The following is a 115,000-nucleotide window of genomic DNA, read 5'->3' as shown; positions in this document are numbered from 1 at the left end:
TTTTCTTTTGGCATCCGGTCAGAATGTTTGGTTTGTCTAAATGTTTTTATACAGTATTTCATTATCCTTATAAAGGCTAAACAGGGTTTGCTGTTTGAAATAAGGCAACTGTTGCCAGCCAGCTCTCAATGTCTACAAATAATGTATCATTAAAAAAAAAACTTTAAAAAAAAATAACAGTTTTGTTTAATTGCAACGTTTGTCTCACTTGATACACACTGTATGATAGGCCGGTGCAGTCAGCAAGCCAAGGCACATTCTTCTCCTGGGTTACTAGGTTACTAGGTTACTAGGTTACTAGGTTACTAGGTTACTAGGTTACTGCTTCTGTCTTCCGCCCGTGTTTTCACTGTTGGTTCCTGTGGTTGGATCTTCTAGTAGGATGAGGACGATGTCTCCCAGGTAGTGGAACAGGGTCTGATGCGACTCCCAGGTCAGTTCATCCGAGGTCTTAGCAGATCGCCGTACGTCGTCGGGCTCTTCTCCAGCGGCGTGTATTCATGGGAAGCCAGGCTCCCCCCCCCCACCCACCCAAAAAAATTATGTAACCAAGAAGAAGAAAAAAGACAAACATTTGAAATAATTTATCTTGTCTCTCTGTTTCATACATTTCCTTAAATTAGCAAGAGGCTGAATGTATCTCACTGGAGAAATCATCTGAGCAAACAAAACATTTTACATTTCAAATAAAATTAAAAAATTAAAAATAGCCAATCAGCGTTGAGCTAAACTGAGTGAACTCAGCTGTGATTGGTCCTGGAGTTTGTTTTTTTTAAAGTGTAGAGGGAAACCATCTTGGATTCGGCTTCACACCAATCACATCACAAGCTTGAATTGTTGCATCTCTGTCATTGGTGGCTAGCTAGCTAAAATGGTCCCTTTCCTAAATTAGCCATGGAAGGAGAGAGGGATTTGGACTTGTGGTTTTAATTAATTAATTATCCGTATTGGCCAATGATTATAATGGGGATTCTGATCCAACCATTCATTCATACATTGTTGTGTCCCTGACCTGACAGGATGGAAGTTCAATATGTAGCTAGATGTAGTAGGCTAATGTTAACTAGCTGGCGTAGCGTATGGTTAAACATGAAAGGAAGTTAGGCTAGCAGGTAGCCCAGGACAACAACAAACTAAAAGCATGTATTGTATGACAGAGTCACAGACCGTTTAGACAACATGAAAGAGGATGGCATTGGTGTTTGTCAACAACATGTTTTTCCTATTTGAGAGCGCATGCGTGTGCGCGCAGAGAGACAGAGAGAGAGAGAGACAGAGAGAGACAGAGAGAGAGAGACAGAGAGAGAGAGACAGAGAGAGACAGAGAAAGAGAGACAGAGAGAGAGAGACAGAGAGAGACAGAGAGAGAGACAGAGAGAGACAGAGAGAGAGAGAGAGAGACAGAGACAGAGAGACACACAGAGAGAGAGACAGAGAGAGAGAGAGACAGAGAGAGAGACAGAGAGAGAGAGAGACAGAGAGAGAGAGAGACAGAGAGAGAGACAGAGAGAGCGAGAGACAGAGATAATCAGAACAGTGGACAGCCACATCATATTTAGCTTATGTTGATTGGACTAAATAGTTTTTGGTATATTTTAGTTGTCACTGTAATAGACTAAGCTGATTTGATGATTTGTTGAAATGTTGAAGTTGAAATGGTGCTGGAATAGTGGAGGCAGCTCCTGTTGTCTTTGTGACTTGCGGTAAACTCTCTGTGGTTCTAAATCAATAGTTGTTTAGTGGTCCGAAAATGTCAGAAACATTACCTTTCTTGACCCCATGCTGTAGGTCATGTAACTGTCTGTTACATGTAATATGTTTTGCGGACTAAACCGGACAGATGTCGCTCTCCGGTTTTGTGATGAAACAAAAAGTGTTGTTGAATTTATTCTGCCACTGTGTCTTCTTATTGTCTCGACCTCAGGACTTTATATCATGGTGTCAATCAAGACACATGAACTAACATTATCATTATCAAGCATTATCAGGCTGAAACATGAAGTGATGGATGAATGGCACGACAATGGGCCTCAGGATCTCGTCACGGTATCTCTGTGCATTCAAACTGGCATCAATAAAATGCAATTGTGTTCATTGTCCGTATCTTATGCCTGCCCCGTACCATAACCCCACCGCCACCATGGGGCACTCTGTTCACAACGTTGACGTCAGCAAACCGCTTGCCCACACAACGCCATACACACTGTCTGCCATCTGCCCAGTACAGTTGAATCCGGGGTTCATCCGTGAACAGCACACTTCTTCAGCGTGCCAGTGACCATTGAAGGTGAGCATTTGCCCACTGAAGTCGGTTACGACACCGAACTGCAGTCAGGTCAAGACCCTGGTGAGGATGACGAGCTTCCCTGAGACGGTTTCTGACAGTTGGTGCAGAGATTCTTTGGATGTGCAAAACCCTCAGTTTCATCAGCTGTCTTGGTGGCTGGTCTCAGACGAACCCGCAGGTGAAGAAGCCGGATGTGGAGGTCCTGGACTGGCGTGGTTACATGTGGTTGTGAGGCCGGTTGGACGTACTGACAAATTCTCTAAAACGATGTTGGAGGTGGCTTATGCTAGAGAAATGAACATTAAATTCTTTGGCAACAGCTCTGGTGGATATTCCTGCAGTCAGCATTCCAACTGCACACTCCCTCAACTTGAGACATCTGTAGCATTGTGTTGTGACAAAAATTCACATTTCAGAGTGACCTTTTATTTTCCCCAGCACAAGGTGCACCTGCGTAATCGTCATGCTGTTAAATCAGCTTCTTGATATAACACACCAGTCAGGTGGATGGATTATCTTGGCAAAGGAGAAATGCTCACTAACAGGGATGTAAAACACATTTGTGCATAAACATTTTTGAGAAATAAGCTTTTTGTGCGTATGGGAACATTTCTGCAATTTTTTATTTCAGCTCGTGAAAAATGGGACCAACACTTTACATGTTGCGTTTTATATTTTTGTTGTCCAGTAGACCTTGGAGTTATTTATAAATATATATCTTAACTCCTCCACATTTACTAAACTGGTTGAACAAGTTTTTCTTCTCGTCGAGACCAGTATGTAGGGGATCTAGTAAGGTTAGGTCAGCTGCTAGGCAACCAACGGACAACTATCACGCAGCAACAGGTAACCTACGTAACAAGACCCCGTCAAAGCGAACGGGATCCGTTACAATTCTGAGAACATGCTCCCTTCCTTTCAAGACAACGACACGTGATCTACAAGGACACACCGGCTAACCAGAGCTCCACTTGCATATACACGTCACTACTTGGTGAAAGAAAACAAATATTTTAAAAAATGGTTGAGTATTAAATAAATAAAATGGCTTAAGTGATATCAAAGTCAGTTACAGGACAGTGGGTAGAGGGGACAACAGGACGGTGGGTAGAGGGAGGCAGGGGAGGTATAGGGGACAACAGGACGGTGGGTAGAGGGAGGCAGGGGAGGTATAGGGGACAACAGGACGGTGGGTAGAGGGGACAACAGGACGGTATTTAAAAAGTAGAAAGGTATCAAACAATGAAATGAGTTAATTTAGCAAGCAGACGTGCTGTGCCAGTTTAAACAGGGTGTGTGGATGGGTGGGTGTTACTTGGACTGGCTTCCATAGGGATTCAAAAGACTGGATAAAAGACTGGACAAAAGATGTACTTTGAACCAAGTGTTGGTAGTTAAACTGTCCATTAGTGTTATCACCACACAGTACACAGTGATCCTGGCAGTAGAGACAGTCTTCTCTTTATTCACTAGGCAGGGAAGAGAACACCACAAGTCCAAAACATATCCAATTCAATAAGAAACGCTCGCTTTTATTTTCTGTTGCAAAACGTTGTTTCGCTACAGTGTGTTGTAATGAATACGACCCTCATTTTAGGTTACACAAATAAAAACTAAAATAAAACTTCAGGTGTTTATGGAACAAACAGCACATCACGTCTGTCTGTAACAGCAGCCTATTTCCTATACAGAGTCCTATAGACCCTGGTCTAAAGTAGTGCACTATGTAGGGAATAGGGTGCCCTATAGGGCCCTGGTCTAAAGTAGTGCACTATGTAGGGAATAGGGTGCCCTATAGGGCCCTGGTCTAAAGTAGTGCACTATATAGGGAATAGGGTGCCCTATAGGGCCCTGGTCTAAAGCAGTGCACTATGTAGGGAATAGGGTGCCCTATAGTGCCCTGGTCTAAAGCAGTGCACTATGTAGGGAATAGGGTGCCCTATAGGCCCTGGTCTAAAGCAGTGCACTATATAGGGAATAGGGTGCCCATAGGCCCTGGTCTAAAGCAGTGCACTATATAGGGAATAGGGTGCTATTGGGGATATACATTGACTAGTAGCTGACGCATAAAAACAACATACAGATACATCTTAATACATTAAAACATTTTTATTGTTTTACGTCAAAGTTTCTCAATCACCTTCTAATATGTCCCCCTATTTCCTACATAGTGCCCTACCCTGGTCCAAGATACTGCACTATATTAGGGAATAGGGGTCCATTTGGGATACAAACATATACTACTGTAGTGACAACAACCAAATGACACCCTTCTTACATTTATAGTCCACTACTATTGACCAGGGTCCATGGGGTTAGGGCCCATGGGGTTAGGGTCCATGGGGTTAGGGTCCATGGGGTTAAAGTAGTGCACTATAAAAAGGGAACAGTATTCCATTTGGGACACAGCCTCAATATAAAGGTGGGTAAGGCAAATGCGCTGATAAGGGTCTTTTCTAGTGAGGATTAGTCCGTCTGAGCGACGGTAACGGTCTTTTCTCATTCGGTCAAAAGTCCATCCTCCACCCTCTCTCCTCCGTGACCCAGAAACCAATAGGTAGTCAAGGAGATGTCGTCAATTCGTTAGCAGGCGAACGGAAGACTGTCGAGGATAGTCATGTGTGTCCTAAACTAACTCCTTCACAGAAAAGAGTTTTGAAAATCAACCACGCCCCCCCCCCCACAGGAGAAAAACATGCATCCGTTTAAAAACAATATACTACTTATAATTTTAATCTACAACATTTACTGCACAACTAACATCATTTGTTCTGATCACTTTACATATTTGAATTGGGGATCCAAGTCATTTTCCTGATGACATGCGAGTGGACTAGAAGTCTCATTTCATACAAGCGCATTTTCGTCCCATGTTCCCTCTCCTCGACGCCTTTTGATTACCCTTTGACCTTTTACAAAGGAGGCGAGAGGACGTAGGAGTTGTGAAAATTCGATTGAGAAAAGATTACACGATTGTGCTGGCCTGGCCAGGCAGAGCTAGCCGATCACGGATGATGTCTCGGTCCCGATTGAGGCCAGGCAGAGCTAGCCGATCACGGATGATGTCTCGGTCCCGATTGAGGCCAGGCAGAGCTAGCCGATCACGGATGATGTCTCGGTCCCGATTGAGGCCAGGCAGAGCTAGCCGATCACAGATGATGTCTCGGTCCCGATTGAGGCCAGGCAGAGCTAGCCGATCACGGATGATGTCTCGGTCCCGATTGAGGCCAGGCAGAGCTAGCCGATCACGGATGATGTCTCGGTCCCGATTGAGGCCAGGCAGAGCTAGCCGATCACAGATGTCTCGGTCCCGATTGAGTCCAGGCAGAGCTAGCCGATCACAGATGATGTCTCGGTCCCGATTGAGGCCAGATAATCCCTCAGTCCTGATTGTCCAGCTTGGTCATGGTAAATTAAATTATCCATGTGACATTATTACATACAAGGATATACCATGAAATTTCAGATTATTCATGTAATAAAACAAACATTTCAAGGTAGTTTTTATGACGTGGTCCCATAAAAAGACGGTAGCCTTTACTGTGTAGCTTGTTGTTATATATATATAGATATCTCTCTCTCTCTGTTGGCCAATCAAAGAGGCTCAATGTGACGCAAGTGGAGTGAGTTCACTAATTCAAGATGGAATAATATATGGGAACTCAAAGTTGGCAAAATGGGGTTGGAGTAACCACCAGATAGGCTGATGTTTTCTCATCTGAATGGGGTTGGGGAGAAATCGTAGCATGTGGCCTCAATTAGCCAAATTATCCATAGCTTGCTAGCTTCTCTAGGCTACTCCAGTCAATTTAGGTATTGTAATATGGGATGATGAATAACATTGTGGCTGCTACAAGCTAGCTAGTCTTGGCTGTAGTGGAGATGCCTTGGCATCTCTCTCCCTCTGTCTGCTCGCTACACACCGCAGCCCATATAACTTCCGACGACGAGAGGCTGTGTGTGTGTGTGTGTGTGTGTTAGGACACGGAGGAGATGGGGTTATGGGGAGAGCCCATCTGTGTGAGGACTTTGTCCAGCCACTGTAGAGGGCCATGCAGGTGCACCTCTATCCAGCAGGGGGTGCTGGTTACGTCCTGGCGATGGTACTCTGCACCCCAACCCTGGGAGAGGAAGAGGAACACACGATTAGATGGTACACACTGCACAACACAACCCTACTGAAAACTTGCAGGATTGAGCATTCAGAGACAGCAAGACTAGAGAACGGGACGAGCTCGTAGGCCACCTGTTAACTCTTAACCGCTCCCCTGACCCTGCAAATCTAATTTTATTTGTCACATGTGCCGAATACAACGGGTGTAGACTTTACCATGAAATGCTTGCTTAATGAGCCCTTCCCAACGATGCCGAGTTAAACAATACAAAATACACAAGAATGGAGCTATATACAGGAAGTACCAGATCAATGTGGAGCTATATACAGGAAGTACCAAATCAATGTGGAGCTATATACAGGGAGTACCAGATCAATGTGGAGCTATATACAGGGAGTACCAGATCAATGTGGAGCTATATACAGGGAGTACCAGATCAATGTGGAGCTATATACAGGGAGTACCAGATCAATGTGGAGCTATATACAGGAAGTACCAGATCAATGTGGAGCTATATACAGGAAGTACCAGATCAATGTGGAGCTATATACAGGAAGTACCAGATCAATGTGGAGCTATATACAGGGAGTACCAGATCAATGTGGAGCTATATACAGGGAGTACCAGATCAATGTGGAGCTATATACAGGAAGTACCAGATCAATGTGGAGCTATATACAGGAAGTACCAGATCAATGTGGAGCTATATACAGGGAGTACCAGATCAATGTGGAGCTATATACAGGGAGTACCAGATCAATGTGGAGCTATATACAGGAAGTACCAGATCAATGTGGAGCTATATACAGGGAGTACCAGATGACAGATAACTGGCCCCTGCTCAGTTTGGCTTCTCTTCCTCCTGTCAGACACACTCTGCTCAGTTTGGCTTCTCTTCCTCCTGTCAGACACACTGGCCCCTGCTCTTCTTGCGCCCCTCCCCCACCCATCTGCGCTGAAACAAGTGGAGTGCACTGCCTTTCCTGAAGTCTATTTTTATGTTAAATCATTTCAAATGCCCAAAGCTAGTAAGAATCACCCCACAACCCCCTGACCCCACGTTTACCTTGACGAAGCTCATCCGAATGGTACACATCGCCCACCTGTAACCCTTAACCCCCCTCTCCTGACCCCACGTTTACCTTGACGAAGCTCATCCGAATGGTACACATCTTGGTGAGCTCGTAAACAGCCTCAAAGCCATGGTTCACTGACTGGGCCAGTAGCTGGGCAAATTCCTGGCGAAGAAGAATATCATTTTACAAGGCTGTGCAACAGAAACGTGTCTTCTGCCTTATTCTATATAAAGTATATACACAGTTACCAGTCAAAAGTTTGAACACACCTACTCATTCAAGGGTTTTTCTTTATTTTTACAAATTTCTACAGTGTAGAATAATAGTGAAGACGTCAAAACTATGAAATAACACACATGGAATCATGTAGTAACCAAAATAAGTGTAAAACAAATAAAAAAAATATTTTATATTTGAGATTCTTCAAAGTAGCCACCCTTTGCCTTGATGACATCTTTGCACACTCTTGGCATTCTCTCAACCAGCTGCATGAGGTAGTCACCTGGAATGAATTTCAATTAACAGGTGTGTCAAGTTAAGTTAATTTGTGGAATTTCTTTCCTTCTTAATGCGTTTGAGCCAATCAGCTGTGTTGTGACAAGGTACGCTTGAGCCAATATAAGAATAGAAAATAGTAAAAAATAAAGAAAAACCCTTGAATGAGTAGGTGTTCTAAAGCTTTTGACCGGTGGGGTATATAATTCTATAATATTCCCCTCTGAAAGACATAGAGAGGGGTAGAATTGGAACCTTCCGGTCGTTGTCTGTGTGTGTAACCCGTCTACCTACCTGGTTGTTAAAGATCTTCAGACTGCAGCCACCAGGGATCTTACACACCGTGGTGGGGTGGAAACCATGATGGTAGTTACAGTTACGGCTCTGAACGAAGATACTGGTGTCACTCAGACACTCTGCATACACCTCACCTCCTACATAGTACAGGTGGACACCTGGGGAGAGGAGGGAGTTAGGACTCTGAACGAAGGTACTGGTGTCACTCAGACACCTCACCTCCTACATAGTAGAGATGGACACCTGGGGAGAGGAGGGGGGGAAGAGAGAGATGGACACCTGGGGAGAGGAGGGGGGGATGGACACCTGGGGAGAGGAGGAGGGAAGAGAGAGATGGACACCTGGGGAGAGGAGGAGGGAAGAGAGAGATGGACACCTGGGGAGAGGAGGGGGGAGAGAGAGATGGACACCTGGGGAGAGGAGGGGGGGAAGAGGTGGACACCTGGGGCGAGGAGAAGAGGGGGAGATAGAGATGGACACCTGGGGAGAGGAGGGGGGGGAAGAGGGGGAGATAGAGATGGACACCTGGGGAGAGGAGGGGGGGAAGAGGGGGAGATAGAGATGGACACCTGGGGAGAGGAGAGGGGGAAAGAGAAAGATGATGCTGCAGTGGAGAGAAAAAGTCTTACAGGCTCCTCTCCAATTCTATTAACTTGTGTTTTTTTTTTATGCATAAATGTCTCCTATGACCAAAAACAACCTCTGGACATCAGAACAGCAAATCACTAACTTCGATTTTTGCCCAAAAAATGTACTTCAATGAGTCGGCAGCTCTGGGCATTACTCCGGCCCTGATCCCCGGGACTCCAAAGAGGAAGTGGCTGTGAAAGAGGTGAGCTGGCAACCTGACGAGACTACAACAGACTGCCATTTTCTATTGGCGAACAACCTAGATGAGCGCTGTTACACTATCCTATCAACGGGACCTGAAGAACTGTAATATAATAAACTCAGCAAAAAAAATAAAACATCCTCTCACTGTCAACTGCGTTTATTTTCAGCAAACTTAAACATGTGTAAATATTTGCATGAACATAACAACATTCAACAACTGAGACATAAACTGAACAAGTTCCACAGACATGTGACTAACGGAAATGGAATAATGTGTCCCTGAACAAAGGGGGGGTCAAAATCAAAAGTAACAGTCAGTATCTGGTGTGGCCACCAGCTGCATTAAGTACTGCAGTACATCTCCTCCTCATTGACTGCACCAGATTTGCCAGTTCTTGCTGTGAGATGTTACCCCACTCTTCCACCAAGGCACCTGCAAGTTCCCGGACATTTCTGGGGGAATGGCCCTAGCCCTCACCCTCCGATCCAACAGGTCCCAGACGTGCTCAAAGGGATTGAGATTCGGGCTCTTCACTGGCCATGGCAGAACACTGACATTCCTGTCTTGCAGGAAGTCACGCACAGAACGAGCAGTATGGCTGGTGGCATTGTCATGCTGGAGGGTTATGTCAGGATGAGCCTGCAGGAAGGGTACCACATGAGGGAGGAGGATGTCTTCCCTGTAACGCACAGCGTTGAGATTGCCTGCAATGACAAGCTCAGTCCGATGATGCTGTGACACACCGCCTCAGACCATGACGGACCCTCCACCTCCAAATCGATCCCTCTCCAGAGTACAGGCCTCGGTGTAACGCTCATTTCTTCGATGATAAACGAGAATCCGACCATCACCCCTGGTGAGACAAAACCGCGACTCGTCAGTGAAGAGCACTTTCTGCCAGTCCTGTCTGGTCCAGCGACGGTGGGTTTGTGCCCATAGGCGACGTTGTTGCCGGTGATGTCTGGTGAGGACCTGCCTTACAACAGGCCTACAAGCCCTCAGTCCAGCCTCTCTCAGCCTATTGCGGACAGTCTGAGCACTGATGGAGGGATTGTACATTCCTGGTGTAACTCGGGCAGTTGTTGTTGCCATCCTGTACCTGTCCCGCAGGTGTGATGTTCTGATGTACCGATCCTGTGCAGGTGTTGTTACACGTGGTCTGCCACTGCGAGGATGATCAGCTATCCGTCCTGTCTCCCTGTAGCGCTGTCTTAGGTGTCTCACAGTACAGACATTGCAATTTATTGCCCTGGCCACATCTGCATCATGCCTAAGGCACGTTCACGCAGGTGAGCAGGGACCCTGGGCATCTTTCTTTTGTTGTTTTTCAGAGTCAGTAGAAAGGCCTCTTTAGTGTTCTAAGTTTTCATGCATGTTGATAAAAAAATGTATGGTTCATTGAACAAGCATGGGGAAACAGTGTTTAAACCCTTTACAATGAAGATCTGTGAAGTTATTTGTATTTTTACAAATGATCTTTGAAAGACAGGATCCTAAAAAAAGGGGACATTTATTTTTTTGCTTCGTGGCTGAAATAGGACATGGGATCTCGTTGGTATTTCTATGCAAAACGTTATACCTTTGAATCATCCGTCCATATTCTTCCCCGAGTCTTGATGATCACCCCGGAGCTTCCAGGTGCTTTTTTGGTAAACTTGAGTCAACTTTTTAGACGAGATGGGTCCCATTATGTCTGGCGAAAACCAAACACTGCATTCCACAGTAAGAACCTCGTACCAACGGTCAAGCATAGTAGTGGTAGTGTGATGGTTTTGGGGATGCTTTGCTGCCTCAGGACCTGGACGACTTGCCTTAATAGAAGCCTTAGTCAAAGACCTAATCACAATTGAGTTGTTGTGGCAGAACTTGAAATGTCACAGTTAAAGCAGTTCTGTATGGAAGAGCGGGTCAGAATTCCTCCACAGCGACGTGAGAGACTGATCAACAACTACAGGAAGTGTTTGGTTGCAGTCATTGCAGGTAAAAGGTGGAACAACCAGTTATTGAGTGTAAGGGGGAAATTACTTTTTCCACACAGGGGAATTGGGTTTTGCATAACTTTGTTAATTAAATAAAGTATCCATTTTCTTTTTGGCATTTGTAAAGTCAGGTTCCCTTTAGCTAATATCAGGTTTTGGTTAAAGAGCTGATAACATTTTGTATCAAAAATAGAGAAAAATCAGAAAGGGGACAAATACTTTTTCACAGCAATGTAAGTATTTACACCCCTGAGTCAATACATGTTAGAATCATCTTAGGCAGCTATTACAGCTGTGCCTTTCTGGGTAAGTCTCTAAGAGCTGTGAGTCTTTCTGGGTAAGTCTCTAAGAGCTGTGAGTCATTCTGGGTAAGTCTCTAAGAGCTGTGAGTCATTCTGGGTAAGTCTCTAATGAGTTGTGAGTCTTTCTGGGTAAGTCTCTAATGAGCTTTCTACACCTGGATTGTACAACGTATTCCCATTACTGTTTTCAAAATTCTTCAAGCTCTGTCAAATTGGTTGTTGATCATTGCTAGACAACCATTTTCAGGTCTTGCCGTAGATTTTCAAGCAGATTTATGTCAAAGCTGTAACTCAGCCACTCAGGAACATCCACAGTCATCTTGGTTTGCAACTACGGTGTAGATTTGGCCTTGTGTTTTAGGTAATTGTCCTGCTGAAAGGTGAATTCATCTCCCAGTGTCTGGTGGAAAGCAGACTGAACCAGGTTTTCCTCTAGTATTTTGCCTGTGCTTAAAGCTGTGTTCCGTTTCTTTTTATCCTGAAAAACTCCCCAGTTCTTAACGATTACAAGCATACCCATAACATGATACAGCCACCACTATGCTTGAAAATATGAAGAATGGTACTCAATAATGGATTGGATTTTCCCCAAACATAACACTTTGTATTCAGGACAATATTATTATTCTGTACAGGCTTCCTTCTTTTCACTCTGTCATTTAGGTTAGTATTGTGGAGTAACTACAATGTTGTTGATCCATCCTCAGTTTTCTCCTATCACAGCCATCATAAATGTTTTAAAGTCACCATTGGCCTCATGGTGAAATCCATGAGTGGTTTCCTTCCTCTCTGGCAACTGAGTTAGGAAGGACGCCTGTATCTTTGTAGTCACTGGGTGTATTGATTCACCATCCAAAGTGTAATTAGTAACTTCACCATGATCAAAGGGATATTCAGTGTCATCTTTTTACAATATTAATCTAAATGTAAAAATTTCGAAAAACATAATTCCACTTTCACATTATTTAGGCCACTGACAAAACAAATATAAATGTAATCCATTTTAAATTCAGGTTGTAACACAACAACATGTGGAAAAAGTCAAGGGGTGTGAATACTTCCTGAAGACACTGTACTTACACCCCAACACACAGACACACACTGACGCCACACACACACACACACCCCAACACGCACACGCTGCTACTGCTCCACATACGCTGCTGCTACAGCTTAGTCTATTATCTATCATTGTACAATATCTCAAGAGATAAAAAGGTGGTCAAAGTTGACCCTTTACCCCACCACACCATGAGAGATGTCTTCATCACTGGAAAAAAAGATAAACGGTTGAGCTTGATATAATTTAAAAGCTTACAAAAAAAACAAAACAAAGGCTGTCAAAACTATTTGGGGATTTCTGGAGGAAAATAACAAAACAAAGCTTTGACCTCAAACACCTTTAGGATGAATTGGAACGCCGACTGGGAACCAGGTCTAATCGCCCCCCAAACATCAGTGCCCAACATCACTAGGCTAGGGACTTAGTAGAATGGAATAGAATAGAATCTCGTGGCTGAACGGAAGCAAGTCCCCCCCCCAACGTTCCAACATTCTAGTGGAAAGTCTTCCCTGTTACCATAGCAGACTCTCAGCCACAGTCTCACCAATATGTCTAAAGCTAAACCCTTGAGTCTCACCTTTGCCGATGTGCCTGCGTGTGTTCTCTATGGTCGAGTTGCGGTTGACGTTAGACAGCAGGCCGAGGCAGAAGCGGTTGCGGTTATTGGACGGGTCGGTGAAGCCGTCGACCAGAACACTGGAGTCTGACGCCAGGTACGCCTCTCCCACGCGGTTATTCAGCTCATAGTACACTATAGAACACCAGTGTTTTGGTTCCTCGTAGGCTACTGGCTGGACGTCTAGAGAGAGAGAGAGATAGAGAGAGAGGAGGTTATTCAGATCATAGTACACTATAGAACACCAGTGTTTAGGTTCCTCGTAGGCTACTGGCTGGACGTCTAGAGAGAAGAGGAAGGAGAGAGAAGAGGAGAGAGGGAGAGAGAAGAAGAGAGAGGGAGAGAGAAGAAGAGAGAGAGAAGAGAGGGAGAGAGAAGAAGAGAGAGGGAGAGAGAAGAAGAGAGAGGGAGAGAGAAGAGGAGAGAGGGAGAGAGAAGAGAGGATATTAACGTCTATGGGCATACTGCGTTTCTGTGGTTACCTGGCCTGTTGTTGGTATCCAGGCCGGTTGGCATGGCGAGGAGGTTGGTTTCCATTGGCTGGGAGCAGTCCTGAGTCAGACAATCATCTGGAGGCATGTAGGCTGGGGGCGGGGTGTCAGCTGTGTTACAACACACCATTTATTAGCCAACAACAACCTATGGTATAGAAACCTAATTGAACACAGCTCATATAGAGTAAGACGCTCCAGGTAAGCTGCAGAGATGAGAGGAGAAAGAGAGGAGAGAGAGAGAGAGAGAGAGAGGGTGGAAAGAGAGGAGAGAGAGGGCGGAGAGAGGAGAGAGAGAGAGAGAGGGGGAGAGGTGGAGAGAGGGAGAGGGCGGAAAGAGAGGAGAGAGAGAGAGAGAGGGCGGAAGAGAGAGGAGAGAGAGGGCGGAAAGAGAGGAGGAGAGAGGGCGGAAAGAGAGGAGAGAGCGAGAGGGCGGAAAGAGAGAGGAGAGAGAGAGAGGGCGGAAAGAGAGAGAGGGCGGAAAGAGAGAGGAGAGAGAGAGAGAGAGGGCGGAAAGAGAGAGGAGAGAGAGAGAGAGAGGGCGGAAAGAGAGAGGAGAGGAGAGAGAGAGAGGGCGGAAAGAGAGAGGAGAGAGAGAGAGGGCGGAAAGAGAGAGCGAGAGAGAGGAGAGAGAGGGAGGAAAGAGGAAGAAAGAAAGAGAGCGCTCCAGAGGTGAGCCAGCTCGGGACCAGTCTTACCCGGGACGTGGAAGGGGCTGTCTGGGTCGGAGCTAAGAGGGGAGTGGGGAAACGCGGAGATACTGCTGGACCCACTGCCGGGCGAACTGGGGAAGCTGTTGCCAGGGGAACAAGGGAACGCCAACCCTCCGTTGCCGCCCCCGCCTGGAGGGAAGGATTCTGGGAAAGTGGCATTGTGGGGCATGAGAGGCTCATTCTGGTCGATGGCGCCATGGTAACGGGGCTGCATCCCCGGCCTCGCTGTGAGGTCGCTGTTCCTCGAGACCAGGACAGGGGGCAGCACTGAGGAGGGGGGAGAGAGGGGGGAGAGAAAGGGGAGAGAGGGGAGAGAGAAAGGGGAGAGAGAAAGGGGAGAGAGAAAGGGGAGAGAGAGGGGAGAGAGAGGGGAGAGAAAGGGGAGAGAAAGGGGAGAGAAAGGGGAGAGAGGGGGGACAGAGAGGGGGGACAGAGAGGGGGGACAGAGAGGGGAGAGAGGGGGGAGAGAGAAAGGGGAGAGAGAAAGGGGAGAGAGAAAGGGGAGAGAGAGGGGAGAGAAAGGGGAGAGAAAGGGGAGAGAGAGGGGAGAGAGAGGGGAGAGAGAGGGGAGAGAGAGGGGAGAGAGAGGGGAGAGAAAGGGGAGAGAAAGGGGAGAGAAAGGGGAGAGAAAGGGGAGAGAAAGGGGAGAGAGAGGGGAGAGAGAAAGGGGAGAGAGGGGGGACAGAGAGGGGAGAGAGAGGGGAGAGAGAGGGGGGAGAGAAAGGGGGAGTTGGAAGGTGTCAGTCTCCTATCAATAAGGCAAGTTGGTGCTATTTCCATACAGCTAAAACCTTGTAGAGGTCAATTTCAGATAGTATACTTGTTATTATAAACTGGGTTGTTCGAGCCCTGAATGCTGATTGGCTGAAAGCGGTGGTATATCAGACTGTATACCACAGGGTATGACAAAAACATTTATTTTTACTGCTCTAATTATGCTGGCAACTAATTTTATAATAGCAATAAGGCACCTTAGGGGTTTGTGGTATGTGGCCAATATACCACGGCTAATGGCTGTATCCAGGCACTCTGAGTTGCATCGTGGGTAAGAACAGCCCTTAGCCGTGGTACACTATATATACACACAAAAGTATGTGGACACCGCTTCAAATTAGTGGCTTTGGCTATTTCAGCCACACCCGTTGCTGACATGTGTATAAAATCGAGCACACAGCCATGCAATCTCCATAGACAAACATTGGCAGTAGAATGGCCTTACTGAAGAGCTCAGTGACTTTCAATATGACAGTCATAGGATGCCACCTTTCCAACAAGTCAGTTCGTCAAATTTCTGCCTTGCTAGAGCTGCCACGGTCAACTGTAAGTGCTGTTATTGTGAAGTGGAAACGTTTAGGAGCAACAACGGCTCAGCCGCGAAGTGGTAGGCCACACAAGCTCACAGAACGGGACCGTCGCGTAGAGCATAAAAATAGTCTGTCCTCGGTTGCAACACTCACTACCGAGTTCCAAACTGTCTCTGGAAGCAACGTCAGCACAACAACTGTTCATTGGGAGCTTCATGAAATGGGTTTCCATGGCCAAGCAGCCAAACACAAGCCTAAGATCATGCTGGAGTGATGTAAAGGTCACCGCCATTGGACTCTAGAGCAGTGGAAACGCGTTGTCTGGATTGATGAATCACGCTTCACCATCTGGCAGTCCGATGGACTAATATGGGTTTGGCGGACGCGAGGAGGACGCTACCTGCCCCAATGAAAAGTGGCAACTATAAAGTTTCCTCCTCCACCAAACTTTACAGTTGGCACTTTTCATTGGGGCAGGTAGCATTCTACTGGCATCCGCTCGGTAGTGAGGCCACAAACCAACAGTTTGGGGAAGGTCCCTTTCCTGTTTCAGCATGACAACACCCCCGTGCTCAAAGCGAGGTCCACCCCCTCCTGCAGTATACCACCACACCCCCTCCTGCAGTATACCACCACACCCCCTCCTGCAGTATACCACCACACCCCCTCCTGCAGTATACCACCACACCCCCTCCTGCAGTATACCACCACACCCCCTCCTGCAGTATACCACCACACCCCCTCCTGCAGTATACCACCACACCCCCTCCTGCAGTATACTCACTAGGGCTGTCCACTCTCTTGTAGTGGTAGGGGTCAGAGTAACCTCACTAGGGGGGCAGAGTAACCTCACTAGGGGGGCAGCGTAACCTCACTAGGGGGGGCAGCGTAACCTCACTAGGGGGGGCAGCGTAACCTCACTAGGGGGGGCAGCGTAACCTCACTAGGGGGGCAGCGTAACCTCACTAGGGGGGGCAGCGTAACCTCACTAGGGGGGGCAGCGTAACCTCACTAGGGGGGGCAGCGTAACCTCACTAGGGGGGGCAGCGTAACCTCACTAGGGGGGGCAGCGTAACCTCACTAGGGGGGGCAGCGTAACCTCACTAGGGGGGGCAGCGTAACCTCACTAGGGGGGGCAGCGTAACCTCACTAGGGGGGGGCAGCGTAACCTCACTAGGGGGGGCAGCGTAACCTCACTAGGGGGGGCAGCGTAACCTCACTAGGGGGGGCAGCGTAACCTCACTAGGGGGGGGCAGCGTAACCTCACTAGGGGGGGGCAGCGTAACCTCACTAGGGGGGCAGCGTAACCTCACTAGGGGGGCAGCGTATACTCACTAGGGGGGCAGCGTAACCTCACTAGGGGTCAGAGTATACTCACTAGGACTGTCCACTCTCTTGTAGTGGTAGGGGTTGATACAGACATCTTTGTGTTTGGCTGTGAAGGGGAATTGGCAGCACTCCAAGGCCTTGAGTTCGTGATGAGACTGTAGGTCGGGCCACCTCCACACTCTGCAGTAGATGACGTGGGGAAGGCCTTTACGATGGGATACCTGGAGACGACCGTCCAGCGACCGAGGGATGGTCACACACTTACCTGGTGGGAGAGGGGAGAGGATTTAGACACACACACACACACACACACACACACACACACACACACACACACACACACACACACACACACACACACACACACACACACACACACACACACACACACACACACGCACGCGCGCACGCGAGACCACTCACTGGGTTGTCCGGGGCAGCTGAGAGCCTTCTCCAGATCCTCCATCGTTCCCTTCCTCTTCTTCAGTTTCTTCACCAGGGCGTCCACAGCCTTCTCCGCCCACTTCTCCTCTTCATCCCCCTGTTTCCATCCCAGCAGCCTCTTCACCGCTGGGCTGGTGAAGGAGAAAAGCGACGTCACGTTCATCTTGATGACGACGTAGGTAAAGGCGGGGCCTCTGGGAGAATATCCTCAAATACAGGTGTACGCGCTAATACACGGGGACGGTGCTCACACACACACACGGGGACGGTGCTCACACACACACACGGGGACGGTGCTCACACACACACACGGGGACGGTGCTCACACACACACACGGGGACGGTGCTCACACACACACACGGGGACGGTGCTCACACACACACACGGGGACGGTGCTCACACACACACACGGGGACGGTGCTCACACACACACACACGGGGACGGTGCTCACACACACACACGGGGACGGTGCTCACACACACACACGGGGACGGTGCTCACACACACACACGGGGACGGTGCTCACACACACACACGGGGACGGTGCTCACACACACACACGGGGACGGTGCTCACACACACACACGGGGACGGTGCTCACACACACACACGGGGACGGTGCTCACACACACACACGGGGACGGTGCTCACACACACACACGGGGACGGTGCTCACACACACACACGGGGACGGTGCTCACACACACACACGGGGACGGTGCTCACACACACACACGGGGACGGCGCTCACACACACACACGGGGACGGCGCTCACACACACACACGGGGACGGCGCTCACACACACACACGGGGACGGTGCTCACACACACACACGGGGACGGTGCTCACACACACACACGGGGACGGTGCTCACACACACACACGGGGACGGTGCTCACACACACACACGGGGACGGTGCTCACACACACGGGGACGGTGCTCACACACACACACGGGGACGGTGCTCACACACACACACGGGGATGGTGCTCACACACACACACGGGGACGGTGCTCACACACACACACGGGGATGGTGCTCACACACACAGATACTCTGTATCTCCCTCTCAGACACACACACAGATGCACACTAAGTAGTGTGGAGTGGATCACCCTCCGTGTTGTTGTGCCCTAGCTAGCCTCTGGCCTGTAGAGTGTTAATGCATGGAGGGATTTAGGTTGGCCAGTTGTGTTGTTGTGTTGGGCAGTCGTAGGACCAGATCAGGTGGTCACTCCTTACAGCACACCTGCGAGAGAGAGACAGCACACCTGAGAAAGAGAGACAGACAGTACGACAGGCAGTACACCTGAGAAAGAGAGACAGACAGTACGACAGAGAGAGAGACGGGCAGCACGACAGAGAGAGAGACGGGCAGCGCACCAGAGAGAGAGAGACGGGCAGCGCACCAGAGAGAGAGAGACGGGCAGCGCACCAGAGAGAGAGAGACGGGCAGCGCACCAGAGAGAGAGAGACGGGGAGCGCACCAGAGAGAGAGAGACGGGCAGCGCACCAGAGAGAGAGAGACGGGCAGCGCACCAGAGAGAGAGAGACGGGCAGCGCACCAGAGAGAGAGAGACGGGCAGCGCACCAGAGAGAGAGAGACGGGCAGCGCACCAGAGAGAGAGAGACAGGCAGCGCACCAGAGAGAGAGAGACAGGCAGCACACCAGAGAGAGAGAGAGAGAGAGAGAGAGAGAGAGAGAGAGAGAGAGAGAGAGAGAGAGAGAGAGAGAGAGAGAGAGAGAGAGCGAGAGAGCGAGCGAGAGAGCGAGACAGGCAGCACACCAGAGAGAGAGAGAGAGAGACAGGCAGCACACCAGAGAGAGAGAGAGAGAGACAGGCAGCACACCAGAGAGAGAGAGAGAGAGAGACAGGCAGCACACCAGAGAGAGAGAGAGAGAGAGACAGGCAGCACACCAGAGAGAGAGAGAGAGAGAGACAGGCAGCACACCAGAGAGAGAGAGAGAGACAGGCAGCACACCAGAGAGAGAGAGAGAGACAGGCAGCACACCAGAGAGAGAGAGAGACAGGCAGCACACCAGAGAGAGAGAGAGACAGGCAGCACACCAGAGAGAGAGAGAGACAGGCAGCACACCAGAGAGAGAGAGAGACAGGCAGCACACCAGAGAGAGAGAGAGACAGGCAGCACACCAGAGAGAGAGAGAGAGAGAGAGAGAGAGAGAGAGAGAGAGAGAGAGAGAGAGAGAGAGAGAGACAGGCAGCACAACAGAGAGAGAGAGAGAGAGAGAGGAGAGAGAGAGAGAGAGAGAGAGAGACAGGCAGTTCGGTCAGAATTGGACAGACAGCACAGCAGCTTAACTCTCAAACTAACCCGTCCTAGATCTGAAAGAATCGGCTAGCTGTAAACTATCCTTCTCATTTCACTGTCTGGCCTGCCTGATGCTCCATCCACTACCGCATAAGATACAGCACATTTCCCTGCTTCTATCTGCAGGATAGACAGCTGGAAAAAAATCAATGTCTCCAGGCACGGACGACCGTGGAGCGGTGAGATGTGGAGGGCCAGGGGAGAGAGTGTTATGTTGCAACCGCAATCCTGGCTTTGCCTCCCCCCTAGGGACACTCTCCTATCCCGCCTTGTGCAGAACGAAGCTACATTGTTTATGAACGACAAGGAGGCAGGCCTGTAGGTTGCCAGGTTTGAGAGCACTTTCAACCGACTAGGGCTACAGACAGAGATATGGCCTGTCAGTCATTCCAGTGGTATTTTGATGTGATCATTGCTACAAGGAGAAATCATAACAAATAAAAATAAAAATCCGTTTCTAACTACATACGACTGTTATTTCTACAGGGAGAGAAAACGGGGTCTTAAAAATAATAATGTTCATCGTTTAACCGATTCTAAATAGATAAAATATATCTGTAACTTATAAAAAACGGTTTATGATCAGATAGGCCTACACGCTTTGGTGATAGTCTTGTCTGGATGAGAACGACAATAGAGCGAAAAGTTGGACGACTCTGGAATCGTAAAATAACTCTTACTCTAGTTTGAGCTTCGAACAAGCGAATTAAACAAACCATTTCTTCGGAAAAACATAGGACTGTTGTTTATATGTATTTAAATTACAGGAAGCATTTACATTACCGTGCTTTAACAGACGTTATTTTTGTTTTAAAGCGCTCCAAAACAGCCCCGGACTCCTCTTCTCCCGCTGTCGGACTCTAGCGTCACGGTAAAGCTGAACCACTGGCAAAACGCCCTCCCGGTGAGAGCACTGCGGAGCAGGCGGGGCAAAAACACCCACATATACATTATATATTATATATAAGGTTATATCATAGGGTTATCGTATAAGGTTTTCCATTCTCTCTGACATTTAAAATATATATATATTTGTATAATTTATAAATAACAACAAATAGGCCTAATATTATAATAAACATGTCAGAAAATATAGAAATATAACCAAATGATAGTTTCCACCGATCTCCTCTGGTACAACTCCTATTGAGAATGTGTTAAATGGAAGAGAAAAAAAAAAAGAAATAAATAAATATATATATATATATATATATATATATATATATTATATCTTGTTAATTAAGTAGTTGCTAGTGTTGAAAAATGTTGAGAGATAATTCACCACAAATCACAAACAACCTTACAAATAAAATGTTTATATTCTGTTTTGTAGACCTTTTTCCTCTATTAATTTTGTTACTTTTTGTTACAGTTTGTTTGGGGGAAAAAAGAGAAGAGAATCTCTGTGTGTGTGTGTGTGTGTGTGTGTGTGTGTGTGTGTGTGTGTGTGTGTGGTGCCAGAAGGGTAATGTAGTTCTCTTGGCACTATGCCTTACGCACAGGAGGGGCGTGTTGCCTACAACTCCCATCGGCCAGTCGAGTTACCAAACTTCAGTGAGAGGTGGGACAGCGACAGAGGCTGTCAAACAATCGTGGATTAAAAAAAGAAATATATATATATACACACATACAAGGTATTTCTTTAGTTATTTGTATGAATGCATGTTAGCTATGTCATTTATTGAATTGTACTTAGATAGCGAGCTAATCAAGCTAACAACAAACACACGTTAGCTTTAGTCGACAGTGCTGGAAAAACAAAATAATGAGATAAGGTTATAAAGGAATGTTTTGGTGAAAACGAAAGCTTGACGCTTCATTTTTTTTTTCTTCCCTCTTCTTCCTCCAGAAACCAAAAAAAAAACTGTAGTCAAATTGTCATAGATTGTTTCCTGGTTTCATTTCTCAGGGCCGAAATGGATAACGTTTTATATTGTTAGCTAGCTAGAAAGCTAACTAAACTGACGAGAACGAGTGCCTCTAGCGAGACTTTCAAGACTCAACGACATCGAGACAAAACGAAACACAACAACAAACAAACAAAAAAACAAGCTTAAAGTCAACTATGGACGGATGTAAACCAAACATGCAGCAAAGTAACGACGAAAAAAGTGTGGAAAAATGTATGGATGAATATCTAAAATCAATCGGTTTTCACCGGAAAAAAATCGCCAAAGATGGATCATGTCTATTTCGAGCTGTAGCTGAACAGGTAAAGTGGAAAGTTAAACGTTTTTTTTATTAATCATATGATAAATCCAAGTAGAAAAATGAAAAAAGTCAACACGGCTAATTTGTTTTAGCTTTCGAGCTAGCTTGTTTATAGCTTCGTAGCCATTTCCAAGATGAAACTCATCCTCTCTTTCCATACACGTGTTTTCAATACATAGATGTGTTTTTTTCTTCCCACCTACTCATCCTCACGTTAAAAGTCCATACAAATAGCATTTATATATATATATATATATATATATATCTATATATCTATAGCAAAAATATTCTTAACTTGAATCTCAACTAATTAAAAAAACAATGGCAACTTTTGCAACTTGGTCCAGGGGAATTTTTGGTAGTTTATTTTTCTTAAACGAGATAGTTAGCTAGCTACGGTAACTAGCTAAGGTAGCTAACCAAACCAGCTAGTCAATCAGTGTGTTGGTCTAGTCTTGGTAGTTATGTTAGCCCGCTAGCTAGTTTGTCAAGCCTGTAGGTTTCTAGCTAGTTTAGTGTACTATTATTATTATTTATTTTTTGACTGGGTTTTCGTGTGTTTTTTTTTTTTTTTTTAGGTGTTACACTGTCAAAGCCTGCATACCAAAGTCCGTGCCACCTGTGTGCAGTATCTAAAGAACAACAAGGACAACTATGAGGCGGTAGGGAGCTAGTTAATAGGAAGGCCTCAAAACGACTAACGACTTGAAACAACTGCGTTATATTATATTGGCTAGAAGTGACATTCTCTCTCTCTCTCTATCTCTACTGCTCTCCTCCCTCTCTTTATCTCTCTCCTCCAGTTTATAGAAGGAGACTTCGAGGAGTACTTAATAAAACTTGAGGACCCTCAGGTAAAATGGTTATCAGTGTCGAAACACATCACTGTAACTCCAAACAATATTATTTCCTGTACTTTAGGCATTTCTTAGTGTGTCGCTGATTCCTATAATTATTTTTTTTGCAGCACTGGGTGGGAGAGGTGGAGATATGTGCACTGGCTCTGATGTACAAGTAAGAATTTTCATCGTTTGTTTATATGTTAGTAGTTATTTACTGAGACTAAAGCTTGGTCTATGTTCTCTAAATGCATTGTTGTTCCAGGAGAGATTTCATCATCTTCCAGACTCCTGGTAAACGTCCTGTTCGAATCACTGAAAACGGCTTTGATGACAAGGTAAAACAAACGCACCGCCCCTGTTACAACACCGTGGCATCCTGATTCCTATTGCGCTCAACTACTTTTGACCCGAGGCAAACCTTTTGTGTTTGTGTCCATTAGGTGCGTCTGTGCTTCCTGAACGGGAACCATTACGACAGTGTCTACCCCGTAGCTCATGTGAAGAATGCTGCCCTCTGCCAGTGTGAGTTAACACACACACACACACCACACAGGGAAGGGGTTAGATTAATCTGGCCCGATATGTCATTGGGTGAAAGTGGGAAGGGAGCGGCGCCCTTCTCAAATGGAACAGGAATCTGTGCTGCTCAGTCACGTAGTCAACCAGGTACCATGGTTACATCGTCCAGATATGTTTGAATTTTCAAACTAGTTTTCATTAGAAAGGCAGATAAAAGCATTTTTTTATTATTATTTTTTTTAAAACCAAAAGCAATCACGTTTGCATGTGAAAACACAGAATCGTCTACAGAGCGAGTCACCTGGGTCATGCCTGGGGGGTAGCCTGATTTCCAAATCAAATGCGATTTAAATTTTTTTTTTTTTTTTTAAACATTCAGCCTGTGCAAAAACATGCGTACAAAGGTAGCTTGTGCGAGGTTAATGGAACCCCCTCAGTTCATACCGTCTCTTGTGAAGAACACTGCCCTCTGTCTGCCAGTGTGAGTTCAGATGAGTCATTTCACCAGTATTGCTCTGTGCTATTAGCTGGTTGTGCTGTATTGCCAACTCCTATATGGTCAATGACCACAGATCTGTAACCAGGCTACCATGCTTATACGTATAGTTCAACCTTCCTATCAATGGAAATTCTGGACTACATGCCATGAAATATATGTTGGGGGCAAAGGTTTATCTATCAAACAGAATAACATGTCCCCGTGTCGCTGTCTGTCCCCGTGTCGCTGTCTGTCCCCGTGTCGCTGTCTGTCCCCGTGTCGCTGTCTGTCCCCGTGTCGCTGTCTGTCCCCGTGTCGCTGTCTGTCCCCGTGTCGCTGTCTGTCCCCGTGTCGCTGTCTGTCCCCGTGTCGCTGTCTGTCCCCGTGTCGCTGTCTGTCCCCGTGTCGCTGTCTGTCCCCGTGTCGCTGTCTGTCCCCGTGTGTGTGTGTGTGTGTGTGTGTGTGTGTCCTACTCTCTCTCTGCAGCCGTCCTGTACGAGCTCCTCTATGAGCGTGTGTGCGGCACGGACCGTTCCGCGGTCGCTCCCTGTCTGAAGGGCGGCGCTGGTAACCGTGGTAACGACCTTCTGGAAGACGACCCGGACAATGAGCAGTGTCGTAGCAGCGACGAGTCGGACCTGGAGGGAGAGGACGCTCTCTGGTAGGAACAACTCTGGGAACAGAACCTAACCCAATGCAAGTCAATAGAGTAGCTATATGAGCAATTCAATGTTTCATGTCCAAAATGATTCAGATTTAACTTCATTGATACAATCCATTTTTAGATCTTTTTTTTTTTAGATGGGGGGGGGGGGGGTGATTTGGACATGAAACATGAAAATGTTAATATGGTTACCATTGACTTGCATTGAAATTGTGCCACAAATGCTATAATGTTTGCATTTGAAACGGTGGCCAGGTAAACAAAACAAAAGCATGGGTTGCTGTCATACCGTGACCATATACGGCTCGCCAGGTCATACCGTGACCATATACGGCTCGCCAGGTCATACCGTGACCATATACGGCTCGCCGGGTCATACCGTGACCATATACGGCTCGCCGGGTCATACCGTGACCATATACGGCTCGCCGGGTCATACCGTGACCATATACGGCTCGCCGGGTCATACCGTGACCATATACGGCTCGCCGGGTCATACCGTGACCATATACGGCTCGCCGGGTCATACCGTGACCATATACGGCTCGCCGGGAAAGGAAACCGATATGTAATGTGGATGAACAATCCCTGTTTAACCATTAGATGGAAATCTTGGTTTCCGTCAGCCAGTAATAGCTGACTTTTGGCAACGATAAAAAATATATTTTTGAAATTAATTATAAATAAAAATAAAAGTATATTAAATAAACAATAATACAAAAATAATACAATTATTGAAAAGCCGAGAAATAAAATTGGCATTTTGTTTATTAGCCTCTTAACTGACTGACATAATGCTTTACAGCCTCTACACTGACTGACACGAGGCTTTACATTTTCTACACTGACTGACACGAGGCTTTACATTTTCTACACTGACTGACACGAGGCTTTACAAGCCTCTACACTGACTGACACGAGGCTGTACAGCCTCTACACTGACTGACACGAGGCTTTACAAGCCTCTACACTGACTGACACGAGGCTTTACAGCCTCTACACTGACTGACACGAGGCCTTATAAGCCTCTACACTGACTGACACGAGGCTTTATAAGCCTCTACACTGACTGACACGAGGCTTTACAAGCCTCTACACTGACTGACACGAGGCTTTACAAGCCTCTACACTGACTGACACGAGGCTGTACAGCCTCTACACTGACTGACACGAGGCTTTACAAGCCTCTACACTGACTGACACGAGGCTTTACAAGCCTCTACACTGACTGACACGAGGCTTTACAAGCCTCTACACTGACTGACACGAGGCTTTACAAGCCTCTAGACTGACTGACACGAGGCTTTACAAGCCTCTACACTGACTGACACGAGGCTTTACAAGCCTCTACACTGACTGACACGAGGCTTTACAAGCCTCTACACTGACTGACACGAGGCTTTACAAGCCTCTACACTGATGGAAATACATTTGACTGGTCATGCTTATTGGTCTATAGGTTAATTTGCATAAGTTAGTGAAATTAAACTGGCTCCTCTACAGTATATTTTATGTATCTTATCGTAGGCGTACAGCATACAGATAGATTTTCCTCTCGAAGGCTCTGTCGGAGGGGGTGATGGCTGCCGCTACAGAATATCAAACAGCAAGTGCATTGGCAACGGAAGGCAGGCTTCCTCAGGGCCTCTCTCACACCACTCTGCAATGAGCTGGAGGCAGTGTGCATTTTCTGAAAAACATTTACTTTGACCTGGAACATTTTAACTACATATTATAAGGCATGTCTTTTTTGCTTTGCTTTCAAAGTAGCCAAGTGGAAAAACAGAACATATCCATGGAGGGAATTATATCAGCGTTCTTTCGTTGTCCATGTACCTTTTTTGCTAAATTTCATTGAGATAAAAATGTATTTTTCGAGAGGGAGACCTGGTCAGCGTTTGAGACAAATATCAGATATACTGCAACGACTTAAAAGACAGACAAGTAATTCTAGCCACACACACACACTGACTTATCTCTCTCTGACTGCTGATTCATGTCTGGACATATACATACTGTTTATCTACCAAAGAAAGGTCTTGTTAATTGATCACTAAAATATATGCAGTTTTTAAAGGAACAAAATTCATTAAATATATGCTGTCTAGTGCAGTCAAACAATATTAATGTATTGATAATATCAGAGACTCACTTGGAGTCTTCGTTTGAAGAAGCTGAGATCTCTAAACATGGAGACAATATGTTCAGGAGGGACAGAAATAGATCTGGGGGGGGGTGGAGTTGCAGTTTACATCCAGATTCATATTCCAGTAAAACAACGTCAGGACTTAATGTTGAATGGATTAGAGGCTCTATGGGTACAGGTGTATTTACCATGTTTAAAACCTGTACTAGTTGGTTGCTGCTATAAAGCCACCTGGTGCTGATGTCAAAATAAGATGTTTTGACTTAGACACACAGATTTCAATGACAGAAACATCCACGCGTCATAGATTTAATGAAATCTATCACATGTACCATCGTACCCAGTGGTAATATAATGATCCTATTTATTCCTCGGTAAAATGTTGAGTCCACCAAACGTCATATTAACGACCCACGCTAGTTGTTGCATATTAGAGCTCCCCTCTTTCTAACCCAATTATTTTTTTTTCTTCTCTGTCACATGAAACCGTTCGCACGATGCCCTTTTTGACAACGGTGTTTTTCCTGCTAATTGCATTATGGAACTAACATTTTGCGCTTTTATAATAGTTTATTAAAATGTTTTAATCTATATGTTATGATCTCTTGCATCAGGCTTAAAAAATTCAAAATCATGTAGCTTAGGCCTTCTGATTGTATGATTTTGAGATCTATCGTCCCACAACTGTCCCAGAGTCTGTTTGGACAGATAGATCAACTTTCTTTCTTTGGGGATAGTAGATTGACATGTTGGCTAGTGATTCTGCTGCTCCTTACTATAGTAGATTAACATGTTGGCTAGTGATTCTGCTGTTCCTGACTATAGCAGATTAACATGTTGGCTAGTGATTCTGCTGTTCCTGACTATAGTAGACTAACATGTTCGCTAGTGATTTTGCTGTTCCTTACTATAGTAGATTAACTTGTTGGCTTGTGATTTTGCTGCTCCTGACTATAGTAGATTAACATGTTGGCTAGTGATTCTGCTGTTCCTTACTATAGTAGATTAACATGTGGACTAGTGAGTCTGCTGTTCCTGACTATAGTAGATTGACATGTTGGCTAGTGATTCTGCTGCTCCTTACTATAGTAGATTAACATGTTGGCTAGTGATTCTGCTGTTCCTTACTAGGGGGATAGTAGATTGACATGTTGGCTAGTGATTCTGCTGTTCCTGACTATAGTAGATTAACATGTTGGCTAGTGATTCTGCTGTTCCTGACTATAGTAGATTAACATGTTGGCTAGTGATTCTGCTGTTCCTGACTAGGGGGATAGTAGATTAACATGTTGGCTAGTGATTCTGCTGTTCCTGACTATAGTAGATTGACATGTTGGCTAGTGATTCTGCTGCTCCTGACTATAGTAGATTAACATGTGGGCTAGTGATTCTGCTGTTCCTGACTATAGTAGATTAACATGTGGACTAGTGAGTCTGCTGTTCCTGACTATAGTAGATTAACATGTTGGCTAGTGATTCTGCTGTTCCTGACTAGGGGGATAGTAGATTAACATGTTGGCTAGTGATTCTGCTGTTCCTGACTATAGTAGATTAACATGTTGGCTAGTGATTCTGCTGTTCCTGACTAGGGGGATAGTAGATTAACATGTTGGCTAGTGATTCTGCTGTTCCTGACTATAGTAGATTAACATGTGGGCTAGTGATTCTGCTGTTCCTGACTATAGTAGATTAACATGTTGGCTAGTGATTCTGCTGCTCCTTACTATAGTAGATTAACATGTTGGCTAGTGATTCTGCTGTTCCTGACTATAGTAGATTAACATGTGGACTAGTGATTCTGCTGTTCCTGACTATAGTAGATTAACATGTGGGCTAGTGATTCTGCTGTTCCTGACTATAGTAGATTAACATGTTGGCTAGTGATTCTGCTGCTCCTTACTATAGTAGATTAACATGTTGGCTAGTGATTCTGCTGTTCCTGACTATAGTGGATTAACATGTTGGCTAGTGATTTTGTGGTTCGTTACTCGTCTTGTTTGCTTAGGGAAACTACAATGAACAATAATATAAACTCAACATGCAACAATTTCATAAGATTTTACTGAGTTACAGTCCGTAAGGAAATCAGTCAATTGAAACAAATGAATTAGGTCCTAATCTATGGATTTCACATGACTGGGAATACAGATATGCATCTGTTGGTCACAGATACCTAAAAAATAAAGGTAGGGGTGTGGATCAGAAACCAGTCACCCGGACAGCTGATGAAACTGTGGGTTTGCAAAATCAAAGAAATTATTCAAAAACTGAATAATTTTTTTGGGTTTTGCAAACCCACAATTTCATCAGCTGTCCGGGTGGCTGGCCGCAGTTGCCGCAGTTGAAGAAGCCGGATGTGGAGGTCCTGGACTGGCGTGGTTACATGTGGTTGTGAGGCCGGTTGGACGGACTGACAAATTCTCTAAAACGATGTTGGCGGCGGCTTATGGTAGAGAAATTAACATTAAATTATCTGGCAACAGCTCTGGTGGATATTCCTGCAGTCAGCATGCCAACTGCACGCTCCCTCAACTTGAGACATCTGTAGCATTGTGTTGTGACAAAAATTCACATTTCAGAGTGACCTTTTATTGTCCCCCAGCACAAGGTGCACCTGTGTAATCATCATGCTGTTAAATCAGCTTCTTGATATAACACACCAGTCAGGTGGATGGATTATCTTGGCAAAGGAGAAATTCTCACCAACAGGGATGTAAACAAATTTGTGCATGAAATTGGAGAAAAACAATAAGCTTTTTGTTCATATGGAACATTTCTGAGATGTGATAGTTCAGCTCATGAAACATGGGAACAACACTTTACATGTTGCGTTTTTATATTTTTGTTCAGTACAGATGTGGACAGTTATTATTTTTTTTATCAGAATTTTCTTAAGGACTGCACATCGTTGCGTCGTCAATTTGCATGTTCTGTTAATGTGAATTACCATATTGTAAATCTTAATGATTTACTATATTATCTAATCAGCATATTGGTCTGGTAAATTTCTTTAAATGTTCAGTAAGTTAAAAATGCTAAATTTATTAAATGTCCGTCGCCACGGAAACCCTGGTCTGAATATAAGGTTTGTTGTTGTTATCCATAGGAGCCAGGATGGACCAGCTGGACCTGCAGCCCACAGGGGACTCCCCGTTAAGGTAACTATAGGACACACACACACACAGTAGAGTAGGCTTCTTTCTCTTTTCTCTCAGTTATTGATCTCTCTCTGTTTATTGGTTATTGATTTGTAATTAACGGTTATGTTAATTTTGGAATCCTGAACGTTTCAAAAAATCCCTAACGGAAAAATTTTCACAACCGTCCGTCCGTCCGTCCCCCCCGTCCCCACAAAAAAATTCTAGTCCCAATGCAGCTGGCTACTCTTTCTTTTCGCTGACGATGCCAGTGTGTGTTCAGTCTTCGGTCTGTCCTTTTAGAATATCCTAGCCAGCGTAAGGCACTACATCGCGTTGAGGCGTCACTACAGACCCGGGTTTGATCCCAGGCTGTGTCACAGCTGGCCGTGACCGGAAGCCCCATGAGGCGGGGGCACAGTTGGTCCAGCGCTTTCAAAAGTATATGACTGCGTTAGATTTCAGGCTGTTCTGGAGGCAAAGGGGGGGGGGGGTAAGCCCCAGTACTAGATGGGTGAACCTAATAAACTGTGTTCATGTCACGCTAATTGGACCATTATTCTGAATTGAATCCTTTCTTTCTTATCGTTTTAATTATTATTATTATTATTATAATAAAAAAATTTTTTATGGCAGTTTAAACGTTAAGCAGAATTGTCCATTTGTCACATCCCTGGTTGTGTATTGCTGTGTGTTTTCAGGGTCGAGGAGGTCCACACTTCTCCAACAGGGTCAGACGTTCTCTCAACCCCTTCCTCTACAGAAACACTGAGTACGATGTCTGGGTCAAGTCCAAGAGAGGTAAATTTTTTTTAAGATGCATCATTTTAATCCAATTCCCATCAATTACATCAAAGAAGTATTTCAGTCTTTTAGATGACATGGACACTAAGGGATATAGAAAGCACTTTGTCCATACAGCTAGTCTGGGGGAACCAGACTATGATTCCTCCTCCACCAAACTTTACAGTTGGCAATATGCATTGGGGCAGGTAGCGTTCTCCTGGCATCCGCCAAACCCAGATTTGTCCGTCGCACTGCCAGATGTTAGAAGCGTGATTCATCACTCCAGCTTTAAAAAAAAAAAATGTTATGCTGTCAAATACAAAAGTTTCATTTTTGGGGGGGGGGGGGGGGGGGGGGATTAATAGTTTTTTTTTCAGTTGTATTTTTTTTTATTTTAGTTTCAGTTGTCATTTACTATAATAACCTTGGTACCTGTGGTGTTGTCATGGTGATTTTGATCACCCGTTTATAACTTAGTTTCTTCCTGTTTCAGCTCAGCAGAAGCTGGATTTCTGCATCGCCGCTGGAATGCAATATACAGTGGGAGACAAGTGCAAGGTACAGTGTGTGTGTGTGTGTGTGTGTGTGTGTGAGGTCTTCTCTCCACTGAGTGTTTTTGTGTGGATGCTCTCTGATAGTGTAGTTCTGTCCCGCCCCCTCTAGGTTCGCCTTGACAACGGTGGACGTTACTATGGCGCCTACATCCAGGAAGTGTCGCCTAACAACGGGCCCGTCACTGTCTTCATAGAGGAACTAGGCAAGAAGTAGGTCATCTCTTTCCTTTTATATTATCTTTGTTCTCTGATTTACTCTTTCTATTTATTTACTCTTATTTATTTATTTACTCTTTTTATTTATTATATAATATTAATTTGTGTGTTTGTCCAGACACACTGTGTCCCTCTGGAATCTACGCCCTCCCACAGATGAGACGTTGTCCTGGAGCACGGTGGCCCGAGACGGAAAGAGACTGAACAACGGCTCTGCTCCAAACTCTGGTAAGGACCCTACAACTGTCCCCTAGCCCCCTAATCACTGGTAAGGGCCTTACGCATGTCTCCTAGCCACTACTCTATGAAACCTCTTGCTTCTTCCCAACAGTATTCTTGAATAACCTTTTCCTGCTCTGCATTCGAGAACAATCAGTCTTTGATCGATCTCTTGTGTTCTGGAATATATTTGTTTTAGAATGAGCTGTGTTCTGTTGTTGAACACTCCCCAACTCTTTCCTCTCTCTCTCTCTCTCTCTCTACAGATTGTGAGGGCAGGGGAAGAGGGAGGAAGTCAGGGAAGCCTTCAACGCCGTCGGCAACCCCGTCTGTCTCCCAGGCTAAAGGACCCTCCCAGAGTGGTGGGCGCGGTGTCCAGAAGCAGCACTCTTGGCCCCCGCAGGCCACCGTAGAGGAGGGAGGGATCCGGAGCACCCCCCACAACACCAGGTCTGTTTGGACCCCAATACTACATTTTTTACACAGATCTTAGATGGAAAACAAACCACGAGCTGCAGTAGATTCGGAAAGTATTCAGACCTTTTTCCACATTTCGTTACAGGCTAATTCTAAAATGGATTCATTTTTTTTTTTTCCCCCTCATCAATCTACAAACAATTTCCCCATAATGACAAAGCAAAAACAGGTTTTAAGAAATTTTAGCAAAACCCTGAACTATCACATATACACAAGTATTCAGACGCTTTACTCAGTACTTTGTTGAAGCACCTTTGGCAGTGATTACAGCCTCGAGTTTTCTTGGGTATGAAGCTACAAGTTTGGCACACCTGTATTTGGGGATTTTCTCCTATTCTTCTCTGCAGATCCTCTCAAGCTCTGTCAGGTTGGACACAGCTATTTTCAGGTCTCTCCAGAGATGTTTGATCGGGTTCAAGTCCAAGGATCTCTCTGTACTTTGCTCCGTTCATCTTTCCTGACTAGTCTCCCAGTCCCTACCACTGAAAAACATCCCCACAGCATGATGCTGCCACCACCATGCTTCACCGTAGGGATGGTGCCAGGTTTCCTCCAGACGTGACGCTTGGCATTCAGACCAAAGAGTTCAATCTTGGTTTCATCAGACCAGAGAATCTTGTTTCTCATGGTCTGAGAGTCCTTTAGGTGCCTTTTGGCAAACTCCAAGCGAGCTGTCATGTGCCTTTTACTGAGGAGTGGCTTCCGTCTGGCCACTGTACCTTAAAGGCCTGATTGGTGGAGTGCTGCAGAGATGGTTGTCCTTCTGGAAAGTTCTCTGGAGCTCTGTCAGTGACCTTCAATGCTGCAGAAATGTTTTGGTACTCTTCCCCAGATCTGTGCCTCGACACAATCCTGTCTCGGAGCTCTACGGACACTTCCTTCGACCTCACGGCTTGGTTTTTGCTCTGACAGTTCCCACAGTTGACCGTGCATATGTGAATCGTTTCAGGAAACTAGGCGTATGTCGCGCGTCACAACTTCACACTTCACTTCATTAAATGTTTTATCAAAATGCCTTCTGGGACATGTGAACTTTCATGTGCTTTAATATCGAACTTGTATTTGTATAAAATATGTTAAATTACGAGCCTATTTGCTTCAGCCATAGATTAAGCACGGAACCTTCCCACTAGCCATGATTGGCTTAAATAATGTGTGGGCTGGACATGCCGAGAGATGATGATTTCGGATTGGTCTGCCATGTAGCACGCTTCTGTCTATAACGTGAGCTGTTCAGTATGTGTTGACAGCCCTATCTACCAGCACCGTTTTTTGAAAGATATAACGTTAGCCATCGAACTACATAGATTTTGCTACTTTTCTCAGCATCATTGATTGCCCTGAATTTAGCAGCCGCTATCGACCGATCAGTTGGAAAAAGTGATGGGCTACTTTCTGCACACGCCACGGTCCGTGTGAACCGGAGTGACTCATGTAGCTACAAACAAAAGAGTTACATGGTTCCAGTCTGTATACGGGTAACAGTCTCGCTACATTTTCCAGATAGAAGTTTCTAATTTTGTCGAGTTATTTAATTTTTAGGGCAAGTTAAAACATAACAAGCTCGCTAGCTCGCTAGCTAACGTTACGAAATCCAATTGCTGAATGTTTTTAAAAAAAATATATATTATTTTTTATTTTATATATATTAGTTTTGTACTTTTACCCCTTTTTCTTACAAATTTCGTGATATCCAATTGGCATTTACAGCGCGATATGACAACGACATCGCAGCCTGCCAAACCCTCCCCTAACCCGGACCACGCCGGGCCAAACCCTCCCCTAACCCGGACGACGCCGGGCCAATTGTGCGTCGCCTTATGGGTCTCCTGGTCGTGGCCGGCTGCGACATAGCCCGGGGTCGAACCCGGATCTGTTGTGACGCCTCTAACACTGCAATTATAGCCTAATACTAGCTAGTTCACATTGAACCTTTAGCTACCTGCAGATGCATACTATAGCTATGACAATGTTTGTATTGGCGGTAGTATGAGTTAAGGGGTTATGCCAGTTCATTGTTTAGCATGCTTGCTACTTAGCCACGTTCTCCCCTTGGGTGTAGCTCGTCTGAGGAGGAGACGTAAATGCCTGGGCCTAAACACACCAGGTAAACCAGATGAAAGGGGAAGGAAATGTGGGGTGTAATGAGCGAAAAATAACTAGACCAGAACTCAACGTTAGCCCTCGGGGGGGATGTTTAGTAAAGTAATTAAATAAACAATATAAAAACACCCGTAAAGAATCAGTAAGAAACAACCACACCAGGGAAGGTAAGAGAAGGAAATGTTTGGGATCGGGGTCCAAGTAATGAAAATAAACAAAAAGGTCCCTCCTCTTCTACACACCTAATCCTTCCTAACACACTCTAAACCCTAACCCACTGTCCTACCTGGTTCCTAATCCTTCCTAACGCACTCTAAACCCCCTAACCCACCGTCCTACCTGGTTCCTAATCCTTCCTAACACACTCTAAACCCTAACCCACTGTCCTACCTGGTTCCTAATCCTTCCTAACACACTCTAAACCCTAACCCACTGTCCTACCTGGTTCCTAATCCTTCCTAACACACTCTAAGCCCTAACCCACTGTCCTACCTGGTTCCTAATCCTTCCTAACACACTCTAAACCCTAACCCACTGTCCTACCTGGTTCCTAATCCTTCCTAACACACTCTAAACCCTAGCCCACTGTCCTACCTGGTTCCTAATCCTTCCTAACACACTCTAAACCCTAACCCACTGTCCTACCTGGTTCCTAATCCTTCCTAACACACTCTAAACCCCTAACCCACTGTCCTACCTGGTTCCTAATCCTTCCTAACACACTCTAAACCCTAACCCACTGTCCTACCTGGTTCCTAATCCTTCCTAACACACTCTAAACCCCCTAACCCACTGTCCTACCTGGTTCCTAATCCTTCCTAACACACTCTAAACCCTAACCCACTGTCCTACCTGGTTCCTAATCCTTCCTAACACACTCTAAACCCCCTAACCCACTGTCCTACCTGGTTCCTAATCCTTCCTAACACACTCTAAGCCCTAACCCACTGTCCTCCCTGGTTCCTAATCCTTCCTAACACACTCTAAAACCCCTAACCCACTGTCCTACCTGGTTCCTAATCCTTCCTAACACACTCTAAACCCTAACCCACTGTCCTACCTGGTTCCTAATCCTTCCTAACACACTCTAAACCCTAACCCACTGTCCTACCTGGTTCCTAATCCTTCCTAACACACTCTAAACCCTAACCCACTGTCCTACCTGGTTCCTAATCCTTCCTAACACATTCTAAACCCAAACCCACTGTCCTACCTGGTTCCTAATCCTTCCTAACACACTCTAAACCCTAACCCACTGTCCTACCTGGTTCCTAATCCTTCCTAACGCACTCTAAACCCCCTAACCCACTGTCCTACCTGGTTCCTAATCCTTCCTAACGCACTCTAAACCCCCTAACCCGCTGTCCTACCTGGTTCCTAATCCTTCCTAACGCACTCTAAACCCCCTAACCCACTGTCCTACCTGGTTCCTAATCCTTCCTAACGCACTCTAAACCCTAACCCACTGTCCTACCTGGTTCCTAATCCTTCCTAACGCACTCTAAACCCTAACCCACTGTCCTACCTGGTTCCTAATCCTTCCTAACGCACTCTAAGCCCTAACCCACTGTCCTACCTGGTTCCTAATCCTTCCTAACGCACTCTAAGCCCTAACCCACTGTCCTACCTGGTTCCTAATCCTTCCTAACGCACTCTAAACCCCCTAACCCACTGTCCTACCTGGTTCCTAATCCGTCCTAACGCACTCTAAACCCTAACCCACTGTCCTACCTGGTTCCTAATCCTTCCTAACGCACTCTAAACCCCCTAACCCACTGTCCTACCTGGTTCCTAATCCTTCCTAACGCACTCTAAACCCTAACCCACTGTCCTACCTGGTTCCTAATCCTTCCTAACACACTCTAAACCCTAACCCACTGTCCTACCTGGTTCCTAATCCTTCCTAACACACTCTAAACCCCCTAACCCACTGTCCTACCTGGTTCCTAATCCTTCCTAACGCACTCTAAGCCCTAACCCACTGTCCTACCTGGTTCCTAATCCTTCCTAACGCACTCTAAGCCCTAACCCACTGTCCTACCTGGTTCCTAATCCTTCCTAACGCACTCTAAACCCCTAACCCACTGTCCTACCTGGTTCCTAATCCTTCCTAACGCACTCTAAGCCCTAACCCACTGTCCTACCTGGTTCCTAATCCTTCCTAACGCACTCTAAACCCTAACCCACTGTCCTACCTGGTTCCTAATCCTTCCTAACGCACTCTAAACCCTAACCCACTGTCCTACCTGGTTCCTAATCCTTCCTAACGCACTCTAAGCCCAAACCCACTGTCCTACCTGGTTCCAAGAAAAATACAAGGGTGACACCCGCCCGGCTAACCTAGTGTATAAAACAATGGGTTATCTACGTGGGAATGTACACCCATGGGCAGATCTACCTTTTCCCTTCTCCAGGACCTAGGTAGGGTGGCCCGAGTACCTCAAGAGGACAGGCTGAAACACAAACAAAGATACATTAAAACAACAAATCATCAACTAGCCAAACAAAACAAGTGTCTCCTCTCTCTCTCCCTCTCTCTCTCTTCTCTTTTCACACGACAAACAGATATCCTCTCTTCAATCAGCTACAGCCACGCCCACCATCGTCAGCCGCAACTCGGTACACCTGTAATGCCTAGGACACAAACACACTAACATGGGAAAAATGGGGAGCAAGAAAAACGTAACACGTAACACTACCTAACCTAGTCGTTTTTCATTGCAAGTTAAAGCGTACTGTTAGCCTGCTAGCTAGCTAACATTAGCTGCTAGCTAACGTTACGTGTATGATCTGTGTAGTAATATTATTCGTATCTCAGAAGGACATTTGCATTGCTAGCTATAGCCTTTTCCTGTAGTCCACGATCAGCTCCGTAGTCTTGCTTCTTCACATTAAGGGAGAGGTTGTTGTCCTGGCACCACACTGCCAGTTCTCTGACCTCCTCCCTATAGGCTGTCTTATCATTGTCGGTGATCAGGCCTACCACTGTTGTCGTCAGCAAACTTAATGATGGTGTTGGAGTTGTGTTTGGCCACGCAGTCGTGGGTAAACAGGGACTACAGGAGGGGAAGGAATAGGCCCGTCAGAAAGTCCAGGATCCAGTTGCAGAGGGAGGTGTTTAGTCCCAGGGTCCGTAGCTTAGTGATGAGCTTAGAGGGCACTATGGTGTTGAACGCTGCGCTGTAGTCAATGAACAACATTCTCACATAGGTGTTCCTTTTGTCCAGGTGTGAAAGGGCAGTGTGGAGTGCGATTGCGTCGTCTGTGGATCTGTTGGAGCGGTATGCGAATTGGAGTGGTTCTAGGGTGTCCGGGAGGATGCTGTTGATGTGAGCCACCAGCCTTTCAAAGCACTTCATGGCTCCCGACGTGAGTGCTATGGGGCGGTAATCATTTAGGCAGGGGGACTATGGTGGTCTGTTTGAAACATGTAGGTATTACAGACTCGGTCAGGAAGAGGTTGAAAATGTCAGTGAAGACACTTGCCAGTTGGTCAGCACATGCTCTGACTACACGTCCTGGTAATCCGTCTGGCCCTGCGGCTTTGTGAATGTTGACCTGTTTTAAAGGTCTTGCTCACATCGGTCTGTCTCTTTCTCTCTCCCTGTCTCTGTCTGTCTGCCTCTCTGTCTCTCTCTCTCCCTGTCTCTGTGTCTCTGTCTCTCTCTGTCTCTCTCTCTCTCCCTGTCTCTGTCTGTCTTTCTGTCTCTCTCTCTCCCCTTCTCTCTCTCTGTCTCCCTGTCTCTGTCTCTCTTACTCTATGTCTCTGTCTCTGTGTCTCTCTGTCTCTGTCTCTCTCTTTCCCTCCCCCCCTTTCTCTGTCTCTGTATTTCTCTCCCTCTCCCTGTCTCTCGCTCTCTGTCTCTCTGTCTGTCTCGCTCTGTCGGTCTCTCTTTCCGAAACGCATATTCTTATCAAAATGGTTAGCTAATAAATGTGCACATCTCGATCTCCCTCTTATCATAGGCTAGTAGAAGTATCTAGAAAACCATTAGGTGATCACCTAGCTGACGGACAGCAACCTCCTCTCATGCACATGCGTGCTGCCAGAACTGTAGAATGCCACTTGGAATGAACTCAATCGGCGTATTACCGAGGTAAAATTGGTTTTACACTGGATATTCGGTGGATATTAGGTTAACCTGTTATGGCTAGGGGGAAGTATTTTCACGGCCGGATAAAAAAACGTACCCGATTTAATCTGATTATTACTCCTGCCCAGAAACTAGAATATGCATATAATTATTAGCTTTGGATAGAAAACACTCAAGTTTCTAAAACTGTTTGAATGGTGTCTGTGAGTATAACAGAACTCATTTGGCAGGCCAAAACCTGAGAAGATTCCATGCAGGAAGTGCCCTGTCTGACAATTTCTTGCCCTTCTTGATTATCTCTATCCAATACAGGGGATCTCTGCTGTTTCGTGACACTTCCTATGGCTCCCATGGGCTCTCAGAAGGCGGCAAAAAGCTGAATCGTGGCTTTGCAGGCTCTGGCTGAAAAAAAGTAGCGCGTTTGGATAGTGGCTGGTCACAGTACTGTGAGACTCAGGCGCGTGCACGAGGGGATCCCATGCTTTTATTTTATCTCTCTTTGTACGTATACACGCTTTCCCGGTCGGAATATTATCGCTTTTTTACGAGAAAAATGGCATAAAAATTGATTTTAAACAGCGGTTGACATGCTTCGAAGTACGGTAATGGAATATTTAGAAATCTTTTGTCACGAAATGCGCCATGCTCGTGACCCTTATTTACCATTCGGATAGTGTCTTGAACGCACGAACAACACGCCGCTGTTTGGATATAACAATGGATTATTTGGGACCAAACCAACATTTGTTATTGAAGTAGCAGTCCTGGGAGTGCATTCTGACGAAGACACACCAAAGGTAATCAAACTTTTCTTATAGTAAATCGGAGTTTGGTCAGGGCTAAACTTGGTGGGTGTCTAAATAGCTAGCCCGTGATGGCTAGGCTATCTACTCAGAATATTGCAAAATGTGCTTTCACCGAAAAGCTATTTTAAAATCGGACACCTCGATTGCACAAAGGAGTTCTGTATCTATAATTCATAAAATAATTGTTATGTTTTTTGTGAACGTTTATCGTGAGTAATTTAGTAAATTGCGACCCCGGAGGTTTGCGGGGGGTATGCTAGTTCTGAACGTCACATGCTAATGTAAAAAGCTGTTTTTTGATATAAATATGAACTTGATTGAACAAAACATGCATGTATTGTATAACATAATGTCCTAGGTGTGTCATCTGATGAAGATCATCAAAGGTTAGTGTTGCATTTAGCTGTCTTCTGGGTTTTTGTGACATTATATGCTAGCTTGAAAAATGGGTGTCTGATTATTTCTGGCTTGGTACTCTGCTGACATAATCTAATGTTTTGCTTTCGCTGTAAAGCCTTTTTGAAATCGGACAGTGTGGTTAGATAAAGGCGAGTCTTGTCTTTAAAATGCTGTGAAATAGTCCTATGTTTGAAAAATTGCAGTTTTTGTATTTTTGAGGAATTTGTAATTCGCGCCACGCCTATCATTGGATATTGGAGCAGGTGTTCCGCTAGCGGAACGTCTAGATGTAAGAGGTTAAATAAGGTATTTCTGTTTTAGTAAAAAAAAATATATACATTTGCAAAAATGAATAAACCTGTTTTTCACTTTGTCATAATGGGGTATTGTGTGTAGATTGATGAGGAAAATGTTTTATTTAATCCATTGTAGAATAAGGCTGTAACTTAACAAAATGTGGAAAAAGGCAAGGGGTCTGAATACTTTCCGAAGGCGCTGTTACTAACACATGAATGTAGCGACGGGGAGCTGTTACGGCGAATAGGAAAAGAACTGAAAGCCCCGCCCACATTGAGAACATTCCTGTATTGACGGTTCCATCCACAGGGATCTTCCTCCAGGTGTGTGTGTGTGTGGTGTGTGTGTGTGTGTGTGTGTAGAGTTTCTTCTTACACATGGTCACACTATGGTTTTGTTCAGAGTGCCAGCGTGGAGTGGAGGAGGCAGCACCAGCCAGAACACCAGTCCAGTACAAACCCTGTCAGTACCAATGGTACCAATACCTGGAGTACCTTGGGTTGTACCAGGGCCAGTACCAATACCAGGACTGATGGGCCTCCAGCCCAACCCCGCTAACAGCAGCTATAGGTACAGGAGAGGGTGGCAGGTGGCATGGTGTTGACTAGGTGAAAAATCTGTCGTAAGTCGCTTTGGATAAGAGCATCGGCTAAATGACTAAAATGTCAATGTAAAATGTGCGGGAGTGGAGGACAGTTTAAGCAGGGCCCCAAACTAACATTTTCAGTTAGTGGCACTAGTCGACTACCGAGATGGTATTCACAGCTTTTATTGGAAAGGCTAGTCGACTACCGAGATGGTATTCACAGCTTTTATTGGAAAGGCTAGTCGACTACCGAGATGGTATTCACAGCTTTTATTGGAAAGGCTAGTCGACTACCGAGATGGTATTCACAGCTTTTATTGGAAAGGCTAGTCGACTACCGAGATGGTATTCACAGCTTTTATTGGAAAGTCGAGTCGACTACCGAGATGGTATTCAACAAATACATTGATTCAAAATATTTAAATGTGCAACCTAATCCAGTGATTGTCATGCAAAAAGGGCTCCAGATGTTTTATAAAAAAACTAATAGAAAAGGAAATGTAATTTGCCTGCGTCTATATCATAGGCTAGTTTATTTGGGGCTAATTCACCACACACATTAACTCGCTAACTCTAACTATAATACCCACTGCTAGCTAGTAGCCATGTATTCATCCAATAGTAAATTAGCCTTCCAGTTGTAGCCGACGCAATGGCCAATGAGCATAATCATTTTGCGCGCTCTGTATCTCAAAGTCCTATCAAATATCTGTTGTAAAATAGTTGCTATTGAGGTCACAGTTGAACATTTTTTTATTTTTATTTCAACTTTATTTAACCAGGTAGGAAAGTTGAGAACAAGTTCTCATTTTACAACTGCGACCTGTCCAAGATAAAGCAAAGCAGTGCGACAACAAACAACAACACAGAGCTACACATGGGATAAACGAACGTACAGTCAATAACACAAAAGAAAAGAAAAATAGAAAAATCTATGTACAGCGTGTGCAAATGTAGGGAGGTAGGCAATAAATAGGCCATAGTGGTGAAAATAACAATTTAGCATTAATACTGGCGTGATGTGCAGATAGAGTAGAGATACTGGGGTGCAAAAGAGCAAGTACTAATATGGGGATGAGGTAGTTGGGTGTGCTATTTACAGATGGGCTATGTACAGGTGCAGGGATCGGTAAGCTGCTCTGACAGCTGATGCTTAAAGTTAGAGAGGGAAATATAAGACTCCAGCTTCAGTGTTTTTTTTTTTTTGCAATTCGTTCCAGTCATTGGCAGCAGAGAACTGGAAGGAAATGGCGGCCAAAGGAAGTGTTGGCTTTGGGGATGACCAGTGGAGGAGCGCATGCTACGTGTGGGTGTTGCTATGGTGACCAGTGAGCTGAGTTAAGGCGGGGTTTTACCCAGCAGAGACTTATAGATGACCTGGAGCCAGTGGGTTTGGTGACGGATATGTAGAGAGGGCCGAGCATACAGAGTTGGTGGTGACAGTGTTTCCTAGCCTCAGAGCAGTGGGCAGCTGGGAGGAGGTGCTCTTATTCTCCATGGACTTTACAGTGTCCCAGAACGTTTTTGAATTCGTGCTACAGGAAGCAAATTTCTGTTTGAAAAAGCTAGCCTTAGCTTTCCTAACTGACTGAGTATATTGGTTCCTAACTTCCCTGAAAAGTTGCATATCGCGGGGGCTATTCGATGCTAATGCAGAACGCCACAGGATGTTTTTGAAAATATGTGTGTATGTGTGTATGTATGTAGTGTGTGTGTGTGTGTGTGTGTGTGTGTGTGTGTATGCATGTATGTAATGTGTGTATGTAATGTGTGTGTGTGTATGTATAATGTGTGTATGTAATGTGTGTGTGTGATGTGTATACCTTTAGAAAGCTGAGAACCTCCTCTATTCAACTGTGACAACATGATAGCGGTGTTGCGCCAGCAATTGGATTTTAAAATGTTATAAGATCAGAACACCTTTTTTCTCCTGGAGCATTTTCTTTCCCCCGCGCAGAGGAGAGAGAGTGTCTCGCTCGACACAGCAGCAGACCCCAGCGCAACAGGGACAGGCAGGCAGACACTTTCATTACAGTAATCATCAGGATAATGTACTTTACTGTTTGACCAAATCATGTGACTAATTGGTCAGTCTGGAGCACTGTTTCAGTGTATGGGGGAGGGCCACAAGTCACCTTCTCAGTAATTTTCCTTCAAATTTTTTTGGACTACAGAAAATGTAACATTGTTAGTTTGTAGACACACATGGTGCTGGAGATCATTTGTGTATGAAAATGTTAAGTAGTGAAGTGCCCTTTTTAACTGTGCGGCTGGTTGTTAACTGTGCGGCTGGTTGTTAACTGTGCGGCTGGTTGTTAACTGTGCGGCTGGTTGTTTACTGTGCGGCTGGTTGTTTACTGTGCGGCTGGTTGTTTACTGTGCGGCTGGTTGTTTACTGTGCGGCTGGTTGTTAACTGTGCGGCTGGTTGTTTACTGTGCGGCTGGTTGTTAACTGTGCGGCTGGTTGTTTACTGTGCGGCTGGTTGTTTACTGTGCGGCTGGTTGTTAACTGTGCGGCTGGTTGTTTACTGTGCGGCTGGTTGTTTACTGTGCGGCTGGTTGTTAACTGTGCGGCTGGTTGTTAACTGTGCGGCTGGTTGTTTACTGTGCGGCTGGTTGTTAACTGTGCGGCTGGTTGTTAACTGTGCGGCTGGTTGTTAACTGTGCGGCTGGTTGTTTACTGTGCGGCTGGTTGTTTACTGTGCGGCTGGTTGTTAACTGTGCGGCTGGTTGTTAACTGTGCGGCTGGTTGTTTACTGTGCGGCTGGTTGTTAACTGTGCGGCTGGTTGTTTACTGTGCGGCTGGTTGTTAACTGTGCGGCTGGTTGTTTACTGTGCGGCTGGTTGTTTACTGTGCGGCTGGTTGTTAACTGTGCGGCTGGTTGTTTACTGTGCGGCTGGTTGTTAACTGTGCGGCTGGTTAACTGTGCGGCTGGTTGTTAACTGTGCGGCTGGTTGTTAACTGTGCGGCTGGTTGTTAACTGTGCGGCTGGTTGTTTACTGTGTATCAGGAGGCCCTCTTCAGAGGCAGCAGCAGCAGCAGCATTTGGTCTATCAGAGGCACAGCGTCAAGCCAGAGAGGAGGAACAGAGGAACATGGCCCTGCTAGAGATAGAGCTACGGGATGAGAGAAGCTTCCCTGCACTGGGGGTGAGGAGGAGGAGGAGGAGGCGTGTGTCTGGGGGTGAGGAGGAGGAGGCGTGTGTCTGGGGGTGAGGAGGAGGAGGCGTGTGTCTGGGGGTGAGGAGGAGGAGGCGTGTGTCTGGGGGTGAGGAGGAGGAGGAGGCGTGTGTCTGGGGGTGAGGAGGAGGAGGAGGCGTGTGTCTGAGGGTGAGGAGGAGGAGGAGGAGGAGTGTGTCTGGGGGTGAGGAGGAGTCAACATGGTGTTTAAGGCTATACTTAACCCTGATAAATTTCTCCTCCCGCTCTCTCTGTCCCCGCTCTCTCTGTCCCCGCTCTCTCTGTCCCCGCTCTCTCTGTCCCCGCTCTCTCTGTCCCCGCTCTCTCTGTCCCCGCTCTCTCTGTCCCCGCTCTCTCTGTCCCCGCTCTCTCTGTCCCCGCTCTCTTTCCGTCTCGCTCTCTCTGTCCCCGCTGTGTCTGTCCCCGCTGTCTTTCCGTCTCGCTCTCAGGTGGTGTCTAATGCCAGTGAGGGGAAGAAGAGGACAGGCAGAGGCATGGTGAGTTACATACTAAACACTTTGGATTGTCTTTATTTCTCAACTGTCTGTCTGTAGGGCCTGTGGGTGGGTGGGTGGGTGGGTCTGTAGGGCCTGTGGGTCTGTAGGGCCTGTGGGTGGGTGGGTCTGTAGGGCCTGTGGGTGGGTGGGTCTGTAGGGCCTGTGGGTGGGTGGGTGGGTGGGTGGGTCTGTAGGGCCTGTGGGTCTGTAGGGCCTGTGGGTGGGTGGGTCTGTAGGGCCTGTGGGTGGGTGGGTCTGTAGGGCCCGTGGGTGGGTGGGTGGGTCTGTAGGGCCCGTGGGTGGGTGGGTGTGTCTGTAGGGCCCGTGGGTGGGTGGGTGTGTCTGTAGGGCCCGTGGGTGGGTGGGTGTGTCTGTAGGGCCCGTGGGTGGGTGGGTGTGTCTGTAGGGCCCGTGGGTGGGTGGGTGGGTGTGTCTGTAGGGCCCGTGGTTGGGTGGGTGGGTGTGTCTGTAGGGCCCGTGGTTGGGTGGGTGTATCTGTAGGGCCCGTGGGTGGGTGTGTCTGTAGGGCCCGTGGGTGGGTGTGTCTGTAGGGCGGGTGGGTGGGTGGGTGTGTCTGTAGGGCCGGTGGGTGGGTGGGTGGGTGTGTCTGTAGGGCCGGTGGGTGGGTGGGTGGGTGTGTCTGTAGGGCCCGTGGGTGGGTGGGTGTGTCTGTAGGGCCCGTGGGTGGGTGGGTGGGTGGGTGGGTGTGTCTGTAGGGCCCGTGGGTGGGTGTGTGTGTCTGTAGGGCCCGTGGGTGGGTGGGTGTGTCTGTAGGGCCCGTGGGTGGGTGGGTGGGTGTGTCTGAAGGGCCTGTGGGTGGGTGGGTTTGACACTAATCTTTACCTGTTGTGTTTTGTAGAGGAGATCAACAGTAGACGAGGAGAGGAAGACCCCATCGCCCCCTACTCCTAACCTTCCTCCTACTCCTAACCTTCCCCCTACTCCTAACCTTCCTCCTACCCCTAACCTTCCTCCTACTCCTAACCTTCCTCCTACTCCTAACCTTCCTCCTACTCCTAACCTTCCCCCTACTCCTAACCTTCCCCCTACTCCTAACCTTCCTCCTACTCCTAACCTTCCTCCTACTCCTAACCTTCCCCCTACTCCTAACCTTCCTCCTACTCCTAACCTTCCTCCTACTCCTAACCTTCCCCCTACTCCTAACCTTCCCCCTACTCCTAACCTTCCTCCTACCCCTAACCTTCCTACTCCTAACCTTCCTCCTACTCCTAACCTTCCCCCTACTCCTAACCTTCCTCCTACTCCTAACCTTCCCCCTACTCCTAACCTTCCCCCTACTCCTAACCTTCCCCCTACTCCTAACCTTCCCCCTACTCCTAACCTTCCCCCTACTCCTAACCTTCCCCCTACTCCTAACCTTCCCCCTACTCCTAACCTTCCCCCTACTCCTAACCTTCCTCCTACTCCTAACCTTCCTCCTACTCCTAACCTTCCCCTACCCTAACCTTCCTCCTACCCCTAACCTTCCCCCTCTCCTAACCTTCCCCCTACTCCTAACCTTGCTCCTACTCCTAACCTTGCTCCTTCCCCTAACCTTGCTCCTTCCCCTAACCTTGGTCCTTCCCCTAACCTTGCTCCTACTCCTAACCTTGCTCATTCCCCTAACCTTGCTCCTACTCCTAACCTTGCTCATTCCCCTAACCTTGCTCCTACTCCTAACCTTGCTCATTCCCCTAACCTTGCTCCTACTCCTAACCTTGCTCATTCCCCTAACCTTGCTCCTACCACCACTACTCCTAATGTGCCTCCTTCCATCTCTCCTCCTGTTCCTCTCTCTACTCCGGTCTCTGTTCCTCTGCCGTCCTCCATCTCCTCCTCCCATTCCCCTGCTCCTTCACCCCCCACACCTGTCTCTGCCCCCCCTCCCTCCCCCCTCATTCCTTCCACCCCTTTCCAGGTCAACCCCTGGTCTAAAACAACCTCTGCTGTTCCTACCCTTCACCTCACCCCACCTGTGTCTGGGGTTTTAACTACCCCCCCTCTGGTGACCTCTGTGCCCAACATGGTGGACCAATCCCCCCAGACAATACAGACTGTCCCTCTCAACCCCTCCTCTCTCAATCTCACCCACCCCTCCTCTCTTCCTCAATCTGGTCCATCCTATCTACCCCAATGTTCTCTTACTCAGCCCCACCTCTCCCAGCCTTCTGTCCCCCTGGATCCTCCATCCTGTGAGGTCTCCTCAGCCTACCCCCCAGGTAACATCCCCTAAAAGTGTTTCTACGATGTTAAATTGATCCACTCACCTTTTTTGTTTGTTTGTTGTTTTCTATGTTACCTAATAAAGAAGTGTTTTACTTGTCTCATGTCCTCTCCTTGTAGTTTACCTCTCAATTCATCTCAATGCTGCCACTTGGCAGGATTTGTTAAAGAACAAGTACAAATAGATTTGTCTCTCCTCTTCGACAGCTTTATCCCTCATGGGTGTACCCCCCCCCACTTCCTTCCTCCCCCCCGACCACCCATCTCACCCTCCCAACCACCCTCCTCATCCTTCCTCCCACCCTTCCCTTCCCCCCGGGCTCTCCCCAGCCCCCCTCCAGCCCCCGACGGTCACCCAGCCCCCTCTGTCGTTCCACCAGCTGGCTCATCTCTACCAAGACCCCCTGTTCCCAGGGTTCCCTTTGTCTGACAAGGAAGAGATCGTCCAGACACCCCCTTACTCTTATATCCACACTGGAGAGGACCTGCCACGAGGTGAGTAGTGAAATATATATTTTATTATTGTCCCCTAACCCAACCACCTGTCCCCTAATTGGAGTAAACTAATGGACAACAACACTTAGGCTTCTACTTCCAGCTTATACATACCAGAGGTGTGGACTCGAGACACAAATATGATGACTTGCAACTCTACTTTGACTTTAACACCAATGACTCGAGACTTGACTTGGACTTGAGCCTTATGACTTACTTGACCTGACTTGATACCCTCCCGGAAGCCCAAATATTAAAAATGATGCTATTAAAAAGAGGTCAGCGCATCAACTCTTCATTTAACGGATTACAGTTTGAATCGGACAGCAGCCAATCAAAATGTGCCAGCTGAGGAAACAGTTGTGCTTTGGCAGCGCAGAGGAACGTCGACGGGTGAATTCAGATGGAGCCCTTGGAAAGATGACACCACAAAATTATTATTTTCGGATATAAAAGACAACGCTGTATCAACAAAACTTTTATTTGGAAAGTAATAAATATATAGATACTTTTAAAAGCATTTATGATTTGCGTAAATGTAATATACTAACTATTACTCTTGTTAAAAATATGAAATTGTATTACATTTGGTGAAGAGCACATTATGACTTGTTTAGGACTCGAAACTCAAAGTTTAGGATTTGAGACTTGCCTGTCTTGACTTGGGACTTGAGACTTACTTGTGACTTGTAAAACAGTGACTTGGTCCCACCTCTGATACATACTATATACATTTTACAGACTCAATCTATTTTACAATAGTTATATTTCGTTTTTAGTCCCATCCTTTCAGCTCCCCTCAACCCCTCCCATCTATCTCCTAACACCGTCCAGTTTTGATTATATTTTGCTGTTTCACAAAAGCTCTGAACCTTTGTTCTCATATATTCTACAGATTGTAAATTAAAGATAAAAAAATATTTGATTATGACTTTTCAAATCACCCAGTAGTGCAATTGCAGCAATTAACTCTACAGTAGGTAAATGTTGCAATTCTTCAGCCATTTCTGGACCTGTGACCAAAAACAAGCTACATATGGACAATACCAAAACAAATGATCTAATGATTCTGTCTCTTCGCAGCAAAATCCGCTGAGCTGGGAAGGTTGTATTCCCCATATATAGAACATTGTATTGGTTGCAAGAATTTTGTATAATTTAAATTGGGAAAAACTCAGTTTTGAATCTGGTGTCGTTTTGCCTATCAGTTCATAAACCATGTGACATGGAATCGGTACGTTAAAAATCTCTTCCCAACTATTTTGCAATCTATATGGCACGGCTGTCAATTTTCTGGTCCTTAAATGAAACTGGTATACTTTTTTTTATTTATCACAATTTTCTTTAGCTGATTTTGGTCTTTAATTCAGGGCAGACATACAAGTTCCTTACTTTCTCCCCCTTCCACTTGCCTCTTGCATTTTTGCGGTAATTCTACAATTAGTTTTTAGTTTGTTTTTGGGTAGAGTAGACATTTCCATATATTTTTGTTAGCTGCATGTGTGACAACACCACCAGTCCTTTTTATGATATAATTTACAAAGATTATACTCGTTTTTTTTAAATATATATTTTTTAATCATTTGGTATATTTGAGTTTAACCACAATATTTGTTGTAATTTCATTTCCATGGTAACAAGATCTTATCTATTTTTGCCATTTTTTTTTTTATTCAGATGTATAGGAGTGAGAATTTCTTTCTTTCAGAATATGTATACCGATTATGTCCACATCACCGTCAGACCATTTAATTAGTAAACTACACGGTAATGTAAAATTTATATTTTTTTAGTAATCCAATAAGTAATATAGTACATCATTTGGTTTTAATCCAGAGAGGATAGAAACAGTATCTAGATCCTCTGAGGCCGTGGAGGGATTCTAATTCTAACAGTATCTAGATCCTCTATGAGGCTGTGGAGGGATTCTAATTCTAACAGTATCTAGATCCTCTATGAGGCCGTGGAGGGATTCTAATTCTAACACTATCTAGATCCTCTATGAGGCCATGGAGGGATTCTAATTCTAACACTATCTAGATCCTCTATGAGGCCATGGAGGGATTCTAATTCTAACAGTATCTAGATCCTCTGAGGCCGTGGAGGGATTCTAATTCTAACAGTATCTAGATCCTCTGAGGCCGTGGAGGGATTCTAATTCTAACAGTATCTAGATCCTCTGAGGCCGTGGAGGGATTCTAATTCTAACAGTATCTAGATCCTCTGAGGCGGTGGAGGGATTCTAATTCTAACAGTATCTAGATCCTCTGAGGCCGTGGAGGGATTCTAATTCTAACAGTATCTAGATCCTCTATGAGGCCATGGAGGGATTCTAATTCTAACAGTATCTAGATCCTCTATGAGGCCATGGAGGGATTCTAATTGTGGATTTAAAAGAAAACGTGAGTCATCAGTGTACAATGATGCCTTTGTTTTTAAGCCCTGGATTTCTAGGCCTTTGATATTAATATTGGATCTGATTTTTAACAGCTAACATTTCGATGGCAATAATAAATATATATGCCGATAGTGGACAACCTTGTTTTGCTCCTCTTGACCGTTTAATACTTTCTGAGAAGTAGCCATTATTTTTTATTATTTTACACTTAGGGTTACTATTGTTACCTATACACATTTTGTGGGGAAAGTACTCAATTGTACTACTTGAGTAAAAGTAAAGATACCTTAATAGAAAATGACTCAAGTAAAAGTGAAAGTCACCCAGTAAAATACTACTTGAGTTAAAAGTATTTGGTTTTAAATATATTTCATTATCGAAGTAAATGTTATAGCTAAAATATACTGAAGTATCAAAAGTAAAAGTATAATTAATTTATAATTCTCTATATTAAGCAAACCAGACGGCACCATTTTACATTTTTTTTGTATTATTGATGGATAGCCAGGGGCATACTCCAACACTCAGACATCATGTACAAAGGAAGCATTTGTGTTTAGTGAGTCCGCCAGATCAGAGGCAGTAGGGATGACCAGGGATGTTCTCTTGATAAGTCTGTGAATTGAACCATTTTCCTGTCAAAATGTAATAAGTACTTTTGGGTGTCAGGGGAAAATGTAGTAAAGTAAAAGTTGTTAAAAAATATAAATAGTAAAGTACAGATACCCCAAAAAACGACTTAAGTAGTACTTTAAAGTATTTTTACTTAAGTACTTTACACCCCTGCCTTTACATAACTTTAACCCATTTATATATGAGATTCTCCAAAATGTAAATATTCCAGGCATTTATATGTAAATTCTAGTCGTACTTTATCCAAAGCCTCGGCTATGAATAGCAGGCCTGGTTTCCCCCGATTCTTCAGTGTTCTATTGTTTCCAGTACTTGTCGTATATTATCTCCAATGTATCGTCCATGTAAAAAAAAAACCTGTCTGATTACGATGAATAATATCCGACAAAACCTTCTTTTTTCTTCTTCTAAATACTCTCTACAGATGTCAACATCCTGAGGTTTTTCTTCAACCTTGGTGTGAAGGTAATGACCTAACAGCGTATCTTGGTAGCTCTTAACAAGTGTCTATAAATACGCTACTGACCAACACACTTGCACTATTTTCCGTTCCCCCCCTCCCTCCCTCCCTCCCTCCCTCCACCCTCCCTTCCTTTCCTCCCCCCCCTTTCCCCCTCCAGGCGTTCACCAACCCCATGTGGCCCCCCCACTCTTACATCCTCCCTCTTCACCAGGCCTACAGCATGCAGCCCAAACTACCCTCAGTCTCCTTTCCCTCTTCCCACTGGTACCCCTCCCACCCCACCACCGCGCCCCAGGAAGGGTACGGACACCCCCACCCTCAGTACCCCACCCCCTCGGGTTTGGGGGGCCTCCAGAGATCAACCCCCCAATCAGCTGCAGAACCTCCCCAGCATATGGAATTCCGATACGGGCAGGATGGTCGCTCCGCGCTGGGGTACCCTTCCAACCGTCACTTTCACCCTGCCTCAACCCAGCCCCGTGGCTCTTTACCCTGGTGTAGTAACGTTACCCCGCGACCGAACGCTTACGCTGGGGTATGCTCTGTACCCACACCCCTGGCACAATACTCTCCACAAGCGCCCCAACCTGCACCTACCAACCAGTACCCTCCTACGCCCCAACCTGCACCTCCCAACCAGTACCCTACTACACTCCAATCCTCTACCCATACCTCTCAAGCTCAGCCCTACACTCCAGCTCCAGCCGCCTCCCCTCCCTCCGTACCCCAGTACCGATCAGCGTCTCTGGGGTACCCTACTCCGAGGCTGCCCAGTGGGAACCAGACCCAGGGACCGCTGGATCCTCACCCCGCCAGCGGTGCCTCTTCCCTGGGTATGAGGTCCAGCCACCGCCCCCTAGAGAACCATAATGCTAATACTACCTCTGTTGTCAATGTTACTACTGATGCTGCTGCTGCTACTACCTTGTCTAGTACTACTGCTTCCAACACAGAAAGAGGTGAGTGCTGACTTCTCTACATTTTCATGTGATTTGATTTTTTTTTTTTGGTTCCAATTTATCACTCTTTTTACTTGTTTACAGAAAGATTTAGAGGTTGAACATGTTCTCTCACTTTACTAGCAGAGAGGATTTAGAGATTAAAATGTTCTCTCACTTTACTAGCAGAGAGGATTTAGAGATTAAAATGTTCTCTCACTTTACTAGCAGAGAGGATTTAGAGATTAAAATGTTCTCTCACTTTACTAGCAGAGAGGATTTAGAGATTAAAATGTTCTCTCACTTTACTAGCAGAGAGGATTTAGAGATTAAAATGTTCTCTCACTTTACTAGCAGAGAGGATTTAGAGATTAAAATGTTCTCTCACTTTACTAGCAGAGAGGATTTAGAGATTAAAATGTTCTCTCACTTTACTAGCAGAGAGGATTTAGATATCAAAATGTTCTCTCACTTTACTAGCAGAGAGGATTTAGAGATTAAAATGTTCTCTCACTTTACTAGCAGACAGGATTTAGAGATTAACACGTTTTTCTCACTTTACAAACAGAGGATTTAGAGCTAATTTCAAGCCTCACATTTCTCTAGTAGGGACCTTTTTTAAGTTATTTATGGTAATCAACGATATTAAGCAAAAATGTCGAGGATAAGTGGACGGTTTGGTCGGTCTCTAATGTTTGGTTTGTCGTCTCAGCTTTACAGACTGTTCTTGCAGGCTTCACAGACAGAGGACAGGGAGACATGAAGATGGCTGGCACTCTGCTGGTGAACCCTCCTCTTCCTCCTTCTGAGCAGGTAAGTCTTGATGGAGCAGTAATGGGTCGTGGCTAAGTGGGCTACATCCTATGCCAAAGTATTGTAAAAAAGGTGCATGGTCGGAGAGAATGTTTGCATTTTAGCTAATGTCGTGTCTTTGGCATCATTTAAAACTGAAGACCTATTTATCAAATAACTCTCTGTAATTATTATTATTACGCGATTAAACTGATTAATCATGTAACTGTAATTAACTAGGAAGTCGCGGCACCAAGGAAAATATTCAGATTACAAAGTTATAATTTTCCTAATATAACTTTCAGATATTTTAATATCTGATCAATTAGTCTTCGAATTAATTCATTATTATTTACCTCACGTCAATCTCATTCCAAACGTCGTAAATTGTTGGTTATCTGCACAAACCCAGTCTTCACTATGAGTCATCCATACATCAGTTGTCTTAAAATCATTTATTTACTAACTAAGTAATTCACAGATGCATAACAAACAGTAGATATGTTTACAAGGAAATTATATGAGAATGTGCCCTAGTGGGCTAAACCGGCATGGCGGCTTGTTAGACAAAAGGGGAGTGGGGGGGGGGGTCAGCTGAGTTCCTCATAGGAATTTACGACCTCTTCTGACCACAGCTGCCTGGGTGTAGGAGACAGAGGTAGGGGTATGGTACATAGCAAAGGGCTGGTGCAGAGGGAGGGGGGGGGGGGGGGGGTATAGTGCTCGATGTACCCAAAGAGGGCAACGTCATGACCCTTACCCTGTTCCTAACTTTAACCTAATTCTCCTCACCTGCTGCGTTTGTTCTCCTCATCGACTTTAAGTTTTAGTTAAAAAGGATTTTGTTGTTGATTTCATCTGTGTGTGTATAGTGTTTCAGATTTTTTTTATTGTTACTAATCTCTCTACGCCTCTCCCTCTCTCAGGTCACATGGGTCCCCGAGGGTCACCTGACGACGACAGTAAGTGCCGAGGCCATGTTCAAGGATGTATCCGTCGGCATGGCGATGCAGGGCGCGGGCGACGCCCCCATGACCCAGAGGGGGGCGGATTTTAACATGAAAACGACAAATGAGACGACGGGGCGGAGCTGGGGCGAGACTTCATATTTAGTGACGCTGCCCCTGGCTCCGAGCGGCGAAACAACATCATTGGACTGGGAGGGAGGGGAGGGGCTAGACCCTAATGACCCCACGCTCAGAAACGGAAAGAAGTTCTACAGTCGCTCCTTCAGAGGTGGAGGAGGGAGGGGAGGACACGAGGAGGGAGGCGCTAGAGGGAACCGTTGGAGGGGGGAGAGACGCGGGGTAGGAGGTTACCGAGGAGTGGGGAGGAGAGATAACAGGGACGGTTTCCGGGAGCGAGACCGAGGGGACAGGAGACAGGAAGGAAGAGGAGACTACCAGGGTAACGTCACTTCTAAAGGACAAAATGTGAGGGGTCGGGGGAGGGGCTACCACCACAATCAACAGCAATCCAATGGCAGAGAGGCAGGCTACTCTAGTGGGCTGAGGAACCCCCCTTATACAGATTTGTGAGATTTGATTGGCTGATATTGCTTTATTGGGATTGTTTATATATTTTTTTGTTTTCTGATTTAGTATTTTAATTGTCTGGTTTGTGGGGATATAGCTGTCGTTGGACTCGTCTTTTAAAAAAAAAAAAAGGACAAAAAAATTTCTGTCTCCATGTTATTGTTGCCTTCTGGACTCAGGCTGTATCCCATATTTAGTGCACTATTGATCACCCCCCCCCCCCCCCCCCCATAGGGCCCTGGTCAAAAGTAGTGCACTATATAGGGAATAGGGTGTCATTTGGGATACAAACTATCTCCTCTGAAAGATGTTAAACCTGTACAGATAGTTAGATGTTATTCCAGTTAGATGTTTGCATTTTCTATACGTGTAATAAAACTTTGCTGTATTTAGTCATTGCCTTCTTTTTTTCCCAGTTTCAGAAAAAATGTATTTCTGATGCGATCAAGTAATCTGCGTCCCAAATGGCTTCCTATATAAATGAATAAATAAATAGGGATTATGTGTATATGCTACCGTTCAAAAGTTTGGGGTCACTTAAATGTACTTAAGAAAAGTACATTTTTTTGGTCCATTTTAAAATAACATAACATTGATCAGAAATACAGGGTAGACATTTAATGTTGTAAATGACAATTGTAGCTGGAAACTGCAGATTTTTTAATGGAATATCTACATAGGCTTACAGAGGCCCATTATCAGCAACCATCACTCCTGTGTTCCAATGGCACGTTGTGTTAGCTAATCCAAGTTTATCATTTTAAAAGGCACTGGACAGAGGAACTCTGCCTAGAAGTCCAGCATCCCGGAAGTTGCCTCTTCACTGTTGATGTTGAGACTGGTGTTTTGAGGGTACTATTTAATGAAGCTGCCCAGTTGAGGACTTGTGAGGCGTCTGTTTCTCAAACTAGACACTCTAATGTACTTGTCCTCTTGCTCAGTTGTGCACCGGGGCCTCCCACTCTTTCTATTCTGGTTAGACCCTGTTTGCGCTGTTCTGTAACAGGAGTAGTACACAGCGTTGTACGAGATCTTCAGTTTCTTGGCAATTTCTCGCATGGAATAGCCATCATTTCTCAGAACAAGAATAGACTGACGAGTTTCAGAAGAAAGTTCTTTGTTTCTGTCCATTTTGAGCCTGTAATCGAACCCACAAATGCTGATGCTCCAGATACTCAACTAGTCTAAAGAAGGCCAGTTTTATTGCTTCTTTAATCAGAACAACAGTTTTCAGCTGTGCTAACATAATTGCAAAAGGGTTTTCTAATGATCAATTAGCCTTTTAAAATGATACACTTGGATTAGCTAACACAACGTGCCATTGGAACACAGGAGTGATGGTTGCTGATAATGGGCCTCTGTACGCCTATATACAGTTTAAGTTGTAAGTTTACATACACTTAGGTTGGAGTCATTAAAACTCGTTTTTCAACCACTCCACACATTTCTTGTTAACAAACTATAGTTTTGGCAAGTCGGTTAGGACATCTACTTTGTGCATGACACAAGTAATATTTCCAACAATTGTTTACAGACAGATTATTTCACTTAAAATTCACTGTATCACAATTCCAGTGGGTCAGAAGTTTACATACAGTAAGTTGACTGTGCCTTTAAACAGCTTGGAAAATTCTAGAAAATGATGTCATGGCTTTAGAAGCTTCTGATAGGCTAATTGACGTCAATTGGAGGTGTACCTGTGGATGTATTTCAAGGCCTACCTTCAAACTCAGTGCATCCTTGCTTGACATCACGGGAAAATCAAAATAAATCAGACAAAACCTCAGAAAAAGAATTGTAGACCTCCACAAGTCTGGTTCATCCTTGGGAGCAATTTCCAAATGCCTGAAGGTACCACGTTCATCTGTACAAACAATAGTACACAAGTATAAACACCATGGGACCAGGCAGCCGTCATACCGCTCAGGAAGGAGACGCGTTCTGTCTCCTAGAGATGAACGTACTTTGGTGCGAAAAGTGCAGATCAATCCCAGAACAGCAGCAAAGGACCTTGTGAAGATGCTGGAGGAAACGGGTACAAAAGTGTCTATATCCACAGTAAAACGAGTCCTATATCGACATAACCTGAAAGGCCACTCAGCAAGGAAGAAGCCACTGCTCCAAAACCGGCATAAAAAAGCCAGACTACGTTTTGCAACTGCACATGGGGACGAAGATCGTACTTTTTTGGAGAAATGTCCTCTGGTCTGATGAAACAAAAATAGAACAGTTTGGCCATAATGACCATCGTTATGTTCAGAGGAAAAAGGGGGATGCTAGCAAGCCGAAGAACACCATCCCAACCGTGAAGCACGGGGGTGGCAGCATCATGTTCTGGGGGTGCTTTGCTGCAGGAGGGACTGATGCACTTCACAAAATAGACGGCATCATGAGGAAGGAAAATGATGTGGATCTATTGAAGCAACATCTCAAGACATCAGTCAGGAAGTTAAAGCTTGGTCGCAAATGGGTCTTCCAAATGGACCATGACCCCAAGTACACTTCCAAAGTTGTGGCAAAATGGCTTAAGGACAAAAAGTCAAGGTATTGGAGTGACCATAACAAAGCCCTGACCTCAATCCTATAGAACATTTGTGGGCAGAACTGAAAAAGCGTGTGCGAGCAAGGAGGCCTACAAACCTGACTCAGTTACACCAGCTCTGTCAGGAGGAATGGGCCAAAATTCATCCAACTTATTGTGGGAAGCTTGTGGAAGGTTACCTGAAACGTTTGACCCAAGTTAAACAATTTTAAGGCAATGCTACCAAATACTAATTGAGTGTATGTAAACTTCTGACCCACTGGGAATGTGATGAAAGTAATAAAAGCTGAAATAAATCATTGTCTTTACTATTATTCAGACATTTCACATTCTTAAAATAAAGTGGTTATCCTAACTGACTTAAGACAGGGAATATTTACTAGGATTAAATGTCAGGAATTGTGAAAAACTGAGTTTAAATGTATTTGGCTAAGGTGTATGTAAACTTCTGACTTCAATTGTAGATACTCCCAGCTTGAATAGTCATTTACAACATTAACAATGTCCACTGTATTTCTGATCAATTTGATGTTATTTTAATGGCCAAAAAAAAAGTGATTTTCTTTCAAAAACAAGAACATTTCCAAACTTTTGAACGGTAGTGTATTTATGTGTATTTATATACTCTGTGTGTTTATTAGGAAAGTATTCAGACCCCTCCACAGAGGAACTGTCAGAGTGACCATCGGATTCTTGATCCCCTACCTGACCAAGGCCGTTCTCCTCCGATTGCTCAGTTTGGCCGGGCGGCCAGAACCAGGAAGTGTCTTGGTGGATTTGTACTTCTTCCATTTAAGAATAATGGAGACCACTGTGTTATTGGGGAACTTTAATACTGCAGAAATTTTTTTGGTATCCTTCAACCCCGGCTTGGTTTTTGCTCTGACATGCGCTGTCAACTGTGGGACCTTATATTGACAGGTGTGTTGCCTTTCCAAATCATGTCCAATCAATTGAATTTACCACAGGTGGACTCCAATCAAGTTGAAGAAACATCTCAAGGATGATCAATGGAAACAGGATGCACTTGAGCTCCATTTTGAGTCTCATCGCAAAGGGTCTGAATACTTACGTAAATAAGTTATATTTTTAATAAATTAGCAAAAACAAATGACAAACCTGTTTTCACTTTGTTATTGTGGGGTATTGAGGAAATTGTTTTAATCCATTTTAGAGTCTCAATGCACTGTACATACATACACTATATTAAAATCAAATATTATTGGTCATGTGAAAGTATTCACCCCCCCCTTGCCATTTTTCCTATTTTGTTGCCTTACAACCTGGAATTAAAATGGATTTTTGGGGCGGGGGTGTATCATTTGATTTACACAACATGCCTACCACTTTAAAGATGCAAAACATTTTTTTATTGTGAAACAAACAAGAAATAAGACAAAAAAAACAGAACTACAGAACTACAACTACTACAGAACTACAACTACTACTGCTGCTGTTGACTTTAGTCTTTTATTCCTTTGGGCCGTGGGAGGTGCATCTATGGGAATTTAATCTACGGCAGGTGAATCTATGGGAGGTATATCTATGGGAGGTGAATCTATGGGAGGTATATCTATGGGAGGTATATCTATGGGAGGTATATCTATGGGAGGTATATCTATGGGAGGTGAATCTATGGGAGGTATATCTATGGGAGGTATATCTATGGGAGGTATATCTATGGGAGGTGAATCTATGGGAGGTGAATCTATGGGAGGTATATCTATGGGAGGTGAATCTATGGGAATTTAATCTACGGCAGGTGAATCTATGGGAGGTATATCTATGGGAGGTATATCTATGGGAGGTGATCTATGGGAATTTAATCTATGGGAGGTGAATCTATGGGATGTGTTTCTACGGGAGGTGAATCTACGGGAATTGAATCGATGGGAGATGAATCTACGGGAGGTAAATCTATGGGCATTTAATCTATGGCAGGTGAATCGATGGGAGGTGAATCTACGGGAATTTAATCAATCGCAGGTGAATCTACGGGAGGAGAATCGATTGGAGATGAATCTACGGGAGGTAAATCTATGGGAATTTAATCAATCGCAGGTGAATCGACGGGAGGTGAATCTGTTAGCTTGTATCTATGCTGTATTTTGTAGACCTTTTTCTTTCAGTCCCTGTGGCTTCTCTTAGAGTGCCTGGAATGTAACATGATATCGCTTGCCCAGACTTGCCTTACAAGATCATCAAAAGACTCCATAACCATACCATCCTCTGTCCAACTCCCTCCGCTCAAGCCATGAACCCTCCACATCAGTGATAGAATGCATCTTTCAAAGACTGGTTGACCTGTCATATTGGAATTTTTTTTGTATTGTTTTTTTTTTACTCTTGAAGCATTCTAGAACTCTTGAGGTTCTATGAAAAGCTATAGAAATGTAAGAGATTATTATTAGTAGTAGTATATGCGGTGTTATGAAGGAGAGACTCAAGTGACTTTTCTGATGTGCAAACCGATACTTAATATCAGAATTTATTCAAATTAAGTTAAAAGGTTTGATTAAGGTAAGGTTGTGTTTTAGATTTTGGCTAGTTGGTTTGAAAAAGGTCTCTAGCCTGACCCGTGTTATGAAGGGTGTCAGTTTGGGTTCCAGCCTTCCTTGTCTCACTATTACAGTAAGTCTTGGAGTGAAGACTGAATTTCCTTAGCAACATAGTCATGTTTCAAAAGCTGTTCTGTAGTAGAGTTCTAATTAGTTACGTTGTGGAATTCTTTTATAAACAGGAAAATATCATTGTATTGTATTGTGATATTGTATTGTATATTGCAGACCAGTATGCCACACAGTCAGTGGACAGTTTATTAGGTACACCCATCTAGTACCCGGGTCGGACCCCCCCTTTGCCTCCAGAACAGCCGGAATTCTTCGAGGAATTCAACAAGGTGTCGGAACCGTTCCACAGGGATGTTGGTCCATGCTGACACGATGGCATCACGTAGTTGCTGCGGATTGGACACCGGTACATTCATTTCTGCGAACAACCCCGTTACATCATCATTACAAAGATCCTCTATTGCGTTGAGGTCTGGGGACTGCGCAGGCCCCTCGAGTAAACCGAACGAAATGAATCAGACTTTCACGGGTCATGCAGGCATTAGACATAAGTTCAATAGTCCCACTGAGCTGGGAAGTTACACAAATAGAAAGGGATATGGGGCGGCAGGTAGGTTGCTGGATCGAATCCCCGAGCTGACGAGGTAAAAATCTGTCTTTCTCCCCTGAATACATTTACATTTAAGTCATTTAGCAGACGCTCTTATCCAGAGCGACTTACAATTACTGAATAATGCAGTTAACCCACTGTTCCCCGGTAGGCCATCATTGTAAATAAGAATTTGTTCTTAACTGACATGCCTAGTTAAATAAATGAAAAATAAAGTTCTAGCCTGTGTCTAGAATGTTTTTCAATCAATGTATTAAAAAAATTATAATTTATATATAAAACCTCTGAAAGTGTGACAAAAAAAACATCCGAATTTTTTTTGGGTGTTCACACGTTCAACAAGGAGTTTGTAATGCGTTCAGTGTCCCCTTCGGTTCATTTATGGCCTTTATCACCCCTCATACGGGTACCACAGATGGACAATGTATGTAAGATGCATAACAAGACATTTGAGAAAACTGCCCTTAAGCACAGGTCTAGGATCAGTTTAACCCCACGCCCTAACCCTCACCACAGGGGAGAATAACTGTCCCAAGATCAGTGTCTAGGTCTAACTTTACAGCTTCATTACTAGGGAGAGACAGAAAGAGAAAAAAGAGTACATCAATAAATGCTCTTTCGTTCTATCTCGGAGAGAAGTCGGAAAGGAAAAGGTCGCGCGAGAAAGGCATTGTTGTGCGACAGAAGTGTCTCCACTTCCTGTGTCGTCATCAACATGCGACCAAAACCTGGAGCGAGAAGTGGGAGATTCGAAGTAGCAAAAACAAGCAGCAGTAATTTAATATTTCATTTAAACAAAATGCCATCTACGATTAGTTAAAGACGAAAAGCAAAAACCACGACATAGGAGTAAGGTAATATAACAAAGTTATTGTTTTCTGGCACAAATGGTTTTGCGTGACTGTTAACATAGCTAGCTAGCTAACTAGACAGAGATGCGTAAAGGGTCATCGACGTGATACTTGTTATTGTCATGTTGCCAACTCTCATTGGTAATCGATACTGTATGTTGCGTACTACTAGCGCATGTCACTTCAGGTTTCAATGAAAAGCCCTCTGCTTTCTCCACTTGTAAGCCACAAGCCTTGGTAGCTTGCCGTGATCATGTAGTGGTCAGTAATTCTCGTTGGGACCGCACGGACATCGGTTCGAATCCAGGTCACGGCATTGCAATGTCAAGCCATTTAAAAAAAAAAAAATGAATAAGGTAGGTAAACGATAACTCAGAACTATAATTGTCACATGTTGTTTGGCGTGACAATGACGAGTTAACAAGGCAGCACAAATATTAACAGATCGAAATATTTCGGACCCACAATAATCTCAAAATAGTGTGGCACATTAATATGGAGGAAAATCATTGACATAATGATTTGAGTTTTGTTGAATATATTTCTACTTTTAAACACATTCCCAAACATGTAACTGATAAGTTGTGAATATGAAAAATACGAATTTGTAGTTGTAATCGCATTCACAAACTTGTAACTTAATATTTGTGAGCAATAATTGCATCTGTTCATCTGTTCATGTTAATTTCGCATGATCAGGCTTGTGTCAGTGCTTTAGCGGCCTACCGATACAAAAAGCTTTGTAGACGTTCAAGCACTGAGAAGGAGCCCTTGGAGGTGGGACGGGACCAGCTTCTTCTAACCAATCAGATGAGATTTTCATATACCAGTATACTCTACACTGGTTGGTTGGTGACAGCTCACATGGGCGGTGGAATCACCTGTCAATCACGTAACGACGTGGGTTACCAGGTTACCACTTGCGCAATGTCCACCAAAGAAGCTCAGCTGTCACGGCGGGTACGTTTAAATGTCTTTCTTTAATGGCAACAAGGTTTTTTTCTTCTTTGTAATACGTTTTTGGAAGCTTTTGTCAAAGTCATTGTTATTAAGTTTGTAACTCTAACGTTGTAGTTTTGATGCTAGCTACCGAAATCAATTTGGTGAAGTTATTTTGCTAACTATTTTTAAGCTAGATTCTGTGTGGAGCCATGGCTAGCTAGCAAAATCATTGGAAAAGTAATCATTCACCTGTTAAGACCTAACAACTGAGGTAAATCCCAAGATTTATTGATCACCCAGTTAGATCTGGAGTTTTAGTAGAAGCACGACTGAAGGTAGGAAATCATTTATTTAGCTTTGACATTGGCTGCATTCTGTGAATCTGTAGCTATAGCCCTTGATTCACGTAATTCCTTATCTAAACCATTTACAATTGTTCCCCCCCCCCTCCTCCAGGCTGCAATACACTCCCAGTTAGACAGGGTCTGTTCAGGCCTGCTGTCAGCTCCACGATGCCCTGGGGGACGTGAAGGCGTGATCAGTTTATACTGATGCGGTATACTCATTAATGCCATCGGATCAATCCCGGAACATATTCCAGTCTGTGCAAAACAGTCCTGTAGTTTAGTATCCGCTTCATTGGACCACTCCCTTGTTGAATGCGTCACTTGCACTTCCTGTTTGCGTTTTTGCTTGTAAGCAGGAATCAGGAGGATAGAGTTATGGTCAGATTTGCCAAATGGAGGGCGAGGGAGAGCTTTGAGTCTGTGTGGAGTACAGGGTAAAGGTGGTCTAGAGTTGTCGTCGTCGTCCCCCGTCCCCCCTCTTCTGGTTGCACGTGACATGTTGGTAGATAAAACGGATTTCAGTTTTCCTGCTTTCAGAGCACCGCCTCTAGGAGCACCGCCTCTGGATGACCATTTCTTGTTTGCTTATGGCCTTATACAGCTTGTTGAGTGTGGTCTTAGTACCAGCATCGATTTGTGGTGGTAAATAGACGGCTATGAAAAATATAGTTGAAAACTCTCTTGGTAGATAGTGTGGTCTACAGTTTATCATGAGGTATTCTACCTCAGGTGAGCAGAACCTCGAGATCTCCTTCATATTAGAGATCGCGCACCAGCTGTTGTTGACAAAGAGACACACACCTCCCCACTGATCTTATCGGAGGCTGCTGTTCTTTCTTGCTGATGCGCGGAAAACCCAGCTAACTGTATATTATCCATGTCCTTGTTCAGCCACGACTCGTTGAAACATAGGATATTACAGTTTTTAATGTACCGTTGGTAGGACAGTGTCGAATGGAGCTGATCCAGTTTATTCTCCAGTGATTGCACGTTGGCCAGTAAGTCGGATGGTTGAGACGGGTTACCCACTCGCCGACAAATTCTCACAAGTTCTCACAAGAGAAGGCGGCAACATTATGTACGAAATAAGTTACAAACAACGTGAAAAAAAACACACAAAGTTGCAAAATTGGTTAGGAGCCCGTAAAACATCATCTCTTTCTGGCGCCATTCTGTGGCTTTGATGTACATAAATACGAGATACAACACATCACTGTCCCAAGATCCACAAAGACTTAATCCAGTAGAAACTGGCAGCCATCTTTGTCCTCGTCGTTCTCTATTCTACAAGCTCAAATCATTACGTCAATGATTTTACCTCCGTACCTCTGCTGTAGCTACATGACTGAGACCAATATGATCAAAGCCTACCTCTGATCATCTAGATCTGTTTGGTGATCCTGTGTTGAGCAGTGTGGTACATTTTGAATTTATGCACCTCTGCTGTTGATGATCTGGGTTTTTGTCTAGCGCTTGAAAACTCTAGGCGCCTATTCCGCCGTCTCCCGTCGGTTGTGGGACATTCTGCCGTCTCCCTGGCGGTTGTGGGACATTCTGCCGTCTCCCTGGCGGTTGTGAGACATTCTGCCGTCTCCCTGGCGGTTGTGGGACATTCTGCCGTCTCCCTGCGGTTCACCCATGACTGCCTCGTGAACTACAATCAAAACATTTTTAGGAACGTAAATCATCACTTGCGACACGGCTTTCAAAACATATGGACCCTTTCATCAGCGAGAAAGAATACTTCAATCAAAAATAACAAAACATACTTACAGTTCTAGATCCATACAGCTATGGCTGCCTCCATCCTACTAAACTACACTTACTGTTTCAGATCCATACAGCTATGCTACCTCCATCCTACTAAACTACACTTACAGGTCTAGCTCCATACAGCTATGGCTGCCTCCATCCTACTAAACTACACTTACTGTTTCAGATCCATACAGCTATAGCTGCCTCCATGCTACTAAACTACACTTACTGTTTCAGATCCATACAGCCATGGCTGCCTCCATGCTACTAAACTACACTTACTGTTTCAGATCCATACAGCTATTGCTACCTCCATGCTACTAAACTACACTTACTGTTTCAGATCCATACAGCTATGGCTGCCTCCATCCTACTAAACTACACTTACAGTTCTAGATCCATGCAGCTATGGCTGCTTCCATCCTACTAAACTACACTTACTGTTTCAGATCCATACAGCTATGGCTGCTTCCATGCTACTAAACTACACTTACGGTTTCAGATCCATACAGCTATGGCTGCCTCTATCCTACTAAACTACACTTACAGGTCTAGATCCATACAGCTATGGCTGCCTCCATGCTACTAAACTACACTTACTGTTTCAGATCCATACAGCTATGGCTGCCTCCATCCTACTAAACTACACTTACAGTTCTAGATCCATGCAGCTATGGCTGCTTCCATCCTACTAAACTACACTTACTGTTTCAGATCCATACAGCTATGGCTGCTTCCATCCTACTAAACTACACTTACTGTTTCAGATCCATACAGCTATGGCTGCTTCCATCCTACTAAACTACACTTACAGGTCTAGATCCATACAGCTAATAATAACTAATACAAGATAAGAATACCGACATAATAAGTATTTTTAATAAGTCGTAGGAAGTGATGAAACAAGGTACTATTTAACACCGTGAAGCAGTCTAGCAGGAGCTGTCAGCGCCGCCACCATCGACCCGATCAGACAACAGCGATTGGGGCTGCAACCTCTGATGTAATTCATTCTATTTTCAGTGGTTTTGTTCCTTCCTGTGTTGTGTAGCATGGCGACCCCCAGTAAGACCCCACCAGGTTCTGACCCCAAGCAGCTGGAGAGGACCGGGACAGTCCGGGAGATCGGCTCTCAGGCGGTGTGGTCTCTGTCTTCCTGTAAACCAGGTGAGTTCAGTTGGGTTCTATTCATTAGTGCACACTGTAGCAAAAATGTTACGCAAAAGGTCATGAAAACGAGTTATTGGACAATTCAGGACAGTCTCTCCCGGGTTTCAGTCTGTTTGTTGTCTGATGAACTCAACCCTGGCGTTCTCCTTCCTCTCTGATGAACTCAACCCTGGTGTTCTCCCTCCTCTCTGATGAACTCAACCCTGGTGTTCTCCTTCCTCTCTGATGAACTCAACCCTGGCGTTATTTCTCTGCTCCTCTAGTCAGCTGACTGGTGAACTCCTCCACTGGCTCTGTTCCCCTCCCTGTCTAGGTTTTGGTGTGGACCAGCTGAGAGATGATAACTTGGAGACATACTGGCAGTCTGATGGATCCCAGCCACACCTAGTCAACATCCAGTTCAGGTACAGTCTGTCTCCCTGCCTGTCTGTCTCCCTGCCTGTCTGTCTCCCTGCCTGTCTGTCTCCCTGCCTGTCTGTCTCCCTGCCTGTCTGTCTCCCTGCCTGTCTGTCTCCCTGCCTGTCTGTCTCCCTGCCTGCCTGTCTCCCTGCCTGTCTGTCTGCCTGTCTGTCTGTCTGTCTGCCAGCCTGTCTGCCTGTTTGTCTGTCTCCCTGTCTGCCTGCCTGTCTCCTTGCCTGCCTGCCTGTCTCCTTGCCTGCCTGTCTGTCTCCCTGCCTGTCTGTCTGTCTCCCTGCCTGTCTGTATCCCTTTCTCCCTGCCTGTCTGCCTGCCTGTCTGTCTCCCTGCCTGTCTGTATCCCTTTCTCCCTGCCTGTCTGCCTGCCTGTCTGTATCCCTTTCTCCCTGCCTGTCTGCCTGCCTGTCTGCCTGCCTGTGACTGAATTAGTCAATCAGGATCTCAATGAAGACATCTCCAACATACATCATTCATCTCTTCCTTCCTGTCTTCTCTCCCCAGGAGAAAGACCTCATTCATCTCTTCCTTCCTGTCTTCTCTCCCCAGGAGAAAGACCTCATTCATCTCTTCCTTCCTGTCTTCTCTCCCCAGGAGAAAGACCTCATTCATCTCTTCCTTCCTGTCTTCTCTCCCCAGGAGAAAGACCTCATTCATCTCTTCCTTCCTGTCTTCTCTCCCCAGGAGAAAGACCTCATTCATCTCTTCCTTCCTGTCTTCTCTCCCCAGGAGAAAGACCTCATTCATCTCTTCCTTCCTGTCTTCTCTCCCCAGGAGAAAGACCTCATTCATCTCTTCCTTCCTGTCTTCTCTCCCCAGGAGAAAGACCTCATTCATCTCTTCCTTCCTGTCTTCTCTCCCCAGGAGAAAGACCTCATTCATCTCTTCCTTCCTGTCTTCTCTCCCCAGGAGAAAGACCTCATTCATCTCTTCCTTCCTGTCTTCTCTCCCCAGGAGAAAGACCTCATTCATCTCTTCCTTCCTGTCTTCTCTCCCCAGGAGAAAGACCTCATTCATCTCTTCCTTCCTGTTTTCCCTCCCCAGGAGAAAGACCTCATTCATCTCTTCCTTCCTGTTTTCCCTCCCCAGGAGAAAGACCTCATTCATCTCTTCCTTCCTGTCTTCTCTCCCCAGGAGAAAGACCTCATTCATCTCTTCCTTCCCGTCTTCTCTCCCCAGGAGAAAGACCTCATTCATCTCTTCCTTCCCGTCTTCTCTCCCCAGGAGAAAGACCTCATTCATCTCTTCCTTCCCGTCTTCTCTCCCCAGGAGAAAGACCTCATTCATCTCTTCCTTCCCGTCTTCTCTCCCCAGGAGAAAGACCTCATTCATCTCTTCCTTCCCGTCTTCTCTCCCCAGGAGAAAGACCTCATTCATCTCTTCCTTCCCGTCTTCTCTCCCCAGGAGAAAGACCTCATTCATCTCTTCCTTCCCGTCTTCTCTCCCCAGGAGAAAGACCTCATTCATCTCTTCCTTCCCGTCTTCTCTCCCCAGGAGAAAGACCTCATTCATCTCTTCCTTCCTGTCTTCTCTCCCCAGGAGAAAGACCTCATTCATCTCTTCCTTCCTGTCTTCTCTCCCCAGGAGAAAGACCACAGTGAAGATGCTGTGTATGTATGCAGACTACAAGTCAGACGAGAGCTACACCCCCAGTAAGATCTCTGTCAGAGTAGGAAACAACTTCCACAACCTGCAGGAGATCAGAGTAAGAACTTCAACTGTGATATGTATCAGTGTGTACATGTTATAACTGTGATATGTATCAGTGTCTACATGTTATAACTGTGATATGTATCAGTGTGTACATGTTATAACTGTGATATGTATCAGTGTGTACATGTTATAACTGTTCTGTGATGTTATAACTGTTATATGTATCAGTGTGTACATGTTATAACTGTTATGTGATGTTATATGTATCAGTGTGTACATGTTATAACTGTTATGTGATGTTATAACTGTTATGTGATGTTATTACTAAGGCTTTAACGATACGGGACCTCGGCACTATGAACCCCAATATTACATTGTTTAAATAGAAGCACTAGGTCGGTCTAAAGGCTATGCCTACGCTGCGCTGTATACCATCTCCTCGTGAGTAAAGCAGAGTTGGGGGGCATTGTAGTCTGTGTGTTTGGGCACGTTGTAGTCAACATTCTGATCTTAACTGGCGGAGATTTCAAACTATCCTTTTGTGAGGCGCAGCCGGGAAGTCTAGAGATGGCTGATGGTGGGATCCATTAACCAGTAGGACCCTCTATAGATGGCTGATGGTGGGATCCATTAACCAGTAGGATCCTCTATAGATGGCTGATGGTTGGATCCATTAACCAGTAGGATCCTCTATAGATGGCTGATGGTAGGATCCATTAACCAGTAGGATCCTCTATAGATGGTAGGATCCATTAACCAGTAGGATCCTCTATACATGGCTGATGGTGGGATCCATTAACCAGTAGGATCCTCTATAGATGGCTGATGGTGGGATCCATTAACCAGTAGGATCCTCTATAGATGGTGGGATCCATTAACCAGTAGGATCCTCTATAGATCGTGGGATTCATTAACCAGTAGGATCCTCTATAGATGGTGGGATCCATTAACCAGTAGGATCCTCTATAGATGGTTGATGGTGGGATCCATTAACCAGTAGGATCCTCTATAGATGGTGGGATTCATTAACCAGTAGGATCCTCTATAGATGGCTGATGGTGGGATCCATTAACCAGTAGGATCCTCTATAGATGGTGGGATCCATTAACCAGTAGGATCCTCTATAGATGGTGGGATCCATTAACCAGTAGGATCCTCTATAGATGGTGGGATTCATTAACCAGTAGGATCCTCTATAGATGGTGGGATTCATTAACCAGTAGGATCCTCTATAGATGGTGGGATTCATTAACCAGTAGGATCCTCTATAGATGGTGGGATTCATTAACCAGTAGGATCCTCTATAGATGGTGGGATCCATTAACCAGTAGGATCCTCTATAGATGGTGGGATCCATTAACCAGTAGGATCCTCTATAGATGGTGGGATCCATTAACCAGTAGGATCCTCTATAGATGGTGGGATTCATTAACCAGTAGGATCCTCTATAGATGGTTGATGGTGGGATCCATTAACCAGTAGGATCCTCTATAGATGGCTGATGGTGGGATCCATTAACCAGTAGGATCCTCTAGAGATGGCTGATGGTGGGATTCATTAACCAGTAGGATCCTCTATAGATGGCTGATGGTGGGATCCATTAACCAGTAGGATCCTCTATAGATGGCTGATGGTGGGATCCATTAACCAGTAGGATCCTCTATAGATGGCTGATGGTGGGATCCATTAACCAGTAGGATCCTCTATAGATGGTGGGATCCATTAACCAGTAGGATCCTCTATAGATGGTGGGATCCATTAACCAGTAGGATCCTCTATAGATGGTGGGATCCATTAACCAGTAGGATCCTCTATAGATGGTGGGATCCATTAACCAGTAGGATCCTCTATAGATGGTGGGATCCATTAACCAGTAGGATCCTCTATAGATGGTGGGATTCATTAACCAGTAGGATCCTCTATAGATGGTGGGATCCATTAACCAGTAGGATCCTCTATAGATGGTTGATGGTGGGATCCATTAACCAGTAGGATCCTCTATAGATGGTGGGATTCATTAACCAGTAGGATCCTCTATAGATGGCTGATGGTGGGATCCATTAACCAGTAGGATCCTCTATAGATGGTGGGATCCATTAACCAGTAGGATCCTCTATAGATGGTGGGATCCATTAACCAGTAGGATCCTCTATAGATGGTGGGATTCATTAACCAGTAGGATCCTCTATAGATGGTGGGATTCATTAACCAGTAGGATCCTCTATAGATGGTGGGATCCATTAACCAGTAGGATCCTCTATAGATGGTGGGATCCATTAACCAGTAGGATCCTCTATAGATGGTGGGATCCATTAACCAGTAGGATCCTCTATAGATGGTGGGATTCATTAACCAGTAGGATCCTCTATAGATGATTGATGGTGGGATCCATTAACCAGTAGGATCCTCTATAGATGGTGGGATCCATTAACCAGTAGGATCCTCTATAGATGGTGGGATCCATTAACCAGTAGGATCCTATATAGATGGTGGGATCCATTAACCAGTAGGATCCTCTATAGATGGTGGGATCCATTAACCAGTAGGATCCTCTATAGATGGTGGGATTCATTAACCAGTAGGATCCTCTATAGATGGCTGATGGTGGGATCCATTAACCAGTAGGATCCTCTATAGATGGTGGGATCCATTAACCAGTAGGATCCTCTATAGATGGTGGGATCCATTAACCAGTAGGATCCTCTATAGATGGTGGGATCCATTAACCAGTAGGATCCTCTATAGATGGTGGGATTCATTAACCAGTAGGATCCTCTATAGATGGTGGGATCCATTAACCAGTAGGATCCTCTATAGATGGTGGGATCCATTAACCAGTAGGATCCTCTATAGATGGTGGGATCCATTAACCAGTAGGATCCTCTATAGATGGTGGGATCCATTAACCAGTAGGATCCTCTATAGATGGTGGGATCCATTAACCAGTAGGATCCTCTATAGATGGTGGGATCCATTAACCAGTAGGATCCTCTATAGATGGTGGGATTCATTAACCAGTAGGATCCTCTATAGATGGTTGATGGTGGGATCCATTAACCAGTAGGATCCTCTATAGATGGTGGGATCCATTAACCAGTAGGATCCTCTATAGATGGTGGGATTCATTAACCAGTAGGATCCTCTATACATGGTGGGATCCATTAACCAGTAGGATCCTCTATACATGGTGGGATCCATTAACCAGTAGGATCCTCTATAGATGGTGGGATCCATTAACCAGTAGGATCCTCTATAGATGGTGGGATCCATTAACCAGTAGGATCCTCTATAGATGGTGGGATCCATTAACCAGTAGGATCCTCTATAGATGGTGGGATTCATTAACCAGTAGGATCCTCTATAGATGGTGGGATTCATTAACCAGTAGGATCCTCTATAGATGGTGGGATCCATTAACCAGTAGGAGCCTCTATAGATGGTGGGATCCATTAACCAGTAGAATCCTCTATAGATGGTGGGATCCATTAACCAGTAGGATCCTCTATAGATGGTGGGATCTATTAACCAGTAGGATCCTCTAGAGATGGTTGATGGTGGGATCCATTAACCAGTAGGATCCTCTATAGATGGTTGATGGTGGGATCCATTAACCAGTAGGATCCTCTATAGATGGTGGGATCCATTAACCAGTCGGATCAACGCTGGGAACGTAACGATCCCTGTCGCTACAGACAGACAACGCTGGGAACATAATGATCCCCGTCGCTACAGACAGACAACGCTGGGAACATAACGATCCCCGTCGCTACAGACAGACAACGCTGGGAACATAACGATCCCCGTCGCTACAGACAGACAACGCTGGGAACGTAATGATCCCTGTCGCTACAGACAACGCTGGGAACGTAACGATCCCTGTCGCTACAGACAGACAACGCTGGGAACGTAACGATCCCTGTCGCTACAGACAGACAACGCTGGGAACGTAACGATCCCCGTCGCTACAGACAGACAACGCTGGGAACATAACGATCCCCGTCGCTACAGACAGACAACGCTGGGAACATAACGATCCCCGTCGCTACAGACAGACAACGCTGGGAACATAACGATCCCCGTCGCTACAGACAGACAACGCTGGGAACATAATGATCCCTGTTGCTACAGACAGACAACGCTGGGAACATAATGATCCCCGTCGCAACAGACAGACAACGCTGGGAACATAACGATCCCTGTCGCTACAGACAGACAGAACGCTGGGAACATAACGATCCCCGTCGCTACAGACAGACAACGCTGGGAACATAACGATCCCCGTCGCTACAGACAGACAACGCTGGGAACATAATGATCCCCGTCGCTACAGACAGACAACGCTGGGAACATAATGATCCCCGTCGCTACAGACAGACAACGCTGGGAACATAATGATCCCCGTCGCTACAGACAGACAACGCTGGGAACATAATGATCCCCGTCGCTACAGACAGACAACGCTGGGAACGTAATGATCCCCGTCGCAACAGACAGACAACGCTGGGAACATAACGATCCCCGTCGCTACAGACAGACAACGCTGGGAACATAACGATCCCCGTCGCTACAGACAGACAACGCTGGGAACGTAACGATCCCCGTCGCTACAGACAACGCTGGGAACATAACGATCCCTGTCGCTACAGACAGACAACGCTGGGAACATAACGATCCCCGTCGCAACAGACAGACTTCTGCTGTACCATAACCGAACCGCAATACGTACCAAACCATGGGTTTGGTGAACACCCCCAAGTTATTACAGAGATACAAGTAAAAAATGCTATCTCTTCACTCTTCCTCCTCCTCACTCTTCTTCTTCCTCCTCCTTCCCCCACTGCAGCAGTTAGAGATGGTAGAGCCTAGTGGTTGGATACACATCCCTCTTCTGGACACCGTCAACAACCCCATCAGGTAGATGTATATGTGTTGTTCTCAAAGGTGACATCGCTTTTCGACCAATGATATTCTATGTCCTATGTATTTGTAATGTATTGTATATCTCAGGACGTTCATGATCCAGATAGCGGTGTTAGCCAACCACCAGAACGGCAGAGACACGCACATGAGACAGATCAAGGTGTACACCCCGGTCGAGGAGAGCTCCATCGGCAAGTTCCCAAGATGCACCACGGTCGACTTCATGATGTACCGCACCATCAGGTGACACTCCGGGGGTTCCGGGTGGAACCTCTCAGGGTTCCGACTAGAACTTTCCAGAGTTCCGGGGTGGAACCCTTTAAGTGTACGGTGTCGACGAATAAGGGAATTGGAATGTTACGTTTTTTAAAATTGAAATATTATTCTAATTTCAAGTTAACCTGAAATGCTTTTCATTTAGATTACATGGAGCCCCTCGACGTATTACGGTCTCTGGCTTGCGTCCCAAATGGCACCCTATTCCCTATATAGTGCACTACTTTTGACCGGACCCCCCCCCCCCCCCCATACGTGTGTTCCTATGGACCCTTGTCAAAAGTAGCGCACTAATATAGGGAATAGGGTGCCGTGTGGGCAGCAATCTCTCTGTGTTGTTGATGTTGTTAATTCCATGTTAGTCTGATTTGTCACTCTTTCGGTTGGTGTCTGATGTAAAGATGATTGAAGACTTCAATGAGACCATGTAAGGGCAGTTGTCGAGACCCCAAAAAACACACACGTTTACTACCTGTGTGACTAGACCTGCTTGTCTGTACTGACTGGGAATGTATGTATCTCTCTGTCTGTTGTCGAATTAAATGTGTTTTTGAGTTTGAGCCCCCGTAGGTCTGCTTTTACTAGCTATAGGTCCAAGCCTAATCAGTGTTATACCACAGTTTAACCAGCAGGAGGCACTGTCTCCCCTCTGGAGGGAGGATCTGGTGCTACAGGACAGGATATGAGGCGTTATTGGATGGATAGCATGCAGGGGGTGGGATAAGGGTTTTAAAGGAGGTACTTTTTGACATTTGCTGTTTTTATATACAGTACCAGTCAAAACCTACTCATTCAAGGGTTTTTCTTTATTTTTTACTATTTTCTACATTGTAGAATAATAGTGAAGACGTCAAAACTATGAAATAACACATATGGAATCATGTAGTAACCAAAAAAGTGTTTAACCTCTTACATCTAGACGTTCCGCTAGCGGAACACCTGCTCCAATATCCAATGATGGGCGTGGCGCGAATTACAAATTCCTCAAAAATACAAAAACTTCCATTTTTCAAACATATGACTATTTTACACCATTTTAAAGACAAGACTCTCCTTTATCTAACCACACTGTCCGATTTCAAAAAGGCTTTACAGCGAAAGCAAAACATTAGATTATGTCAGCAGAGTACCCAGCCAGAAATAATCAGACACCCATTTTTCAAGCTAGCATATAATGTCACAAAAACCCAGAAGACAGCTAAATGCAGCACTAACCTTTGATGATCTTCATCAGATGACACACCTAGGACATTATGTTATACAATACATGCATGTTTTGTTCAATCAAGTTCATATTTATATCAAAAAACAGCTTTTTACATTAGCATGTGACGTTCAGAACTAGCATACCCCCCTGCAAACTTCCGGGGAATTTGCTAACAATTTACTAAATTACTCACGATAAACGTTCACAAAAAGCATAACAATTATTTTAAGAATTATAGATACATAACTCCTCTATTCACTCGATATGTCCGATTTTAAAATAGCTTTTTGGTGAAAGCACATTTTGCAATATTCTAAGTACATAGCCCAGCCATCACGGGCTAGCTATTTAGACACCCGGCAAGTTTAGCACTCACCAATATCAGATTTACTATTCTAAAAGTTTGATTACCTTTTGTTGTCTTCGTCAGAATGCACTCCCAGGACTGCTACTTCAATAACAAATGTTGGTTTGGTCCAAAATAATCCATCGTTATATCCGAATAGTGGCGTTTTGTTCGTGCGTCCCAGACACTATCCGAATGGTAAAGAAGGGTCGCACGCATGGTGCAAATCGTGACAAAAAAAATCTAAATATTCCATTACCGTACTTCGAAGCATGTCAACCGCTGTTTAAAATCAATTTTTATGCCATTTTTCTCGTAAAAAAGCGATAATATTCCGACCGGGAATGTCCATTTAGCTAAACAGAGGAATGAAAACAAACCTTTCGGTCGACGCGGGCACGAGCCTGAGTCTCACAGTACTGTAACCAGCCACTACCCAAACGCGCTACTTTTTTTCAGCCAGAGCCTGCAAAGCCACGATTCTGCTTTTTGCCGCCTTCTGAGAACCTATGGCAGCCGTAGGAAGTGTCACGGGACAGCTAAGATCCTCACTCTTCAATAAACAGAGACAAGAAGAACGACACCTTGTCAGACAGGCCACTTCCTGCATGAAATGTTCTCAGATTTTGGCCTGCCATATGAGTTCTGTTATACTCACAGACACCATTCAAACAGTTTTAGAAACTTTAGGGTGTTTTCTATCCAAAGCCAATAATTATATGCATATTCTAGTTACTGGGCAGGAGTAGTAACCAGATTAAATCGGGTACGTTTTTTATCCAGCCGTGAAAATACTGCCCCCTAGCCATAACAGGTTAATAAATCAAAATATATTTTCACACTCTTGGCATTCTCTCAACCAGCTTCATGAGGAATGCTTTTCCAACAGTCTTGAAGGAGTTCCCACATATGCTGAGGACTTGTTGGCTGCTTTTCCTTCACTCTGTGATCCAACTCATCCCAAACCATCTCAATTGAGTTGAGGTCGGTTGATTGTGGGGGCCAGGTCATCTGATGCAGCACTCCATCACTCTCCTCCTTGGTCAAATAGCCCTTACACAGCCTGGAGGTGGGGTTGGGTCATTGTCCTGTTGAAAAACAAATGATAGTCCCACTAAGTGCAAACCAGATGGGTTGGCGTATCGCTGCAGAATGCTGTGGTAGCCATGCTGGTTAAGTGTGCCTTGAATTCTAAATAAATCACTGACAGTGTCACCAGCAAAGCACCATCACACCTCCTCCTCCATGCTTCACGATGGGAACCACACATGCAGAGATCATCCGTTCACCTACTCTGCATCTCACAAAGACACGGCGGTTGAAACCAAAAATCTCAAATTTGGACTCATCAGACCAAAGAACAGATTTCCACCGGTCTAATGTCCATTGCTCGTGTTTCTTGGCCCAAGCAAGTCTCTTCTTATTATTGGTGTCCTTTAGTAGTGGTTTCTTTGCAGCAATTCGACCATGAAGGCCTGATTCACGCAGTCTCCTCTGAACAGTTGATGTTGAGATGTGTCTGTTACTTGAACTCTTTGAAGCGTTTATTTGGGCTCCAATTTCTGAGGCTTGTAAATCTAATGAACTTATCCTCTGCAGCAGAGGTAACTCTGGGTCTTCCTTTCCTGTGGTGGTCCTCATGAGAGCCAGTTTCATCATAGTGCTTGATGGTTTTTGTGACTGCACTTGAAGAAACATTCAAAGTTCTTGACATTTTTCAGATTGACCTACCTTCATGTCTTAAAGTAATGATGTACTGTCGTTTCTCTTTGCTTATTTGAGCTGTTCTTGCCATAATATGGACTTGGTCTTTTACCAAATAGGGCTATCTTCTGTATACCATTCCTACCGTATCACAACTGATTGGCTCAAACGCATTAAGAAGGAAAGAAATTCCACAAATGTACTTTTAACAAAAGTCACCTGTTAATTGAAATCCATTCCAGGTGACTACCTCATGAAGCTGGTTGAGAGAATGCCAAGAGTGTGCAAAACTGTCATCAAGGCAAAGGGTGGCTACTTTCAAGAATCTCAAATATAAAACATATTTAGATTTGTTTAACACTTTTTTTGGGGGGTTATTACATGATTCCATATGTGTTATTTCATAGTGTTGATGTCTTCACTATTATTCTACAATGTAGAAAATATATATATTTTTTAAATAGCTAAACCCTTGAATGAGTAGGTGTGTTCTAAAACTTTTTGACTGGTACTGTGTATATATATTTATGACCTCACAACTGGGAAATAAGAGATTCCAGGGAGCATTTGAAGGCAGCATTCTGGTACTGCATTTGAGTTGTCAGTGGTCTGTATATGCCTCTGTAAAGGTGACGAGGATGAATTCTGCCTGGAAACAACCTGAAAGTCTACACAACGTCCTTTTTTTAAAGTCTACTTCCTGACAGAGCGAGAGACCGAGAGAAGCACAATGACTATGTACTGACTCCAGTGAGCGTAGCCTTGCTATTGAGAAAGGCCGCCGTAGGCAGACTATGTGCACACTGCCCACAAAATGAGGTGGAAACTGAGCTGCACTTCCTGACCTCCTGACATATATTTCCCTCAGATTACGCAGACCTACAAAGAATATGAAAAGCAAATCCAACCTTGATAAACTCCCATATCTACTGGGTGAAATACCACAGTGTGTCGTCACAGCAGCAAGATGTGTGACCTGTTGCCACAAGAAAAGGGCAACCAGTGAAGAACAAACACCATTGTCAATACAACCCATAATTATATTTATTTTCCCTTCTGTACTTTTAACTATTTGCACATCATTACAACACGGTATATAGACATATCACATTTGAAATGTTTCTATTCTTTCGGAACTGTTGTGAGGGTAATGTTTACTGTTCATTTTTTGTTTATCTATTTCACTTGCTTTGGCAATGTAAACATATGTTTCCCATGGCAATAAAGCACTTTGAATTAAAATTCAAATTGAGAGAGAACCACAGAGAGAGAGAGAGAGAGAGTGAGCATCCTGTCAGAGGGGAGGGCCAGGGTTGTGTTTCAATAGTCTTAAGCAGCTTTCTCTCCCTCGTCTGTCTCTCCTTCATCAATCAACTGAACAGATGAAAACAGAACTTTGTCAGCATCCATCCACTACAGCTCTCAGACTCAACTCTAATCAGGGGCCTGATTTAGACCTGGGACACCAGGTGGGTGATTTCCCCTCTAATCAGGGACTGATTTAGACCTGGGACACCAGGTGGGTGATTCCCCTCTAATCAGGGACTGATTTAGACCTGGGACACCAGGTGGGTGATTCCCCTCTAATCAGGGACTGATTTAGACCTGGGACACCAGGTGGGTGATTTCCCTCTAATCGGGGCCTGATTTAGACCTGGGTTATATTAGTAATCAGGTAGAAGAGAAAACTGGAGTTGGTAGGGTCAGAGTTCAGTACCTACAGTATATTGGTTTAATCTAATATGAGGATACAGTACAGAGAAGAGGAGAGTAGAGGAGAAGTCACTGTAGTCTACTAAGAGACAGCCCAGCCCAGCTAGGGGTTTGTGGTCTGTGACTCAATTCCTGTCAGAGAGAGACGCTGAGGAGAAAAATACTTGACTTTCGTCTCTACACGTGTGACAGACTTGGTACTGTCCAAACATTGTGATAAATCATCAATATGCCATCGATCTGCATTCAGCGCTATGTCCTGGGTGAGTTTATCAATTGTTTATTGTTCTACAACACATTTCCTCTCTCAATTATCTCTCTCTGTTCTCTCTCTGTTATCTCTCTGTTCTCTCTCTCTGTTATCTCTCTCTGTCTCTCTGTTCTCTGCTATCTCTGTTCTCTCTCTCTGTTATCTCTGTTCTCTGTTCTCTCTTTCTATCTCTCTGTTCTTTCTATCTCTGTTCTCTCTCTCTATCTCTCTATCTCTGTGTTATCTCTATCTCTGTTCTTTCTCTCTATCTCTCTGTTCTCTCTATCTCTGTGTTATCTCTATCTCTGTTCTCTCTCTCTATCTCTCTGTTCTCTCTCTGTGTTATCTCTATCTCTGTTCTCTCTCTGTTATCTCTCTCTGTTATCTCTATCTCTGTTCTCTCTCTGTTATCTCTCTTTTATCTCTGTCATCTCTCTCTCTTATCACTCTCTTCTTTCCATCCATTCCCTCCCTATCACAGTCAGCATGTGTCGGATGAGTCTGAATGAGTTGTTTTCTCTCTTTCTCCTGTCCTCCAGGCCTCCTGGTGCTCATGGGGTCCAGAGCTGTTGGAGAAAGCAGCATATACATCAACCTCACCTCCACCCCTACTGATACCCCCTCTACAGCCAGCCTGACCCCCAATACAGCCAGCCTGACCCCCTCTACAGCCAACCAGACCCCCTCTACAGCCAGCCTGACCCCCTCTACAGCCAGCCTGACCCCCTCTACAGCCAGCCTGACCCCCTCTACAGCCAGCCTGACCCCCTCTACAGCCAGCCTGACCCCCTCTACAGCCAGCCTGACCCCCTCTACAGCCAACCAGACCGCTCAGACTACGTCATCAGGGGTGACAGCCCTCAGCCAATCACAGGGCAGGGAGACCACTACGACCACGGAAACCACAACATCATTACCAAGTAACGGACAACTTGTGTCTGTCTTCAGTCCCTGCTCTCTCTCTCTCTCTGTCTGTCTGTCTTCAGTCCCTGCTCTCTCTCTCTCTCTGTCTGTCTGTCTTCAGTCCCTGCTCTCTCTCTCTCTCTCTCTGTCTGTCTTCAGTCCCTGCTCTCTCTCTCTCTCTCTGTCTGTCTTCAGTCCCTGCTCTCTCTCTCTCTCTCTGCTGTCTGTCTTCAGTCCCTGCTCTCTCTCTCTCTCTGTCTGTCTTCAGTCCCTGCTCTCTCTCTCTCTCTCTCTGTCTGTCTTCAGTCCCTGCTCTCTCTCTCTCTCTGTCTGTCTTCAGTCCCTGCTCTCTCTCTCTCTCTCTGTCTGTCTGTCTTCAGTCCCTGCTCTCTCTCTCTCTCTCGTCTGTCTGTCTTCAGTCCCTGCTCTCTCTCTCTCTCTGCTGTCTGTCTTCAGTCCCTGCTCTCTCTCTCTGTCTTCAGTCCCTGCTCTCTCTCTCTCTCTCGTCTGTCTTCAGTCCCTGCTCTCTCTCTCTCTCTCTCTCTCTGTCTGTCTTCAGTCCCTGCTCCTCTCTCTCTCTCTCTGTCTGTCTTCAGTCCCTGCTCTCTCTCTCTCTCTCTCTGTCTGTCTTCAGTCCCTGCTCTCTCTCTCTCTCTCTCTGTCTGTCTTCAGTCCCTGCTCCTCTCTCTCTCTCGTCTGTCTTCAGTCCCTGCTCCTCTCTCTCTCTGTCTGTCTTCAGTCCCTGCTCTCTCTCTCTCCGTCTGTCTTCAGTCCCTGCCTCTCTCTCTCTGTCTGTCTTCAGTCCCTGCTCTCTCTCTCTCGTCTGTCTTCAGTCCCTGCTCTCTCTCTCTCTGTCTGTCTTCAGTCCCTGCTCTCTCTCTCTCTGTCTGTCTTCAGTCCCTGCTCTCTCTCTCTCTGTCTGTCTTCAGTCCCTGCTCTCTCTGTCTGTCTTCAGTCCCTGCTCTCTCTGTCTGTCTTCAGTCCCTGCTCTCTCTCTCTCTCTGTCTGTCTTCAGTCCCTGCTCTCTCTCTCTCTGTCTGTCTTCAGTCCCTGCTCTCTCTCTCTGTCTGTCTGTCTTCAGTCCCTGCTCTCTCGGTGTTTGTTTGTAACAGAGCGGTATATGGTAGCCCCAGCCCTGTAGCTAGCTTGTATTCCACCAGTGGCGGTCAGTGCCGTTTAAGATGAGGGAGGACGGTTCTTTTTTCTATCATCATGGCCTTATTTCTATTAGACAAATTCAGGTATGTTGATGTCCGTTCCGTTTGCTTCCGTTGAAAAAATATTTTTCAACAGAATCGGTGGAATGAATACACCCCTGATTACACACAAACACAGTTCACTTTCATAGCAGCCACATACAAACAGCATGATCCCTTTCATAGCAGCCACATACAAACAGCATGATCCCTTTCATAGCAGCCACATACAAACAGCATGATCCCTTCCATAGCAGCCACATACAAACAGCATGATCACTGTCATTGCAGCCACATACAAACTGCATGATCCCTTTCATAGCAGCCACATACAAACAGCATGATCCCTTTCATAGCAGCCACATACAAACAGCATGATCACTGTCATAGCAGCCACATACAAACAGCATGATCCCTTTCATAGCAGCCACATACAAACAGCATGATCACTGTCATAGCAGCCACATACAAACAGCATGATCACTGTCATAGCAGCCACATACAAACAGCATGATCACTGTCATAGCAGCCACATACAAACAGCATGATCACTGTCATAGCAGCCACATACAAACAGCATGATCACTGTCATAGCAGCCACATACAAACAGCATGATCCCTTTCATAGCAGCCACATACAAACAGCATGATCACTGTCATTGCAGCCACATACAAACAGCATGATCACTGTCATTGCAGCCACATACAAACAGCATGATCACTGTCATAGCAGCCACATACAAACAGCATGATCACTGTCATAGCAGCCACATACAAACAGCATGATCCCTTTCATAGCAGCCACATACAAACAGCATGATCCCTTTCATAGCAGCCACATACAAACAGCATGATCCCTTCCATAGCAGCCACATACAAACAGCATGATCACTGTCATTGCAGCCACATACAAACAGCATGATCACTGTCATAGCAGCCACATACAAACAGCATGATCCCTTTCATAGCAGCCACATACAAACAGCATGATCACTGTCATAGCAGCCACATACAAACAGCATGATCCCTTTCATAGCAGCCACATACAAACAGCATGATCACTGTCATAGCAGCCACATACAAACAGCATGATCACTGTCATAGCAGCCACATACAAACAGCATGATCACTGTCATAGCAGCCACATACAAACAGCATGATCACTGTCATAGCAGCCACATACAAACAGCATGATCCCTTTCATTGCAGCCACATACAAACAGCATGATCACTGTCATAGCAGCCACATACAAACAGCATGATCCCTTTCATATCAGCCACCTACAAACAGCATGATCCCTTTCATATCAGCCACATACAAACAGCATGATCCCTTTCATATCAGCCACATACAAACAGCATGATCACTGTCATAGCAGCCACATACAAACAGCATGATCCCTTTCATATCAGCCACATACAAACAGCATGATCCCTTTCATATCAGCCACATACAAACAGCATGATCCCTTTGATTGTTGTATAATTCCATCTACATCTATCTATCTGTCCTTCTCCTTTCACCTTTTTTCTTGTGGACTTAAATGCAACAGCACAACAGCTGTCTGTGACCAGACGAAAAAACCTTTCCAAGCCAAACCTTCATACCATCAGGTAGGGTAGCCTAGTGGTTAGAGCGTTGGACTAGTAACCGAAAGGTTGCAAGATCGAATCCCCCAAGCTGACAAGGTAAAAATCTGTCGTTCTGCCCCTGAACAAGGCAGTTAAACCCCACTGTTCCTAGGCCGTCGTTGAAAATAAGAATTTGTTCTTAACTGACTTGCCTAGTTAAATAAAGGTAACATTTAAAAAAAAGTTACACACAGCCTACATCGTTGTCACGTCATGGTCAACATAGCTACTAGAACTAACGCGTTAGTAAACCCGCTACAATCATGCAGTACAGTCAGCAAGCAGTTTAGCAGTTACACTGGCGGGCCCCAGTGGCAATGCAGTTGTAAAATCAAAAGCTTTACCTTAGAAGAGTTCCAGTGTTGTGTTGGATCGTCATAGCCAGCTAGCTAACATAGCATCCCTCTGTTTGAGCCGGGTGTTTGAGTACGCTAAACTAGCTAGCTGTATTTGTTAGATAAGTGAAACTGCAAGAAAAAAAAGCAGCCCTTTCTCTCTATTGGCATCTCTCTTTGTTTGAGCCGGGTGTTTTCAGTAACCAAACTAGCCAGCTGCATTCACTTTCACAGCTAAAGTTGAAAAAATAAATAAAGCCAAATATAGCTCTTTCTCTTGCTTCTGCTTAATTTTGGGGGAAATTCATTTGTTCAAAACTGTTCAACCATTGTCTTTCTCTCTCTTTGAGTCAACTATTCACCACATGTTATGCACTGCAGTGCTAGCTAGCTGTAGCTTATTCTTTCAGTACTAGATTCATTCTCTGATCCTTTGATTGGATGGACAACATGTCAGTTCCTGCTGCAAGAGCTCTGATAGGCTGGAGAACATCCTCTGTAAATTGTCATAATCACTGTGTAAGTCTATAGAAGAGGTTGAGAACCATGAGCCTCCCAGGTTTTGTATTGAAGTCAATGTACCCAGAGGAGGACGGAAGCTAGCTGTCCTCCGGCTACACCATGGTGCTACACTACATAGTGCTGTTGAGGCTACTGTAGACCTTCATCGCAAAACAGTGTGTTTGAATCAATTATTTGGTGATGTGAATATATTTAGTATAGTTTTATCTAAAAAAAAAAAGGTAACTTTTTAAAACAAAGTTTCACATTTGTTATTTGTATTAAATTGACTGCGACAGATGGTCCTCCCCTTCCTCCGCTGTGCTCTACCCGTCGGTGTGAGTAGAACACAGCGTTGTACGGTAGCCGCAAGCCTGAAGCTAGTTCACTGCTTTCTGTCTTCCTGTCTCTCTAACCACAGCTATCTCACACACACAGTCACACACACACACACACACACACACACACACCCCGGTCTGTGCTTTATAAATGATACCATTTGGTTGAGTCTCTCTGGTCTGTGTATATAATATATAGATGATACCATTTGGTTGAGTCTCTCTGGTCTGTGTATATAATATATAAATGATACCATTTGGTTGAGTCTCTCTGGTCTGTGTATATAATATATAAATGATACCATTTGGTTGAGTCTCTCTGGTCTGTGTATATAATATATAGATGATGACATATTGATGACATTGTTTCTGTGTTTGTTCCAGTTTCAGCCTACAGAGGAAGTGACATTGCAGGTATATGACCAATAGGAATTTGACTCATTTTTTTTTTTTTTCTTCTTTTTACTCATTTGTTTTACAAATGTTTATGGATGAACTGCAACCCTATTCACAACATTGTCTCTCTCTACCCCCTCCACCCTTTCTTTCTCTCTCTCTCTCTCTCTCTCTCTCTCTCTCCTCTCTCTCTCTTCTCTCTCTCTCTTTCTTTCTCTCTCTCTCCTTCTCTCTCCTTCTCTCTCCTTCTCTCTCCTTCTCTCTCCTTCTCTCTCTCGCTCTCTCCTTCTCTCTCTCTCTCTCTCTCTCTCTCTCTCTCTCTCTCTCTCTCTCTCTCTCTCTCTCTCTCTCTCTCTCTCTCTCTCTCTCCTGTAGGCTATGTAATCCTGTTCCTCATATTGTTGGCTGTTGTGTGTCTGGTGGTGATTCTCTATATCCTGAGGAAGAAGTCCAGGGTGAGACATCCAGGGCTTTAAAACACTATCCCGTTACTGTATTACATAGTCAAGGAAGACTCAGGGCTTTACTTGTTGTGAAGGATATGTTTTGCAGTCTGTTCCTCCAAGGCTTTGGTAAAAGAGAAGGGGGGGAAAAAACAATATTGTTTACCTGGAGAGGTATGAGAAAATATGAATTTCTGAAAGGCTCTAGGTGGGTCACCCAGTCACAGAGTCCCATCCCATACAGGCTCTAGGTGGGTCATAGAGTCCCATCCCATACAGGCTCTAGGTGGGTCATAGAGTCCCATCCCATACAGGCTCTAGGTTGGTCATAGAGTCCCATCCCATACAGGCTCTAGGTGGGTCATAGAGTCCCATCCCATACAGGCTCTAGGTGGGTCATAGAGCCCCATCCCATACAGGCTCTAGGTGGGTCATAGAGTCCCATCCCATACAGGCTCTAGGTGGGTCATAGAGTCCCATCCCATACAGGCTCTAGGTGGGTCATAGAGTCCCATCCCATACAGGCTCTAGGTGGGTCATAGAGTCCCATCCCATACAGGCTCTAGGTGGGTCACAGAGTCCCATCCCATACAGGCTCTAGGTGGGTCATAGAGTCCCATCCCATACAGGCTCTAGGTTGGTCACAGAGTCCCATCCCATACAGGCTCTAGGTGGGTCATAGAGTCCCATCCCATACAGGCTCTAGGTGGGTCATAGAGTCCCATCCCATACAGGCTCTAGGTGGGTCATAGAGCCCCATCCCATACAGGCTCTAGGTGGGTCATAGAGTCCCATCCCATACAGGCTCTAGGTGGGTCATAGAGTCCCATCCCATACAGGCTCTAGGTGGGTCATAGAGTCCCATCCCATACAGGCTCTAGGTGGGTCATAGAGTCCCATCCCATACAGGCTCTAGGTGGGTCATAGAGTCCCATCCCATACAGGCTCTAGGTGGGTCATAGAGTCCCATCCCATACAGGCTCTAGGTGGGTCATAGAGTCCCATCCCATACAGGCTCTAGGTGGGTCATAGAGTCCCATCCCATACAGGCTCTAGGTGGGTCATAGAGTCCCATCCCATACAGGCTCTAGGTGGGTCATAGAGTCCCATCCCATACAGGCTCTCGGTGGGTCATAGAGTCCCATCCCATACAGGCTCTAGGTGGGTCATAGAGTCCCATCCCATACAGGCTCTAGGTGGGTCATAGAGTCCCATCCCATACAGGCTCTAGGTGGGTCACAGAGTCCCATCCCATACAGGCTCTAGGTGGGTCACAGAGTCCCATCCCATACAGGCTCTAGGTGGGTCACAGAGTCCCATCCCATACAGGCTCTAGGTGGGTCACAGAGTCCCATCCCATACAGGCTCTAGGTTGGTCACAGAGTCCCATCCCATACAGGCTCTAGGTGGGTCATAGAGTCCCATCCCATACAGGCTCTAGGTGGGTCATAGAGTCCCATCCCATACAGGCTCTAGGTGGGTCATAGAGTCCCATCCCATACAGGCTCTAGGTGGGTCATAGAGTCCCATCCCATACAGGCTCTAGGTGGGTCATAGAGTCCCATCCCATACAGGCGTTTGGAACCGTCCGTCCTCAGATCAGTCTGATTATTATGCTGATGTTGTTGTTTCTCTTCAGAGGTACTCGTTTGACCTGCAGCATCCAGGTTATGACCACGACACCCCACTCACCTGCGTGGAACAACCCGGAACCTTCGAACTCAACAACGGTAACCATGGTGGTATTACTGTTTGGTAACCATGGTGACATTACTATTTGGTAACCATGGTGGTATTACTATTTGGTAACATTACTATTTGGTAACCATGGTGACATTACTATTTGGTAACCATGGTGACATTACTATTTGGTAACATTACTATTTGGTAACCATGGTAACATTGCTATTTGGTAACCATGGTGGTATTACTATTTGGTAACATTACTATTTGGTAACCATGGTAACATTACTATTTGATAACCATGGTAACATTGATATTTGGTAACCATGATGGTATTACTGTTTGGTAACCATGGTGGTATTACTGTTTGGTAACCATGGTGGTATTACTGTTTGGTAACCATGGTGGCATTACTATTTGGTAACATGGTGGTATTACTATTTGGTAACCATGGTAACATTACTATTTGGTAACATGGTGGTATTACTATTTGGTAACCATGGTAACATTACTATTTGGTAACCATGTAGGCATTACTATTTGGTAACCATGGTGGTATTACTATTTGGTAACATTACTATTTGGTAACCATGGTAACATTGCTATTTGGTAACCATGGTGGTATTACTATTTGGTAACATTACTATTTGGTAACCATGGTGACATTACTGTTTGGTAACCATGGTGGCATTACTGTTTGGTAACCATGGTGGCATTACTGTTTGGTAACCATGGTGGTATTACTATTTGGTAACCATGGTAACATTACTATTTGGTAACATTACTATTTGGTAACCATGGGAACGTTGCTATTTGGTAACCATGGTGGCATTACTATTTGGTAACCATGGTGGCATTACTATTTGTCTGTCTGTCTGTTACGCCCGTCTGTCTGTCTGTACATCACCTGGGGAGATGTGGAATATGTTTTGTTTATATATACAGTGTGCATTCTGAAAGTATTCAGACCCCTTTACTTTTTCCACATTTTGTTACGTTACAGCCTTATTATAAAATTGATACAATACATTTTTTCCCCTCATCAATCTACACACAATACCCCATAATGACATCACAATACCCCATAATGACATCACAATATCCCATAAGAACAAACAGGTTTTTAGTAATGTATAAAAAATTCAGATCCTTTGCTATGAGACTACAAATTGAGCTCAGGTGCATCCTGTTTCCATTGATCATCCTTGAGATGTTTCTACAACTTGATTGGAGTCCACCTGTGGTAAATTCAATTGATTGGACATGATTTGGAAAGGCAAACACCTGTCTATATAAGGTCCCACAGTTGACAGGGCATGTCAGAGCTAAAACTCTCCCCCTCCAACCTGACAGAGAGGATCTGCAGAGAAGAATGGGAGAAACTCCCCAAATACAGGTGTGCCAAGTTTGTAGCATCATACCCAAGAAGACTCAAGGCTGTAATCGCTGCCAAAGGTGCTTTAACAAAGTACTGAGTAAATGGTCTGAATATTTATGCAAATGTGATATTTCCGTATTTTAAAAAATTTTTTTTGCTAAAATGTCTAAACCTGTTTTTGTTTCGTCCTAATGGGATATTGTGATGTCATTATGGGGTATTGTGATGTCATTATGGGGTATTGTGATGTCATTATGGGGTATTGTGATATCATTATGGGGTATTGTGATGTCATTATGGGGTATTGTGATGTCAATATGGGGTATTGTGATATCATTATGGGGTATTGTGATATCATTATGGGGTATTGTGATGTCATTATGGGGTATTGTGATGTCATTATGGGGTATTGTGATATCATTATGGGGTATTGTGATGTCATTATGGGGTATTGTGATGTCAATATGGGGTATTGTGATATCAATATGGGGTATTGTGATATCATTATGGGGTATTGTGATATCATTATGGGGTATTGTGATGTCATTATGGGGTATTGTGATATCATTATGGGGTATTGTGATGTCATTATGGGGTATTGTGATGTCATTATGGGGTATTGTGTGTAGATTGATGAGGGGGACAAAAAAGTCAAGGGGTCTGAATACTTTCTGAATGCTCTGTGATATCCAGGTACCTAGATATATTATATGTTGTATTTTAGATCAGGAGATCCGGGAGTCTGAGAGAGAGTGTGGTGATGAGGAGCCCCATGCTATGAGCCCTGTAGCTAACGGCTCAGCTATGGGTGCTGGAGAGACTAGGTCTACAGGGGAGAACGGTAAGGAAACTCTTACTAAGTCTGTAGTCCCCTGGTGTCAGGAATACGTGAAAAACATACTGAGAAACACTGATATCTCCATCTGTCTCTCTCTCTCTGTCTCTGTCTAACAGAAGGAGAGAAGCAGGCTCATGGTGATAGTGATGGAGACAGCTTCAACAACTTCTGTGCCACTGATGTCACTCTGACTCCGCCCATAGAAAGGGTGGGCTTTAGCCTGGACCTGGACTTGAGTGACAAGATGTTACTCGGCTCCAGCCCTGACCTTTGACCCCTGTATGTCCAGATGAAGTCTTCACTAAGATCAGGACGTATAAAGCACCTTTATTTGATCTGTAAAATGTCCGAATGTAAACCGCTCCAAATAAGTTTTTACTTTCCGATACCGTTAAGTTCTTGATTATACATTTTTTGTTATTCATTTTAATAATGTTTTGAGCGTGACAATACCAAGAGAGAGATGTCATGTGGTTTTAGAATAAAAATATACTTCACAGAGGACTTGGCGTAATGTTTGGGGTAACGTCTGGAACTAAATGACTATCGCCCCGTTGCACTCACTTCCGTCATCATGAAATGCTTTGAGAGACTAGTCAAGGATCATATAACCTCCACCTTACCTGACACCCTAGACCCACTTCAATTTGCTTACCGCTGTCCAATCTGGACAAGAGGAATACCTACATAAGAATGCTGTTCATTGACTATAGCTCAGCATTCAACACCATAGTACTCTCCAAGCTCATTGTTAAGCTCGGGGCCCTGGTGTCTGAAACCCGCCCTGTGCAACTTGAGTCCTGGACTTCCTGACGGGACGCCCCCAGGTGGTGAAGGTAGGAAACAACACCTCCACTCTGCTGATCCTCAGCCACCTCCTGTACTCCCTGTTCACTAATGACTGCGTGGCCACGCACGCCTCCAACTCAAATCATCAAGATTGCAGACGACACTACAGTGGTAGGCCTGATTACCAACAATGACGAGACAGCTGTTATGAATCCCTTTGGCCCTGCAGGAAACGAGACCCGTAAACATAACTCAAATGCAAATTATAACAGTGAAAAGGAACAGTGAGAACAAAAACCACAGACAACTACAATCTACCGTCAAACACTCAGGGTTTATTGTTAAAACACACGGTAAAGGGGTGTGGGAAGAGGGGCTGAGCTGGACCCAGGGAAAGAAACAATCCAAAATCACCCCTAAGCTAGACTAGCCTGCATTAAAAACAGCTAACTAACTAACCAAAAATACAGTGGGGTGGTCCGCCCAGTTCTAACTAGGGTACATAGACACAGTATTCCTACGGGTAACGTATGCCCATGGGCGACTTGTCTTGGTTACCCCCTTTTCCCACCATCAAACAAACAGTCAACACTTTAACAAAACAATACTCACAGGATAACCGGGCAAATGTGACATGTAAGTTCAAAACAAAAGAGAGCTCTAGAAAGAGAAAGATTGAATAACGGAGAGATTGAAACAGAAAGATCGAGCTCCAGAGAAAACAACTGACTGGGTTTTTAAACCAAGGGAAAGGGGCTGTGATTGGGTAATGGAAAAGGAGCAGGTGTCTTCTGATTGGTGACTGATGATTGTCACCTGTGAGGGGAGAAGGAGAGAAAAGAAATACACACACACACAGGATACACACTCAGGATACCTGTATCCGTAACAACAGCCTACAGGGAGGAGGTGAGGGCCAATGGCGGACCGGTGCCAGGAAAATAACCTCCCACTCAGCATCAACAAAACGAAGGACCTGAGCGGAGACTTCAGGAAACAGCAGAGGGAGCACCCTCCCATCCACATGTACACATACTCTATTATATTCTACTGTATTTTACTCAATGCCACTTTGACACTGCTCGTCCTAATATTTATATATTTCTTAAATTCATTATTTTATACTTTGTATGTGTGAATTGTTAGATATTACTGCACTGTTGGAGCTAGGAACACAAGCATTTCATTACACCCGCAATAACATCTACTAAACATGTGTATGTGACCAATAATATTTTATTTAGAGAGGTAATGTGTGTGGAGAGGTAATGTGTGGAGAGGTCATGTGTGGAGAGGTAATGTGTGGAGAGGTAATGTGTGTGTTTGGGTAATGTGTGGAGAGGTAATGTATTTGTTTGGGTAATGTGTGGAGAGGTATATGTTCAGAAAGGGTTTTACTCAGTTTGGTGGGAATTACTTAGTCCCTCCCTCTCTTTGTCAATCAAATCAAATCAAATCAAATCACATTTATTTTTATATAGCCCTTCGTACATCAGCTGATATTCTCAAAGTGCTGTACAGAAACCCAGCCTAAAACCCCAAACAGCAAGCAAAGCATGTGAAAGAAGCACGGTGGCTAGGAAAAACTCCCTAGGAAAAACTCCCTAGAAAGGCCAAAAACCTAGGAAGAAACCTAGAGAGGAACCAGGCTATGAGGGGTGGCCAGTCCTCTTCTGGCTGTGCAGGGTGGATATTATAACAGAACATGGTCAAAATGTTAAAATGTTAAAATGTTCATAAATGACCAGCATGGTCAAAATAATAATAATCATAGTAGTTGTCGAGGGTGCAACAAGCACGTCCGGTGAACAGGTCAGGGTTCCATAGCCGCAGGCAGAACAGTTGAAACTGGAGCAGCAGCACGGCCAGGTGGACTGGGGACAGCAAGGAGTCATCATACCAGGTAGTCCTGAGGCATGGTCCTAGGGCTCAGGTCCTCCGAGAGAAAGACAGAAAGAGAGAAAGAGAGAATTAGAGAGAGCATATTTAAATACACACAGGACACCGGATAAGACAAGAGAAATACTCCAGATGTAACAGACTGACCCTAGCCCCCCGACACATAAACTACTGCAGCATAAATACTGGAGGCTGAGACAGGAGGGATCAGAAGACACTGTGGCCCCATCCGATGATACCCCCGGACAGGGCCAAACAGGCAGGATATAACCCCACCCACTTTGCCAAAGCACAGCCCCCACACCACTAGAGGGATGTCTCCAACCACCAACTTACCGTCCTAAGACAAGGCCGAGTATAGCCCACAAAACGATCTCCGCCATGGCACAACCCAAGGGGGGGGGGGGCGCCAACCCAGACAGGAAGACCACGTCAGTGACTCAACCCACTCAAGTGACGCACCCCTCCCATGGACGGCATGGAAGAACACCAGTAGGCCAGTGACTCAGCCTCTGTAAAAGGGTTAGAGGCAGAGAATCCCAGTGGAAAGAGGGGAACCGGCAAGGCAGAGACAGCAAGGGCGGTTCGTTGCTCCAGCCTTTCCGTTCACCTTCACACTCCTGGGCCAGACTATACTTAATCATAGGACCTACTGAAGAGATAAGTCTTCAGTAAAGACTTAAAGGTTGAGACTGAGTCTGCGTCTCTCACATTGGTAGGCAGACCATTCCATAAAAATGGAGCTCTATAGGAGAAAGCCCTACCTCCAGCCGTTTGCTTAGAAATTCTAGGGACAATTAGGAGGCCTGCGTCTTGTGACCGTAGCGTACGTGTAGGTATGTACGGCAGGACCAAATCGGAAAGATAGGTAGGAGCAAGCAGCCCATGTAATGCTTTGTAGGTTAGCAGTAAAACCTTGAAATCAGCCCTTGCCTTAACAGGAAGCCAGTGTAGGGAGGCTAACACTGGAGTAATATGATCAAATTTTTTGGTTCTAGTCAGGATTCTAGCAGCCGTATTTAGCACTAACTGAAGTTTATTTAGTGCTTTATCCGGGTAGCCGGAAAGTAGAGCATTGCAGTAGTCCAGCCTAGAAGTAACAAAAGCATGGATTAATTTTTCTGCGTCATTTTTGGACAGAAAATTTCTGATTTTTGCAATGTTACGTAGATGGAAAAAAGCTGTCCTTGAAACAGTCTTGATATGTTCTTCAAAAGAGAGATCAGGGTCCAGAGTAACGCCGAGGTCCTTCACAGTTTTATTTGAGACGACTGTACAACCATCCAGATTAATTGTCAGATTCAACAGAAGATCTCTTTGTTTCTTGGGACCTAGAACAAGCATCTGTGTTTTGTCCGAGTTTAAAAGTAGAAAGTTTGCAGCCATCCACTTCTCTTTATGTCTGAAACACAGGCTTCTAGCGAGGGCAATTTTGGGGCTTCACCATGTTTCATTGAAATGTACAGCTGTGTGTCGTCTGCATAGCAGTGAAATTTAACATTATGTTTTCGAATGACATCCCCAAGAGGTAAAATATATAGTGAAAACAATAGTGGTCCTAAAACGGAACCTTGAGGAACACCGAAATTTACAATTGATTTGTCAGAGGACAAACCATTCACAGAGACAAACTGATATCTTTCCGACAGATAAGATCTAAACCAGGCCAGAACTTGTCCATGTAGACCAATTTGGGTTTCCAATCTCTCCAAAAGAATGTGGTGATCGATGGTATCAAAAGCGGCACTAAGATCTAGGAGCACGAGGACAGATGCAGAGCCTCGGTCTGACGTCATTAAAAGGTCATTTACCACCTTCACAAGTGCAGTCTCAGTGCTATGATGGGGTCTAAAACCAGACTGAAGCGTTTCGTATACATTGTTTGTCTTCAGGAAGGCAGTCAGTAGTTGCTGTGCAACAGCTTTTTCTAAAATTTTGGAGAGGAATGGAAGATTCGATATAGGCCGATAGTTTTTTATAATTTCTGGATCAAGATTCGGCTTTTTCAAGAGAGGCTTTATTACTGCCACTTTTAGTGAGCTTGGTACACATCCGGTGGATAGAGAGCCGTTTATTATGTTCAACATAGGAGGGCCAAGCACAGGAAGCAGCTCTTTCAGTAGTTTAGTTGGAATAGGGTCCAGTATGCAGCTTGAGGGTTTGGAGGCCATGATTATTTTCATCATTGCGTCAAGAGATATAGTACTAAAACACTTTAGTATCTCCCTTGATCCTAGGTCCTGGCAGAGTTGTGCAGACTCAGGACAATGGAGCTTTGGAGGAATACCCAGATTTAAAGAGGAGTCTGTAATTTGCTTTCTAATGATCATGATCTTTTCCTCAAAGAAGTTCATAAATTTATTACTGCTGAAGTGAAAGCCATCCTCCATTTGCGAAGGCTGCTTTTTAGTTAGCTTTTTGCGACAGTATCAAAAAGAAATTTCGGATTGTTCTTATTTTCCTCAATTAAGTTGGAAAAATAGGATGATCGCGCAGCAGTAAGGGCTCTTCGATACTGCACGGTACTGTCTTTCCAAGCTAGTCGGAAGACTTCCAGTTTGGTGTGGCGCCATTTCCGTTCCAATTTTCTGGAAGCTTGCTTCAGAGCTCGTGTATTTTCTGTATACCAGGGAGCTAGTTTCTTATGACAGATGTTTTTAGTTTTTAGGGGTGCAACTGCATCTAGGGTATTGCGCAAGGTTAAATTGAGTTCCTCGGTTAGGTGGTTAACTGATTTTTGTCCTCTGACGTCCTTGGGTAGGCAGAGGCAGTCTGGAAGGGCATCAAGGAATCTTTGGGTTGTCTGAGAATTTATAGCACGACTTTTAATGCTCCTTGGTTGGGGTCTGAGCAGATTATTTGTTGCAATTGCAAACGTAATAAAATGGTGGTCCGATAGTCCAGGATTATGAGGAAAAACATTTAGATCCCCACAACATTTATTCCATGGGACAAAACTAGGTCCAGAGTATGACTGTGGCAGTGAGTAGGTCCAGAGACATGTTGGACAAAACCCACTGAGTCGATGATGGCTCCGAAAGCCTTTTGGAGTGGGTCTGTGGACTTTTCCATGTGAATGTTAAAGTCACCAAAAATTAGAATATTATCTGCTATGACTACAAGATCCGATAGGAATTCAGGGAACTCAGTGAGGAACACTGCATATGGCCCAGGAGGCCTATAAACAGTAGCTATAAAAAGTGAGTGAGTAGCTGCATAGATTTCATGACTAGAAGCTCAAAAGACGAAAACGTCATTGTTGTTTTTTTTTTTGTAAATTGAAATTTGCTATCGTAAATGTTAGCAACACCTCCGCCTTTGCCGGATGCACGGGGGGTATGGTCACTAATGTAACCTGGGGGTGAGGCCTCATTTAACACAGTAAATTCATCAGGCTTAAGCCATGTTTCAGTCAGGCCAATCACATCAAGATTATTATCAGATGATTAGTTCATTGACTATAACTGCCTTGGAAGTGAGGGATCTAACATTAAGTAACCCAATTTTGAGATGTGAGGTATCACAATCTCTTTCAATAATGGCAGGAATGGAGGAGGTCTTTATACTAGTGAGATTGCTAAAGCGAACACCGCCATTTTTAATTTTGCCCAACCTAGATCGAGGCACAGACACGGTCTCAATGGGGAAAGCTGAGCTGACTACACTGACTGTGCTAGTGGCAGACTCCACTAAGCTGGCAGGCTGGCTAACAGCCTGCTGCCTGGCCTGCACCCTATTTCATTGTGGAGCTAGAGGAGTTAGAGCCCTGTCTATGTTCGTAGATAAGATGAGAGCACCCCTCCAGCTAGGATGGAGTCCGTCACTCCTCAACAGGCCAGGCTTGGTCCTGTTTGTGGGTGAGTCCCAGAAAGAGGGCCAATTATCTACAAATTCTATCTTTTGGGAGGGGCAGAAAACAGTTTTCAACCAGCGATTGAGTTGTGAGACTCTGCTCTGTAGAGCTCATCACTCCCCCTAACTGGGAGGGGGCCAGAGACAATTAATCGATGCCGACACATCTTTCTAGCTGATTTACACGCTGAAGCTATGTTGCGCTTGGTGACCTCTGACTGTTTCATCCTAACATCGTTGGTGCCGACGTGGATAACAATATCTCTATACTCTCTACACTCGCCAGTTTTAGCTTTAGCCAGCACCGTCTTTAGATTATCCTTAACGTCGGTAGCCCTGCCCCCTGGTAAACAGTGTATGATCGCTGGATGATTAGTTTTAAGTCTAATACTGCGGGTAATGGAGTCGCCAATGACTAGGGTTTTCAATTTGTCAGAGCTAATGGTGGGAGCCGTCGGCGTCTCAGACCCCACAACGGGAGGAGTAGAGACCAGAGAAGTCTCGGCCTCCGACTCCGACTCGCTTAATGGGGAGAACCGGTTGAAAGTTTCTGTCGGCTGAATAAGCGACACCGGTTGAGCATTCCTACAGCGTTTCCCTCCAGAAGCCATGAGGAAAGTTGTCCGGCTGCGGGGACCGTGCGAGGGGGTTTATACTAACGTTACTATCTGTACTTACTGGTGGCACAGACGCTGTTTCATCCTTTCCTACACTGAAATTACCCTTGCCTAACGATTGCGTCTGAAGCTGGGCTTGCAGCACAGCTATCCTTGCCGTAAGGCGATCGTTCTCCTGTATATTATAAGTACAACGACTGCAATTAGAAGGCATCATGTTAATGTTACTTAGCTTCGGCTGTTTGAAGTCCTGACGAACCATGTCCAGATAAAACCTCCGGGGTGAAAAAGTTGAATGAAAAAAGTTGAGTGAGGGAAAAAGTAAAAATATACGGTAATGAAAAAGTAAAAAACCGTCAGGTATCAAAGTAAGATCGGCAACAAAAACGCACAGCAGCGTAAACAAGTCTGCAAGTTGTGACGAGAGGGAGGACTGCAAGGACATGGTTTAGAGAGAGGGAGGACTGCAAGGACAGGGTTTAGAGAGAGGGAGGACTGCAAGGACAGGGTTTAGAGAGAGGGAGGACTGCAAGGACAGGGTTTAGAGAGAGGGGAGGACTGCAAGGACAGGGTTTAGAGAGAGAGGGAGGACTGCAAGGACAGGGTTTAGAGAGAGGGAGGACTGCAAGGACAGGGTTTAGAGAGAGAGGGAGGACTGCAAGGACAGGGTTTAGAGAGAGAGGGAGGACTGCAAGGACAGGGTTTAGAGAGAGGGAGGACTGCAAGGACAGGGTTTAGAGAGAGGGAGGACTGCAAGGACAGGGTTTAGAGAGAGAGGGAGGACTGCAAGGACAGGGTTTAGAGAGAGGGAGGACTGCAAGGAAAGGGTTTAGAGAGAGAGGGAGGACTGCAAGGACAGGGTTTAGAGAGAGGGAGGACTGCAAGGACAGGGTTTAGAGAGAGAGAGGGAGGACTGCAAGGACAGGGTTTAGAGAGAGGGAGGACTGCAAGGACAGGGTTTAGAGAGAGAGGGAGGACTGCAAGGAAAGGGTTTAGAGAGAGGGAGGACTGCAAGGACAGGGTTTAGAGAGAGGGAGGACTGCAAGGACAGGGTTTAGAGAGAGAGGGAGGACTGCAAGGACAGGGTTTAGAGAGAGGGAGGACTGCAAGGACAGGGTTTAGAGAGGGAGGGAGGACTGCAAGGACAGGGTTTAGAGAGAGGGAGGACTGCAAGGACAGGGTTTAGAGAGAGGGAGGACTGCAAGGACAGGGTTTAGAGAGAGGGAGGACTGCAAGGACAGGGTTTAGAGAGGGAGGACTGTAAGGACAGGGTTTAGAGAGAGAGAGAGGACTGCAAGGACAGGGTTTAGAGAGAGAGAGGACTGCAAGGACAGGGTTTAGAGAGAGGGAGGGAGGGGTGGAAGGGTTTAGAGAGAGAGAGAGAGGGAGGACTGCAAGGACAGGGTTTAGAGAGGAAGGACTGCAAGGAAAGGGTTTAGAGAGGAAGGACTGCAAGGACAGGGTTTAGAGAGAGAGGGAGGACTGCAAGGAAAGGGTTTAGAGAGAGAGGGAGAGAGAGGACTGCAAGGAAAGGGTTTAGAGAGAGAGGACTGCAAGGACAGGGTTTAGAGAGAGAGGGAGGACTGCAAGGAAAGGGTTTAGAGAGAGGGAGGACTGCAAGGACAGGGTTTAGAGAGAGAGAGGACTGCAAGGACAGGGTTTAGAGAGAGGGAGGACTGCAAGGAAAGGGTTTAGAGAGAGGGAGGACTGCAAGGAAAGGGTTTAGAGAGAGGGAGGACTGCAAGGACAGGGTTTAGAGAGAGAGAGAGAGGGGTGGAAGGGTTTAGAGAGAGAGGGGGAGGGGTGGAAGGGTTTAGAGAGAGAGGACTGCAAGGACAGGGTTTAGAGAGAGAGAGAGAGAGGGGTGGAAGGGTTTAGAGAGAAGGAGGGAGGACTGCAAGGACAGGGTTTAGAGAGAGAGAGGGAGGACTGCAAGGACAGGGTTTAGAGAGAAGGAGGGGGAGGGGTGGAAGGGTTTAGAGAGAGAGAGGGAGGGGTGGAAGGAAAGGGTTTAGAGAGAGAGAGAGGGGTGGAAGGACAGGGTTTAGAGAGAGAGGGGTGGAAGGACAGGGTTTAGAGAGAGAGGGGTGGAAGGACAAGGGTTAGAGAGAGAGAGGGGTGGAAGGGCTGTCTGAAATGAGAATGGAATGTGAGGAGTGTGTTTGGAAAAGAGGAATTGAGAAAGAGAGTGATTGATGGGTGTAAAAAGATCTCATGCGTACTATGTATGTATGTATGTATGTATGTATGTATGTATGTATGTATGTATGTATGTATGTATGTATGTATGTATGTATGTATGTATGTATGTATATACAGTACCAGTCAAACGTTTGGACACACCTACTCATTCAAGGCTTTTTCTTAATTTTTACTTTTTTCTATGTTGTAGATTAATAGTGAACACATTAAAACTATGAAATAACACATATGGAATCATGTAGTACCAGAAACGTGTTAAACAAATCAAAATATATTTTATATTTGAGATTATTTAAAGTAGCCACCCTTTGCCTTGATGACAGCTCTGCACACTCTTGACATTCTCTCAACCAGCTTCACCTGGAATGCTTTTCCAACAGTCTTGAAGGAGTTCCCACATATGATGAGGACTTGTTGGCTGCTTTTCCTTCACTCTGCGGTCCAACTCATCCCAAACCATCTCATTTTGGTTGAGGTCAGGTGATTGTGGAGGCCAGGTCATCTGATGCAGCACTCCATCACTCTCCTCCTTGGTCAAATAGCCCTTACACAGCCTGGAGGTGTGTTGGGTCATTGTCCTGTTGAAAAACAAATTATAGTCCCACTAAGCGCAAATCGGATGGAATGGCGTATCGCTGCAGAATGCTGTTGTAGCCATGATGGTTAAGTGTGCCTTGAATTCTAAATAAATCACTGACAGTGTCACCAGCAAAGCACCATCACACCTCCTCCTCCATGCTTCACGGTGGGAACCACACATGCGAAGATCATCCGTTCACCTACTCTACGTCTCACAAAGACACGGTGGTTGGAACCAAAAATCTCAAATTGGACTCACCTGACCAAAGGACAGATTTCCACCGGTCTAATGTCCATTGCTCGTGTTTCTTGGCCCAATCAAGTCTCTTCTTCTTATTGGTGTCCTTTAGTAGTGGTTTCTTTGCAGCAATTTCTTGAAATGTTCCGGATTGACTGACCTTTCTCTTTGCTTATTTGAGCTGTTCTTGCCATAATATGGACTTAGTCTTTTACCAAATAAGGCTATCTTCTGTATACCACCTGTACCTTGTCACAACACAACTGATTGGCTCAAACGCATTAAGAAGGAAAGAAATTCCACAAATTAACTTTTAACAAGGCACACCTGTTAATTGAAATGCATTCCAGGTGACTACCTCATGAAGCTGGTTGAGAGAATACCAAGAGTGTGCAAAACTGTCATCAAGGCTACTTTGAAGAATCTCAAATATAAAATACATTTTGATTTGTTTAACACTTTTTTGGTTACTACATGATATGTTATTTCATAGTTTTGATGTCTTCACTATTATTCTACAATGTAGAAAATAGTACAAATAAAGAAAAACCCTTGAATGAGTAGGTGTGTCCAAACTTTTGACTGGTGCTGTATATAAACTGAACAGTATCGCACCCAAAATTGAACCTTTGCGGAACGCCACATGTGATTTCTGTCACCAGAGGATTTTAGCGCCACTAAAAACTTATTAGACTGTATTAGTGATTTAAATACTTGAATGGATCACAACTTCCTCCAGCTAAATCAAGACAAGACCGAAGGGGAGGAGACAGCTTAATAAGGATCGGACCCTTTTTTTCAATTTCAGCCAAAAATGACATACCCAAATCTAACTTACCCGCAGCTCAGGACCTGAAGCATATTATGCATATTATTGATACCATTTGAAAGGAAATTCTTTGAAGTTTGTGGAAATGGGAAATTAATGTAGGAGAATATAACACATTAGATTTGGTAGAAGGTAATACAAACCAAAAAACATTCGTTTTCAATTATTCTTTTTTTGCACCATCTTGGAAATGCAAGAGAAAGGCCAGGCAGTGATGTCGGATTCTAGGTGTAATTTAGACCTTGTCCACAAGATGGCAGCAGTGTAAAGCTTCAGACTGATACAATATTTGGTATCAAGTCTGCCAGGAGTTTGCCCAAATGTGCCGAATTGGTCAATTTATACATTTTCAGTAATCTTGCTCTTGATTTTGTCATCCTGAGGGTCCCAGAGATAAAATGTAGTGTAGTTTTGTTTGGAAAAATACTTTTTTATATTCAAACGTAGAGAACTGGATTCTACAGTTTGACCCCATTGCTGTCTCTGGTTCCACACCCACCATACCCGGCCACATAGATGTGTGGAAGATAATGTTTTACACTCAGTGCAGTAATCTGCTAATATCCTTCTTGGCCACTAAAAAGAGAGACACCAGATAAACAATACAAATATTTTTTTAATTCATTGACAACTTTGGTTTCCTACATGTAACATCACATCATGTATCTATCTATCTATCTATCTATCTATCTATCTATCTATCTATCTATCTATCTATCTATCTATCTATCTATCTATCTATCTATCTATCTATCTATCTATCTATCTATCTATCTATCTATCTATCTATCTAACTGTAGTAGTATGTAACATCACATCATGTATGTAACTGTAGTGGTATGTAACATCACATCATGTATGTAACTGTAGTGGTATGTAACATCATGTATGTAACTGTAGTAGTATGTAACATCATGTATGTAACTGTAATAGTATGTAACATCATGTATGTAACTGAAGTGGTATGTAACATCATGTATGTAACTGAAGTAGTATGTAACATCACATCATGTATCTATCTAACTGTAGCAGTATGTAACATCATGTATGTAACTGTAGTAGTATGTAACATCACATCATGTATGTAACATCATGTAACGGCCTGGCCATAGAGAGGGGTTTTTTGTTCTTTATTTTGGTTAGGCCAGGGTGTTACATTGGGTGGGCGTTCTACGTTCTGTTTCTATGTGTTTGTAGTTCTTTGTTTTGGGCCGTGTGTGGCTCCCAATCAGGCACAGCTGAAGTTCGTTGTTGCTGATTGGGAGTCACACATAAGGAGCATGTTTTTCCGTTGGGGTTTTTGGTGGGTAATTGTTTCTGTTTAGTGTTTTGCACCTGACGGGACTGTTTGGCTGTTCGGTTTTCTTGTTTTGTTTCGTATATTGTGTTCTTTCTATTAAATTAAATTCAATGATGAACACTAACTCTGCTGCACCTTGGTCTACTCTCTCTCTACCGACAGCCGTTACACATCATGTATGTAACTGTAGTAGTATGTAACATCTATGAAACATCTATGTAACTGTAGTAGTATGTAACATCATGTATGTATGTAACTGTAGTAGTATGTAACATCTATGAAACATCTATGTAACATGTATGTAACTGTAGTAGTATGTAACATCATGTATGTAACATGTATGTAACTGTAATAGTATGCAACATGTATGTAACTGTAGTAGTATGTAACATCAACTATGTACATGTAATAGTATGTAACATGTATGTAACTGTAGTAGTATGTAACATCTATGTAACTGTAGTAGCATGTAACATCATGTATGTAACATTATGTATGTAACATTATGTATGTAACATCATGTATGTAACTGTAGTAGTATGTAACATCATGTATGTACCTGAAGTAGCATGTAACATGTATGTAACTGTAGTAGTATGTAACATCATGTATGTAACATGTATGTAACTGTAATAGTATGCAACATCATGTGTGTGACTGTAGTAGTATGTAACATCACATCATGTATGTAACTGTAGTAGTATGTAATATCACATTATGTATGTAACTGTAGTAGTATGTAACATGTATGTAACTGTAGCAGTATGTAACATCATGTATGTAAGTGTAGTAGTATGTAACATCCGATCATGTATGTAACTGTAGTAGTATGTGACATCAGATCATGTATGTAACTGTAGTAGTATGTAACATCACATCATGTACGTAACTGTAGTAGTATGTAACATCACATTATGTATGTAACTGTAGTAGTATATAACATGTATGTAACTGTAGCAGTATGTAAATTCATGTATGTAACTGTAGTAGTATGTTACATCACATCATGTATGTAACATCATGTATGTAACATCACATCATGTATGTAACTGTAGTAGTATGTAACATCAGATCATGTATGTAACTGTAGTAGTATGTAACTTCACATCATGTATGTAACTGTAGTAGTATGTAACTTCACATCATGTATGTAACTGTAGTAGTATGAAACATCACATCATGTATGTAACTGTAGTAGTATGTAACATCATGTATGTAACTGTAGTAGTATGTAACATCACATCATGTATGTAACTGTAGAAGTATGTAACACCACATCATGTATGTAACTGTAATGGTATGTAACATCAATTATGTAAATGTAGTAGTATGTAACATGTATGTAACTGTAGTAGTATGTAACATCATGTATGTAACTGTAGCAGTATGTAACATCATGTATGTAACATCAGATCATGTATGTAACTGTAGTAGTATGTAACATCACATCATTTATGTAACAGTAGCAGTATGTAACATCACATCATGTATGTAACTGTAATAGTATGTAACATCAATTATGTAAATGTATTGGTAGTATGTAACATCATGTATGTAACTGTAGTAGATGTAACATTATGTATGTAACTGTAGCAGTATTTAACATGTATGTAAATGTAGCAGTATGTAACATCATGTATGTAACATCTATGAAACTGTAGCAGTATTTAACATGTATGTAAATGTAGCAGTATGTAACATCATGTATGTAACATCATGTATGTAACTGTAGTAGTATGTAACATGTATGTAACTGTAGTAGAATGTGACATAATGAATATAACATCATGTATGTAACTGTAGTCGTATGTAACATCATGTATGTAACTGTAATAGTATGTAACATCATGTATGTAACTGTAGTAGTATGCAACATCATGTATGTAACTGTAGTAGTATGTTACATCACATCATGTATGTAACTGTAGTAGAATGTAACTTCATGAATGTAATTGTAGGAGTAGTAACATCATGAATGTAACATCATGTATGTAACTGTAGTAGTATGTAACATGTATGTAATTGTAGTAGTATGTCACACCACATCATGCATGTAACTGTAGTAGTATGTAACACCACATCATGCATGTAACTGTAGTAGTATGTAACATCATTTATGTAACATCATGTATGTACCATCTATGTAACTGTAGTAATATGTAACATCAGATAATGTATGTAACTGCAGTAGTATGTAACATCACATCATGTATGTAACTGTAGTAGTATATAACATGTATGTAACTGTAGCAGTATGTAAATTCATGTATGTAACTGTAGTAGTATGTTACATCACATCATGTATGTAACATCATGTATGTAACATCACATCATGTATGTAACTGTAGTAGTATGTAACATCAGATCATGTATGTAACTGTAGTAGTATGTAACTTCACATCATGTATGTAACTGTAGTAGTATGTAACTTCACATCATGTATGTAACTGTAGTAGTATGAAACATCACATCATGTATGTAACTGTAGTAGTATGTAACATCATGTATGTAACTGTAGTAGTATGTAATATCACATCATGTATGTAACTGTAGAAGTATGTAACACCACATCATGTATGTAACTGTAATGGTATGTAACATCAATTATGTAAATGTAGTAGTATGTAACATGTATGTAACTGTAGTAGTATGTAACATCATGTATGTAACTGTAGCAGTATGTAACATCATGTATGTAACATCCATGTAACTGTAGTAGTATGTAACATCACATCATTTATGTAACAGTAGCAGTATGTAACATCACATCATGTATGTAACTGTAATAGTATGTATCATCAATTATGTAAATGTATTGGTAGTATGTAACATCATGTATGTAACTGTAGTAGATGTAACATTATGTATGTAACTGTAGCAGTATTTAACATGTATGTAAATGTAGCAGTATGTAACATCATGTATGTAACATCTATGTAAATGTAGCAGTATTTAACATCATGTATGTAACATCATGTATGTAACTGTAGTAGAATGTAACATGTATGTAACTGTAGTAGAATGTAACATCATGAATGTAACATCATGTATGTAACTGTAGTTGTATGTAACATCATGTATGTAACTGTAATAGTATGTAACATCATGTATGTAACTGTAGCAGTATGTAACATCATGAATGTAACATCATGTATGTAACTGTAGTAGTATGTAACATGTATGTAACTGTAGTAGTATGTAACATCATTTATGTAACATCATGTATGTACCATCTATGTAACTGTAGTATAATGTAACATCAGATCATGTATGTAACTGCAGTAGTATGTAACATCACATCATGTATGTAACTGTAGTAGTATGTAACATCACATCATGTATGTAACATCATGTATGTAACTGTAGTAGTATGTAACATCATGTATGTAACTGTAGTGGTATTTAACATGTATGTAACTGTAGTATGCAGCTTACTACAGTGAGATACAGTCTACAGCCTACAACAGTGAGATGCAGCCTACTACAGTGAGATACAGCCTACAGTCTACTACAGTGATACGCCCTACTACAGTGAGATGCAGCCTACTACAGTGAGATGCAGCCTACTACAGTGAGATACAGACTACTACAGTGAGATGCAGCCTACAGCCTACTACAGTGAGATACAGCCTACTACAGTGAGATGCAGACTACAGCCTACTACAGTGAGATACAGCCTACTACAGTGAGATGCAGACTACAGCCTACTACAGTGATACGCCCTACTACAGTGAGATGCAGCCTACTACAGTGAGATGCAGCCTACAGCCTACTACAGTGAGATGCAGCCTACTACAGTGAGATGCAGCCTACAGCCTACTACAAGGAGGTGCAACCTACAGTCTACCACAGTGAGATGCAGCCTACCACAGTGAGATATAGCCTACAGCCTACTACAGTGAGATGCAGCCTACTACAGTGAGATGCAGCCTACTACAGTGAGATGCAGCCTACCACAGTGAGATACAGACTACAGCCTACTACAGTGAGATACAGACTACAGCCTACTACAGTGAGATGCAGCCTACAGTCTACTACAGTGAGATGCAGACTACTACTGTGAGATGCAGCCTACAGCCTACTACAGTGAGATGCAGCCTACGGCCTACTACAGTGAAATGCAGTCTACAGCCTACTACAGTGAGATGCAGCCTACAGCCTACTACAGTGAGATGCAGTCTACAGCCTACTACAATGAGATGCAGCCTACGGCCTACTACAGTGAGATGCAGCCTACAGCCTACTACAGTGAGATGCAGCCTACAGCCTACTACAGTGAGATGCAGCCAACGGCCTACTACAGTGAAATGCAGTCTACAGCCTACTACAGTGAAATGCAGCCTACTACAGTGAGATGCAGACTACTACAGTGAGATGCAGGCTACTGTCTACTGCCTACTAAAGTGAGATGCAGCCTACAGCCTACTACAATGAGATGCAGCCTACGGCCTACTACAGTGAGATGCAGCCTATTACAGTGAGATGCAGTCTACAGCCTACTATAGTGAGATGCAGTCTACAGCCTACTACAGTGAGATGCAGGCTACAGCCTACTACAGTGAGATGCAGCCTACAGCCTACTACAATGAGATGAAGCCTAGGGCCTACTACAGTGAAATGCAGCCTACTACAGTGAGATGCAGCCTACTACAGTGAGATGAAGCCTACTACAGTGAGATGAAGCCTACTACAGTGAGATGCAGCCTACAGCCTACTACAATGAGATGAAGCCTAGGGCCTACTACAGTGAAATGCAGCCTACTACAGTGAGATGAAGCCTACTACAGTGAGATGCAGCCTACAGCCTACTACAGTGAGATGCAGCCTACTACAGTGAGATGCAGCCTACAGCCTACAGTCTACTACAATGAGATGCAGCTTACAGCCTACTACAATGAGATGCAGTCTACAGGCTACTACAATGAGATGCAGCTTACAGCCTACTACAATGAGATGCAGTCTACAGGCTACTACAGTGAGATGCAGCCTACAGTCTACTACAGTGAGATGCAGCCTACAGTCTACTACAGTGAGATGCAGCCTACAGTCTACTACAGTGAGATGCAGTCTACTACAGTGAGATGCAGCCTACAGCCTACTACAGTGAGATGCAGCCTACTACAGTGAGTTGCAGCCTACAGTCTACAACAGTGAGATGCAGTCTACAGTCTTCTACAGTGAGATGCAGCCTACAGCCTACTACAGTGAGATACTGCCTACTGTCTACTACAGTGAGATGCAGCCTACTACAGTGAGATACAGTCTACAGCCTACTACAGTGAGATGCAGCCTACAGTCTACTACAGTGAGATGCAGCCAACAGCCTACTACAGTGAGATGCAGCCTACTACAGTGAGATGCAGCCTACAGTCTACTACAGTGAGATGCAGCCAACAGCCTACTACAGTGAGATACAGCCTACTACAGTGAGATGCAGCCTACTACAGTGAGATGCAGCCTACTACAGTGAGATGCAGCCAACAGCCTACTACAGTGAGATGCAGCCTACTACAGTGAGATGCAGCCTACTACAGTGAGATGCAGCCTACTACAGTGAGATGCAGCCTACTACAGTGAGATACAGCCTACTACAGTGAGATACAGTCTACTACAGTGAGATGCAGCCTACTACAGTGAGATGCAGCCTACTACAGTGAGATGCAGCCTACTACAGTGAGATACAGCCTACTACAGTGAGATACAGTCTACTACAGTGAGATGCAGCCTACTACAGTGAGATGCAGCCTACTACAGTGAGATGCAGTCTACAGCCTACTACAGTGAGATGCAGCCTACTACAGTGAGATGCAGCCTACAGTCTACTACAGTGAGATGCAGCCAACAGCCTACTACAGTGAGATGCAGCCTACTACAGTGAGATGCAGCCTACAGTCTACTACAGTGAGATGCAGCCAACAGCCTACTACAGTGAGATACAGCCTACTACAGTGAGATGCAGCCTACTACAGTGAGATGCAGCCTACTACAGTGAGATGCAGCCTACTACAGTGAGATACAGCCTACTACAGTGAGATACAGTCTACTACAGTGAGATGCAGCCTACTACAGTGAGATGCAGCCAACAGCCTACTACAGTGAGATACAGCCTACTACAGTGAGATGCAGCCTACTACAGTGAGATGCAGCCTACTACAGTGAGATGCAGCCAACAGCCTACTACAGTGAGATGCAGCCTACTACAGTGAGATGCAGCCTACTACAGTGAGATGCAGCCTACTACAGTGAGATGCAGCCTACTACAGTGAGATGCAGCCTACTACAGTGAGATGCAGCCTACTACAGTGAGATACAGCCTACTACAGTGAGATACAGTCTACAGCCTACTACAGTGAGATGCAGCCTACTACAGTGAGATGCAGCCTACAGTCTACTACAGTGAGATGCAGCCAACAGCCTACTACAGTGAGATGCAGCCTACTACAGTGAGATGCAGCCTACAGTCTACTACAGTGAGATGCAGCCAACAGCCTACTACAGTGAGATGCAGCCTACAGCCTACTACAGTGAGATGCAGCCTACTACAGTGAGATGCAGCCTACTACAGTGAGATGCAGCCTACTACAGTGAGATACAGCCTACTACAGTGAGATACAGTCTACTACAGTGAGATGCAGCCTACTACAGTGAGATGCAGCCTACTACAGTGAGATGCAGCCTACTACAGTGAGATACAGCCTACTACAGTGAGATGCAGCCATGCACAGCTGTCTTGATAAACAAATAGGCCTATAGACTCGCCTTCAAACATGGAAAATCATGCCTCTCACTCACGAGTTCAGCAACACGCTGTGATATGTCATAATCAATTGAGCAATGCCATCCTACCATAAACTCATTTCCAAAACATACCAGCTCCATTTACAACCACGGAAACCAATAGGTTACCAAGACAACCATAACATAATGTAGACTATCTATCTCTATGATGAAACATACTGATATGTAGGTATACCCAACGGAGGATCATTTGGGTTGGAGTTATATTGAATTCTGCTCATATCACGCTAAACCACAATAAACAATAAAAGTTGAAATGCTTGAAGTGACAGGTTGGCACGAAATCTCCGCAGCGCTCTGTCATCACCATAAACATACACACTAAAGTAAGGCCGTTAAAAACATAGGCTGGCTAAGGAAGTCATTTTGTCATTCCATATCCTAGGTTTGTCACGTCTGCTCCCGCTCCCGCTCCCCCGGCGCTTGAGGGCGCCAGGCTGCCCTGCATCACTCACTCCTATCATCCATTAAGCACACCTGCTTTCCCTCGTCACGCGCATCAGCGTTATTGGACTCACCTGGACTCACCCATCACCTGTTTATTACCTCCCCTTATATTTGTCAGTTCCCCAGCTCTGTTCCCCCGCTGCTGCATTAATTGTTTTTTGTCTGTGTTACTCGTTTGCTGACGCTGTCCCTGTCTCGTTCCATGTCCGTTCTATATTAAATGTTTGACTCGACGTACCTGCTTCGTCTCTCCAGCGTCATTCCATGTGACAATGTTTTTGCTGTAAATGACGCCACTGGTTTTCAACCAGCTAGATTTTTTTTTTTTTTCTTCCATCTTTTCAGAAGAGTTGCAGCCTCCTTGATGCTCTGTGGAACTTCCTGAGTAAATCGATCATTCCATTCTCCCCAGGAAATATTATTGTAAAATCCCCCTCAAAATGGCAGTTGGATTAGTTGACCTTTCCTCGGGTCTAGCATGCTTCTCCTGTGCTGACTGAACACATTTGTCAAAGTGGAAAATGAGTTTTGTATGTATGTAGATATATGTAGATATAGACACCTCAAAAGCGTCCTCATTGGCTCGATTTCAGTCTGCCAAAAAACTGCCGAGCAACACTGAAGTCAGCTTCCACTACATCGGTTTTGCTCGGATCCATCTCTACATCTAGAAAGTCATGGCTCTCTGGGTCCAGGACACACAGGTCCTGTTGAGTTTCGCTGAATCGTTCTGACAATTCAACAATAACAGCATCCAACGTGCTGAAGAACAGTCTTTATACACTCAGTCTCTTCTCCTCTGTCCTGCTGGTCTACTGTACTGTCCACCACGCACGTACTGCTGGAGATTTGTACTTACATAACGTTCCCACTCATTGAGGACCACCACACTCCAACTCATTGAGGACCACCGCACTCCAACACATTGAGGACCACCACACTCTAACACATTGAGGACCACCACACTCCAACTCATTGAGGACCACCACACTCCAACTCATTGAGGACCACCACACTCCAACACATTGAGGACCGCCACACTCCAACACATTGAGGACCACCACACTCCAACACATTGAGGACCGCCACACTCCAACACATTGAGGACCACCACACTCCAACACATTGAGGACCACCACACTCCAACACATTGAGGACCACCACACTCCAACACATTGAGGACCACCACACTCCAACACATTGAGGACCGCCACACTCCAACTCATTGAGGACCGCCACACTCCAACTCATTGAGGACCGCCACACTCCAACACATTGAGGACCACCACACTCCAACACATTGAGGACCACCACACTCCAATACATTGAGGACCACCACACTCCAACTCATTGAGGACCACCACACTCCAACACATTGAGGACCACCACACTCCAACACATTGAGGACCACCACACTCCAACTCATTGAGGACCGCCACACTCCAACTCATTGAGGACCATCACACTCCAACACATTGAGGACCACCACACTCCAACTCATTGAGGACCGCCACACTCCAACTCATTGAGGACAATCACACTCCAACACATTGAGGACCACCGCACTCCAACACATTGAGGACCACCACACTCCAACTCATTGAGGACCGCCACACTCCAACACATTGAGGACCACCACACTCCAACACATTGAGGACCGCCACACTCCAACACATTGAGGACCACCACACTCCAACACATTGAGGACCAACACACTCCAACACATTGAGGACCAACACACTCCAACTCATTGAGGACCACCACACTCCAACACATTGAGGACCGCCACACTCCAACTCATTGAGGACCACCACACTCCAACACATTGAGGACCACCGCACTCCAACACATTGAGGACCGCCACACTCCAACACATTGAGGACCGCCACACTCCAACTCATTGAGGACCGCCACACTCCAACACATTGAGGACCACCACACTCCAACACATTGAGGACCACCACACTCCAACTCATTGAGGACCACCGCACTCCAACACATTGAGGACCACCACACTCCAATACATTGAGGACCACCGCACTCCAACACATTGAGGACCACCACACTCCAACTCATTGAGGACCGCCACACTCCAACACATTGAGGACCACCACACTCCAACACATTGAGGACCACCACACTCCAATACATTGAGGACCACCGCACTCCAACACATTGAGGACCACCACACTCCAACTCATTGAGGACCACCACACTCCAACACATTGAGGACCACTGACTCCAGTGTAAAGATCTGTTGCTTTTGCTTGGAGTCATTTGTTTTGGAGGATGGAGAAGATTGAGGATTCTGTGCACCATAAACTTAAAAGCCAGGGGTCTATCACCGCCTTCAGCAGCCCTGCAGCCTCGATTCTTACTTCTGTGTTGTACGAACGCGTGCATTCGATGTCGGGAAGGGGAACTTCCAGTACTCTATTCAATGTTTCTGTACAGGGAAGTCACGGTTGTTTTTTTTTTAAAGAACTTGTAAAGTGAGTCCCAGAGGAGGAGGACTGTATGGACATTATATCTGAATGACAGACTGAAACAGATGACAGATGACTGATTACAGATGACAGATTTTGTGCCAACCTGTCAATCAATCATTTGAACTTTCTTACTATTTTATATAAAGGACATACATCTAAAACTGAGGGGGCTGAGCCCCCCCCTTTTACCCCCTCGTGGAGCAGGGTCCACTTGGAGAGGTGTGTGTGTGTGTGTGTGTGTGTGTTGGCAAAGCTGTGAGTGTATATAGTGGTCATTTGGGTCAATTAGTGGGTGTCTCACTCTGTAGTTTGCCGTGTGTGTGTGTCTGTTCAGTGTGTGTGTGTGTGTGTGTGTGTGTGTATGTTCAGTGTGTGTGTGTCTGTTCAGTGTGTGTGTGTGCCCAGTGTGTATCTGTTCAGTGTGTGTGTGTGTGTGTATGTTCAGTGTACGTGTGTCTGTTCAGTGTGTGTGTGTGTCTGTTCAGTGTGTGTGTGTGTCTGTTCAGTGTGTGTGCGTGTGTCTGTTCAGTGTGTGTGTGTCTGTTCAGTGTGTGTGTGTGTCTGTTCAGTGTGTGTGTGTGTGTCTGTTCAGTGTGTGTGTGTCTGTTCAGTGTGTGTGTGTGTCCAGTGTGTATCTGTTCAGTGTGTGTGTGTCTGTTCAGTGTGTGTGTGTGTCTGTTCAGTGTGTGTGTGTCTGTTCAGTGTGTCTGTGTCTGTTCAGTGTGTGTGTGTCTGTTCAGTGTGTGTGTGTCCAGTGTGTGTATCTGTTCAGTGTGTGTGTGTCTGTTCAGTGTGTGTGTGTGTCCAGTGTGTGTATCTGTTCAGTGTGTGTGTGTCTGTTCAGTGTGTGTGTGTGTCCAGTGTGTGTGTGTGTGTCCAGTGTGTGTCTGTTCAGTGTGTGTGTGTGTATCTGTTCAGTGTGTGTGTGTGTGTGTGTGTGTGACTGTTCAATGTGTGTGTGTGTATCTGTTCAGTGTGTGTGTGTGTGTGTGTGTCTGTTCAGTGTGTGTGTGTGTGTTATTTGTCCTTCTCAGTAGACTGTCTCCCGTCGTGCCACGCCTCCCTGGTACTTTTCAGAGCTCTGGTTCTCTCAGGATCAACGACCACATAGTCCACACGCTCACGTGCACGCTCACCTTCACGCTCACGTGCACGCTCACCTTCGCTCGAGCCCATCGAGCCACCCAACACACTCTTTTTCTGAAAACAAAAAGACAGGATGGACTTTTATTCTAAAACAGAGACTTTTATTTTGAAACACAAAAGTGGGACTTTTATTCTGAAACAAGTGTTTTTTTTGTGTGTATTCTTATTTTGAAACAGATATACAGAGCTTTATCATATAAATGTCTAGCTCAGACCCATATTCCTAATGAGCTAACCTGGTAAATTAACTAACCTGGTAAATGAACTAACCTGGTAAATGAACTAACCTGGTAAATGAACTAACCTGGTTAATTAACTAACCCGCTGACGTTTTACGGGCTCCTAACCAATTGTGCTACTTTGTGTTTTTTTGCGTTTGTAACTTATTTTGTACATAATGTTGCTGCTACCGTCTCTTATGACAAAATAGAGCTTCTGGATATCAGAACAGTCACCGCAAACTGGAAGAAGATTATTTCTTTGATGAGTCTGACGCGAAGGATATACTGATTGTCCAAGACCAGGCCCAAATCCCCGTCATTCGCGAGAAGAAAAGACGGAGATCGGGGTGCCTTGTGGGAATTCATTACTAGTGGGTAACCCGCCTCTACCATCCATTCTATTGGCCAACGCGCAATCAATGGAGAATAAATAGGATGATCTCCCCTCGCGACTATCCTACCAACGGGACATTAAAAACTGTAATATCTTATGTTTCACAGAGTCGTGGCTGAACGATGACACAGATAATATACAGTTGGCTGGGTTTTCCGTACATCGGCAGGACAGAACAGCTACATCTGGTAAGACGAGGGGTAGAGGTGTGTGTCTATTTGTCAATAATAGCTGGTGCACAATGTCTAATATTAAGGAAGTCTCGAGGTTTTGCTCGCCTGAGGTAGAGTACCTCATGATAAGCTGTAGACCACACTATCTACCAAGAGGTAGAGTACCTCATGATAAGCTGTAGACCACACTATCTACCAAGAGAGTTCTCATCTAGATTTTTCATAGCCGTCTATTTACCACCACAGACCGATGCTGGCACTAAGACCGCACTCAACAAGCGATATAGGGCCATAAGCAAGTAAGAAATGCTCATCCAGAGGCAGTGCTCCTAGTGGCCGGGGACTTTAATGCAGGCAAACTTCAATCCGTTTTACCTGCATGTCACATATGCAACCAGAGGAAGAAAAAAACTCTAGACCACCTTCACTCCACACACAGAGACGCATACAAAGCTCTCCCTCCAATTGGCAAATCTGACCATAATTCTAGAAGCCACGGATTACATGCAGCATTCGGACCGAGCTAAAGGCTAGAGCTGCAGCTTTAAAGTAGCGGGACACTAATCCGGACGCTTATAAGAAATCCCGCTATGCCCTCAGATGAACCATCAAACATGCAAAGCATCAATACAGGACTAAGATTGAATCCTTATGCACCGGCTCTGATGCTCGTCGGATGTGGCAGGGCTTGCAAACTATTATGGACTACCAAGGGAAACCCAGCCGCGAGCTGCCCAGTGACACGAGCCTACCAGACGAGCTAAATGCTTTTATGATCGCTTTGAGGCAAGCAACACTGAAGCATGCATGAGAGCCCCAGCTGTTCCGGACGACTATGTGATCACGCTCTCCATAGCCGATGTGAGCAAGACCTTTAAACAGGTCAACATTCACTAGGCCACAGGGCCAGATGGATCACCAGGACGTGTACTCAAAGCATGCGCTGACCAACTGGTAAGTCTCATTTTCAACCTCTCCCTGACTGAGTCTGTAATACCAACATGTTTCAAGCAGACCACCATAGCCCCTGTGCCCAAGAAAGCGAAGGTAACCTGCCTAGACCCACTCCAATTTGCATACCGCCCAAACAGATCCACAGATGATGCAATCTCTATTGCACTCCACACTGCCCTTTCCCACCTGGACAAAAGGAACACTTATGTGAGAATGCTATTCATTGACTACAGCTCAGCGTTCAACACCATAGTGCCCTCACAGCTCATCACTAAGCTAAGGACTCTGGGACTAAACACCTCCCTCTGCAACTGAATCCTGGACTTCCTGACGGGCCGCCCCCAGGTGGTGAGGGTAGGTAGCAACACATCCGCCACGCTGATCCTCAACACTGGAGCTCCAGAGGGGTGTGTGCTCAGTCCCCTCCTGTACTCCCTGTTCACCCACGACTGCATGGCCAGGCACGACTCCAACACCATCATTAAATTTGCAGACGACACAACAGTGGCCTGATCACAGACAACGATGAGACAGCCTATAGGGAGGAGGTCAGATACCTGGCCGTGTAGTGCCAGAATAACAACCTATCCCTCAACGTAACCAAGACTAAGGAGATGATTGTGGACTACAGGAAAAGGAGGACCGAGCACACCCCCATTCTCATCGACGGGGCTGTAGTGGAGCAGGTTGAGAGCTTTAAGTTCCTCGGTGTCCACATCAACAACAAACTAGAATGGTCCAAACACACCAAGACAGTCGTGAAGAGGGCATGACAAAGCCTATTCCCCCTCAGAAAACTAAAAAATTTTGGCATGGGTCCTGAGATCCTCAAAAGGTTCTACAGCTGCAACATCGAGAGCATCCTGAATGGTTGCATCCTGAATGGTTGCATCACTGCCTGGTACGGCAATTGCTCGGCCTCTGACCGCAAGGCACTACAGAGGGTAGTGCGTACGGCCCAGTACATTACTGGGGCTAAGCTGCCTGCCATCCAGGACCTCTACACCAGGCGGTGTAAGAGGAAGGCCCTAAAAATTGTCGAAAACCCTAGCCACCCCAGTCATAGACTGTTCTCTCTACTACCGCATGGCAAGCTGTACCCGAGTGCCAAGTCTAGGACAAAAAGGCTTCTTAACAGTTTTTACCCCCAAGCCATAAGACTCCTGAACAGGTAATCAAATGGCTACCCGGACTATTTGCATTGTGTGCCCACCCCCCCCCAACCCTCTTTTGACGCTGCTGCTACTCTCTGTTTATCATATATGCATAGTCACTTTAACATACCTACATGTATATACTACCTCAATTGGGCCGACCAACCAGTGCTCCCGCACATTGGCTAACCGGGCTATCTGCATGGTGTCCCACCACCCGCCAACCCCTCTTTTTACGCTACTGCTACTCTCTGTTCATCATATATGTATAGTCACTTTAACCATACCCACATGTACATACTACCTTAATCAGCCTGACTAACCGGTGTCTGTATGTAGCCTCACTACTTTTATAGCCTCGCTAATGTATATAGCCTGTCTTTTTACTGTTGTTTTATTTCTTTACCTACCTATTGTTCACCTAACACCTTTTTTGCACTATTGGTTAGAGCCTGTAAGTAAACATTTCACTGTAAGGTCTACTATACCTGTTGTATTCAGCATCTCACTGTAAGGTCTACTACACCTGTTGTATTCAGCATTTCACTGTGAGGTCTACACCTGTTGTATTCAGCATTTCACTGTGAGGTCTACTACACCTGTTGTATTCAGCATTTCACTGTGAGGTCTACTACACCTGTTGTATTCAGCATTTCACTGTGAGGTCTACTACACCTGTTGTATTCAGCATTTCACTGTAAGGTCTACTACACCTGTTGTATTCAGCATTTCACTGTGAGGTCTACTACACCTGTTGTATTCAGCATCTCACTGTAAGGTCTACTACACCTGTTGTATTCAGCATTTCACTGTGAGGTCTACTACACCTGTTGTATTCAGCATTTCACTGTAAGGTCTACTACACCTGTTGTATTCAGCATTTCACTGTGAGGTCTACTACACCTGTTGTATTCAGCATTTCACTGTGAGGTCTACTACACCTGTTGTATTCAGCATTTCACTGTAAGGTCTACTACACCTGTTGTATTCAGCATTTCACTGTAAGGTCTACTACACCTGTTGTATTCAGCATTTCACTGTGAGGTCTACTACACCTGTTGTATTCAGCATTTCACTGTAAGGTCTACTACACCTGTTGTATTCAGTATTTCACTGTGAGGTCTACTACACCTGTTGTATTCAGCATTTCACTGTGAGGTCTACTACACCTGTTGTATTCAGCATTTCACTGTGAGGTCTACTACACCTGTTGTATTCAGCATTTCACTGTTAGGTCTACTACACCTGTTGTATTCAGCATTTCACTGTAAGGTCTACTACACCTGTTGTATTCAGCATTTCACTGTGAGGTCTACTACACCTGTTGTATTCAGCATTTCACTGTGAGGTCTACTACACCTGTTGTATTCAGCATTTCACTGTAAGGTCTACTACACCTGTTGTATTCAGCATTTCACTGTAAGGTCTACTACACCTGTTGTATTCGGAGCACGTGACAAATAAATGATTTGATTTGATTTAAATGAGTACCGCCACCGTAGCACTCGCGTCGGTAGATTGTCTTACCTGTCGTGGGGGTGTGGCCACTCTACCAGTGTGTAGGTCCAGATCCAGGTACTCAACCTGTTTGTCCCCTCTAGGCCTCCGTAAGACCATGGGGCTGTCCCCACGCAGGGTCTGGAACACACACACACACACACAGAAGTCCAGAAATCCACACAAGAATAGTGGAACAAACAAACATTTTGACCAACTGGAGACATTTTTGTTAGTCCCCACAAGGTCAAATGCTATTTCTAGGGGGTTTAGTGTTAAGGCTAGACTTAGTTTTAGGGTTAGAATTAGGTTTATGGTTAGGATTAGGAGCTAGGGTTAGTTTTAGGGTTAGGAGCTAGGGTTAGGAGCTAGGGTTAGTTTTAGGGTTAGGAGCTAGGGTTAGGAGCTAGGGTTAGGAGCTAGGGTTAGGAGCTAGGGTTAATTTTAGGGTTAGGAGCTAGGGTTAGGAGCTAGGGCTAGGAGCTAGGGTTAGGAGCTAGGGTTAGGAGCTAGGGTTAGGAGCTAGGGTTAATTTTAGGGTTAGGAGCTAGGGTTAGGAGCTAGGGCTAGGAGCTAGGGTTAGGAGCTAGGGTTAATTTTAGGGTTAGGAGCTAGGTTTAGGGTTAGGGTTAGGGGTTAGGGAAAATAAGATTTTGAATGAGACTGAATTGTGTGTCAAGGTTAGTTATACAAGACTGTGTGTGTGTGTACGTTATGTGTGCGTGTGTGAATCTAACATACCGACACGACGGCGGCGAGGGCGATGTTGGATGTTGTCATGGCAACGTAGTTGTCGTCTGGGTCGTCCGAGTCTGAGCTGGAGGTGGAGCTTTGGCAGGTAGAGGGTCTATCGGACGGACACGTGTAGCAGCTGGATGGACTGACACACATAAACAAAAGGTTTAGGACTTTTATTCTGAAACACTGACTTTTATTTTGAAAACAGACATACACAATTGGGTATAGGGTGTTCCCTCACTGCTCGAGAATGCAGGGGGAAAAACGTGCCAATTCAAGACAGTGATACTAAATGAATGTCAAAACCAATGTTTTCTTTGCCCCATTTCATTTCACATACAAATGATTAGATTCTACAATATTATAACCTTAATATGCTTGTACTTAACAGTATTGATGA

General features: G+C 44.8%; 5 protein-coding genes across 11 annotated transcripts in view; 3 read left to right on the top strand and 2 right to left on the bottom strand.

The window, feature by feature from the left end:
* Positions 1–4,381: 4,381 nt before the first annotated feature.
* Positions 4,382–20,604, bottom strand: LOC106578197 (SMAD family member 1). Of its 4 annotated transcripts, none has more exons than XM_082965392.1 (10): positions 20,462–20,604; positions 18,468–18,601; positions 17,326–17,477; positions 16,952–17,167; positions 14,255–14,536; positions 13,548–13,667; positions 13,027–13,248; positions 8,268–8,428; positions 7,545–7,640; positions 4,382–6,408 (listed from the first exon to the last, which is right to left on the bottom strand). In XM_082965392.1, exons 3-10 carry the CDS (start codon positions 17,366–17,368, stop codon positions 6,265–6,267), a joined length of 1,284 nt encoding a protein of 427 aa, XP_082821518.1. In that variant the 5' UTR covers positions 17,369–17,477; positions 18,468–18,601; positions 20,462–20,604; the 3' UTR covers positions 4,382–6,264. The 4 variants fall into 4 exon arrangements, with proteins under 4 accessions (XP_082821518.1, XP_014012309.1, XP_014012308.1 ...); XM_014156834.3 differs by having other exon boundaries at positions 20,467–20,604; XM_014156833.3 differs by lacking the exons at positions 18,468–18,601; positions 20,462–20,604 and having other exon boundaries at positions 13,548–13,649; positions 17,326–17,714.
* Positions 20,605–21,204: 600 nt separating this feature from the next.
* Positions 21,205–53,763, top strand: otud4 (OTU deubiquitinase 4). Its single transcript, XM_082964605.1, has 23 exons — positions 21,205–21,317; positions 21,533–21,895; positions 22,473–22,556; positions 22,698–22,748; positions 22,862–22,908; positions 22,999–23,071; positions 23,177–23,258; positions 24,220–24,394; positions 29,650–29,701; positions 30,382–30,481; positions 30,960–31,024; positions 31,130–31,230; positions 31,355–31,464; positions 31,722–31,905; positions 43,229–43,367; positions 43,847–43,894; positions 44,754–45,348; positions 45,379–46,113; positions 46,325–46,612; positions 50,068–50,108; positions 50,264–51,065; positions 51,757–51,857; positions 52,763–53,763. Exons 2-23 carry the CDS (start codon positions 21,749–21,751, stop codon positions 53,372–53,374), a joined length of 4,632 nt encoding a protein of 1,543 aa, XP_082820731.1. The 5' UTR covers positions 21,205–21,317; positions 21,533–21,748; the 3' UTR covers positions 53,375–53,763.
* A 6,033-nt stretch (positions 53,764–59,796) lies between these two features.
* Positions 59,797–71,643, top strand: anapc10 (anaphase promoting complex subunit 10). Of its 4 annotated transcripts, none has more exons than XM_082965387.1 (6): positions 59,797–59,947; positions 64,040–64,155; positions 64,472–64,562; positions 66,157–66,277; positions 71,069–71,139; positions 71,233–71,643. In XM_082965387.1, exons 2-6 carry the CDS (start codon positions 64,041–64,043, stop codon positions 71,390–71,392), a joined length of 558 nt encoding a protein of 185 aa, XP_082821513.1. In that variant the 5' UTR covers positions 59,797–59,947; position 64,040; the 3' UTR covers positions 71,393–71,643. The 4 variants fall into 4 exon arrangements, with proteins under 4 accessions (XP_082821513.1, XP_082821515.1, XP_082821516.1 ...); XM_082965389.1 differs by having other exon boundaries at positions 59,821–59,947; positions 64,012–64,155; positions 71,233–71,611; XM_082965390.1 differs by lacking the exon at positions 59,797–59,947 and adding an exon at positions 60,187–60,300 and having other exon boundaries at positions 71,233–71,611.
* A 4,678-nt stretch (positions 71,644–76,321) lies between these two features.
* LOC106578200 (uncharacterized) lies at positions 76,322–86,786 on the top strand. Its single transcript, XM_014156841.3, has 7 exons — positions 76,322–76,654; positions 77,181–77,561; positions 81,931–81,960; positions 82,318–82,397; positions 84,025–84,115; positions 86,171–86,287; positions 86,401–86,786. Exons 1-7 carry the CDS (start codon positions 76,621–76,623, stop codon positions 86,556–86,558), a joined length of 891 nt encoding a protein of 296 aa, XP_014012316.2. The 5' UTR covers positions 76,322–76,620; the 3' UTR covers positions 86,559–86,786.
* Positions 86,787–104,965: 18,179 nt separating this feature from the next.
* LOC106578202 (GRB2-associated-binding protein 1) overlaps positions 104,966–115,000 on the bottom strand; it is a 68,200-nt gene continuing 58,165 nt past the window's right edge. Inside the window, exons 10-12 of the mRNA XM_082965386.1 lie at positions 114,604–114,742; positions 113,893–114,003; positions 104,966–109,523 (exon numbers count right to left, since the gene is read on the bottom strand). Coding sequence (XP_082821512.1) covers positions 109,341–109,523; positions 113,893–114,003; positions 114,604–114,742 — 433 coding nt within the window. The 3' untranslated portion in view covers positions 104,966–109,340. The remainder of the gene's footprint in view (positions 109,524–113,892; positions 114,004–114,603; positions 114,743–115,000) is intronic.

Source organism: Salmo salar, chromosome 18 (assembly GCF_965601325.2).
Source record: "Salmo salar chromosome 18, fSalSal1, whole genome shotgun sequence".
NCBI lineage: Eukaryota > Metazoa > Chordata > Actinopteri > Salmoniformes > Salmonidae > Salmo > Salmo salar.
Note: the sequence above shows the minus strand (reverse complement) of the source record. Positions and strands in the feature narration are given on the sequence as shown.

What these genes read in the sequence shown, in the direction of transcription:
- LOC106578197 (XM_082965391.1), bottom strand. Translation starts at nt 17,509, where the DNA reads ATGAACGTGACGTCGCTTTTCTCCTTCACCAGCCCAGCGGTGAAGAGG. An exon ending in CAAGAGAGTGGACAGTCCTA is followed by an intron (nt 14,537 to 16,951) that starts GTGAGTATACTC and finishes CCCCCTCCTCAG; the next exon opens with TGCTGCCCCCTGTCCTGGTC. An exon ending in TTCGGATGAGCTTCGTCAAG is followed by an intron (nt 6,409 to 7,544) that starts GTAAACGTGGGG and finishes TTCCTCTCCCAG; the next exon opens with GGTTGGGGTGCAGAGTACCA.
- otud4 (XM_082964605.1), top strand. Translation starts at nt 21,749, where the DNA reads ATGGACGGATGTAAACCAAACATGCAGCAAAGTAACGACGAAAAAAGT. An exon ending in TGCTTCCAACACAGAAAGAG is followed by an intron (nt 51,066 to 51,756) that starts GTGAGTGCTGAC and finishes TTGTCGTCTCAG; the next exon opens with CTTTACAGACTGTTCTTGCA. An exon ending in CTCTTCCTCCTTCTGAGCAG is followed by an intron (nt 51,858 to 52,762) that starts GTAAGTCTTGAT and finishes TCCCTCTCTCAG; the next exon opens with GTCACATGGGTCCCCGAGGG.
- anapc10 (XM_082965387.1), top strand. Translation starts at nt 64,041, where the DNA reads ATGGCGACCCCCAGTAAGACCCCACCAGGTTCTGACCCCAAGCAGCTG. An exon ending in TCTGTCTTCCTGTAAACCAG is followed by an intron (nt 64,156 to 64,471) that starts GTGAGTTCAGTT and finishes CTCCCTGTCTAG; the next exon opens with GTTTTGGTGTGGACCAGCTG. An exon ending in ACAACCTGCAGGAGATCAGA is followed by an intron (nt 66,278 to 71,068) that starts GTAAGAACTTCA and finishes CCCCCACTGCAG; the next exon opens with CAGTTAGAGATGGTAGAGCC.
- LOC106578200 (XM_014156841.3), top strand. Translation starts at nt 76,621, where the DNA reads ATGCCATCGATCTGCATTCAGCGCTATGTCCTGG. An exon ending in CATTCAGCGCTATGTCCTGG is followed by an intron (nt 76,655 to 77,180) that starts GTGAGTTTATCA and finishes CCTGTCCTCCAG; the next exon opens with GCCTCCTGGTGCTCATGGGG. An exon ending in CAGAGGAAGTGACATTGCAG is followed by an intron (nt 81,961 to 82,317) that starts GTATATGACCAA and finishes TCTCTCCTGTAG; the next exon opens with GCTATGTAATCCTGTTCCTC.